At 43.9% G+C, this 131,135-nt stretch overlaps 3 protein-coding genes across 10 annotated transcripts; 2 read left to right on the plus strand and 1 right to left on the minus strand.

Annotated features, from left to right (window-relative positions):
• The first annotated feature begins 3,127 nt into the window (after positions 1–3,127).
• LOC143510311 (neurotrypsin) lies at positions 3,128–24,368 on the plus strand. The gene is made up of 14 exons (XM_076999513.1): positions 3,128–3,418; positions 7,321–7,363; positions 13,784–14,026; positions 14,420–14,558; positions 15,107–15,285; positions 16,509–16,656; positions 17,586–17,764; positions 17,912–18,053; positions 18,426–18,637; positions 19,468–19,609; positions 19,887–20,168; positions 20,340–20,462; positions 20,674–20,954; positions 21,106–24,368. The coding sequence occupies exons 1-14, from the start codon at positions 3,347–3,349 to the stop codon at positions 21,438–21,440; spliced, it is 2,520 nt and encodes an 839-aa protein (XP_076855628.1). The 5' UTR covers positions 3,128–3,346; the 3' UTR covers positions 21,441–24,368.
• A 1,406-nt stretch (positions 24,369–25,774) lies between these two features.
• Positions 25,775–69,082, plus strand: ndst2b (N-deacetylase/N-sulfotransferase (heparan glucosaminyl) 2b). The gene is made up of 14 exons (XM_076999514.1): positions 25,775–25,912; positions 60,141–61,438; positions 62,176–62,263; positions 62,363–62,517; positions 62,650–62,835; positions 63,064–63,192; positions 63,279–63,461; positions 63,622–63,718; positions 64,055–64,178; positions 65,006–65,180; positions 65,291–65,461; positions 65,748–65,857; positions 65,956–66,058; positions 66,634–69,082. Exons 2-14 carry the CDS (start codon positions 60,422–60,424, stop codon positions 66,757–66,759), a joined length of 2,664 nt encoding a protein of 887 aa, XP_076855629.1. The 5' UTR covers positions 25,775–25,912; positions 60,141–60,421; the 3' UTR covers positions 66,760–69,082.
• Positions 68,470–120,553, minus strand: camk2g1 (calcium/calmodulin-dependent protein kinase (CaM kinase) II gamma 1). Of its 8 annotated transcripts, XM_076999515.1 has the most exons (22): positions 120,340–120,553; positions 119,508–119,602; positions 95,093–95,152; positions 88,786–88,840; positions 88,238–88,303; positions 86,312–86,384; positions 84,455–84,557; positions 83,128–83,211; positions 82,785–82,879; positions 81,863–81,985; positions 81,504–81,587; positions 81,340–81,382; positions 80,644–80,706; positions 77,370–77,410; positions 76,435–76,521; positions 75,280–75,324; positions 75,066–75,123; positions 73,703–73,786; positions 72,064–72,139; positions 71,846–71,940; positions 71,409–71,657; positions 68,470–71,331 (listed from the first exon to the last, which is right to left on the minus strand). In XM_076999515.1, exons 1-21 carry the CDS (start codon positions 120,483–120,485, stop codon positions 71,425–71,427), a joined length of 1,809 nt encoding a protein of 602 aa, XP_076855630.1. In that variant the 5' UTR covers positions 120,486–120,553; the 3' UTR covers positions 68,470–71,331; positions 71,409–71,424. The 8 variants fall into 8 exon arrangements, with proteins under 8 accessions (XP_076855630.1, XP_076855631.1, XP_076855633.1 ...); XM_076999516.1 differs by lacking the exon at positions 80,644–80,706; XM_076999518.1 differs by lacking the exon at positions 76,435–76,521.
• Between the last annotated feature and the right edge of the window lie 10,582 nt (positions 120,554–131,135).

A 131,135-nucleotide genomic window follows, 5' to 3' on the forward strand; every position in this document is an offset into this window, starting at 1 on the left:
GATCTTCGGTCATGAGCGAAACACCCCAGCAGTCTCCACTTCAAACACTATCTCACAGCAACATTGCGAACACCCGCGGCTTCTGGTGATAATTGATCTGTCTTTCTTCTGCTCTTGGTCTCGAGGGACAGATGAGGAGAATGGAAGCTACGCTATAAGCGCCACATTTTCATAGATCATAGGCACGCTGATGAGGGGAAGAACCCCTAAACCTCAGTTACTAGCCATGCATGACACTTGGTTTCAGGCTTGTGAAAAATCTAGTAGGGCATTATAAAGCATGTTGACTCCATTTGCAAAGAAGGGAAATGCCTGTTAATAATAATAATAATAATAATAATAATAATAATAATAATAATAAGAAGAAGAAGAAGAAGAAGAAGAAGAAGAAGAAGAATAATAATAATAATAATAATAATAATAATAATAATAATAATAAGAAGAAGAAGAAGAAGAAGGAGAAGAAGAAGAAGAAGAAGTAGTTCAATGTATGCAATTTTTTTAGTGCCCAGAACAAAATCAGCAATATCCTCCAGTATAAAAACACCACCAGAGTGTATGTGTGTGTGTGTGTATTTGTGTGTGTGTGAGTGTGTAAGCATGTTCATGTCCATGAGGTCCACATATGCATGTGTGTATTCATGCAGAATCTGGACCATTCTACCCACCACTAAAGACAATACAGCCACACAGTTCGCATGACTAAAATAGGCAAATTGAGGTCAATGCAGAAGCATTAGTGCACAGTGACAAACGTCTGTTGCCACCTTCACATTTGACCATGCCTGGCCTTAGGCAAAGTACCAAGGAGGCAAGACAAGGTTTGATCAAGCATTTCTCTCATTCGTTTCCATACCAACAGTCTTTGGCAGGGATTAGCTAAACTGGGAGGAAATTGGAAACTGAAGCTACCAGAGAGGGCAGCTAAGACAAATACCACATATGTACACGCATGTGCAAGGATATACATGTTTGTTATATGTTATACACTGTTTGGTTCGTTTATGAAGGCTGGAAATACTGTCTCTAAATTCCCTGTAGTCTCCTGTGCCTCACAGAAATCATTAGTGATTAGATTAAACACAGGTTTGCTGCTGTATTGTGTAAAGTCTTTCTGCTTGTTTTAACATTTAGCTACATAAACGCATGTCAGGTTTTTATTGCTACTGTCACGACTGTACTGAGAATCTGTTGTATCTGAATGATCCTTAAATTTGCAGTGAGAGTTGGAGGTGCTGGCAGCAATTTAACCATTGTGTTACCATGACAACCCCAGTATCTGTAGAAGTACCCCAGTAAGACTCTAGTCTCCTCCATTAAAGGCGATGGGGCACCATACACACTGGAGCACTGAGGTAATAATGACTGTAAAACACAGTGCTGTAGCTCGAGTCAAGAGGTCAGGAATGTGGGGAATGAAAGGATGTATTGATTGTAATGCATGGTAGTGTGGGAGAACTCACCCCATGGATGGGTCACTATGCATGCCAATAACAGAAGGTCACGCATAGGGTTCCCAGCTGCTGTTTGTACAATTATAGGCTGGGACGTGCTGCGTCAATCAGCCAAGCAGCCAATCAGCAACTCAAATAACATGTGTGTGTCTCTCTTTCTCTCTCTCTCTCTCTCTCTCTCTCTCTCTCTCTCACACACACACACACACACACACACACACATTTAACATATATACAATTGTATGTATATGAGCATACGTCTTTTCTGTGTACTTTTCTGTGACATATTTTTACTTTTTTAAATATACTGTTGCTTTCGTGCTTAGCCTGCTTATTTTCATTCATGCCTCCAGGTTTTAATAGCTATAATTTAGACCTTAAATTAGTATCTTAGCAGTAGGGAGAATAAATATTTGGGTAAATTGTAACTTTCTTTAAAAAGATCCAACAAGAAGTATAGTGGGCAATTAAGCAGGCTGGATCTTCAGTTTTCTGCAATGGAGAATCAAGATATGATCTTCGAGAAGGCAACCTGCTTTTATGATTTTTGGGCTCAGTGCTGGACATCCTGCTAGCCCTATTAGCCTGATGCTGTTGTTAATGCGTGCTAAATTTTGTTCATTTGTCATTACCATGAGTCAATCACAAGTAGGCCTACGTGGAAAGGTCTGGTGAGAAAATCTTTTTTCAAATCTACATTAAAAGTAAGCTTGATGGTTAATTTCATATAGAAGAATACATGTATATGGAATTAACCATTCTCAAAGGTCACAATTTATCGGCAGTAATTAAGTGCAACTCTGAAAAAATGTCTTTAAATTTATGCTAGAAAAGGCTTTATCAGTAATGTTAACAAAGCGGAGAAGATGACAAGGACTGATCAGTCATTCGACCAAGACGTGTTTCACAGTGATGAGGGCTAACGGTTAAGGCAACGAGCCGACAACATAACCATTCACGTGTTCACATTCACTTACAGTAAAAATGAAATTCTAAAATAAGTTACCTTTATCTAAAATAGCTGAATTGCGTGTACCTCAATAAGTTAAATGTGTACAGGCACCGCACGCGCATTTTTCTTGTGCCTTGGAGTTTACTGAAGCGCCTAAAGGCACAGACGCCTCCTGCCTGGCGTATAACTTTTAAAACGGGGGTTATATATAATATTAAAGTTTCGGTTTTAATAAGCCTTTGTAGAAAAAATAATTTCATGGCGTCGTGGCCTACATCCCCAAAGACCACCCTTAACAACGCCCCTGGTTTCTGCTTAGTCTTTAGTCACCTCAGGCTAACCATGAACTGAATACAATTTAATGTCATATTTATAAAACGAGCCAATATTTCAAAGGCAAATATGCCTAATACTGTAGATTACAGCCTGCTGATTTCGAAAAAGCGCTTAGATAAAAAAAAATCAAGTGGAATGAGTTTTTTAACTCTTTAATATTTATCTTAGGTCCTTGTGGGTTTTGTTGATCCATGTGTGCGCGAGTTAACACAAGCTCAAAGTGCGAAGTTAAACACAAGTTTAAGATAGTGTTTTGACACACGGTTTACTCTCTATTGTGGATCTATGAGAAATCCAGTACTTTTAACTGAGCGTGGGTCGCCCCAGTGTGTGTGTGTGTGTGTGTGTGTGTGTGTGTGTGTGCGACACCACGGTGCATCAGCGACTCAGCATCACACATGAACCTGCGGCAGGGAGGAGGGATCTGTGGGAGCGACGCTGGTTCCTTTGGTGATGAACGGTCTTTAGACGCGCCCACAACGTGAGCCGCCGACACCGTTAGACACAGACACCCGATTCAGCTATCTGGGCTCGGAGTTACCCGAAATTACAGAAGAGTAGTTCCTCACCGGACAATGACACCCACCCGCAGCGAGAGATAGGGATGGAGCCAAGCGTGTGGGAGATGTTCGCCCTGATCGGCGCGTGCTGCTTCTATCTACCCGTGCACGCAGAGGTAGGCTGCGCTGAAGATGCTGTTCAATCAGTGCATGTTTAATACGTTTATACGTTTATCCTCACCATGCCTCCTCTCGAGAGGAAATATACATATATTAAATTATCATAACCCATTTGAAGCATTTAAAATCATGTATTGTGATGGTGCTTACCTTTCAGCGTTTATGCATTGTGTATATCTAGGCTTCAGTCTGAACGAAAAGTGTCATTTTCTGTCATTTTATTGCAGCATCTTATATCATTGTCATTGTTCAATAAAACGCCCGCACGCGGTTAGAATATATTCGGGCATCGCCACCACCCTCACTGGAACACACGCGCGTGCAGGGAGCGTCATTTACGTGGTGGGGTTTGCTTAATTGTACACGGGAAGAACTACACCCTACCTTTTATGTCTTGGAGAAATCCAGGTCACAGTTTGTAATTTCTTTTTGATTAGTGGAGCTGTAATGACTGCGAAGATGACCAAAAGAAGCCATTGCAAATGAAACTCCTTGACCCATATTTAAGTGAAAGGCTAATGGATGTAATAAGTGTTCTTCGAGATGGTATGGTTGATCATATCTGTGGCTTTTGAATAGGAGGGAGAGGCGGGGTTATATATTTGTTCAGTATATATGGATTTAAAATAATTCTGAAGCAAAACGTACACAAGATCTTAGATTGTATCATTATACAAAATAGTGCTTTGTGTTTCCCACTCTAGACACAGTTGTGCTCTGTTGGTATAAATACAAAAATAAATACCTTTCTGCATCATTTTGCTTTACTTTGCTCCACATCAAACAACAGGGCTGGTGTATCCAACAAACGAGGGTGACATTACAGCACTACAGGAATATATAGATGAACTCCAGAGCTACTGCGATATACAAGATAGCCTTCTTAATATTAGTATTAATAATAATCTTTCTCTCATTCAGCATTTATGAGTTGTTCGGGCTAGTTTAGGTTGTTCTGAACAGCTAGCAGAAGGTAATGAAGATGTATGCAACAAAGTTGTACTTTCAGACACTGTCATATAGGGCTCCTGTGTGTCGTTGGTTTTCACATGTCAGAATTTCTAGGCTCTTGGTATGTAATCTATACTTAGTTTTATTTCACTGTACAGGGAGTTGGGGTATTCCTTCCTGAGGTGTTTTGTTTCCTGTCAGTATGTAGCCCAACTGATGCTTTAGAAGGAGACTGGCAGATGCAGTTATGGATTTAACTGGCCAGAGTGTATTGATATGAGTGCAGACGCTACAGCTCATAACAGAGACTCATTATGTGCGTAACACAAGTAGGTTACAGTGTCTTCTTCACTCCCCAGTGCACTTGACCTTTGTACATTAATGGAGGACATCCACAACTCAGAAAAGGTTGAGGCATATGATTTTCATTTCATTTACAATTATATTATATTTGACCTGCATTACGCGGAAAACAAGACAACAGCACATTTAATGTGTTACCTCATGAACTGTTTTTTTCCAAATAATAAAAAAAAGATTCTTGCAATGAATTAAACAGAGAAATTGCGACAATAAACCATTTATGAGTTGATAAAAGACATAGCTAAGAAAGATTTAAGTGCATCACCTGTAATTTTGTCCTCTCCTTTCTGCAATGAGTTTTGGGTCTTCGTTATTATATTTTGTATTTCAAACTGTGTTACACATTCTTTGTTGGGGCCAGGTCAGGACACCTGATAGGTCAGGACTCCTGACAGGTCAGGACTCCTGATAGGTCAGTCCAGCACCTGCATCCTTGTCGTCTGCAGCCATGCCTTTGTAATGTATGCAGAAAGTGATTTTGCATTGTCTTGTTGAAGTATTCATGGATGTCCCTGGGAAAGATGTCTTGAAGGCAGCATATGTTCCTCCAAATCACTATGTACTGTTCAGCATTAATGGCACAGTCACAGAAATGTAAGTTATCTTTTGCCAAGGGCACTGATACCTGGTTTTCGGTTCTGTAGCAATGATGGAAGCAGGCTTTAGGACATTTTGTTGGCAACATACTTAATGGTTCTCTTATTTGGTCTGGAGGACACAGTGTCCATTTCTTACAAGAAGAAAACACTTGAAATATTGATTTGTCTGACCATAGTACACATAGTCCATCTTAGATGCCTCTGAGTCCGCAGAAGCTGATGATGCTTCTGGACACTGTTAGCATAAGGCTTCCTTTTGTCACTGTATGTAACTATATATTGTAGCGCTTGACAAAAGTTTGTCAAAGTAATCCTGAGCCCATGTGGTTACATTGATTATAGATGAATGCTGGTTCTTGATGCGGTGCTCTCTGAGGGATCAGAGGTCATGGTTAATCAGCTTTGGCTTGTACCTCTGCACTGTAAGCACTGGAATGCCTCCAGATTCCTTGAGTCTTTTAATTGTCACTGTGAAATATCCAAACCCCTTTATGGCTTTCTTTGAGATACACTGTTTGTAAAAATGTCAATGTTTCTCTCACATATTCGTTGGTAAAGTGGTGATATTTGGCCCAGTTTTTTCCTGGACTTTCCCAGATGGTGCTTAAATAACAAATCATGATTACAATGATCGTTTTACATCATCTGCTTAAGATGACATAATTTTAAAATTCCGTTACGAGTCCTAAATTGCCCCAAACCATTTTTTGAAATGTGTTGTATTTTTACAAATGAAATTGACAACGTTTACCAGACATGAAACATCTTGTGTTCATTCTGTGTGCAGTGAAATACATCAAATCACTGCGTTCGTGATTTGCATTGACCATCTTGTCCCAACTTGTCATGATTAGGGGTAATAGGTCCCAGGACATTTGAAGGCAGGAAGGCTGAAAACAGATAGGTCTACCACCCGTCCAGATAGGTCTACCACCCGTCCAGATGTCCGTTTTTTCCGTTTATGTCTCAGTTTGTTTACTTCTCCTCACTCTCCCCTCCCACTGACAGAACTAGGCCAATCACAAGTCAGTAGGTAGTGTCAAATGCAAAGTGGAGGGGGAGGACACATGAATGGTGATGCAATAGGGGTGTCCAGGTTTCGCTTGTTGGAAAGGTGACGAACCTAAATTACACATTGTGCATTATATGAAAAAGGCTTTAGTTGAATTTGAATGTAAAAAGAGAGATAATCAAATGTATGTAGTTTTGCAGCTGAAATACATTAGTTATGAGCTATTGTGTATTGTTTTCTCCTGAAAAGATATGACATGAACCAAAATAAGAGTGAAGGATGTAAGGACATATCCTGCATTACAGACTCACAGTAACTCAGAAATGCCAATGTTTTTGGGCCAAGGTGACGGGTAAGCACAATAGCCTTTAATTGACTTTGGATACATTCTGTCTGCTTTTTACCCAGTTTCACAGATATATTGTCGAGTACAAAAAACAGGGTTAAGTCCAGACAGTTTATTACTATTATAGTCCGTTCATTTACCTCTTGATATTATAAAGCAGGTTGTCAATGAAAAACTAAATCTAATTCTAGTCCTGCCCCCTCACAAAATATTAAATTAAAGTAATTTTGATACTGAGCCATATGTGTTTCATCAATTATTTTCATAATAATTTATCTATTTTTTCAGTTTTAAGACAAGCAAACGATCTGGTTAATTTAGACCTTCATACCACTCAGGATGTCACCTGTCAGGTCCTGTAATCTGGAGAAAAGGTCAACTTAAAAATGTAACTGACATTTATGTTCTCTATAATCTTATGTGTGACAATTGTCATGGCTTCCCCAGAGCCACGTGAGAGCGTGGGTAGCCTACAGAGAGTACGCACTGCTGTGCATGCGTATGACATTGAAGAAGATAAAGCCCTTTTCTGAAAGAAAAACAGGCACAAGCTCACACAAATACAAACCACTTCAGAATTCTGTCAGCTCTGTGCATGTCAACTGTTTGTGATTTTTCTCCCTGCAGGTGATTGGTGATGACAGCTACCTGAATACAGTTCAGAATACAGGTGAGGCCAGATGTGCTCTTTTTCAATGCCGATGCTTGACAGCGTATAATACATTACATTTATCAAGCCTGTAGGAGTAACAATACACTATTTTTAATATAAACTAATGTTAACTTAGTAGGATACACAGTAGGTTCACGATAGCAAATGCACTAAGAATAAGCATACATCATTCAGAAAGTGTTCACATGACTTGAAGACATGACATTTACGTGCTGTTATTGGCTTATTCTTGTTACTAGCAATAACACATCTAGCAGGTTGATGAGGGCAGCTGTCCCGTAATGGTGTTTCATCTCATGCTGATGTCTGTCAGGTTTTCCTCTTTTCTTCCCTCATGTGCCTCAACAGCGTGAAATTCTCCAGCCTCAATCTCACAGCGCTAATGACTCGCAGTGCTTTGATGTCACTGCATGAGGACTGATAAGCAGCCTGACTGGGCTCAGCCAATCAGACGGCCGCGTGAAGCTCGAAGTTAGATAGGCCTCAGATTAAATGATTTGTGTTTGGTCCAAAGAAAAGATTATCCGAACGGCCTGTGCCAAGAGGCAGCATGCGCACATCAAAAGAACGAGGCGCAGCGTTGGGAATTACTTTGAACTTTTATGTCTTTTTGTTTTATTTGCATGGATCTGGGAGGGTGTGACATTTATGGCCTAAGTTCACAAATGAAGATGTCTTTTTCTCTAGTTTTTCGTTCCATCTTTTTTATACTACTTTTTTTAGTACTTAGTACTTTCAGAGTCTACAGTGGAGGCTTTACAAAGGGAATAATAAATGACAAAGTTTAAGTGTTACTATGCTAGACATCCACGTAAGCCTCACACATAACCTTCTGCTAAGGTTTTCATTAGCGTAGCAGTTGTCACTCCTGCTGCTGTAGGCGTAGCCCACACTGAGTGCTTGCTTGCACACACACTTGGCCTATGGCGGTGCTCTGTATGAACCGTATCGAATATTTATTGTGGAGAGGAAATGGATTAGTGGGGGAAGAGAGAATGAGTAGTCCCGTTGCGCAGAGCGCTGGAAAGCTTGTATGTGTGTGTGTGTGTGTGTGTGTGTGTGTGTGTGTGTGTGTGTGTGTGTGTGTGTGTGAGGATGCTGTGCACATGTTTTGGGTAAATGACATGATTTTTGCTGCCATTCGTTCCGCTGTTGCTCTCCCATTAGCACAGGAAGGGAATGCATCTAAGAGAGAGCTGAGCTCCCCCACAGGCTGCGCGCACACACACACACACACACACACACACACACACACACACACACACACACACACACACACACACACACACACACACACACACACGCACGCTTGAACAGCCCATGCTGCAGCTCCCCTGTTTTTCTTCCCTACTCTCAGTGTGTGGTGTTTCTTGTGCACTGTGTTTCATTGATGTACAGCAAGACACAAATGTTTCCAGTTGCATTTCCCCCCCTATTTGCCTGATTCTGGAACTGTAGTGTAACTTTTTATATATTTTTTTGCAAAGCACAAAAATGAAACTGCAATCTTTGTCGTGCTTATTTGAGCTTCGGTTGGATCTGGCATGTCTCACAGTTTTGATATTCTGATGAGATCTCAGTGTCCTTTGAAAAGCTTGAAGGCCCCAGGTTCATCTCCTGAGTGTCTCTGGGCCCATCGTTGGCAGCCCTGCGTCCCTGACAGCTTTGATGCCTCATCGCCCACCTTGTGTCTGGTCTGCATGCACATGTTCCTGTTTTTGTTCACTGTGGAATTAAATCAAGATCAAATGAAAACGAATGTCACCACAGCGGTTCAACAACCACGTCTCGGAGATGGGTGGCCCTGCAAGCATGTTAACCACACCTTGTGTTTAACGGAAATCATCCTACCTTGAGTATATTTATATGCCGAAATTTTGGCAGTAAAAAATAAACCTTTATAGAATTATATTTGTTACTATACTTATCCAAATGTAATTTTGAATTCATAATGTTTGAATGATGAATTTTGTGCAGTAATCCACCAGTGCATTAGGTACTGTATAGTTGCCATGTATTAGCTTTCGTTACCTGTAGCATAGCTGGAGTAAGATCGGGCCACTATATTTTCAATAAAGGAGTTGTTATTTTTTCAGCCTAGAGAAGTAACTCGGTGTTAGTCATGTCTGCATTTGTCATGATCTCCTTGATTTTTGTCATGTTATCTTAGGTTACGTCTAATTGTTCTTAAAAATTATCGGGATTGGTTAGGGTTAATATAGGCTAATCCACCTCCGGTCGTATGTTGTCTGAGGACCATTCTTAATTTTCACTGTTGCCTTCAGTCCTACTCGCCCTCTCACTGCCATGATGTGGAAGTGGAGAAAACCCTGACCAGCAGCCATTTCACTGCTGAACTAATGCGGTGAGATAGGAATCAGAGCACTGAGGCCTGAACTGCTGAATCAGCATGGCTGTCTCTTTCTCCATGCCCTGATGCCCTGTACCTCTCTCTCATTATTACTGCCTGGCACTATTACTGCACCTTCGCTTCCTGTTTTCATTCTATTTCCTCTAATAAACCTTCTCGGTGTAATTGTTCTGCCTGTTTTATAATAAACCATTTTCTAAGATGATGACCCATTTGATGACCTATCTGATTTTGGCTGTAATAAGAACGGGTTATTTATTAGTTTGCCTTTGTTTTGTTTTCTTGCAGTTTGCTTTATCGACAGCTTTACTCCACTCCACACGTCTTTGTGCGCCCAATTAAATAGAAACGCAATGAACGATTTCCCAAGGGTTGGTGTTCAAGTTGGCACAACTCATTTTGAGAGCACTCTCAGTCATTCTGCTTTAAAACCTCTAATTCAGCTCCGTCTTGATTGCAATTGGTCCATTTAGGTTTGGCTAGGATTCCATTAATCCCCTTGCTGCACACTTACCCACCATATGTCTTTAGTGAGTTTGGGTCTGATATTGTTTAGCTCTAGTCTGGCTCAGGAAGTGAGAACAGTGCTGCTGATGTCAACATACCAGTCATACGTGAGATTAACAGTGCGTTCCTCTGTCCATAACTTGTGCATTTTGTCATGCAATGCAAAGTTGGAAGGCAAGATGTGTCAGTGTGACTACTGCTGGGTCATGGTGTTGAGGATTTAGGGGTGGAAGAAATGACGGAGTTAGCAGAAAATTAACTGCAGAAGACTGAATCCTCTCCAGACCGGCTTTCTCTGTCTTTGAACGATGCATCTCAGTCCAGCACATTTTGTGAAAGTTACCAACAGACTCAGAAAATTTGCTGACATTTGGGGCTTGTGCTAAGAGTGTTGAAAAAGAGTTGTTTATGCACTGCCTGCAACATTTCACAGCCCAAATGGAGCTGGGAAAATGGCTTCATGAGTATATTCCTCTACACATTCATGAGAGTGTTTTCCTGTAACTTTTCCATTGTATTCTACAGTGTTTAAAGAGATGGACTCATACAAAAACAACTGGTGCAATTAGTCAAATTAACTTACAACAATCAGCTAATTTTACATAGCTGTTTAGTTACATGGCATTTATTCATTTTTCCAGGATTCTCTGTCCCCATGCAAGGTACTCTGAACTTCTGACCTCAAATGAGCTACCAAGTTTGACACCCATTGTGAATTTAAAAGTGGTTTCTGGAGCATTCTGGAGCAAGAGCCTCTCTGATCCTTCATCCTCTATGTTGGGGAGTGAAGCAGAGTGTGGGTCACGTTGTCTTCCCTTTGTGTTCCCTCTGACTTCATTCTTCAGCCTTGGGCTGAGGAACCAAAGCTGGTGTGTGTGTGTGTGTGTGTGTGTGTGTGGGGGGGGGGGGGGGGGGGGGGGTGCTGGACAAGCCAAGGCAAGTGTTCCTGGGAGATAAACACAGACCTGCTACAAGGCCCCAGGTCTTCCAGCGGCTCTTGGTCAGCCAGCTTCCGTTGGCAAGCCTAGACCTGTAGAAGTCTGTGCACGAAATTAAGCTTTTTAATGCTGATTATTCTGGGCTCAAATTATGTAGAGTAAATGGGGGGAATGAGAATTTAAATGAGCAGAATCATATTACAGTACATATGTATGTTTTTATATATGTATTTCCATGTTGTTGGAAGGTTTCTACATTATAACAACATTTTTTTTTACCACCAGCAGTTGAATGCATAATTAGACAAATGGTTTAACCTCAGAGAGCTGAATATGTATTTGCAGTTTTAGTCACTCCAATATTTTTATTGATTTTGTATTTAGTACTTGCCTGCAGGGTTGTGTGATGTTCATTGTTTATTTGCAATTTTTTAGGAGTGCAGGATAGAGACCCACAGGTCACAGATAGACAGGTCACGGGTCACAGATAGACATTCAATGGGTCACAGATAGACAGGCCACAGGTCACAGATAGACAGGTCACGGGTCACAGATAGACAGGCCACGGGTCACAGATAGACAGGCCATGGGTCACAGATAGACAGGTCACAGATAGACAGGTCACAGGTCACAGATAGACAGGCCACGGGTCACAGATAGACAGGCCATGGGTCACAGATAGACAGGTCACAGATAGACAGGTCACAGGTCACAGATAGACAGGCCACGGGTCACAGATAGACAGGCCATGGGTCACAGATAGACAGGTCACAGGTCACAGATAGACAGGCCACGGGTCACAGATAGACAGGTCACAGGTCACAGATAGACAGGCCATGGGTCACAGATAGACAGGTCACAGATAGACAGGCCATGGGTCACAGATAGACAGGTCACAGATAGACAGGCCACGGGTCACAGATAGACAGGTCACAGGTCACAGATAGACAGGCCATGGGTCACAGATAGACAGGTCACAGGTCACAGATAGACAGGCCACGGGTCACAGATAGACAGGCCATGGGTCACAGATAGACAGGCCACGGGTCACAGATAGACAGGTCACAGGTCACAGATAGACAGGCCATGGGTCACAGATAGACAGGCCACGGGTCACAGATAGACAGGCCATGGGTCACAGATAGACATTCCATGGGTCACAGATAGACAGGCCACGGGTCACAGATAGACAGGTCACAGGTCACAGATAGACAGGCCATGGGTCACAGATAGACAGGCCACGGGTCACAGATAGACAGGTCACTGGTCACAGATAGACAGGCCATGGGTCACAGATAGACAGGCCACGGGTCACAGATAGACAGGCCATGGGTCACAGATAGACATTCCATGGGTCACAGATAGACAGGCCACGGGTCACAGATAGACAGGTCACAGGTCACAGATAGACAGGCCATGGGTCACAGATAGACAGGCCACGGGTCACAGATAGACAGGTCACAGGTCACAGATAGACAGGCCATGGGTCACAGATAGACAGGCCACGGGTCACAGATAGACAGGCCACAGGTCACAGATAGACAGGCCATGGGTCACAGATAGACAGGTCACAGATAGACAGGCCATGGGTCACAGATAGACAGGTCACAGGTCACAGATAGACAGGCCACGGGTCACAGATAGACAGGTCACAGGTCACAGATAGACAGGCCATGGGTCACAGATAGACAGGTCACAGGTCACAGATAGACAGGCCACGGGTCACAGATAGACAGGCCATGGGTCACAGATAGACAGGCCACGGGTCACAGATAGACAGGTCACAGGTCACAGATAGACAGGCCATGGGTCACAGATAGACAGGCCACGAGTCACAGATAGACAGGCCATGGGTCACAGATAGACATTCCATGGGTCACAGATAGACAGGCCACGGGTCACAGATAGACAGGTCACAGGTCACAGATAGACAGGCCATGGGTCACAGATAGACAGGCCACGGGTCACAGATAGACAGGTCACAGGTCACAGATAGACAGGCCATGGGTCACAGATAGACAGGCCACGGGTCACAGATAGACAGGCCACAGGTCACAGATAGACAGGCCATGGGTCACAGATAGACATTCCATGGGTCACAGATAGACAGGCCACGGGTCACAGATAGATAGGTCACAGGTCACAGATAGACAGGCCACGGGTCACAGATAGACAGGCCATGGGTCACAGATAGACATTCCATGGGTCACAGATAGACAGGCCACGGGTCACAGATAGACACGTCACAGGTCACAGATAGACAGGCCATGGGTCACAGATAGACAGGCCACGGGTCACAGATAGACAGGCCATGGGTCACAGATAGACAGGCCACGGGTCACAGATAGACAGGCCACACTTCCACTTCCTAGTTTGCATATTCCCCAACGTACAGCATACAGTTCCAGGTACTGTTTCAATTCTCCATTGGAGGAGGAATCAGCTGAAGTAGTTGTAGTTGTTTTTTCACTGCAGAAAGCATAAGTGTTTTTTCAACACACACACACACACACAAATGAAATATTTTATAATCCAATACATGCAGGCTCAAAGACTGCTACTACTGTGTATCATCTTTTCATTTTCTTTTCACTCTTGCAGGCCCTCTCTCGTGTTCGGAAGGTTTTACTGAACTGGGATACTACAACGGCACCGTGTCTCAGACGGACTCAGGCTCACCCTGTCTGAAGTGGACCGAGTTCCCTGATTACGTGCAGCAGTACCCTGGCAGAGGCCTGGGAGAACACAGCTACTGCCGAAATCCTGACCGTGAATCTAATCCCTGGTGCTTCTTCAGACAGAGCTCTGGAGCCATAGGCTGGGCCTACTGCGACTGCCACCAGGGTACGACCGCTTTTACTGTAATGACACGGGAGACACCTGAGATTGTCTTGTTCTACTTTACCTGGAGAAAAGGATGAAGAACGCCTCCTTTGCTTTTCATTTGTTAAATCATGATGTGAAGTGAGATCTTGACTGAGTGGGTTTTTAGCTTCAGGCTATAAACAGCCCAAGCTCTACTTCTACTGAGAGTTGTGCTATTTTTGAAAGCCAAATTCATCTTTGACACTTGAAACAGTGCTGCTCAATAAATCACCAGAGGTTCTACCAAGGTGAAGGTGCCATATCGCACTTTGTGATGCATTAGTCACTCTTGTTAATAACCAGACACCGTAATATGTCTGTTAGAAGTACATGTAGTTTCATCTCATCACCTCTCTTTCTCCCCCCCATCAGGGGCAGCCAGACTGGTGGGGGGCTCTTCCTCTAAGAGTGGACGTCTGGAGGTATACCTGAATGGCCAGTGGGGCTCTGTGTGTGACACTCACTGGACTGACCGTGATGCCAGTGTGGTCTGCAGACAGCTTGGGCTGGGGTATGGCAAGCACATTTTTATTGTTATGGGAGTTTTTCATTTTAATGGCAGTATTAGTAAAAGAAAAAACGTGTTAACCACTGCTATTGTTAACATTCAATTTGTGTCTCTGCACTTTACTGTAATTCTGTGCTTTAGTTGATTGTAATTTATTGATAGAATCGATATAGAAATATAGTCAAATTTTTCTGTGGATAGAAATGTAAGCAGTATACATTTGTATGGCTTTATCTGTATGTGCCATGTGTCTGTGTGCTCTATGTGAATGTGCACGGCTGCTGTGTGTGTGTGTGTGTGTGTGTGTGTCTGTGTGTGTGTGTGTGTGTGTGTTTGTGTGTGTGTGTGTGTCTGTGTGTGTGTGTGTGTGTGTGTGTGTGTGTGTGTGTGTGTGTGTGTGTGTGTGTGTGTGTGTGTGTATGTGTGTGTGTGTGTGTGTGTATGAGTATGTGTGTGTTTGTGTGTGTGTGTGTGTCTGTGTGTGTGTGTGTGTGTGTGTGTGTGTGTGTGTGTGTGTGTGTGTGTGTGTGTGTGTGTGTGTGTGTTTGCAGTGATATCGGCACAGCTCTTCAGCACTCCTACTTTGGCCCCGGCTCCGGCCTCTTCCACTATGCGCGGCTCGGCTGCCGCGGCAACGAGAGATCCCTCCTGGAGTGCAGGAGCCGGAAGTTTGTTACGAGCGATTGTAGCCATGGCAACGAGGCTGGGGTGGTCTGTGCCCCGCCTGAAGGTCAGTAGTCTTAGAGTGAGTCTCTGAAAGCTGTGACCTTCCACACATAAGTGTGTACATAAAAAGAACTTAGAGTCTGGCTGTGTGCAGAGAGAGTGTGTGTACCTGGGAAGAAAGGTGGAGAGACACTGAAAGGTAAACACGAGGTGGCTGAAGTAGAGAGATAGGAGAGTTCTACTGGGCTCTTTCATACCAATGAATGAACCTCCCATTCTGGATAAGATGTATAACTTTGTGTTGATCTTACGTTATGTTTAACATATTAGGAGCTGTATATTTAAAACAACAACACAGAAATGAAAGTGTATTAGAATATACTGTAGATGTTTTATTATGGAGCAGTAATAAAAGTATAAAAGGAACAAATTACACTGAGTCTGAGTGAGTGAGTAACGGAGTGTGGGAGAGAGAGAGAGAGAGAGAGAGAGAGGAGGGATAGAATATGAAATGTCTGTAAATCAACAGCTCATGAGTTCCTGAGTTCCTGCTGTGAGGACAGAGATATGCTTGATTAGCTCATCCCACTAGAGTTGTTTGTGTCTTTCCAGGACAGACAAGCACATATTATATCATAATAATATGAATGATAATAATAATAATAATAATAATATTTCAGTGGATTTTAGTGACTTTTAGTGTCATTAGGATTCTGTGCATCACTTACTTTTATTTCCCACTGTACTAAATGCATTTATTCCACTTTCTGCCGCTGTTGCTATTTACACACTTCACACGTGTGGTTACACAGCTCAGGAAATGTAGAGACTTCTCTACGTATTCACATGTATGGCAGCTGCTCCATTGCAGTGTGAGGTATTCCAGCTCAAGACCACCTCCTTCTCCTTTGTGATCATCACAAATCATGTGACAGATCGGTGGAGAGCATGCCAGGATGTCTGAACACTTTGACGTTAAACGTCTGCTCAGTGGCCCAGCGGTGGCCACTCCAACTTGTTGTCTTTGCATTATTGGATGTCTGAAAACTGCATTTTTTGTTGTTATTTGGATCAGCTGTCCTCTGCAAATACAGTGCTTGAAATGACACCTGAAATGTGAAACGTCAGAGTTTTAAGAAATAAAAACAAAAGGGTTTAACAGACTGATAAATATGATAAATAATAAATCCATAGAGATGGGGAGTTTTGCTGTGCTCTTGTAATTTCATCCACAGCTACATGTGCGTGTTGTGATTTGCGTTATGTTGGTTTGCCCCCCCCTCCCAGGCCCTGGGCCTCCTCTCAGACTGGTAGGGGGTGAGGAGGATTTTGAGGGTAGGGTGGAGGTCTATCATGATGGACACTGGGGAACCATATGTGATGACCAGTGGGACGACATGGATGCTGAGGTAGTCTGCAGACAGCTTGGATTAGGGTGAGTTCACTGCCTGTGCCTCTTAATGTTGTATAGGGTTCATTTTTTTGTTGTTGTTGCACTGAGGTAAAAAAAAATCTATATGTGGCCACTGCACATATCTATATACAGCAACGGCAGACTTTTCAACTCAGAGTCGTTTCACCTATTTTTGTTTTTAGCACAGTGCAGAAGAATACACTCATACTGGCGTGCATGTTGCATGTATGTGTAAGAGAGGATGAGAACACTGAATAATTGATATTATGCTGCAATATGTTTTTACTCTGTTTACAGAGATGTGGTAAAGTTGTTTTAGCGGAACTCAGGATTCAAAACTTTTAGCTTGTACAGGGAACAAATCACTGAATTAAACATCAGCTGAAATGTGTAATCTACGATTTTATTTGGTGTTTTAAAAAACAGAACCTATACTTTATTTCTTGATGCCCCTTTCTTTGTTATTCCTCCAAAGTTTGTGTCAGAGGAGGGAAGACTCTTAAGATGACATAAGGGCTCAGTCTACTTGTGCATAAGTTACTTACACCTAGATTTACCTGTATTCCACAGGTTCATTAGACACAACTATAGTATACATGCATTTTCTGAACACTTTAGTATAGACAGTGTGTTAAGTAGTCTCTACTCTGTATACCAGTGTCTGACTGGCCTTCGTGGTTGAATTAATACGGAACAAGTATATTAGAAAGAGCAGTATGACTAGGGCCTTTACACATGTGAATATCTTTGCTGTGTTTAGTGTGGTCTACCACCCAGACATATCCAGCAAACAGAAGTGGCGTTATCAGAAACTCACGACAGATGGAGAGATGAAGACACAGGGGGCTGACACAGTGGATTAGCTATAGACTTGGCAGCTCTTCGTTGCAGGTGTTTTAAATATAGTACCTGGCGAGTGTATTTTGAGTGTGTGTGTGGGCTACACCCAGGGGCATCCCAAAGGCCTGGTCGTGGGCACACTTCGGGCAGGGAGGCGGGCGTATCCAGCTGGATGCGGTGCAGTGCACAGGGAACGAACTCTCCCTGGACGAGTGCCCTCACAGCGGCTGGGAGCAGCACAACTGTGACCACATGGAGGACGCCGGAGTGTCCTGCAACCCCTACACGGGTCAGGACACACACACACACACACGCGTGCACAACTGTTACATCCTGACAAATAGAGGCTTTTATCTGGTGTTGTGTATAGAACATCTGGTAGGATGCTCAGGAGCCGTAGACCTGCAGCCATGTCTTGGCTCGGTGTGCCTTGCAGATGGCGTGGTGAGACTGGTGGACGGAGATAACCCGTGGGAGGGCCGGCTGGAGGTGTACCACGCAGGAGACTGGGGCACGGTGTGTGATGACCACTGGGTTGAACAGCATGCGCAGGTGGTGTGCAGACAGCTGGGATTCAGGTACCGCCCTCGGCTGCCAAGTCTTGCACCATTACATCATTATGCTGAAATAACTGATTATGATTGAGAAACTTGGCAAGGATTTCTTTTTTTTATACATTTGTGGGGTCAACGTTTGGTCAAAAGTGCACCAGACGGCAATTGAAGCTTTTTAGAACGCTTTATTAGTTATACTGACGTATAATGTACTGCGTAGTGAAAAGGGAAGCGGGCGCTTCACCCACAGATGCCGATGTTGTCGCTGCTAGATGAGAACGGGCGGAGCCGCTGAGCTCCGTCCGGATGAGTCCGTGGTCCCCGGCTCTGACTTCCTTGGGCGCATTGCCACTGCGTCTTAGTGGATTGTGGGTGAAAAGGTGAACGTCTCTGCAGGGGCGGAGCAGAGGTGGCCCCCGCCGGCGTGTTTGGAGAGGGCGTGGGCCTGATCCTGCTGGACGACGTGCAGTGTGAGGGCGACGAGTCCTCGCTCCTGGAGTGTAAGCACAGCGTGTGGGGACGGCACGACTGCTCCCACAGCGAGGACGTGGGTGTCCGTTGCCACAGGGCCGAGACCAACGAGGTTCCTCTGGCCCCAGAGACGACAGGTAGGTTGGCGACGATGCGGTGGTGTTTGTGTGTCTCTGACATGTGCGTGTTTGTGTGCCTATTTGTGTGTGCGAGTGCATGCACGTGTGGAGATGTTTGCATGCTAATCTGCGATAACACCTCTTTCACTTGCTCCACACTGCAGGCCAGTGTGTGTGTGTGTGTGTGTGTGTGTGTGTGTGTGTGTGTGGGGGGGGGGGGGGGGGGGGGAGTGGGGGAATAGGTACACCTCCCTGTTGCCTTTAAAATTCAACAGAAACCTAAATGTCAGGTGTTGACGGTGGGCTAAAGGGCAGAACAAACACATGCAGAGTTTCAGTGTCATGAACACTCCTCTGTCGATAAAGATTTCTATTTGAAATTCAATAAAGCCATTTGTAGTCCTTGGTGACCAAAGCCCTCCAGCTGACATTTAGCTGTATAACAGCACACAACATTATTTATTGTTTTTACAATCACCATATCTGCCTGTTGTCCAACTGTTGATGACATTTTTTTCAGCCCGTAGCATTTCTCTATTCATTACAAGTTTCCACATCATGTTAATGTGCCGGAATTATAATCACCCTCATATAGCCATGAGTATGATTTTAAGTTGCTAAATATTTGTGAAGCATTCTGTATCCAAAACCTTTGGCTGAAGGCACTGTGTGTAAATTGCCATCCTTTGGGGACTTGGTGAGTTATCTCTCACTAACACGTTTCTGCTTTGCATTGCGTCATGCTGCTCATTTCGCTCAAAGTCGCTGCACCCACAGCGTGCTAGTAAAGTTGCTAATAACTCGGCGTGGTTTGCCGAGCAGCCATTATCGTCCTGGGTCGCCCTCAGGTCCTCCGGTGCGCCTGGTGGCCGGTGAGAGCAGGAAGGAGGGCCGAGTGGAGGTCTTCCTGAACGGAGAGTGGGGCGGCATCTGTGACTATGGCTGGAATGATGTCAATGCTGCCGTGGTCTGCAGACAGCTGGGACTCACGTAAGGCTCACCTTCTGTTCAGCGGTCACACAGAGAGCGTTGCGTCTGCCGTGGAGTCTCCCTAGTTTGGGAGATGTAGGGTGCAGTTGTCTCACTTTCGGACGCTGGCACAAAGGGCACTTGAAGTGCACAAGCTGAAGAAACTCTTCTTAGTGATTGAAGATGATGATGTTTGGTGCTTAGGAGGATGTTTGATCTGACGTGTCGTGTTAAACCTGGCGTAGTCACTGTGTATGATGACTGTGTATGATTCTGTCTTGTCTCTTCCATGGGGCAGTGGCATATCAAAGGTGCGTCCAATGGGGTACTTTGGTGCAGGGAAGGGCCCGGTCCACTTGTCCAACGTGAGGTGCACGGGCAAAGAGTCTCTCCTGGGACACTGTCCTGCGAAAGAGCCGGAGAGCCACGTGTGTAAGCACGGCCAGGACGCAGGAGTGGTGTGCGACTACGTTCCTGAGCCAGAGACCGATATCGCCGTGGTGGGCACACCCACCTGCGGCATGAGGGGCGGAGCCGAAAAACGCAGCAAAAGGATCGTCGGCGGGTACAAGTCTCTTAGGTGACTGCACGTGCGCTCTTTGTTTGTACCATTTTCTACCAAATCATTTTTTCTTGTCTTGATGTTGAGATAATTTGGAAGTTTTACAGCCTGTAATGGGACAGTTACTGCCCTGTTAGCTGCAGTTAAATTAGATCTTTCTTTGTGTGTTGTCCATGTGTGTGCGGTCAGAGGGGACTGGCCGTGGCAGGCGTCCCTGTGGCTCAAATCTCAGTCTACAGGATCTCAGCCTCTGTGTGGAGCCACTCTCATCAACTCCTGCTGGCTGCTCACTGCAGCCCACTGTTTCAAACGGTGAGAGTGCCACCTGCTGGACACGAACACACACTGCACTAGTCTTATTATTAATCCCAACATGTGAAGTATTGTAAATTGTGATGATGCACTGGGCCATTATGAAGCTTAGGTTTTGGAACTTACATCACTGAGACTTAAATCATCTCCCTCGCTGTCTGTCTCTCTGTCTGTCTGTCTCTCTGTCCTATTGTCTCTCCTCCCACTGCAGGTTTGGCAGTGATGCGTCTCGGTACGTGGTGAAGCTGGGGGACTACCACACGGACGAGCAGGATGACTTTGAGCGCATGCTCACGCCTGTGCACGTGGAGGTTCACAGGAAGTACAGCAGCGAGAGCTGGGAGCATGACGTGGCTCTGGTCCGGCTCAGGGGAGCCGAGGGCAAATGTGTGTCCTTCAACCCCCACACCAACGCCGCCTGCCTGCCCGCGCCTGGCAGCAAGTGGGGCAAGAGGCCCGCGTCGTGCATCATCACCGGCTGGGGCACGTCAGGTAACACGGGCCTTGAGCTGAAGGTGTCCTAAGTGAAACTGGTGTCATTCTGTTTACTGCTTGGATACACTTCTTTCCTTGAACAGAGGTTCCTACTGTTATCTCTCTCTCTCTCTCTCTCTCTCTCTCTCTCTCTCTCTCTCTCTCTCAGACACCAGGCCCTCGGGCACCCTCCTGCAGGCCTGGGTTCCTCTCCTGCCCTCGTGGCAGTGTAAGAAGCGTTACAGCGAGCATTTCAACAGTCACAGCATGCTGTGTGCCGGCAGCATGACCTCCGACCTCGGCCAGCGCGCCGACAGCTGCCAGGGCGATAGCGGGGGTCCTCTGGTGTGCCAGGGCGAGGCTGGGCGCTGGGTGCTCACTGGGGTCATCTCCTGGGGTCACGGCTGTGGAGAGCCTTCCTACCCGGGCGTGTACGCGCGGGTGAGCCGCTACCTGCCCTGGATCGAGCAGGTGACGCACAGCACCGCCCCACTGCAGCACTGAACTGCTCCCCGGACCATCGGCCGCACCACTGACCACGGGACTACACACAGGAACACGTGCCGGAGGGCACAAGGCACCATCCACTGCTCTGTGCATTCAACACACTGCACTCTGCTACAGCCCTTTGGAATTCACTCCCAACTGAGTCTTTACACCTGATTTCGGTGGTCCATAACATTTAGAGGTCTTGGTCAATAGCATTTAGTCTTTGCTTACCCTCTGGAAATGCGAGGTGAGTGATGTGTTGTGAAGTTCGAGGGGTGGTAGGTGTTAGTTATTTACATGTCGTAGTGCTGAGAGGGTGCCACGATGCATGTTAATGTATGTATTGTATTGAAAAGCCATTCAGTGCAGCTGTGCGGTTCTTCTGCATGGTAGAGAACAGCAGCATTAGCTCTGTGTGAGCAGGTTTATTTATATTTATTTATTGGATAGACATATATTACTCCTGTAGTGAGGGTAAAACAAACAAACAAAAACCAACAATTTTTTTTAACCCTTTGGCTACTGAATACTGTTAATTAATCCCCTGACTTACTAGACAGACATGCTGATGTTCAGACTCTAATGGTTTTTATGTAGGATTTTTTTCCCAGTGTTGTGACTTCCATTAGATGAATATAGTGGTCATAAAATGTTGAGGTTGTGTTTAGATCTCAGAGTTCGCGGCGGGTCATAAAAGCCACAAAGCTTCCATGAATGCCTCGAAATGTGCTAAAGTCATATGTTCAGGCAACAGAAAAAATCTGGAATCTGTTTTTTTTACAGTCTTCTTTGATGTTCTAGACTCTAAGTGGTGATTTTGAATAGGGACTACGGAAAATAGAATAGGGAATAGCCATAATTCAGTTCATGTATGGTGTACTTGGTTTTGTCTGTGACAGCATTAAAAAGTGTCATAAAAGCCATTCAAAGTGTCATTTTACACATGTTAGGGCAGAAATGCTAATGCCGGTTCTCTTTGTCTGATGGGGGAAACCTGGAAGGTTTCTCATTTTCAGTATTGCCTTTGAACTGTAACTATTAATGTGTCTGATGTAAGGACGTTTTGGGGATGTTATTTTATATTTGTCAATTTCAGGTCACTTTATTTTGTAACAAGTCTTAATGCTACTATTCATCGTTGTAGCAACTGTGTGTTGATCGTCCAGTGGGAGGCAATATTGTATTTTTTACTTGATTGGATTTCAGCTACAGTGCTGCTTGACATTTTGTGAACCACCCAAACGTGGTCATTGTCTTCTAAATAAAAACTAAAATAACCCAATATAAATGAACATTCAAATCTTGTAAATCAAAATTTGTAAATTTGCAAAATTTGCAAAATCTCCACCAGTTGAGAGAGGTTGGAGGGACATCTGGTGTGTACCATCCACTTCAGATCTTGCTACAGCATTTCTATGGGATTGAGGTCCAGACATTGACTAGGCCAATCCAGAGTGCAAATCTTCAGTCTCTTAAGCCATTCCTTGGTAGTTTTATTGGAATGTGTTGGGCTGTTACTGCCAGAGAGGTCTGCAACTCTCTAGATGTGATGTATGGATTGGCCTTTACCTAAATTATTTCTCTGGTGCTTCTTAATTGCTTAATTGGTCTGCATAATTGATTACTTGAGCACTCACGTGTGTTTCACCTTTTACGTTACTGACTTTATCAATGCAGCTTTGGTTCATTTACTTTTGCACTTGCTCTGATTCCATGTTTAATGTAGCCTGCTCACAAAAACTGGTGATGATAAAATAAGAGAATCATGGTAAAACAACAGAAACATCTAAACTACTCAAGGAGTTCACAAAGCTTCAAGCAGCACTGTATATTGTAGGTCCTGTACTGTAGCAGGCTTATCAAATGTGCCCTTTGCTTTTAGAATAGTCTGAGCATACAGTTTTATCTAGATGACAGGATATGGATTTGGTTAATGCAGTGACTCATGTACTACATTTTGCATTTCAGTTAATACAGGGGAAAAGAGTGTTAAGGGCTTTGTAAAATATAATGATTTACTAATTAATAATTGGCTGCACATAGACTGTAAATAAGTAATTGAGATGCAGCAATTCTTATGCACTGCACAAGCTTTCATTCTGAGAGGAAACGCCATAGAGCATGTGCAGTAAACGCCATAGAGCACGTGCAGTACAACTTACAAATGACAACATGTGAAGCTGAAGACTTCCATTCTTGTGCTCCAGTAAGGAAGGTTTTGCTCATGGGCATCTTTGAATGGTAGAACACTAGATATAGAAAGATTTTCCTATAAATTGTCATTTATTAATACATGCATCTTCGTGCTGGAAATATGTCGTACCAGATTGCAAGACGCACTGATGCATTCTGGCTCTTTAATCAACCCTCGAGTCATTGAAGCAGGCCATGTCTTTCAAAATATATTATGGGTTTCAAATTGATCATTAAATCATTTCTTCCACTATGCATAATCAATAACCACCTTAACAAAACTGTAACTTTTGTGTCTCTTATGTGTATCTGCTTCATGAGTCTATGAGCACCAGATTTCCTTACATCCCATAGTGGCAACAAATCCATCTGAGATAGATGAGAAAGCAGTTCTTTTAGTATGGAAAATGTTCAAATAAAACTGCACTAGGAGCTTTTTTCTGCTTTCTGTCAACCGCCTTGATGTTACATTAGATCGTTTGGCGGGTGGTGCCTGCTCTTATCTTAAGCAGCCATGTCTTTGTGATCTGGCCCTCAGGAGACTTCTGACCACCACAGGGCTCAAATGCACTCCAGAAAAAAAGGACCGTTAGCTTCCAAGGGTTTGAACATATCAGTTGCATGTCATACAATCATCTTTATGTGATGTTACCAATCATTCAGTCTTATGTCAAATTTCTGCTAGCTCTGTAAAAATGCTTTGAATATTTTAATGTGTGACAGGTGCCAAAATAAAACTTTCTTGTGGCATTTTTCTTTCTGCCTCTTTCAGTGGCAAATTGAAAACATTTCAGGGGTGGTCTTTGGTGCACAGTAACTACATCAGGCCTCCTGCCTTTAAAGCCTCCATTATTCTGCATGTCAGATCAAATGTTTCTGACACAGAAGCATCCCTCTCCTTATGCTACATCTTCAATTCTCATATGTAAGAATACCTCTCCTTACTTCCTTTCTCAGATTTAAGCAGTGGCGTGGGTTTCATTTCAACTTTGGGAGAACATGCCGCCCACATCACTCATCTATGTCATGCAAACAGTCATTTATATTAATCATTTAAAATAAAGTGCCAACCCCATGCTTATGGATTTAAGAATCGATGTCTTTAATCTGCTTCTAATAATTACAAATCCCTGTACTTGCTCTGCTCATCATGTTCAGGAATCCCTTCGTTGTTTTTAATGGTGGTTTAATTAGTGAGCTCGTATGCACATACACATGGGAAAATCTGAGATGAAATTGCATTCCAGTCTTTTATGTTCAGATAAATCCTTCAGAGCAGAAATCACTTAGTGGGTTTAAGAGTAGCCAGCATTCTCTAAGAAGACAGAAGTAAGCATCTGGCTTTACATAATAAAGTTTGGTCAATACGTCAGTACTATTATATAACTGTGAACTGTAGGTGTCTTTGAAAAATATTCATTTATGTATTCAATCTATTTGGATCAGCGATCTGTTGGCTGTAGTACATATTGGAACCGAAAGATGGCATCACCAACGCCTGCACTCATAATACCGGACTGACAAAAACTGTTGAAACTATATATTACAATATACTATATACACTATAGATACAACATCTATAGAACATTCTCAATATTAGAATTATTTAACTTTTTGCGAAAGCCAAATACGTTTCTTTTAGATCAAATGATGTGTTACTGCTCACTATTACACAGATAAAAGTGGTTATGATGTGATTTAGGAGTAATAATACAGCGCGATTGTGGACGATATAAAATATAATTGACTTTTTTCCATCGAGCCATGTGTTAAGCATCTGTATTCCGTGGCATCCCTGACAACCGCTAAAGGTTTCGTGATTGTTTTTGCCACGTTCACTAAGCTATAAATATTTTTAAAGACACAATACCACATAGTGTAACAGACTATATGCTAAATTATAATACAAATCCCATATATTGTAAAATAGGCTAAATTATAACACAAATTCCATACGGTGCAATAGGCTAAATTGGCTATAACACAACGGTAAACATGAAAGGTAAACATGCAGGCAGATTCTGAGAAATTAAAGTAAAGTGCGAATTTCAACTTTCAAGAAGAAAAAAACTTCATGGGGTAAGACAGCTAAAGCAAACGTCAAACGTGGAGCTGTGGTGCTGAGCCCAGCCCGCACTAACCCGAACCCACCCGCCCACACCGCGCCTCACTCGGCTGCTGGAGATGGCGGAGCTTAGCGGGGTGCGCTAGAACAGCGGCTCAAACTTATTCCTCCATATGAAACAGCATTTACGGGGAATCCTTTTGAGATTTTGGACGTGGTCTTTTAGTCGGTAAGTACGTGCATGTCAAATGGCGGTACGTGTGTGAATTACGGTGTTATTTTGTTACTGGAAGTCCAGGGAGCGCATAGACACGCTTGGCTTTATTTCATTTGCTATGTGGCACGTCAAACAGATGCGGCGACGTGAACGACATCCCGTTTGACTTCGGTGTTTTTCACGATAAACAGACTCAATTAACCCGCTCAGGTAGGATTAGGAACGGTTAGGTAACATGTTCACATATATAAAGATTTTTTACGACGGGAAATGTGTAGAATTTCACAAAGTTCATGTTCAAGGGAATATTTCCCAAACTAAACTCTTACAGCGTAAGGCAGATATGCGTGCGGACGAGGATTTCATCGCCTTGATACGAACTCGTGAATGGAAGTCGAACTGTATCGCCATGGTGACGCTTCGCGCGACTTGACCCGCGTGTACGTTCCACGCGCGCGCTCTGCCTGATTGCCCGAGTAAACTAACGTTGCAGATTTGTGGTTCGTCTGGAGTCCACCCGCAGCCAATTAACGCAACTTTCAACTATTTCACATTAAACGTTACCTCCGCTCCAGCCCGATTAATTTCATGGACATCTTGCTTTATGGTCATTTGTGACCGTCAGATTAATTAACTCAATTTAAGTTTATGATACTGTGCCAAATGTCAAGAGACACTCGAGATGCATTTAGTTGGACTGCAGCCATCAATGTAGTAATTGTCTTTTTTATCTAATTACTTCATTTTTGGCATGGGTCTTCAATTTAATTTAGCTTTTGGCATGGTTATTTTAATTGATTTATTCATCAGAAATTTAGGACTGGGCGAATTAATGCGACTATTAGCTTGTTTTATGTTTTCTTTAGATCGACTTCCAATAAATCATTGCCATAAGTCATGTTTTCATATATTAATCGTATGACGTGTGCGACCGACGTCTAACCTAATTATAAAATAGTTTACATCGTGTCGTCAGCCTAGCAGGGTCTAGCCGCATGAAAAATGCAAAATACAATTGTGAGCGCAAAAATAAGGAGCTGACGTCACTGACATGATTATGCAGTGTTTGAAATGCAATTGCATAAGTCATTTCTTGGGACAGTTGATCTCCAACTTAATATAATTACTGTCAATGGCTATTAAAAGAGGGAGAGGAATAAAAAGAATAGATGAGACTATTAAGGACACACTAATTTGACTGAGACGTCTATTGAGTGCAGGAAGAGACCTGCGAGTATTGCAGATGACTCCTGCTCCCTTAGTGTTCTGTTGATGCTCTTTAAGCTCTGAGATAAGTTCTGAGATAATTAAAAAGTGTTGCCTGCAGGTCCCATACTCGATGTTGGATCCATCTAATGAAAAATGTAATCAGCGACCCCCACAACATTCACACAAACATACATACATATAAAGAGCAATATTAATGTGTACTGCACAAACATAGTTTCTCCTCTGCTGTTGTCATCCTTAATTTGACAAACAAATGATCTGAAGGGTCATTGTTCATAGTGCTGTTACTTCATGTTGGTTAGGCATGTTGTGTAGGAATATTTGGAATCGAAAATGTGTTGTACCTGTTTCCCTCCTGAAGACCTGGGATAGCTTAAATGTGAGATGCTATACCAGTCTTTGTAAGATGAGCCTAGATATAACAGGCCTGAGGTTTGTTCTACTAGGCTAATAGCCTGAGGTTCATTCAGCCAGGCTAATGGGCTGTTTCTACAACTGAGTGGAATCAGTTCCTGTGATGTTACTTATATTAAAATTCATGACATCTGATTTTGTTAACTGAAGTTTGAATGCCACAAATGTGTAGCCCCGTAGACAAGATTTCAATGAGAGCTTTATTCAAACAATTGCCGTTTATAATGAAGCAAGAAACAAAAAATGTATATAAATGTAATGCACGTACAGCACTACATTAATCATTATACATTTGAATGAAACCAAACCAACTGTTGTCTTCAGTTCTCAAAGGTTCTTTTCTGTTTCAGTCTCCATGATATGTGGCAACTAAGAAAAAAACTATTATGCAACAGATTTTTTTTTGTTGTTGTTAAGAAATTTGTTCTTTAAGAAAGGCACATTACTTTCTATCTCTCTTTTGGCATGGCCAGAGTTGAACTGGTGACCTCATTATTTTTCAAAGCTGCAATTCTCTCAAATCCCAACCTGTGGTTTTAACTTAATTCCATCCAGCTGCAGGCATAGACAGTTTTCTCAACATTTTCCCCCTTCTTTCTGTCCCGTACTGTCATGACATTTGTCTCAGTATAAACAGACAGTGAAGCTCTGTCATATCACACTGTTATTAAGCATATATTCCAGGACTGGATTCTGTCTATCTAGGTTGCTTCATAAACCCCTATGGGTTAGGGTGAAGGTCATGTGAGTGATGTTGTCATCTAGAGAGTTTAAGACCAGTGCGCATCAGAACGCTTGACTGACAGTAACCTGCCATGTTGATCACATGACTTGGGATCTATGTGAGAGGAACTTCTTCTTATTATGTGAAAGGAAATTCTTCTATGCTGTGCATATTAATCTTGTGCCTATAGCTTTATGGATGCTCTAGGTTCATAATGGTTTAATGCATTAATTCTATTTGTCTGTATTAAAAGAACATTTTTTGGCAATAATAAGGAGCTATAGCCATGCTTGAATGGAATCTCAAGACAAGTGGGTAGTCTGCAAAAAAAGGAGCTATAAGCACTTTTCCATGTTCTCTGGCCACTGGCCTTACAGGCTGGACAGGGTGATTGGGGGGGTGCACTAGCTACTGCCTGGGCTGGGCTCTTTGGGGCGGGGAGTGTGGAATGGATGGTGGCAATGAGAAAAAGAAACAGTTGGGGGGAGGGGCTCCACAGGGAGCCTGAGCTGTCTGCTCTAGTTAGGGATCAAATTCTCGTGCTCCTGGCTAACTTGCATCCATAATGCATGTGCTTTTTTTCACTTCTAGAGGAAAATGGAAAATGTGGAGCTGTTTTTTTCCCGTTTGACATGCCCTGTCTCTCTCACTCATAGTCTCTCTCTCTCCTGGGTTTTTTGGTGTAGGGGGTTTGGGCCCCTTAATATGGAACGGAGCACTGGGGATCCACAGGACGAAAGGGTCCACTGGGGATCCACAGGACGAAAGGGTCCACTGCTTCTGTGCTCTGTTGACGTCCAGTTTTGTCACTCTTCACAGTGAGAGTTTATTCTTGCAATTCACAGCACAGATCTTTGCATATTATCATCAGACCTCATAGAATTAAGCTATTTAGTCCTACATGAAAATGGCATTTTCTGCTTTTTTCTTCTTTGCATTGCTGTGCAAGATGGGTAATGATGTCCTGCATTGAATAATGCAACGACACCCCCCCCCCCTTACCCTAAGTCAGTTAACTTGAATGAATCAATTTTCTTTCAGCACCTTCATTGGAGAAATGGCTAAGAGTGTCTTTCTTGAACAGCATGGGCTTTTACCTAATCGATTGCTCATCCAGGCTTGCAAGACAGTCTGCTAAGATTCAACTTAGCACACACACACACACACACACACACACACACACTCATGCACACTTGCATGCATGCACAATGTTGGCCAAGCTTCATATGGGGCTCCAACTTTTAGACTTTTCCTTTTATTTACATGATTGAGAGTCTCTTTTAAATTTAAATACAGCTTTGACATTTTTACATCTTTTCAGCACATTGTTGCAAAGATATGCAAAGTGGTCTTAAAAATATAAATTTCAGTTAAAATGATTGAGCTCTCTTCATTCTTTTCAAGTCAATTCAAATTTGATGTCATATGCACACTATATCTAGGGCAGACCAACCTTTAATTGCTTGTAGTGAGGCCCAGGTAATTGTAATGTCTGTACAATACAATATACCCAAAGGAAAGAAGGGAACTGTAGACAATAGCAGATATACAGTATAAATCAGATATAATGCTAAATAGGTATAGTGTACCTTTAAAATTATAGTGCTAGAATATGAGGAAAGAAATTACCTACATATCCAGCTTCTTTACACATTATTCATGTGATCCATTATTTCACAATTTCCTTTAATCTGGAAGAGTCTGGTTTTTGTTACCACAATAGACTTTAGGACAGGAGGCACACAACCAGGCTAAGTAATTTTTTGTCCTGTGTAAAAGTGCTTCGTGTAAGCCACAAGCACTTCTTGTAACCCATAAGGACATAGCAGTGAACTTTAGACGTTTCATGTAATCACTGAGTACAGTGGTGACAAGAGGAGATATTACCTCCTGGAGCTGTTACTTTGTCTTGATTTTAGCAGCAACAGCTTTTCTGACTTTCCATGTGGTCTGACATCTGTCTTAGTAAAAAAACATCAGTCTTCAGCCTTCACCACAGCTAAAACCATGTCGCATACACCGTGACAGAATTCTGGTTCCTTTTTAGCACATTTGGATAATTCTGCTCCCTCAGAACACCACAGTCCCGTATCTGTGCTTTACACACGCAGGTTAGCACGTCAAACAGCCAGAATGCACCATCTCGCAGCCCAGAAGCTGCACAGGTCTTGTGCACAGCCATGATTAGGCATTCAACTGCATTGCTCAGCTTCAAATCACTGCTTTAAGTGCTTTGAGAAAACACACTAGCAGTTTGCACTATTTTTAGGTTGCCTTCATGGATCTGTTTAATTGGCACTGTATCAACAAATGGGTTTTTTTTTCCTTCAATGTGTGCTTAATGGTGATGCCTTCAGTGAAAGTAGCACCTCAAGCTATGAATTGAAAAGAGCTTATATTTTGTTATCGTAATTTTATGGCTGCACTTGCCATTCTTTATGCAGGGCCGAGGGTAGGATGTGCATATTTCTGCTAAGACATTAAAAACCATAGGAATCCTCTTCTCGCTTTTAATGATAATCAGTGAAACGTAATGTCATTAGCGATGAGGCGTTCAAATGGTGTTTGACGGAGCACCTGTTCCTATGGGTTTTATATGAGGGATGGTGTGTAGTTGGAACGGAGGTCTTCTGCTGTGTAGAGGTTGATGTTGGGGCGCATTAAGGTGTGCCTGCTGGGTCATATCTCAGCTGTCTCTTTATAAAGTATGAGGCTGAAAGGCATCCATTGTTCCAGTTTTCCTTTGAACAAATACAGGCTTGGTTCCTCAGTCTTGTGCTCATTCACAGGCATATGTGTGTGTGTAATGGGATACTTCACTTCTCTTTTGTATCTCGCTGCATTCACACTGAGATTTCTCTCTCATGCTGCCCTGCGAGACTTAGGTTTAGCCAGGGGCTTTGTCGTACTCAGATTATGTAGAATATTTGCTTTGAATGAGAAGCAGGTGGTAGAATTTGAAAGTAGAATTAGAAAAGAATCTGCTGTGGTCAGAAGTCGGGTTGAACGTTGTGGACAGGGAAAAGGTATCAGTATAGCCCGATGGAGTATGAGTGTGAATGTTTGTGTGTGCGTATGTGTGTGCGTGAGCGTGCACATTTTAAAACCCTGTTTTTTTTTTGCAGCATTATTTCTTTTCTTTCAATTGCCACAGTGCCATTGATTACAATGGCCGAGTGTCTGGATGGTACGAGCTGCAGCTGCATTGCATCCCAGTGGCTCTCCAAATCCGTCTGTGTGTGGTTAGTGCTGGGAGTCTCACAAAGAGTACCTCTATATGCCTGGATGTGTGCAGCAGACAACACACTTCTAACAGCTTTTATTCTTGCATACCAGCTGTGCAAGTGTCACCACGCTTGTCGGAAGCTGTCATTCAGTGCATTTAGTACTTTGAAGAAAGTTGAAAATATTTTATAATTAGTACATTAGACAGAGATAATTTCCTACTAAAAGTAAGAAAAAATAATGGGATTTAAAAGTCTGGCCATTTTAGGGTAATTTAATCTTTTGGAAGTTTTTGATCTCCAGTTTCTGGATTTATGAATGAGAAAATTGTTAGTGGAGGTGCTGATAAAGAAGATGTTATCTTGCATGTGCTCACCTGCTATTAGCACGCCCCACTGCGCCCATAAGCACATAAAAGCACTAGGTAACTTAATCACTTTCGGATCTGCAAACATTGCAATGTTTAAACGAGCTTCACTTTGACACTGACTCACATCTGCGCATGCTGTCTCTGGCCCTGGCAGTGCTCTGAGCCGTAGTAATAACTCTCCTACAAGCAGGAGCTGTTGTTGATGACACCACAGAACGGTCTCCAGCTCCAACCCAAGGCCAGGGTTATGGGAGGTCGTCCAACAGCCGTTTCTCTGTGGCACGCGTCCATTTGGTCAATGCATTGGGGCTGATTAAAACCTGACGGAAGCTGGGCCTCTGCATGGCCCTCACAGCTGTGGCACAATGAAGTAAATGTTATAACTATCTGAAACAATAACACTGAATGAGAACAGAACCTCCAGCTCCAAGTGTGTCTGCCACTTTTCAGACAGTGCGGTCCAGGATGGACCTGCTGTACATAATTACAGTTCATAAACAGCGTTGAGTAGATCACATTTTCTTGTATCTGCTACAGTGTCTACAGTGTCTTAGGTTTGAACTTATGGTTACACTTTCTATGCACATTCACTTCTTCATTTGCATCAGACCTGTTTCTGCAGGTACCGATTCCAAAACTGTAGGCAACACCTGATACCATGAAGTGATGAGTCTTTATACTTTCATTCACTCATTCGTTTGTACATTTGTTCTTTTTTTTCTTCTTCACTAACTGCATCAAACTCTTTTGAGCTTGCTGTCTAGTGCAAAAAGCAAAAGTAGCTCTGGTGCCGTTCACTGGGCTCATGGTGCCCCAGAACTCAGAGCGTGACCCCTAGGACTGGCTAGCCTCAGAGAGGGGGGCACGTCTCAGAAACGAGAACAACAGAAGCCACTGTCAGCTCCTTTTACGTGGATAAGTGCCTTTAGTGATTTTTCTTTGCACGTTTTTTTCCCCCTCACTCCAGTTCCCGTTTGTAGCTGACAGTCCTTGGTGGCCAACAGCGCAGTGAATATTTACTGAATGTGAATTCAGCATCTCTGGACCTTTATGTCGTACATTATTAAATCACAGCTCTGCAGGAAAATAAAGTGATATGAGACTTGAATTATAAGTCTTAAGACCAACCGTAGAGCCAGTTACAGGGGGGCATCTGTGAGGTCCATTCAATGTTTGTTCCCAAGAAAATATCCATAGTATAGAAGTAAGATGATAGCCTGGATAAAATAAGCAGGAAATGGCATTGAAAGTGAAGTGCACATGATGTGAATGGTTTTTTTTTGCGAACTATGATGTGTGATGTGAACAACTGTTGTTCTGTTATGCTTGTATTTTCTGGGTTGGGTTGGGTTTCATGATTTGTTTATCAGAATATCATTGGACGTGGACCGAAATGCATAAAGGTGGAGGCTTAAGCCATGGTCAGGGATAACCGTGTCCATAATGCTTGTGCTGGGTGCAGTTTTATTAGCACACTGGTTCTGTGTTGCTAGCTCCCCTGTGTTTCAGCCCATATTCTTTATCATAGACCTTGAAATGCACTTGCTTCTTTGGATTAGTACATTTTCAGCACTACTCCTACATGCAATGTGGTAGATCCTCATTGAAAAGGATTAGTGAGTTCAAATTGCATAGTTTATAGGAAATCAATGGAAAAAATGTCCTTTGTTCAGCCAAGTCTACAATCTGCCATTATAATCTGTCTATAATATATATTATCAGCCATGGGTATTCAGACCTTTTGGGGGCTTTTTAAAATTGTTGCAAAGGTATAGTGAGATTTCCGAAGTTATTTTAGAATTTTAATGCAAAACTGTTTCACTATATTTATTTGTAGGGAAGCATTTTGCCATGGATCCTGTCCCCTGTTCTTCGGCTAATGATATTATAGCTCAGAGAGATCGGTGAATGAACACAGATGAAACTTATTGCAGGCAGCCGCTTTAGAAGGACTAACTGTCCTGCAGTCATGTTCTCCTTTTGTGTTTTCTGTTCTTCTTTATGTTACAGAGTTCATAACACAAGTTTGTTCTTTTGTTCTGCCAGTAAATCTTGATGAGATTCTCTTGCCCCCTTGCCCCACAGCTTTATGCACTCACCACACCTTACAGCCCCCCCCCCCCCCTCCCCCAATCTCAGCTAATGCTTAATTTGGAATGGTCTTGGTAACTTCTACAATGCACGTTATTGATCCACACAGCTGTGAGCACCAGCCCTACCCGGTAGTGTTGAAGAGGTCCTCCAGCATCTTGAGCATGTCTTCATATTTGTTATTGTGAAGATTATTATGGCATCTCTACTGAATGCCAGCACACTGCCAGCTGAAACCATCAAACACGTGGAGTCTCAATCAAGGAAAAAGCACTTACAAAGTTACAGTTAAATTGCAGTGCACAAAATTGCTGTTCACAATGACTAACACTAATTGAAATTAAATGTGTTCTATGAAAGCTTTGATTTTACCATCTGGAAGTAATTTAGAAAATCATGCAATGGCAGATGTTTATATAGACATATAAAGCTGTGTATGGAAAAATCCATCTTTAAGAAATCATGCGCTGGTACGATGCGGGAAGCTGCCGCCTCTCAGGATAAGAGTGTGAATTTTCATTATCCTCTGAATCCTCATTCTTTCTCCTCCCACATGGTTTGCAGTGGAATCCAAAGGTCACCTCTCCCTTCAAGTTCACTGCTCTGAAATGAGTCGTCATAGAGCTATACTCCAGCCTTGGGAGCTGAGGGAGTCTCTTTTAACATTTAGTAGTGATTAATGGTAAGAATTGTGCTTTCTACTTGGACTCAGGCAAGGAACTTGTCAAAAAAAAAGCTCCTGCTAGCTAAGAGCTCAACACAATAGAGTGACTATTGAGGCAGGCATCTAGAACTGAGTTATTTGGGCTCTCCTGTACCACAAACACATCTCAGCTCCCATTGTTGGCCACAGGGTCGCCACGTTTGCTGTGGTTACACGGCAGAACATCTGTAGCCTGACATCAGAAAGAAACTGCAATAAATTAACATGCAGCTGTTTTGTATTCACTCCGAGGATTATGCTGTACATAGTTATGAGAAAACATTTGTGGATCATCATTGGAATGATCTGATTTTCTTCATGATTGGCTCCTAAGACATAAACCCAAATTTATTTTACAGAAAATCTAATCTTATGGTGGAAAAATACATTAAACAATTAGCCACTGATGAAAATGTATGTGAATTTAGTAACAAGCAATCTCTATTGGTTGTAACCTCAACTAAACACCTTCTGCAACAATTTAGAACAGCAGTTAGGAGACACCATGGCCCATTCCTCTACACAGACCTGCTTCTGTTTATCTATAGTTTTACTGCTTGCTTTACATCAGAGGTCACTAACAGGCGGACTGCGGTCCGGATCCGGACCCGAACGCAGTCCTGTCAGGACCCAATCTCATTCCTGATTAACTGCAAATTTCTGTTTTTGTGGTCCAGATACGGACCCAAATGCCATCCCATCCGGACCCAGAATAAATAGTTAAAAATATTTTTTAATTTTGACGGGATAATTAATTTTAAACCGGAGCATTTATTTCAGGGCTATTGAAAAAACACTCCATCACAAGTGGTACGTTCGCCCCCCCGGACCACAGGTCAGAGCTATCTGCCAAATTTGGCCCGCAGACAAATATAGTTGATTAGCCCTGCTTTACATCAATTCAAAGAGCAGGACTCAATACTGAAATAAGGAATAAGGAGCTTCTATTGTTTTGAGATTGTTATTAATTCAGTCCTGTGTCAAAACATTTTTTGAGCTTCAGATCACAGACTCATGGTCTTTCATTCTGCTGTAGAATTCTCCTAGACAATCTGGAATTCATTCATTAATCTCCCCATTATTTCCTCCATTATTATTCCTTCAGCCATACATCACAGCTGAGATGAGGTCGTGGTGTTGATGCATCACATTTGTTTTTGTCACTCTGTGGTTCATTGTGCCATGTGAGGATTCTGTGCAAGGTCTGTTGATTGGTCTTTGTATGATATCCACCCTAGAGTAGCTGCTACATTTCATCTGCCTGACTTTGGAATGTGGAATATTTAGAAATAATGTTCTAACCTTTCCGAGTCTGACGAGGTTCAGCAGCCTTTTGTAGGTCCTTTGACATGTTTTACTTGGGCCATAGTTGACACTCTTGGTCTGTGGAACAAATCTACACCTACACCTGAACTGTTATTATATCAGAGGTTTACACGCATCCTCAATTGATGTCCTTAAAAAATATGAAGACTTTGTCTTCGTTTAGGGTATTATTCTGACTTTAATGACAATTGGATAATATTTTACTAATACAGTGATACAATTACAATACAGTAATACAATTTTGGCAATCAATATTCTTTTTGAGTTTCTGTGAGTAATTTGAAATTGTCCCGGTCTATACTGGAGATTTATAGATCATCTTAACACATACAAAGTTTTTAATTATTTTAATGAGCCCTAAATACTTTTTATTTAATTGATATTTTGAGTAGATCTGTGTTGTAGCAGATGATTGAGCCATGTAACAACAAATCCTGTCACCAGACATACCCCCTGGACATCCTCCCTGTGTGTCTCATCTCTCTCCAGCTGTTGAGTTAATTGGTTTTCCCTGCTGCCCATAAAAAAGTAATAAGACTCCAGCTAGTGTGAGCAGAACTCCCCAACACTGAATTGTGGGAAAAAAAACCCTCGTTTTCCCTCACTGCTCCCTCTCCTTCCCCAGGTCACAACTGTTTCCGTTCCCCTTCTACTCCATTATCTTTTGGCTTTTCCTACACATAGCTTAACGTTAAGTCATGTTTGAGGTTTCTGCTATCAACCAAAGCTTTGCTTTAATCAGACACGGATAGTTCGTGGTTGTTGAGCCCTGTAATGACATTGTCTAAAACTGCTGGCATGTACAGCAGATGTTATCATCCATGATTTGGGTTTTGTTTTGTTTTGTTTTGTTTTTTGTTTTTTTTGCTCTTGTTTGATTTCTTCATACTAACTCCTGATGTGCTATCCAGTCAGGTGAGAGACCCCTGCCTCTAATCCTGTCTGGCCTGTGCCAGGGCTTGTCAATGTTGGAATGTCAACAGCAGGCAGACTCTCAACACCTTTAGTGGCTTGTGTTAACAAATCGCACATTAAAATGCAAACTGCAAAATATTTCAAATGCATGTATACTTTAGTAACTATCCCCGACTTTCCATTATAATATTTTATGATTTTTTTCCCTGTCAGAGCAGGTACAATTTAACAGTGTTTGCTTCCTCACATGTCTTTGTTTAAGGTATCCATGACAACATGGGAACCTTGCTTTGGTGCCATGCCAGAATGACCTGGCATGTTTGTGTTCGATAGAAAACCTGAGCGTGGCATTTACAGAGTGCATCTGAAGCCGTGAAATCCTGCACCTTCCTCTGTCTTTACTCAGATTTGGACCATTTGCCTTCTTTTATCCTCATTGCAGTAGATGGGATGTCCCCTATTCATCAGCAATGAACCCCTGATCAAATGCATCCTACCAGGGCAAATGTGTTAACAGCTCCCAGACTATATGATGCACTTCCTGATGTCACAAAATTGCATAATTATTTAAACATCTGGTAGCAAGAAAGCATCTAATTTCCTTTGTCTTGCATATTTAGAAAATTAGTGAGCATCCTGTTATCTTCCTCTCCCTACGGTGCTGCTGATTTAAAGTGTTTTGAAAGGAGACATGGCACCATGCTGATAGAGCGAGTGAAATAGCTTAAGATGGGGAGATTAAAACCAGTCCACTGTCCACTGCATTAGGCAGGAGTGCTGACAAGCATGTGTTTTTGAATTCCAGCTCATGGCTGGCAGAGAGAAAGATCGCTGTCCTGAAATACTGAGATGCGAACACAGGTGAAGGAAAGACAGAGGCATGATGAGATAAAGAGAGACACACAGTGAGGGACAGATACGCCTACAGATAATTGAGAAGGAGAAAGAACAAACAAAAGAGACTGCCCACGTTTCTCTCGGGCTCGGCCTGCCGTCACGTCGTCTGCTGCATGCTGTCTGGCGAAGCATGCGGTCGAAGGTGTGCCCCTGGCTGTGTAAAAATCACACGTCTTCTTCATAAATACTGACAGGACTCATGCTGAAAACCTTTCGTTTGGATGCCAAAACAGCTCAAATTAAATGGCAAATAAATGTAACGTTTCCTTACGCTTGAAGTAAAAAGCACAAAACGTGCACTCAAGCAGCAAATGAAATGGAGTTGAAATGAGTCACGCGTGCAGGCGCCATGCGTGTGCCGGCTGGGAAGCCGTCCGCCACTCTGAGGACAGGCCTTTACAAACCCCGCCCCCACACCCCCGGCCCCTCCCACTCTGACCTTCACCATACGGGAGGACTTAATGGACTATGAAGGACTCTTGCTTTTGGATGGATGGAAGCGAGAAAGTGTTAAGTTGACTGCGCCATGTATTTATCTAAAGCCGTGAACCTTGAATGGGAAATCAAGTCCGTCTGGCTGCATGGCTTATTCTGTAGTTCTTTATATTCTGTGTATGACGATATTTTGTGATGTTTTTTTTTTATACATTACTTCAAGGTTGATTTAAATACAGTAGTAATAAAGAAAAAATAATAATTTAAAGGATTTTGTCTCTAACCTGAATGTTTCAAAACTAGCACTAATTCATTCATATTTTATAATAATTATTTTACGGTAATCTACATTCAATATTGAACCATGAGTGCAGCTCCTTCCATAGTCCATCTGGATTCTTCAGCCTTGGACTATTTAATTTGACACTACACAAAAAAAACCATACAGGTGTGGAGAATATAAACCCCTCAGTCACACCACTTTTAAAGCCACGCATAACTCAGAATCTGTGCAAGTATTTGCATTTTAATAAATAAATTATTCAACAGAGTTTGAAAAAAACAATAGAGAATTCCCAGTAGCAATGCATTAGCCATTAGTGTCAAATCAACACTGGCAGTGGCAGCGCTGGGTCAGCATAACTGGATGATTAAAAGGAGGCCCAGGTTATATTTGTGTGACAGTTTTCCAGCACCCGGCAGGAGGGACACGCCCACTCCACCCCCCCTACACCCCCCACTACACACACACACTCCACACCTGCCACGGTCTAAATCACCCACTTATTGATGATCACACACACCTGCTCCCAATAGCACCTTCTTTTGTTCTCCCGGCTGTATGAGCCCACAGGTACCTGCTGTCAGCGCTGAGCATAGCTGAGCTCTGTGCGTGGTGAGCCACGCTACCGCCACATAGCTGCTTCAGCGCTCCCTTCATCAGGAGGTGACCTTGGGTCCTTACTGCTGCTTTTCAGGGTTTGTTTCACTCTAATCTGAGCCACTACGGAGAATAAAGACTTCACTCGTCTCCCTGTCTGCCTCCAGCATCACAATTTGACCAAGACCGACTCTGACTCTTAAGTTGTCAGTGGAAATGTACTATTAGCATTATGATACTGCTTTTAACTTTGGACCCTCTTGCTAATGACACCTATCTATATTATATATATTTATATAAAAATTGGCATGAGTTATCCCATGACACTCAGAATTCCTGCCCACTGCACGTTATGCTCTACTCCAGTTCAGACAGTTGGTTAGAGTTTGCATAATTGCTGGTAGATAAGGCCTCCGTTGACTTATTCAACGGCTGGTATTGTGGGCAGGGTGTTATGTAGTGTACCCCTGACATATGGATCCACCTCTGTGGGGTGCAATCAGAAGCCCCACAAAATTTTTTACATGAATGTGTAGAAGCTGTAGCTTCACACTTTGTACTTTCGTCATTCCCCCCTCCTTTTGAAACACTTATGGGTAACGTCATTTCACCGATGCTGAGAGCTATCGATGCATCGTTACTCTAAGGTGTGTGTATTTTTTTTTTGCCTTTCCTTTTGATCTCACGTTCTGAGATCTGTGCACCCAAGCCAGGATGCGCACAGAGCCGCACAGACGAACGCTAACGTAGCTCCGACATCAAAACCCAGCCCTGTGCACCAGTGAGGCTGGTCCACCAGCACGTCCGCGGTGCCGGGCGCCCCACGGCACCACGGCGAGGCCCGTGTGCTTCAGGGCCCTCTTCACACGCTGGCCATGCCGCCTCTCCACTCTCATTAGGAACACTGTCAGTCACGGAGCCTCCAGACCCGCCGCTCGGCGCCATGAGAACCGCACTCAGCCGCCGTGGCACATAATGACACCCGGCATCATGAAGTAGGAAGAGAGACGAACGGACGGCAAACGGCTCCGAATTAATATGTTTAAATGTGGGAGCAGCCAGCACCCATAAATCTTCCGCCTCTGTTGGCAGCAAGTAATTGCACCTCCACTGCCCCCCATTATTTGAGGTCGCGTGGATTTAGGGGGGGGCATGAATATGGATCAAATCACAATATGGCTTAACCGTGCGCCCTCCTGACTGACAGGCGTGACTTGCGTGTTGAGATGCCCCCCCCCCTCCACCTGTGCTTGCGTTCCTCCTCCCACAGCTCGAGCGCGTTGTGTTGTAATTTTGTTTGTAATGAAGTGGCCGTGTTGGAGATCGAAAGCCCCCTTGGCTCAGTAGCCCAGATTGGACGCTGCCATTGGGTAATGGTGCTTGATGATGGAATGGTTTTAAATTATTCTTTTTCCCCTAGCTAAATTTTCGAAACGCAGAACATATGTTACGAAAGAATTAATTATGCCTCGTGTATGTTGGGCTATAATTGATTCTTTTGTTAAACATTCTGGTGATTTATCAATGCAGGGCATTGCCTGGAGTTATATTTAATATCTCACCTCTGCACTGCCTGTGGAATTTAAAATCACTTGAAGAACTCGGCATCGTCCTCCAGCACAGCCTTGAAGAAAGCGTTGAATGATTTACTGCAACACCTTTTTAGTTTTCCATTTGAAGTGGAAGACTGATTCTTTATAGTCAGTGAAACCAAATATAGAAAGTTTTTTATCTAGTGTAATTAGATGCATATAACAAAGACAAATATCAAAAACAGCCATAAACCTGCTCTCTTGCTTTGTCATATGTGTGTGTGTGTGTGTGTGTGTGTGTGTGTGTGTGTGTGTGTGTGTGTGTGTGTGTGTGTGTGTGTGTGTGTGTGTTGGTGAACAGGAGGTAATATTTTAGTGCTTGGTCAGTGTTTTTGGGTCCCTTTTCCATTGTTCCTTATATCATAGTCTGCAGGTCCCACAGGGAAACTATAGCAGGCCTAGACCTCTGCACAAGCCCACATAGCAGTAGTTGAGACTTGCTGACACAATGAAAGAAAATCTGTGATTGTTTTATTTGGGTATGGTTCTCATTCTTGGGTTATGCTTTCTTATTTCTTGACCTACTAGTTGGGCAGCAGAGTTCTGCTTCACTTTTCCAGCCTGTGTCAGCTTGTGTCAAGTTGTTACCAAAGCATCAGAGCAAGGCTAGCCAACCCGGTAGCTGGTAGCGTGTCTTCCTGCAGAGTCAGGTCCAAACAGGTCCCGTAGAAAAGAAACTGGTCCCCAAGTTTGGGTTCAGATGCTGGGTACATGCAGTATCTCTGTCAGTGCATTCAACAACAACCCCATGGGGTTCTCACGCCAAACCCCCTTCCTCTTCTGATCCCCCTCATGTCCAAAGCCCCTAACAGGGAACGTGTTTTAATGCAGTGGAGTTCAGGAGGTTGCACTTGTTCGTAGCAGGATGAGGCCTGCAAGAGAGGATAGAAGTGAGGGGAGGAAGGAGCTCTAAACCACGGTCGCTACTGGGCTTGTCATGCAACTCGAAAACAAGGCCAGTTTTTCCTGGCCTGCAAAATAAAGGTAACTAGTAATGCTCTAGTGCTCACATCATCGATTCGTACATCCCAGGACTTAATACATCATAGACCTAGTCTGCACACCCTGGTGTTTTCATTAATTCTGTACATTTATATCACGGAGAGTTTGTTTCTCTACCTAGACATTAATGAAAGATGCAAATGGAATAAATCCTGAATCTGGAGCCGTTCTCCTTCCGTCTCCCTCTCTCTTGTTTTTCATCTAAAGGAAAACAAGTCAGTGTTCATCAGTGAGTTTGTCATTATTGCTTTTCACTGTGGTGTTTGAATAGTGAGGATGAGAAGAACGGATCAGAACGCACCAGACAAAAGCCACATCACACTTTCTTATTTCTTCTCCTGATCCGGGCTGCCCCATGGATCTGGGGCTTTTCTTCTGTGGAGGTTTTCATCTTTGTGTTTGGCCATAGGTGCAGATCACTTAGTTGTCAAGGGCTGTACTGCTAATCCCACTTGTATCTGGGGAATGACCTGATGGCACATTAATGATTCCCTTGTGGCCCTCTTTAACACCATTTTTTCCCCATTTCTTTCTTTCCAACCATTTTTCCTCTATCTCAAGAGGAAATCCAGGCAAGCTTGCAGGGAATTAATGGGCGTGTTTTGACAGTTCTGTTGGGAGCCTATCGCTCCAATTTGTCATTCAAATGAGGAAGAAGACTGCAGGACAAAAAGGCATCTGGGGCTAGATGTGTGTGTGTGTGTGTGTGTGTGTGTGTTCATGTGTGTGTGTGTGTGTGTTCATGTGTGTGTGTGCATGTGTGTTCATGTGTGTGTGTGCATGTGTGTTCATGTGTGTGTGTGCATGTGTGTTCATGTGTGTGTGTGCATGTGTGTTCATGTGTGTGTGTGCATGTGTGTGCACGCGTTTTTGCATGCACATGTGCACATGTACGTGTGTGAGTTTTGTGCTGGATAGCTTCGTTTCCATGGTGAAGTTGTCAAATTAATTTAGATGATCTTGTGTGGGTGGTGTGTATTTGTTTAGCCTGAATTATATATATATATATATATATATATATATATATATATATATATATATATATATATATATATATATATATATATATATACATATACATACATATATATATATATATATATATATATATATATATATATATATATATATATATATATATATATATATATTTCTTTAAGAGTTGCTGGACAGGCCACCATCACTTATGTCGTCTTTGTCATTGACCTGTTCATTTGTTGAACTTTTATCTAGTAGTAAGATTTTTTACCCCAATTCAAATTTTGTTTTTCAGAATGTTCTTCCTCTATCATAGGTGCTTATATGTCAGGTTGTGAACTAAGGTTTGAACATCTGCTTAGTGGGTTGGATAGTCGTGATGGACACCAGAGAAAGCAGTGTGTTAATTTGTGCCTTTACATAAGTGAATATTCCCTTCTGCTCTGTAATGGTGTAATGTAGTAATGCTGTAAAAACATGGGTGTGCTTCACGTCTGTGAATAGAATGGTGTCAGACGTGGCACACTAAGTCCATCTGGATGAGTTTCTGCAGGAGACACCATGTGCACAGAAGAGAGGTCTGTGTGTTATTCTCTCATTAACACTCACATCAAGGGGTCTTTAATCTGAAAGACAGCCTGTGTGTTCTCTGTAATCTGTGTCTTTGTGCATGCCCGTGTGTGTGCATATATGTGTGTCTGTATTGAATACCTGTCTGGGTAAGTAGAACGTGGGAGAGGAAGAAGAGAGAGGAAGAGTGTGGTGGTGGGTGGTTCAGTCTCACCCAGACTCACAAGTAGCTGCATGTTTTTTCCACACACAGACAGACACCTACATACACTTGCTGACTAATGCTTGTGGCTAATTTGAAGACCACAATTTTGTTTAATTTTAGTTAAGGTCTTGCATTCAGTGCATCCAGATGTTTAGATATTTGCTCATATTGCATATGTGTGGAATACTAAATATTGAAATATTTAACTGTGGAATATGAAATATTAAATATTCCACAGGGAAACTTCCATTATTTTTGAGCTGCAATCTAAGAGAGACAAATATATAAAATCCGATTTTGCAAACACACATTCTGTTTGGTAAAATGGTAATAGTTAGAGCTGTAAAATGGCTGAGGACTGGTAATGGCTTCACTCCCGCCAGACTGGCCTTTGGCACTGTTTTCCATGTCCAACGTCAGCGTGACTCTGTAGGTGAATTGGGTCCCGTCCACCAGTCTTTCTCCAGCAGCGCTGACCACAGCCCTGGCTAGCGTATTTTTTGTAGCGCTCACATGCATGAATTAGATGTTGAGTTCCTGCTGGGTTTTTGGTTTACCTCACTATCTCACTAAAAAGAAAGAAATTACTTCCTTCCTCGTGTCACTCAGACTTTTGTGTAGAGATGTGCTTCATCTGTACTTTTAAAGCTTTATTTCAAATATTATACCTATCAAAGATTTGCCAGGGTGTTATTTTTCATTATTATAGAGTTCAATTGCCGCTGACGTATTACTTTACCTTCATTGCCTGTTTCACATACTAAGCACACCTCTTTTTGAAAATTGTCACTGTAGCAGCTAAAAGGATGGATGTTCTCCTGGTACAGTTGTTTCCTTCCATTACTCAGGACGTACGCCATGGTTACTGAGGTGAGCAGGTCTTAGCCTTATTGCCACTCTCTGTACCCCCAACGTTGGAAGCTACCTTCGGTTTTTAGGTAGGAAAGAAGACACATCAAAAAGAGGGTTATTTCCTTCTGAAGAATAATAGCTGTCTAGGCATGACACAAGCTTGATGAGCAGCCAGAGGTACCTGGCAGTGCCTGTAGGCAGTTTCCATTCATATGTGGTGTGTGGCACCTATCAAATTAAGCACTTTGAGTTGCATGTATGTATGAAAGGTGCTATACAAATAAAGATGATTATTATTGTTATTATTATTATTATTATAAATCTTAGCTACTTGATTGCACTGTGAAATTGTGTCGGGGCCACATATTACTGTGGAACCTGGCCCAGCTGGTATCAGCATTAAACAAATCCATCACATAGGCTCACTCCTTATTCATACACATTTGTCGTGCTTGTTCTTATTTTTATTTACTGACCATAAGCATATTCTCTCATAATATTTCAGGTCTCCTTAGGAGAATCTGTTGCTGTGGAGGCCATGAAGCTATGAAGCTACCTATGTTATTGATCTGCAGTCTCTCCTCTATTGCCATTAATTAGGACTGCCATGTTCTGTGAGTGTGGAACATTTAGCCTGTCAGACTCTTCTCCTCTGTCTGACAAGCCACTAAATGCTGTTCTCAGATTAGCCCTGTAGGCTATGAATGCCTTGAATGTCAATATGTAGCTTTAGTTTGTTTGTGATTTGTATAAAATTATTTCATTGTTTCATTGATTTGTTTCAGCTTTGTGATAAAAAAACTATTATTAATATTGCAGTTTCTAAGGGATGTTAGTTCTACATGTGTCAGATCTGCCAAAGAGATATCATATCCACATTTTTCAGCCTCATTTTTATCTTTATATAACTCCTTCCAAATCATCATTTAAACAATAAATGTGCTTTGAATGAAATTAGGCATCAAAATGTATTCATTTTCTATTTCATATGTGAGCTGCATTGCTGTGGCCCATGTACACTCCCTCAGTCAGAGATCAGACGGTGGCCAGGGTAGTGTTTACATCCCTCAGCTAAACTTAGCCTCTGTGATCCATTGATTTTTAGCCCCGAGCTCCACAAATATTTGTGTAGTACTGCTGTGGATGCATCCTAGAAGCGAGTATGTGTGGAGAGAGCCCCCCCCCCCCCCCCCCCCCTCCTTTTTGCTTTACCTATAGATGGAGATTTTTTTTGTTGTTGTCTATTGCAGGGTTCGTACGGATGCTTGAAATCCTGGAAAATGCTTGAATTTAACGTTCTGTTTTCCAGGCCTGGAAAATGCTGGAATTTTGGAGAAAGTGTTTGAAATTTACTTTACAATAAATAACTATCTGACAAAATTAAGTTGAGAGTGTAAAAAAAAAGGCTTCTCTCGCGCCTCCACGTATGTGTGACAACAAATTCCGGCTCTTCCAAGAGCTGTTGTCTCACGAGGGGCTCTTTTTGCCCCCAGATGCAAAGTAGTTTTACCACTTTTTTGTTTTTAATACGGCTAAATTAAAATGTTATTATTCTATAGCATTATAAAGAAAGGCGGCTCTTTGAAGGGGAGCTGACTCCCAACTGATTCAGGGAGTTCGTTTGAGACCTGCTGCTTCTAGTCTGCTGTGTTCCCGCAGACACAGTGAGCCGGTGATAACAGCAATATCATATCAGTATGCTGCGATAACTAGCAGCTTATGTGGGGCTGCTGTCTGCCTGTCAGTTTTCGTGTTGTCCTCGTCCCCTCACAGTCAGCGAAAACGACACTGAGGCTGCCATTTTAACGAGTGTTAACGAGTGGCGGGAAAACAAAGTATTTTTTGTTCTCAGTAGCACAGTCGCTGTGAAGTGTGGAGAATAGTTTTGCGATATATTGATTATAGCTGAATCCCATTTTTAGATATCACCTTTATCATTAATTTATCACAGCTGAAAGGTGCTGGAAAAACTTGAAAATGGGCCTTGAAAGTGCTTGAAAAGTGCTTGAATTTTACCTTGTAAAAGATGTATGAACCCTGCCATTGGCACAAGCTTGGACACTTGAAAGTGTGTCCCTGTGGTGGTGTTGAGTGTTTTGACCCAACACAGAGACCACACAAACAGATTTTAATAAGATACTTCTTTGGGATATAATTATCGAACCCTTTGAAGGATACTCAGCAGGGAAAAAAGTGAAATTGCTTTTCAAGTGCTTTTTGAAATACTGTCTGAACTAGCTGAGGTTCCACGGCATGTTGCTGCAAATGAATTACTTAGGCTAATGTTATCTCAATTAATAGCATATTGTTTTAATGTACTATATCTTATGGAGATAGCATAGCAAAAGTAATTGACAGCATTGTTTAAAAGAATCTGAATGATAAAATCTGGCATGATTTTGCCATGGAGATCCTCATGATAAAGTGTTCATTTTAGCATATGAAGAGGGTTGGTCAGCATTGCAAGTGCTAAGAATGTGTGGACTACATGTAGACCGCTGCTATTCCATGAAAAATATTTTATATGTATTTAATCTGTCATAATCCACTCTGAGAGGGTAAGAAAGGGTGATGCTAACAAAAAGTTTAATTAGTTTCATTTGTGTATTATTCCAAAGGTAGAAATTACAGAGCTTGTCTCAGAGTGTATCCTGTTTATTTTCCACTGAACATACAGAGCTCTGAAGATCATGTTGCGATGCAGAAACCCCCTGCATATGCCATTCTGTGAGAGAATTCTGTTAAAGAGTTCAAATGTACAAACACATGGTCTCAATCTTGGATCTCTGAAAATATTCTCTCTCCCTACCTCCCAATCACTGAAATAAGGCCAATCAGTTCGAGTATTTGCCAGGGCTCCCGAATCATTCAAATCAGACCGACTTGAACCTTATAAAGAGAGCATCTCTTTATCTGTCCATGAGTGCTGAGACCAAGTGTGTTATTAGGGACTGAATCGAGACCAAAGTAATTGCACTACTTTGCTTCAGATAAGCAATCCCTGGAAATGGCAGAGTGATATTAAGAACACTGCTTGCCCTGTCTGATTCTGTGCAGTGAGAGCTCAGGAGATAGTGAGGGTGCTGGGGGGGGGGGTTACGGAGCCCAACAGGTGAGCCAGATCTTCAAAAGCTCCTGATGAAGGCGAACTGCCTCTCGAGATTCCACTTCAAAGGACACCAGAAGGCATTATTAAAGGCTAATGCACAGGCTGCGGCCAAGATGCGTCACCAGAAAGGAAATGAATTTAATGTTTACTTTCATGCTAACATCTTCAATGGATGCAATGCTTTCAAGCACAGCTCTGTTTAGAACTGGAGCGGCACCTTCTTTGCACTGAGGTGTTACTCTGCCTTGAAAGGTGAGAGTTTTATTAATGTATCATGCATGTGAACTAAGTGAGGGATAGAACCTTTTTAAATCTGATTCGACTTGTGTTTTGTTGCATGGGCAAAGCTGGCAGTGTCCTCTTCCCGAGTCTGTTATCGAGTGGACTCCACCTTGTACCATGGGGCTCCACCGCAGAGGAGTGCTGGTATCATGGAGGATGGCGGGTGGGGTGGGTGATGGGGGGGGGGGGGGGGATTTCTGGACGGCGATCCGTGTGCAGAGCTTCCAGTCCCCTTCCGCACTGGCTAATCTCACAGGAGCACTGTGCTCGTTTGATCTGAACAGGAAACGGGGGCATGCGGGTGGGGGTCCATCGCTCCGTCTCTCCCTCTCTCTGGTATCTTCCCTTCATCCCTCTCTCCTCTCTGCATGTCCTCATGGTCCCTCTGCCTGAGTCTAGCAGTCTCCTCCTAGTCATAAAGGTAATGGATGACTCTTGATCTTTTAGACTCATTTGTCATTCTGCGACTCTGCTGTCTGGGTTCTCAAATCCCTTTCTTATTCTTCGTATTGGACATTGGTCATGACATATTTTACAGGTTTAAACTATTTGCACCATAATAAGTTCAGCACATACTCAATAATCTGTTCATTTGCCATTTTACTGCATCCTATATATTTGTTTTGTTGTATTTTAATAATCAGTATTCGATGGTCTAGGGCGATCAAACTGATTTATTTAGACCAATATCCAGAACTATAAAAAGATTATTCCTTTAGCCAGTGCTTGGATCTGTAATACAAAGGCGTTGATATAGAGCTAATTTTCTAGGTGCCTTATTTGAATCATGCATGTAGTCTGTTGGACAGGGTATACCCCATGCGTGCTGTAGTCCTAAGACAACAACTCATGCTGTCTGTGTGGTAAGAAACAACAAAAAGCTTTGAGTTGTCATTCTGAAATTGCTCTTAGCTGTGTGGTTGGTGTAAGGCTGCATTTTGCTCACAGACATCCCTGCTTTCCCTTTTTTTCTCACTGGGAGATTTTCAATTCTATTCAATTAAACTTTATTGTTATTATACCAATTCAGCGTTGTCCAGTATAACAAAACACTGTCAGGCTGTTTTCTAGCACACTTTTATGAGGACATTATAAGTCAGTAAGGCAAGACAATAGACGTATATGAAGACAGTAAATGCGTGGCTGATCGTTCCAGAGCATGTACAGAGGGGGGTTTAAAGTGCAGTCTATGGTACCAATAAATATGTAACATGATCAAGTGCACCTTTGTGCATGAGGGAAGAGTGAACTGTTCATTGAGGTTGCCTGGTCATGTGTGCATCTATAGGAGTGTTGCAGTGGCATCACAGATGGTGTATTAAAGTGCACCGTGCACGTGATGAGAAATGGCCGTGTTGGAGTGCACGCCGTGCAGCTCTATTGGTCCTCATTTAATCGGAGGGCTATCGTTCTTATACTCGTGCCTGGTAGGAAAGAGACGCTCGGCCTAGGGACACCGAGGCTGTGTGATCCTCTTCCTCCCCACCTGATGGCAGCAGTCCTTGGCTGTGTTATAGCGGGAAGACAAGTGAAATATTTGTTCCCCAGTTATCGTGGACCACAGATTACTTAATCTCCTTCAGGTCTGAGTCATATCCTGCTTTATTCTGTTTGGCATGAACCACAATCAGCCCTCAGCTTGAAAGAGGCAGAGCGACTCCAATAATTTCCCTTCAATTGAAATCATTTAAACAGCATGAATTCTGTTCAGCCTCTCTGGACAACCTAACGATGCCTCTGTTCAGTTGGTAGACTTGCCATCTACATCCCATAATCTCAGGGCTTCTTTGTTGCTTTAAAAGCCCAGTGTGAAGGGTTATCGTGGCACAACACTACTTGGTCATCTGTCTTCCTTGGCAACTTTATTTTGGCTCATCACTCGTGGTTTGCAGCCAAGCCACCGTGAAATGTCACTCCAGAATTCATCGCAAGATTTTCCTCAATCATTAAATCAGTATATTCTGCTTCACATATTCACTTTAAGGGGGAAATGTCACGGTTCATATGGAAATTGAAATACTGAGGATTATCCTGCAAATCTCATTCTACAGTGTTTAATGGACATTGATTAGTTTTATCTCCCCACCTATCCTTAACTATAGCTCATCTTTATAGTTATTATTTAGGTAAGCAGTTAATATTCTACCTTTTGGATATTTTCTAAGATTCAAAGTCCGACCTGCTCACTCACTTTCTATTAAAGACCTCTAATGTTCATTCATCCATATCAAGGCCTTGCTGAACTTGCTGTTTCTTTAAGGCTATTGCCCAGACATGAATTTTTCAGCGTTCCTCTTGGTTGGAGGTGCAGTACTACTGTGACAGGGTTAGCTTGGGGAAGCCGTCTCCTGCTTTGCAGCCGGAGTGATCAGGAGCCATGAACTTGAGCTGAAGGACTGTCTCACGGCCGGTGTCGTGAGGAGGAGGAAAGGTGGAGAAACAGAAAATAGCAAAAGTAATGAAGGAAACATGAGGTAGAAATTACCTCATACAGTGATGGTCATTTTTTTTTCATAAAAAATTATTTCAGGTGTAGAAAAGTGCAGAATTGTAGGCATAGAGACAAAACACAAAATATCTTGTGTACGGGTACACTCAACTGTGATCTTGTACACTCAACTGTGATCGCTTAATTTTTCATTCCCATCAAATTTTGGTTTATTGTTTGATGTGGTATCCATTGTGATGTTGTCTAAGTCATTAGGCTTGCTATCAATTAAAATGTATTTCTAAAAATATGAATCCAGTTAACTAATGCAATCCCAGTGAGTCAGGCGAATTTTGTGTCTATCTGTGTATCTTACTGTCTCTTACCTCTCTCTTTCTCTCTCTCTCGTTCTGTCTCTCTCACATTCATTCAGTTGAATGAAATGTCCAATTTCTCACAAAAACAGAGAACTACTGCCCTGTTTCCAGAGCACCCCTCAGTGTTGTCATGGTGACAGACTTAATACTGCTCCTGTGACTCTAGAAATGTGTTGGCATCTAATACTGCATATATGATGCAGCTCCCACACAAAACTATAATTTGATACTTCCCTTAAGAATTTAAAAGGTGAGGTTAAGGCTGGTCTTAATGCCAGGTTAGCTAACTCCTTTTGGAATACACAGTGCACTAAAGTGGACTGCTGAACCATGTTTCTGAATGCTAACTATTGTTAGCCAGTGTCTTGTGAGAGTGTGATATCTTTAATGTTTAAAACAATGGCTAGAAATGCAGAACTCAGCATTGGGTCAGAGTCAGAGGCCAGAATCCCCATCACTGAATACATATGGCTCCTACAGAAATGGTATGTTGGGAAAGAATGGGGCTCTACACCGAGGGGAGGGGGGGGGGGGGGGGGGGGGTCTGCTCTGTCTCCTCTTGTGTGCTGAGCAGTGTAAGGACAGGTTTGTTTGGCCTTTTACACCTTGCGCTATGACAAATACTCCACAAACAAGAAGTGCTAAATCAGACCCTAAAAAAAGAGACATTTTTGTGAGACATTTTGAAAGCTCATGAAGGCTTCAGAGATTTAGCCAAAGCCAAGACACTGGACTCGGGCCACAGGAAACATGGGGTTTGGAGGGAGAGCAGGAGTGATAGCATTTTACATCATAAACGTAATTATGGCACAAGCACAAAGACTGGCCACCTGCGCATTCTGGCATGATAAAGCGCTTGCTGCATATGAATTAATTTCCTCAGTTAATCCATCTTTCTTGCGTCTTTGTTACAGGTTCAATAAGTCGATCCCTTTAGGCTGCAGCACACCGGGCCTTTCGCACAAACACACCGCAGTACGGCAGCAGCAGGCTTCATCTCGCTGCACTTGCAGGGGAACGTGACTCCTTTGTCATCGATCTGATCCTGCTGTAGGGAATAATCGTACGAGCCATCCGCTGTCCACTGGCATGGAGAGGCCCGCGGGGGCGTGGCTTAACCCGCCCCCTCCTCCAGCCCAGATCCGAGCTGACAGGTGGGGAAGGGTCTCCGCTTTGTTCTCCGCTCCGCGCCAGAGGCCACGGCTGGGCCTTTTGTCGTCTTGCTCCAGGAGATCGGCGGCTCCACTGCAGACGTGCAGAGGTGTGGCGGCTGATGTACGTCGGCAGAGCTGGGTGAAAATCAAAAGCGTTGCACATGTTCTCAGCCTGGCGCTTCAGAGCTTTGTCCATCAGAAAGGTGCCAATTTAGTGGGGACGCTAGGCTATGCTAGAATACTCCGGTTTCTGGATGATTTAGACGTGAGGGCAGCTTGAACCCAAAGCAGGATTATCATGTGACTGATGCTTACGTTGCTTAGCAGATTTTTTTTTTACAAGTTTGTTAGGTCTCTCATACATTGTCAGGTTTATTTTTTAAGTTCCGTAAATAATTTGAAACAAATCACAAGAGATGTCTTCAGCTGGAGTGTCTTCAGCTTCATGGTTTCTAGAGGCAAGGTCAGGATTTGTTTTGCCCTCTGCTCTGAGTGGCCGCTTAGGTGGTGTAGGTGTGATGCACTTCTCAGTGACTTGGAGTTTGTGAGAGTTGAAAAAGGATTGAAAGGGGATCCTGGTGGAGAATGACCTGCTTTAGACAGTACAGAGATATTGGTGACCTGTAAATGCTGTTAATGGATTGTTCCAAACACATCAGCAGAAAAGTAAGTCTGTAACTAAGCTGGCAAATGGTTGTCAAAATACATTTAGCTTAAGGCTTGAGGTCAAAGTTTAAAGCTTTGATCAAACTGCTTGAGAGGTTGTCTCTCTCACCCCCAGGCAAAAGACACCGCGCAAACTAAAGGTTTGCGGAAAAAAATCCAGCTAAATTGGAAGTTGCTTGGATTTGACGGTCAACCTCTACCCATGACGTGAAGCTTGATGTGAAAAGGCTTAAGGATGTATTGGTCCTGGTTTCTCCCATCTGTGTGAGCGGTATGGTGGCAGTTCATATGACGACTGGCCTTTTAATTGACAGTATCTGCCAGTAGCTTTGCTGCACCACGGCAGGGGCCTTCAGTCTGTCCTCTCTCCGGCCATCTTTTCACTGAGGGGCAATTATGGCTTGTCCACTGTGTTGATGGAGAGCTTCTTTTATGTCCTTTCTTCTATCTTACGAGCTCCCATCAAATCCAGGGTCACTTCATCAGTGGTCAGTCTGAAACATGTCTTTAGGAGTGGCTATAGAGATAGAGGCAAACAGTCAAAAATATCGTCATAAATGTCAAACCTGTGCAGTTTATGATATTGACCAACTCTCTGCGGCAGGCTGCTGGAGACAGAGCGAGTGCACGGCGGGGTCACTCTCCAGAGTCCTTGGGGAGAGGTTGCTGTTTGTCAGCAATGCCGGAGCAACACACCTAATGTTCTAACAGTATGTTCCAACAATATTCATCAACGTTGTAAGAACCAATTAACTGAACTTCAACTCTCATCTTTATTGTACTGTTTTGGAAACACAATGTTAACAGGTATGTACTACATGTCAGGTTGTTTAACTAATATATACAACTGAGGTGATACGACTGAGCTTGTCTTGTTATACAGTAAGAAGACTGTATCTCAGATGTCTCCTGCAATAAGTAGACTGTATCTGAGTTGTCTCATTATACAGTAAATAGACTATCTGAGATTAAACTGTTCATCAGAGCTACCATAAACGTTCCTTCTATGGTTATTCACATTATGTGACACTATCACACCTACCTTTTATATGAACTGAGTGAATGTGGAATGTGAATAACTGTAATTAAGTAATAGTCTATATTAGGGGTGACCTGCAATAGTCGCTGATTCGACTATAGTCGACTATACCCCCTAGTCGACTATGAACGTCATAGTTCATAGTTCATAGTTGTTACATGAAATGTCTTTGTTTTCGTTATATATAGCCTTTTGTCAAATAAAATCATCCTAATTTCTTTTAATAAATATTTTAAAATGATGTGTGGCCTGGACTCTTCCCCGGACTGTTCCCCATTGATCTGTCTGGGCGGTTCTGCCGGGCCTGGACCGGACTGTTCCCCAGACTCTTCCCCACTGATATGTCTGTGCAGTTCTGCTGGGCCTGGCCCGGACTCTTCCCCAGACTCTTCCCCACTGATCTGTCTGTGCAGTTCTGCTGGGCCTGGCCCGGACTCTTCCCCACTGATCTCTCTGGGCGGTTCTGCTGGACCTGGCCCAGACTCTTCCCCGCTGCTCTTTAGCATTCCAGAAAGCTACAGTCTGGCCCTTCCTCTGCCGCTTTGTCTTCAAAGGAAATCAATTTCCCTCAATGGAGGGGAGGGCTTGGCATCTGGATGGAGAGAGGGGGAAAATAGCTTATGGCCAAATGATCTTCTGGTGTAATCAAACCGGCTCAAAGTGAACTTTCTGCAACTGTGGCATCGATCCTCCCTGCACTGGGGTGAACACATGAATGGAGCTTTCAGGGGTAGCTTTGGAAATCCTGCCATTAAAGGTCCGTTTGTATAAGCAGTGGGTGTCACGCCACTTCAGGTCTGCTTGGCCCACTGTCCTCTCCTCTTTTAACCCTCATTTCCTACGTGTCATGAAAAGAGACCCTGTTTCTGCAGGTTTACTTGCAAACAGAATTTGAATGTCAATGGAATGTACGAGTGTCGTTTGGCCTCGTTGAAGTGCTGCTTCTAGCTCCCACGTGGCCGTCGAACATCGTGTGAGAGTGAGGCTGAAACCTCTACAGCCTTTTATTGCTGTATTCTACCCTATTAATGGCGTTGCCGACTGTAGCGGTGGATGTTTGAGGCAGTTAAATGGTTTGCTATTAAAAGGAAGTGATTTAAAACTCACCAAAGCATTACCAAGCCTTTAAGTACTGCTATATAAAGCCTAAAAGAACACCCCTCGCAGACCTGCTGTGAAGTAGACTTATTGCTTGTGGCACCTGTATATATATGGTAACCTGAACTGAGAGAATGTTAGAAGCCATGTTTTTGACTTATAAATCAGAAGCGCCGACAGTGTCTTTGTCTTTTCACTTTAGGCTTGTACCCTTTTCTTAAGAGGATTTGAAGCTTTCATCAACTCCTCATTTAATTCCTGTCTCCCAGGCTGTACAGTACTGTTAGACTATAAACTACTACTTAGGATATGCCAGAATACTTGCCTCTGTTTCGTCCCATGATGAGAAGCTATTATAGAATAGTGCCAGGAACTCCAACCTAAATGTATCATTTATTTATATTCAGCTGAGCAGCACCTTTGAGAAATTGATGTGGATTAGGCAAGGGCTATTAATGTTTACAATGAATTTGTGAATATGTAGGTAAACTATATTTCAAACCTCTCACAGGTTGCACATTGATATGCTGAGTGTACTTCATGGGCATGGGCTCCTGCCTGGGTATCTCTGGAGAGTGTGCACGCGTGTGTGTGTGTGTGTGTGTGTGTGTGTGTGTGTGTGTTTGTGTCTGTCATTCAGAGACACAAATGCACACACTTGAACAAGCTTTTAGTCAACCACACCCCATTTTATTCTCAATCTGACTAAAATCCAATTTAAAAACCATCAGATCCGGAATATGATTTAAAATGTAGTTTAGTTCAACTTTGGGATCACGGAGAGCTTTTTTGCGTACATCCCGAGGCATGGCTGTGGGAACAGAGCTCTTAGTGGAGCTCTTTCATTTCCCTCATCTCAACAGCAACCTCTCTCCCTCACACAAGCCTCCATACGTTCGTTTCTGTCTCTCTGTCTCACACCGGTTGCCTCTTTCTCCACCAGCCCACTTACTCTGAGTCATGATAAACACATGAATGACTTAGAAAGGGCAGCTGACTGACAGGCAGTATATGGTTGGGCCCCCTGACTGTGAAGGGCCTGTTGGGAGGGGTGTGTGAGCCGCAGGCCACGCTAATCAAGCGTCCCGGCGTGGGCCCCACAGAGCTGGGCTTTCTGCTCCGTGGCTCGCCTTGAGAACCACAGAGTAGGCCAAACAGCGGGGGTGCAATTCACATCTCATCCCTTCATCCTTGGATAGACCCTATGCTGAAAGAAGATGCCCGAGATGAAGGGAACAGAGGAGGAGAGGAGCAGCCAGTACATCTCCATGGAGATATGCCTCTCCTACAAGGAGTAAACACGCAAACCTAAAACAAGAGCAACTTAATTAAAATTGATTTTATTTCTTAAACCTGTGGGATTGATTTGGTTTCACAGTATTCAGTAAGGACCTGCTGTGCTTGAATCTCTGCAGTAAAGGTGTGGGTGGGTTGAGGGAGGGAGAAAGACAGAGGGAGAGAGAGAGAGACAGAGAGACTGTCAGTTATTCAGTGTGGGAATGGGACCTGACAGCTCTAATAACACTTAGTGTTTTTTTGTCTGTGAGTCTGTATTTTCCAAACTGGAGCTGACAGGAGTTCAGAGCATCACTTTACTGCCCATTTTGCCTTGACTGATAGCTGTAATGGTTCTGGAGTTGAAGGGATGAAGAGGCTTCTTCTAGGCTCTGTGTGCCATCAAATACTCACACTAAAACATTCTGTGACCTTGGCCTTAAGTCTCCTGCCGATGTGCTGGCATGGCAACAAGAAGGACCTCTGGGAAGCGGGCGTCCTTCATGGCGGAGATCATATTTGTACCACCGCCTCACTAATGCCTCTTTACCTTGCTTTGACTTGCTTTTATCATTGTGTAATATGTGAGTACATGTAAATATAACTTCACGAACTTTTAAGGCATATCTAAAAGTCTTATTTTCTTTCTGAATGAGGTGTGTTAATGTGTTAAAAGGCTTGGCCCGGTGTGTTGTGCTCCATATCTGAGTCCCATGAAGCCTCCAGGGTGCTACAGCACATTGAAGCTTGATGTGATGGGTGTCCAGGGTTGGGAAGAAAACATGTCGAAATCAGCTTTGATAGGCCTGCACATACACGCTGCTTTCTTTATAGTTTCCTTCGTTCTCATCACTCGTTCCCCCTCTCGCTCTACCATCTGTTTTCCTTCTCTATCTTCTGCTCTCTCTGCTCCCTTCATGAGTTTCAGCTTATTGATTTGCAAGGCCCTTAGCCATGGTGTGTGTGTGTGTGTGTGTGTGTGTGTGTGTGTGTGTGTGTGTGTGTGTGTGTTTCTGTTTGTGTGTGTGAGACACTTAGCTGGCTGGCTTCTGGTGTTACAGCAGTCATGATCTTGGCTTAAACGAGGAGAACCTTTCATCTCACCAACGCCAGGAGTGTGTTCTCTCCAGGGAAGGGAAAATGTTTTGACACACAGAGTGCGATTATGGGAACTCGAGCTGCTTGGGACAGGAGAGACACCCGCACGTTCCACACCAGAAGCGACATCACACACACACACACACACACACACACACACACACACACACACTCTCTGCTTCTCCCTCTCAAAGTGTCTCTCCTTCCTTCCCCATTCACTCTCGTTCACTCTCATTCACCCCGACACACACCAGGTCTCTGGCGTCTATAAATCAGTAGGGTAGTTTCTTTCTCCAACACTAAGCTCTCACTCCCCTCTGCTCTGTCGTCTCTCATCCCCTTGGCTGACTCGCTGCTTCTTTATACATTGAGAAGTGATGGGCGATGGATCTACGAGGGAATGAACCACCGTTCATCTCAGATCCCCCTTTGTTAAATATTTATCCTACGCTAATGAGAGAGATTATTTAAGCAGTTTTACTCCACTGAAGACAGAGTGCTGGGATAAAGCTCTCTCCTCAGAGTGTTACGAGTTCCACGGGTCTCCCCTCCATTCCAGCCTCTCTGTTTCTCTCTCCCAGACACTCAGCCCTGGCCTCTGTCTGGCTTTCACGAGGCGCTTTTATCAGTCCCAGGGCAGCTGCTGTTTGTGTAAGGTAAACACATGTGGCCATTGTCCAAACATCCGACACGCTTGTGTGAAGATGCTGCCCCAGATTGCTGTCCAAAGGTTAATGAGCTGACGAAGGCTCTGGGCTTAAGATGTGTTCGCTAGAATAGCTGGGGCGGGATACAAATGAGTCCAAATTGGATTTGACCAAGTTCCAAATGTTTGTTTCAGGAAAAGTCCAGAGCTGTTAAGTTACAAAGAGATTTACAGGACTCCTCACTCCATGTAAGAGAAGTCCATGTAGGAAGTGGTGTTTAGGGCTATGGGATGCTGGTGGCATATCTGGAGTTTACAGAATGGTTGTGTCAAGTAAGGAACTCGTCCTACTTACTCCAGCATCTGCGAACCAGAGTTCTTGGCTTCCTGGTCCCTACAGGATTTGTTGTCCTCACATTACCTGCAGATGAAGTTTCAGCTAGAGGCCATCTGACACCTTCTTTTCTCACACGCTCTCTCCCTCTCTCGATCTCTGAAGTGGAGACAATCCACAGTGTAGATGGGTTGCAGGCTTCATACAGCGCGGTGGCCCCTGGGCCAGTAACGGAGCCGGGGCTGCCTCTGCCTGGGAGAATGGAACCCAGTTGGACAGGGTTGTCACACAGACAGGAGATAATGGAGCCTTACACTGGAGCCAAGCAGAAAGACGAGCTGGAATCACTGGACACATTCGAGTGCAGCCATGTCTTGCTTTTTAATTTTAGCACAGTATTTTTCAGAGTATGCTGCTAGGCGCCCCTCTGAAAGGCTGAACTGATTATGTTGTACCGTGCGTTACAACTGAGTGCACTACGGGGTCCTTGTGCCACCTTGTGGCTGTTCACAGCATTGCACCTGTTCTGTGGCGACTGGGTTTTGCTCCGGTCACCATTCAACACCATTCAGGAAGATTTATGAACCCTTTTGTATATTTGCAAGCTCAGTCTTTACCACGGCGGCTTAGTGGTCAGCAGGTTCACTTATCAATGCTTGAGTTTGTGCCCCTATCTAAGTAGAGTCTTCATGTTCTCCCAGTGTCTAGAGTTTGTGCCCATATCTAAGTAGTCTCTCCATGTTCTCGCAGTGTCTGCGTGGGATCCTACAGCGTCTCCAGCTTCCTCCCACAGTCCAAAAAAACATGGCAGTTACGTCAGCTGGATACTCTAAATTGTCCTGGTGTGAATGTGTGTGATTGCCTGTGTGTCTGCATGCCCTGTAATGGATGGCGGTCTGTCCTGGGTGTTAACCCCTCTCCTTATCCCTGCCCCCGATCCACACCCCCAGAGAGCCGTGTTCCCAGTTGCAAATATGCTGTGCACGATTGCCTGCTGATTCTCACCGCGTTGAGTGTGTTAATTGGATGTAAAAGCTGAGTGTAAAGCATCCTTGGGTATGAGAAAGGCACTATATAAAAGTAACTGATAATTATAATGAACCCTGGAGTCATTCTCTGTAATCCTTTAAATGATGCAATGCTGATACATCCAGCATTTTTACCACCTAATTTGTAAATCTAAGTTTTATCATTTATTATTTTGAGGAACATCTCATTAAAATCACCATTGTCTTAAAGCAAGTTTATGTCTGTGCCCTACTCCAGGTTTACAGGGAGATGTTTTTAATCTATTACTTCATAAAATGTTGATGTAACTCCTGGCTAAACTTTGGAATTTCTCAATTCCCATCTGGTGCAAGTGTTGCCTTCAACATCTGAGCTTCTGTGAGTTTAGCTGAGACTTCCTGCTGTCTGCGTGAAACTCTTTGGTCTCTGTGCTCCAGTATGATGTGATAAGTAGCTCTCTTCTCTCTGGGAATTTCGTTTCTCCACAGTATGTAAAGGTAACATGGTGCATCTTTATTATATCTTTGTACTATTTCTATGGTAACAACGCAGGGCAGTAAAATGTTGTTACATAATAAAAATGGCATACAACTAAGCTAGTCTTGCTTACACACATCCACTTCCAATGCTATAGACTGGCAGTGCATATATACATTTTCCCAGAAACACCTGACAGCCAATATGTAGGAGGATGAATAGGGACTGGTGTGGGTTAAAGCTCTAACGATGATCCTCAGAAGAGGAGACTGAGCAGAAGCTTTAGTTGTCACAGTGCTCTCTTTCTGAGTGAGTGTGTGAGTGTGTGTGTCACTGCCTGGCATGAATGTATGATGCATTAACCTAAACTAGATATCATTTATTTTATATTCCCTTTTACATTTTCCATTCAAAATCAAATACACGAGTAGTTAGGTTGTTCAGACCCAGCGAGGTGTTCGGTGAGACCCCTTATCTGTGCGGGTGCTGAAACACGAGGTCAGAAGGTCGAGCAGATGAGCCAGTAGGTTTTTGTAGGTGTCAGAGTTGGAGGTGTGAGCAGCCGTCAGGCTGGTGGTCTAGAGCCCCACTGACTTAGGCTGGCTTCATCGACACTGGAAGCACACGAAAAAAAGCAAATGGATAAAGATGACCTCAGCTGTTCACTACATTAATAGCTGTGTGGACAGCTGTGTGCATGTGATGTGTGTATTTAAATCCCCCGTGTGTTTTATTGCCAGAGCAATATTAGTTGCTAATGTTCTCTGAATAAGATCCGTAATATTATTCTCTTTTAATTCATAATCATTTCTTTTTCTCCTCCCCTCTGTGTCTGTCCAGGCGCTGTGTCCAGCTGCCCAGCTCTCCCTAGTGTCCAGCATGGCTCACTGGGATGAATGACCCAGCGGCGGAGCTGAGCTGAGAGCCATGGCCTCCTCTCTCATCATCTGAGGCTGCAGCACCCAGCGGTAGTTCCCCGTGCCAGGTGAAGGGGCAGAGAGGCAGGCTATGTGGGCCATGGTCACCTAGGCTGAATGGTCGTGTGTTAGGTCACCGTCAGCCCTGCCTATCCTCTCCTCCCAGCACCTCCCTCTCCCCTGGCCCCTGATCTCCGACACCTGATGGCCGGCATGCGGAGGCTGGCTCGGGCCATGCGGCAGCAGGGCCTACACCGCCTGGTCCTAGTGCTCATCCTCTTCTGCCTGCTCTCAATGGCCTACCTAGCCTACCACGTCAGCGGGGGCCCCAAGATCAAGGAGGCGCCCCCGCTGCCGCTGGGGGACTGCGTGGCGGCGGCCCCGGTCACCGGAGCCCAGCGCGCTCCCCTCTTCACGCCCTCCCAGTCGAGCCAGCGACGGGCGAGGGCGACGGAGACGTCTCGCACCGAGCCCGTCGTGCTGCTCTTCGTGGAGAGCGTCTACTCACAGCTGGGCCAGGAGATCGTGGCCATCCTGGAGTCCAGCCGATTCCGTTACCGTACCGAAGTGGCTCCTGGGAAAGGCGACCTGCCCTCGCTGGCTTGGCGGGGCCGAGGCCGATACGCGCTGATCGTCTACGAGAACCTGCTTAAGTACGTCAACCTGGACTCCTGGAACCGTCAGCTGCTGGACAAATACTGCCAGGACTACGGCGTGGGCGTCATCGGCTTCTACCGCGCTAACGGGAACTCGCCGTCCAGCGCCCAGCTGCGGGGGTTTCCCCTCTTCCTGCGCTCCAACCTGCCCCTGTGGGACTACCGCATCAACCCCGCCGCCCCACTCCTCTACATCACCCGGCCCAGCGAGCTGGAGCCCGGCCCCCTGCCCGCAGACAACTGGACCACCTTCTTGTCCAACCACAGCACCTACGAGCCCGTGCTGCTGGCCAGCTCAAGACCCGCAGAGTCGGCAGCTAACTCCTTCCTGCAGAGGGCGCTGATGGCCACTGTAATGCAGGACCTCGGGCTTCACGACGGGATCCAACGCGTGCTGTTCGGTGGAAGTCTGTCCTTCTGGCTGCACAAGCTACTGTTCGTGGACGCTGTAGGGTATTTGACAGGCAGGCGGCTCAGCCTATCACTGGACAGATTTCTGCTGGTGGACGTGGATGACATCTTCGTCGGAAAGGAAGGGACTCGTATGAAGGTGGCCGACGTGGAGGTGAGACCATGATATATACCCTGCAGAACCCTTACCTGGGGGTTTTATTATTACTCATTATTTTACCCTAACCTGGAGTTTCTGTAATTATTTAAGAAATTCCCCATGGTATTACTCATGGAAAAAATATTTAAAAAAGAAGCAAGCAAACAAGCAAATATGTATACTAAATAGGTCATTTATAATGAAGGCTTTCTCACAATGCATATTTTAACATGCCTCAAAGAGCAGCTCAGTGGCTCCTCCTCCGTGCCTGCATTAATGAATGAGCGTGGTTAATATGGGTCAGATGTTTCCCTCTGCTGTTCTTGAGTGGGTGATGATTATGGGTGCAGGGGGAGATGGCTGTCTCTCTCACCGGAGGCTCGTGTAAGGCTAATGAGTCTGGCTTCATTTTTAATATACTCATGTTGAGTGTGACTGGTGGCTCAACCTGCTCTATGACACCGGGGGGCGCTAGTGAGTTTGAGGGTAGAGGTGGTGTTTGCTCCTCTTTTTCTTTTCATTCATTCCTCAGATCTGTTTTTTTTTTCCGTTCTGATACCATTTTTAAAATCTTTTCTCCGTTTTGATGTTGTTTGCTCTGTGTGTTGTGTCTGCCCTGCCCATACGAGGTTTTCTCTGGGAGGAACTTAACAGCAGAGCCCACCCACACCCTGTGTGTCACGCTTGCTGTAGTTGTCAGCTTGTCAGGGTGTGTGTGGGATCACCCAGGTTAACATGGTTCTTCTCTGTAGGCTCTGCTTCACACTCAGAACAAGCTTCGCTCTCTGGTTCCCAACTTCACCTTCAACCTGGGCTTCTCCGGAAAGTTTTTCCACACAGGTACATTTTGTGGGAAATGGCGGCTACCTCCATCTGGAACGGGAATGTTTCTCCTCTGTTACGATGCGCATTGGTGTTTTGTGTCGCCGCGCTGAGCAGGCACCGATGAGGAGGACGAAGGTGACGACATGTTGCTGGCGCACAGGCGAGAGTTCTGGTGGTTCCCACACATGTGGAGTCACATGCAGCCCCACCTCTTCCACAACGTCAGCGTTCTCGCCGAGCAGATGAGACTCAACAAGCGGTTTGCCCAGGTCTGTACCCCGCCCGCTGCAGCACTGGCCTTTGCTATATTAGTCCTGCGTTGGGCTGCAGTATGTAAACGAACCCTTTGACAGATCCCATGCTGCCCCAGTATTCTGTATTCAGTACGTCTTCTCCTGTAGGAACACGGTATCCCCACAGACATGGGCTACGCCGTAGCTCCCCATCACTCGGGGGTCTACCCAGTGCACAGGCAGTTGTACCAGGCCTGGAAGAGTGTGTGGGGCATTACGGTGACCAGCACGGAGGAGTACCCCCACCTCAGACCTGCCCGCTTCCGCCGCGGGTTCATCCACAGCGGGATACACGTAGGAGCTCGGGCACACACAAACACTAAATGAATCACCATGTTTTTGGTACTGTTTTTTTATCTCTCTAATAGGTGAGTCACCTCTATGTTGTCATTTCACACATCCTTCTCTACATAGTACTTATTTATTGCATATATGAACTGACCTGACATTAATATCATCACCATTATCATTATGGCCATTTTTGTTGACTAAAACAAACATTTTTTGTATATTTTACAATAGGTTCTCCCACGGCAGACATGTGGACTCTTCACACACACCATCTTCTATAAAGATTACCCAGGAGGCCCTCAAGAGCTGGACAAAAGCATCCGCGGCGGAGAGCTATTCCTTACTGTGCTGCTCAATCCTGTCAGTCAAACACACACGCACACACACGCACACACACACACACACACCCCTCATGTGCCTTAATTTGCTCCCTTTCCCAATCTCAGGTCAGCATTTTCATGACCCATCTGTCTAATTACGGGAACGACCGCCTGGGCCTGTACACGTTCGAGTCTCTGGTGAAGTTTGTACAGTGTTGGACTCACCTGCACCTGCAGACTCTGCCTCCGGTCCGCCTGGCCGAGAAATACTTCCACATCTTCCCTGATGAGAGAGACCCCCTGTGGCAGGTTTGAGCCACTACACCCAGAGTTTTATTATTAACTAGGCTGCTTGGCTGGAAACCTAACCTTCCTATTTTTATCTGTCCTACTTGCTTAAGTAGTGACATATTTAGTAGTGGCCATATTTCAGCGACGGTTAGGCTAATGCGATCTTTCTGCTCAGCAGAACCCTTGTCATGATAAGAGGCACAAAGACATCTGGTCTAAAGAGAAGACCTGTGATAGGCTGCCCAAGTTTCTGGTCATTGGTCCTCAGAAGACAGGTAAACCACACACCAGTGTCCAAACAGTTGTATTTCTGTATTCTAGGTATTTTACTACTTTTGACTTTAGCTGATTTTGACTGAACACGTATAGTATTTTCCCTTGAAAAACATTGTTCTAGAATATTATTCTACGTTCTAGAATAGTATTCTACGTTGTATTTTTTTCATTCACGTTTACTAATGTGTTACATAATGCTCTACGTGCAAATACATTGTTAGTGCTCAGATCATGGGTCTGAACACCTAGAGCTGCAGAGAACTGTGTGTGATGTACAAGTGTGGGCTGACGGAGGCCCGCTAACTCCTCCCTGTGGTCACCTCCACCCCTTGCAGGGTCGACGGCACTGCACGCCTTCCTCTCCCTCCACCCGGCCATCACAGCCAGCGCCTCCAGCACCGTCACCTTTGAAGAGGTGCAGTTCTTCAGCGGACCAAGCTACTTGCGTGGCATTGACTGGTAACCATGGATACATGAACATGCTTTCTTAGTGCCTGTCCTCCTTCTCCACGCTCACTAGAGCTGTGGTGTGAGCCAACCGCAGGTGGACCACACACTCATGTTGATGTGCTGAACTGCCACCTTGTTAATTGTGAGGTTTTTTTTTTGTCAAATGTGTCATTTCATGCCAACTCACGTAGACCTCCTGGTCACGTAGACCTCCTGGTCACGTAGACCTCCTGGTCCTGGTTTTTGTCATAAAAAACCATAAACAAAAAAAGTGAAAACGTTAAAATACGTGAAAACTGTTCAAATATTCGAGACCTTGCAAAGTCCTATAGCTCCATTCTACATTGCTCTAACCTATGGAAAATGTACAGTACGTTTTTACAGTACATTGGTAAAAATTAAGATCTGTAGTTTTCACATTCTTGCATAGTTTGTGTAGTATTAATATAGTTCCATCATATCTAATGTTATTTATTTCTGATAAAAATGGCTACAAATCTCATTATAGTTTCAGAGCCGAAAGCCCCACAGCCTAACAATAGATTAACTGTATATTTAATATTTTTCCTGAAAGAATAATCTTCTCTTTGTAACATTATGGAAAAGTGTTAATACGAATTGATTACACTCTTTTATTAATTTGATTATTGCAGAACATTCAGCATCAATTGCTTACATTAATACGCACAAAAAAATTAAAAATCTTAAGACATGAACTGGGAATATAGGGGAGTTGGCATGGAATGACCCAAATGTGTATTTTATAAAGTCTGTGTAGATGCTCCTGATGCCTCCATTGTGGGAGTTTATTCAACCTGTGGCCTTTTCACCATCAGGTACATGGACTTTTTCCCTGTGCCCTCCAACGTGAGCACAGACTTCCTGTTTGAGAAGAGCGCTAATTACTTTGACACAGAGATCGTCCCAAAGCGAGCGGCTGCACTGCTACCGAGAGCCAAGATCCTCTCCATCCTCATCAACCCTGCTGACCGGGCCTATTCTTGGTACCAGGTCGGTGTGCGCGTGAGAGAGTTTTTAGAGCAGTTGTGGAGAAGTTTTTAATTATTGCTGTGTTTCTGCACGTGCGTGCACCGGCTCCTCATTCTCCCCCGTGTGTGCAGCATCAGAGGGCCCACCAGGACCCCGTAGCGCTGAACTACACCTTCCAGCAGGTGATCTCCGCACCTCCGTCTGCACCCGCCGGGCTGCTCACCCTGCACCGCCGCTGCATACAGCCCGGCTACTACAGCAGCCATCTGGAGCGCTGGCTTCACTACTACCAGCCCAGCCAGGTACACACACACACACACACACACACACACACACACACTACAATACCACAGCCACCAGGAATGGATGAACACAAACACCAATTCCACTGCTAAGTACTTAAGTCAGGTACTCACAAATAAAAAAAATTGGATGTGTGAACATGCTCCCCCACCTCTGCCAACTGTACCAGGCCAGATTTCAACATTAAAGTCTAAATCGACTTTGAATTCATGCTCCTCAAAGTCTGTCATTGAAACCAACACTGATGGTCACTGTTGATTATGCGTCTTGCTGGGGCGAGCGCAGCTCCTGATTGTGGACGGCCTTCAGCTGCGGTCCAGCCCGGCCCAGGTGATGGACAGTGTGCAGAAATTCCTGGGAGTCACGCCCTACTTCAACTACACTCAAGCACTGACGTAAGAACGTCCTGTAGCACGTCACTCGGGGTTGTCCCATGTGTTAATATTTCTCTTTAGGGAGCAGTTATAACCTAAATAGGCTTTCGTGTGTGTAGGTTTGAGGAGACTAAAGGCTTCTGGTGTCAGAGGCTAGATGCTGGCCGCACACGCTGTCTGGGTAAGAGCAAAGGCAGGAAGTACCCAGATATGAGCCGTGAGGTAATCCTCTCCTGCTTCTGCCAATCAAGACTGTGACGTCTGCACGCACACGTTCCCTTGACATACGACTCTTTTATTAACAGACATCCATCACTTTTATTGGCTCTTTGTGAGATTCTGTCACGAGTGAATGTTAACCACCCCTCATCCCCATATTAATGCTGCAATTACGTTTTTAACTGGATTAATGACACTGCAAAAACACTTAGCGCGTATGATACTAATATTGCAGGTTGTAATGCAGCAGTGTGATGTATTGTGAAGGTTCATATTTAAACACAGTGGAGGCAGAAATAGAACCGTTGTTACATGCACATTCAGGAAGTGGGACAGGAGCTTGTGAAAGGACACTTAGTCTTGGGTTTATTTCAAGATTTATTGTCCAGTACTGCATTATGCTATGTTTGTGGGTACATTCCTAAAACATACCTTAGACCCGCAGGGTGGGCATTACGCAATCAGCTTTTCTAGTTTTGTGGGTTTGAGCCATATTGATGGACACAGCTTAGCATCAATTCAAACACGTGAAAATACATCATTGTGTTTGGGTCTGGTTTTTTCCCCCCCTGGTTCAGTCGCGGGCCTTCCTGTCTGAGCATTACCGGGAGCAGAACGTGGAGCTCCTGCGTCTGCTGAAGAGGCTGGGTCAGCCGCTGCCCGGCTGGCTCAGAGATGACCTGCACCACTCCAGCTGGAGCTGACACTCAACAGCCCCCGTCAGAACGCAACCGAAGCTAGGGTCCTGCACCAGACCGGAGGAAACGGGGCCCACGTGTTCCCAGAGGAGAGACCACAGACGGCTCCCTCGGCCTCCGCCCACCGCAGAGGCCCGGCCCAGAGAAGGGGCCGCCCGAGGGGTCTGCGGAAGATCAAACCCAGATACGTGGCAGGACGCAATCTGGGTGCAAGCAGTCCTCAATCGTGAATTTTTAAGAGGAGTGGTACAACTTTTTTATTTAACTGCCAAGATAAGCAAGCAGGAGCTTGTTAGTTGAACTGTGGGTAGCAGACATATGAGCTCCTTATTGGCATTGTGGGAAATGGTGTTTCACGATGTTATGAATGACAATGGGCTGACCGCATCCCGACTACAGAGGAAGCCTTTGGTAAATGAAGCATACGCACAAATTCTATGAAAGGCTAGAATAAAGCCTTAAATTCACTAGCTAGGGGCCAATTCTCTGGCTGCTCTTTTGATTAGTGTTTTTAATTCAGCAAAGATGAACTTGAACACCTGCCTACTTCGATTAAAATGGATTCTTTAAACAGTAAAAGCAGTTGTTTTCCAGCCATCACACAAAATGTAAGAGGTAACATGGACAACGCACTTTTCTGCTTTTTTTTGGCTTGTTCAGAGAGAATTGCTTCTTTATATAATTCAAGCTGTAATGTTTATTCTAAAACTTAATTTTGGCTCCAGGAAAAACGATCCCGGAAACTTAGGTATGCGAGTCAACGTCTGGCATGTTTGCCAGACGAGTGCGTCCCGGGCCGTGGCCCCGCCCACTCCCACGGTAGCCGTGATGCAGGGAGGCGTGTGGAGGCCATGCTGCCCACTACTTCTGGCTACTTACACCATCTTTACAGAGCTGGTATTGGGTCAGCGATGTTTCCATGGTGAAGCACTTACCACGGCTGTGCCAAACTGTACGTGAAAGAGAAATTACTTGCCAAAAAAAAAAAAAAAAGTGCCCTAAAATAATACATAAAGCAAGCAGGCAGATTGTATGCACTTGTGTGTGTGTGTGGTTACAAGTGTGTGTATATGTGAAAAGTCCCAGCTGCTAAACTGTATCAACAGTAGTACGATATGTTGTCTTATTTGGTAAAAGTCACATCTGCAAATAAAGGCACAACGTTGCTGTGAGAAGTGTGCGTTACGTCTTTGTGGTTATGTGCGGAGGGAGGTGAGCACGGAGAGGCAGGACGTGTTCTCGGCCTTGACGCAACCTGGTTTATCAGATGAGAGGGAGTTGAGGAGAAGCATGAGAGTTTGATTAATCACCACGCCAACAGAAGAGCTTCGGCCACCATTTCAGGGCCCTGGGGCCCAGGTGGTCACCAGCAGCAAGTACAGCCCTTAAATAAGACTCCACTTCTCCACTGGGAAACGCTATAGACAGAGCTGCATGTACCGTCAAGGGGAAGGAAAGAAAACTGCGAGTGTGTGCGTGCACGCGCGTGAGAGATAGATAGAGCAAGAGAAAAAGGGAGTGAGAAATCTGACTCTTGATAGTTTTGTAGAAGTGAATATTTTGGTCCTTGGAGTTTCATAGACGTGTTTATTAAAGCAGTGGAACTCACGCAGCAGCTTGTGCTGAAATGGTCTTTTTATTAAATACTTCCAAGATCAAGTTTCAGTAATAACAAAGCGATGACGAAGGCCTACTAGCATTCAGACAAACACTTGATAGTTGTCAATTCATGGTTTTATTAAATGTATGATCATGCAAAATCCAGCATCCATGTTTTGACTCCAAGTATATACGTTGCCCAATAGTATACCATTACAATGCAATAGATTCACTAAGAGTGAGGGGAGCATACCAAGCTGAGATTTTTGTTTCATTTAATTTTTAACATTTTTTTGTTGTTTTTTCTTTTTAAAATGTGGAACATCACCTATTTATATTCCCCAATGGATTGATTTTTTTTTTTTACTTCAGAGATGCAACTATAACAGATTTTTCAATCCTAATCAAGTAAACACAGACAGTGGAAAAAGATTTACCAGGAAAGTAAACATGCATATTCCTTGTTTAAGCTGCATATTTGATTCCCCTCTTATTGGACAGGTAGGCCAGAATGTGCAGGCCTGTTTCATTCTTGGCATTTGGACAGAGGGTGGATGCTTCATTAAACTTCTCTCTAGCCTATCAGTTAGTGTGCCCTCCTTTATTCAGTCTGTTCTTCAGTTTCTACAGAGCTGAAGTGAATCTTGTACTGAGAGAGAAAAAAAAAAACTTTGGGATGGCTTTAAAAATCATAATGATGCTCATTTAAAAAGTAAATAGGACCTGGCCAGTCAAGGCAGCAGTTTTGCAAAGCACAAAAGAAAGAAAGCTGGAATAGCATCACAGAGTCTGACGGCATCAGTAACAGGGCTTTGTGTTTAACGCCCGCACACACACGTGCAGTTATAGTGCTGATATGTACCCGAGCCCTACACATGACGAGGGACGCGTGAACAATACATGTATATACACAGAACGAACTCTTCCTGTGTAAGACGGACATCTTCAACAGAAGGGTCTGACTGGATTTTGTGTTTCTCTGGGGTTGTTTTTTTCTGAACACTATCTGAACACAATATATTTCGATTTTACAATACCCTACTCAAATATTGTGTATGACGTGGACAGTGATGAATAGATGTATTTATATATATATATAAAAATTAAAAGCAAAATGAGAACTGGCTACTTCTGCTGTAGTACCCATAAGCGTAATAATAACCAGTGCTTTAAACCCTGTATTTGAGTAATATAATATCTTGAGAAACCTATTTTTGACAAGTTTCTATAAAGGCATGTAAATCATGAGTGATCGTATAAGGTAAACATACATGTAAAATGAGGAGGTTTCTTCCATTGCTCCACAGTAATGACAGAGTTGACGTGTGAGCGTACAGATTTACAGACCCATCACCAGTGTGAACCACAAATACAACAAATTCAGGACAGGATGATTCAGACATGTCCACCTCAGAAGCAGCCACAAACTCGAACAGTTCCAAAAATGTTGTGTGTGCTTCCACACAAGTGTTCTAAATATGAGAAGGCTGTGTGTGTGTGAGATTTGAGGAGAATGATCCTTGGCCAGTACTTAACATAGGTTTGGTTATAGTAAACCAATGTCCCAACACACTATTACTAAGGTGCCTTTTGGGCATTTGGTTTATATTGACTGCCAGATAGGCTACATAGTCTTGCTTTGCATTTGCGACATCAAACTAAAAGACAGTTGATGACTAACCTCTATAAATTCTGGTTTTGGGAATGGATTTTGAGAGGCTTGTGTGTGGTGTATGCATGCGTGCATGGGAGTGTAAGAGTGACGTTTCTATGACTGGAAAGTCAGAACTAAAATTAAAAAGCCTCTCCGTGACTAGTACTAGTGTTAATGCTATTCTGATAGAACTTGGTCTGTTCATTTGGGCTCTCAACCACACTTAGATATGAAGCCAACTAGGGGCAGAGCCATCTACCTAGACTAATATAATAGTGTGATGTGTTTAATAACGAGTCCATATAAACACACACACACACACACACACACACACACACACACACACACACACACACACACACACACACACACACATACATACATACATACACACACGCGCACGCACACACTAAACAGAGTTACATGAAAAATCCCACACCCTGGAGGTGAACCTTATTTCACTTGATCTCTTTTAAATATATATTTCTCTAACTTTACAGGTATATTAAGTTTAACTTAAAAAAAAGTGTTAAAATTATTTTAAAAATCAAATTTCTTAACACAAAATACTTTCAGATGTAGCCCCAGTCAAAGACAAAAAAAGGAAAAAAAACATGAAAAAAACACCATTAACAGAATATTAAAAACCTGAAACTCTTGACCCTTCCCACAGACCACAAGAAAAACAAAACTCTTGAAAAGCCTAAATACTACACTTTGGTGCTTCTTGATATGAAGAACATCTGTACTCTTCAGATTTTTTTTGACACTTTTTCTAATTAGTTGACATGTTTTCTTAATTCTCTAAATAATTTGTATCCAAAACCTACAAAGTGTACAAGATGGAGGATTTAGATTATGCCCATCTAAAGAGTTTGGGGCAATAGTCTGTTTTCTGTGAATTTCATTTGTAATGACCCTCCCCTCCCCTACCCCGTTCCATTTCACTTTACATAAATGGTTTTCAAACTTGATTGTAGCATCTGTTTTTTCCACTTTTCAATATACAGTATATTTAAGAAGTCATAAATCAGTACTTACAACACCTTCTGAACATCTTTAACGGGCAAAAAAGATGGTTCCATGGAAAAGGACTAGACACTGCCCCCATGTGGGCATCAGATGCATGCACCGTCCTGTAGGCGGGGCCACCGCCACGGCCGGCTCCTATTGGTCAAAGGTTGGACAGGATAGGTGGTATTGACAGTTGGACTGGATGTTGTCGAATTTCTTCAATGGTGTGTCTGCAGCGTCGTCCAGCCAGCCTCGATGTGTCCATCCGGCCACAAAGAAGAACACTCCCATCAATCAAGGATCCAGGCAACCTGGGGAGAACATACAGTTAGTAAGAACATGATCAGATGTAGTTAGTTTTGGCGAAACGCCAGGCAGGTGTGCGCACCTTTGCCCAGCGAGGTTCACTGTAGGGGAGCGGCTGGCGCCCCCGAGCAGTGGAAGTGCACGTTGAGCCACTTGGCATCGCGGCGGTGCCACACGCGGGTCTCCTCCGACTGGCAGCTGCGGGGGCGGCCCTGGGTGTCGATGTACTGCGTCAGGCGGATGTAGGCGATGCAGGCGGCATCCTCCCCAATCAGGTGCACGTGGGGGTTCAGGATGGTGGTGTGCACGGGCTTGTTGTTCTTGCTCAACACTAAAGCGGAGCACGGCATTTACATATCATCAAAACCTTTCCGCACACATTAGGCATATTAGTAGCGCTCGAAAAACGTGGAATATCCTACAGATGCAAGCGTGTCATGCATACAGTGGCCTAGGACGCCTTATGGTACTCATTAGGTTGCCGTTTTGTTTTTTGTTTTTTTTGTCTGGCTGACTTACAGTTTTCGAAGTAAAACTTGTGAAAGTCCATCCCTTCCACCAGGTTCCCCAGGGCTTCAGGCTCAAATGAGGTCAGACCAGGATCGCAAATTCTCCTAAAACAGTTATTAATGGACTCTGAACTCTGAAAAATGTACTGGTTAACGCTTTTGAACACATCTCACATTCAGGTTTTTAGTTTTTCCCACAAGGTGCGTGTGTACTTGTGCCATTCTTACGTGTAAGCTTCAAAGTCCCCGTTGTTCACGGCCTCAATCAGCTGTTCCGTTATCTTGATGATTTCTTGCTTACGAGCTACTCAGAAAAGAGAGGGATGGGTTTAGAAAGACGGCAGGAGGACAGGAAGACGAGACGTTGTAGGACAGGATAGGTTAGTTACTGAAAAACTAAATATTAGGGAGAAGCAGTTTGTCAGCACTAGACATACGAAAGCAAGGATTCAGAAGCTCTACTGATGGACGACATATTTAAGTTTTTCACTACAAAATGTACATGCCCACTGTCCCCTTTAACGGTGATCCAGTTCCTCCGAACCCCGAGCAGCAGCACTGAAGCCTTGATGTGTTTTTGTTTGTGTGTGTAAGTGTGTGCCATGAACTTCCCAGAGAACGTCCATGGGGCTATGGCCCCACTTGCTCCCAACACAAAGCTGCCCCACTGAGCCAGTGGCGGGGGGGGGGGGACGGACACAGGCTGCAGCATGCATGAGCTCGGAGCTTGAGAGGCGTGACCCAAACTGATCCACGCCACACGGTTTGGGTCACGCAACAGAGCTTTGGGTCACGCAACAGAGCTGGAATAAACAGCGTGCACCACGATGCTACTCTCGTGAGATGAGGTGAGGACAATCGTAAAGGAGCCAAACTCACATTATATAGAGGGTACAGTCTGCTTGGTAAAGCATTCAGTAGGACATGGAATGACTAAGCTGTTTTTGATGTGACAAAATATAAGGTTCTCGGACACATAAGTGCACATCAAAAACAATGTGGTTAGGAGCAAATGAAGGAAAATATTAAATGTTTATGAAATTTACTAAAAGTTGAAGAAAACAGATAAGATACAGAACTAATAAAGGGTTTGTGAAGATGTTTAGATAGTGTCAAAGGGTCAGTTTAATTAAAATATAAACACTACTCTTATGACTATATGAAATAAAGCCTCCAGGCATCTATATAGTGATGTCAAATTAAAACTATGTAAGGAAGCACTCTTAAATAAACATTTTCCCTAAGAACAGCAAAGAAAAAAAATTGTATAATTTTAGATTAGAATGCGTTATTGATACAGACTGGTTCTCTGAAGGCCAATCTCATTCTCTCAAAAGACCAATGGCACACAGCAAAGCCAAAAGTGACATCACATCAACTATGAAGACAAGCGACTTAATGCGCCGGCCCAGGGCAAATATCCACAGAAGGCTGAAACACAAACACCACACAAAGGCAGAGGTCTGACTTCTGAAGACTAGCAAAAGAAACGTAAGCCCCGCCCACCCAAAGAGAGGCCACAGACGCGAAACGTCAAGAGCCGAAACCCAAGGGACCCAAAACGACTCTGAAGTTGACGTGAGCCACGGCCGTCTTAAAACCATGCAGCAGCGGATGAAGAGGGAAGACGTCCGGAAGAAGGTGGCGCAGAAGAGCCGGTACGTTTGAGAGAGCGGCGGAGCGAGACGCCAGCCAACACAGACACGTCTTGGGAGCAGAACTGACTGGAAAGGGCGGCTATGTGTGTGTGCCCAGAAAGGACTAGAAAATATTCCCACACTGAACCCAAGGATGACAGCCTAGGAGGGGAGAAGACAGACCCCCGAGGGGGTGGAGGGAGCCAGGTGGGCGGAGGAGGCAGACTTACTGGCTGGAGAGCCCAGTGGCGTGGCCCCGGGAGCGGGCGGCTCATCCCCGGCACTACCGCTGCGGGTTCCCTGGGAACTCTCGGCTGGCATTGGTCCGAAGACCAGCGCAGCACACACCACCGGCAGAGGGAAACACACACAACTCTCACCTTCGCGCTCTGGCCAATAACGCACTACCACACGCACTTTGCTGCTGGCAGTAACGCAGGCATATTGTCAATAGTAGATCAAGACCGAGTTCACGGGGGCCAGCTGGAAGAGGGTGCGTTTGGATCAAATGATTCATGGTAGAACGGCTCTATTAATTCAGCGTTGGCCAGATAAAAACGCATCACGATCTTAATGGCTTAAGAGGCTCCAAGCAAAACACATCCAAGTATCTGCTGTGTCTGCCCCTCTAGTGGTGCCAAGTGACATTGCTGAATTAGCGGTGCCTGGATAGCTGTAGAAAGACATGCAGTAGGGCCAGAAATCAGAGAGAACTCTGGGAAACCGTTGCCTAAACCTCTCCGATTTCCTGTCCTCATCACCTGACACGCTGCGGGGAGCAACAGGTTGGCCATACAGGTTAACTAAGGAGAGGAAATGGAAGAATGCAACAGCAATGGCTCGTCTTGCTCACGTGAGAAAGCTTTCAAAGAGAGCAAACCTTCAAATCATGCTCATGATGGTTCACAGCACACCAACAAACACGAGCCCCTACAAATATTTAACACTAGTCAAAAAGGCACACCAGACAGATGCAGACGAACACTCAAAATACAGCAGATGTATACAAACAGATATTTTATATTTAATTTTTTTTATTTTATTTAATTGTAAATAGTTTTGTGCTGTGAAACCTCAAGTGATCATGTGTGGTAAACAGATACACCACAATTGCATATCTCACATCTGAGCAATCTCACAATCAACAATACCAGTATTATTGCCAAATGTAAGACATAAGTGAGTACTAGGACTAGTCACACATTTCAGAACATGTGGTGACACAGATATGGATCCATCACCTTTATCCCTACTTTAATCTCTCCCCTGTGTGCCCAGCACTACGGCTTTATTTAACCCACTAAAGGAATTTGAGCTATGCAGTTTCCCAACATAGCATTTAATAATTTCCATAGCGTTGTGACCCTATCATATTTGACCACTGACATTGTAACACTGCTGAATTACAGGCTTTTCTGGTTAACAAGCAACATATCTAAAGCCTGACTAATGGTGTAAGTGTTTCAAGATGAAATGGTGATAATGGCCAGGGCTTGACGAGCGGAGAGATTTCTATTATTACAGCAGCACCGAGAGTGGCGGGGCTCCACGGTGTCAGAGGCATGCTGGGAAGAGCCAGGGAGGCTCGCGTACCTTTGCTCCCTTTCAGGTCCTCCTCCTCGGTGGTGGTGTTACAGCTCTCTGTGGAGCCCTGCAGAGCCATAAAGGGAAGATGGAAAGAGAATGACAGAAAGAGTGTTGGGGGGGGGGGGGGGGGGGGGGGGGGGTCAGAAAGTGTGTTATATCACAGTACTACATCTTCTGACTATTTCACTTTTGCCCTGCTATACACAGCGAAAGGGCTCACCTTGGTACCATCTGCTGGATTGTGTACTACTGTAGTCTGAGGCTCCTGCAGGATTTAATACCAACAATAATTACATTCGGTTCCACAGTGTCCTTTAGCCAGATGAAAGACATGCATTACAATCAAACTCAATGGAGAGATACACGGTCTGCTTGTGTATTGTACAATACACAAGTTTAGTTAAAAACAAATGGTGAGACAAAGAAATGGGTTAGGTCTACACAGCCATGTTTGAGGGCTTCAAGTACTGCTGTGTACTGCTCACTTCTGTCTCATGGACTTTGCCATGTGACAGAGGTGATCAAATATGAAGCCTTTATGAGTAATGAGCAAAGAGCAGTAAGGGAGAAGGATCACTGTCATTGTAGAGCTATCATTTTCCCTACACCGTTCCAATTTGTCAAGGTCAGCGTCATTTTTCCAAAATCGTGCTCTGGCAATACGTGTTGTAGCCAAGCATGTTGGATGGTAGTTCATCTGCGAGTCCCGTGACTGGTGAGCGGGACAGAGGTCAGAGGTTAACTGTAGGCTTTAACAGCTCGTGTCCAGGTCCCAGGGTGCCCTTTACACAGCTGTCTGGACGTCGAGTACAAGCCCAGTCCATTTCAAGTGTCAGTCCGCTTCCCACTGCCTAGCCCCTGGGTACAAGGCCATCGTTTCTTGCACTGCGAGTAAGAAATTATCACTCTCATGCAGTGAAACTGCATCTTTCCTAAGATTTGTTTTATATACCAAATTTCCTTCAAATTCCTGCCTCCATGTAAGCTTGTTGATGATCAATCTTAGTCTTTTTCTTGATTTTTGTCCAGAGAGCATGGTCAGAGTGTTTGGTGATGAAGGTATGCTATTCTTCACCAGGAACCCTATCTATATGTGGGGGTGGGTGTGTGTGTGTGTGTGTGTGTTATACGTTATTGTGTTACACGTCAGTGAACAGGTGGACGCATGTCAACTTATAAAACACTGGCTAACAAACAGGACATGAAGCAACATCAACCAAAACTTAAATGACTACATAAGACAAGCGAGCAACAAAAATGCACAGTACAAATGACCGACACGACACAAACCTCAAAGACCCCTTAATTAAATCAAGAATACAACAGAATGAAGTAACATCTACAGCACGGCACACTAGGTATGGATGAAGGGTACCATTGTTGTAGAGGAGGCTGTGTTGCTCTCCTTCAGGGCACTCACTACAGCACTCACTACACTGTTTTTAGTGTTGTTTGTCTGTGGCTGCAGCAGAGAGGAGACACACATTTTCCTTTTCAGAGACATAGGTCACATGACTAGGGCACTTGACTGGCATGCAGATGTACCAATCATGTTGTGAGGGGGGAAAAATGGCCTAAATAAATTCATTCATGTTACATTGACAGCACACGTGTATGCATATTTATTTTAAAAAAAGTTTATAAATTAGTTTTTAGTTACTGATAATGCACACAATGCAATGCTTACAATCTGTAGAACCTGTAGAGTATACTGGTAAACAAAAAATGTAACATAACCAAGCTATCAATCACGTTCTCTGCACAAAGGGTTATTTAACCTTTGCTGAAACCTTGTATTCAGCATCTAGTGATCAGACTCAAACATACAGACACCCCCCCCCACCACCCCCACTGCTCAGTGGGATTAATCCAACAAGCCCACGTCTGCATCACATTCATCACAGCAACCCCTGCTCCCATTTGTCAGTAAAAAATATACAAGCAGAGAAGATTTAACATCTAAAACTCTGTTAACGTTGTTCATACCATAAGCTCAACGTATTGTACGTTTGACCTGCTGACCACATTTCCAATATGATCACAGTTTAGTATTATTAATACTAACTATTATTAACAGTATTATTAATACTAAGTAATACTAACTAACTATTCAAGCTTTCCATTCACTTTGGAGCCTCAAAAACCAAGGTGCTCATTTCTATGCTCTTCAAAGTAGACAAATGTTAAGAATTATTGTCAAACATGTTAAAGGATAGTAACACATGCCAGAACAGGAAAAGTATATTACTTAAAAAAAACAGTACCCTTGTATAGACTGAACGAAAAAAAAAACAGCAATAAAAGGCTTACCTTAACTCCATCTGCTTTTTTGTTGAGTAAACTTTTGCATGCTGTAAAAAATGCGGATAGCCGGAATTAATATATAACAAGCGAAATGTTTTAAACTAAGAGATCATCAGCCATCAGCCATGGATACACCATGTTACAAAACCTTTCTATTGCAACCAGTGTTGCTACTGTCCTGGGCTAGCTTGAAAAATGTTGAACATTTAAAAAATCCCCACAACTTGAATTTTATCATATCCATACACATCAAATATACACACTCATCATAGCTGAGAACTGACATTGTAAACTACCATGAAGTGCTTCAAAGAGAAGGCTTCCCTGAGATTCACTTTTATTTAATTAATTCATAACTTCATAATGAATCATCTATTTCATGCTAAAATGTGTTTTTTTGCTTTAAAAGCAGTTAGAGAATTAAATCATTCTCTATTTGAGACTACAGGCACAATGAAGGAAAAATCACGACTAATGTATACAATCGATTTCCTTTAAATGCAACCATAATTTCCCCCTGGTCTGATTTAGAGGTCTCAAGGCAGTATATGTGAGTAAGTCTTGATACACTGCAAACTGCATTCCATGCTAATGGGTATGGCTTGTGTGGGGCATTAGCAAATCTATATAGCACTGACCCTTTCAAGAACACACATCCACAAACACCAATGTCAAAAGCTTCGCTCCCAGTAGCCTCATTATGTTCCTTACCTTCCATAAACAAGTGGAAAGGAAGGATGAAGAGGAGGATGGCAAGATTGAAAGAGAGAAACAACAATCAGCGGTTGGAGAGAGGAGGGTTGGGGGACTAGGATGGTGGCAGGCATTACTCATTTAACAACTTTGTCAGTGTATCATGCCGCACTCAGTATGGGGTGAAAAGTGCTAGTGTTCGGTGCAATTTTTTACCATTCAGCCAGCCATGCAGTGCCAACGAAGTAACAACTACAAGTCCCATAATGCATCACCACATAATTATAAGGGTACCTCTAATTTATTATAAATTTCAACTTCTACTGTATATAATAAGACCTCAAAGGAATGCAAGCCATGCCTGAAAAAAAACTGTATTCCTTCCTCTTTTTCACATTTAAACAATACAGTGGAGACTGGAACGATGAAGTTACGTCATGACTAGATTAATCAGAAGCTAGGTTGCTTTCACACATCCAGACTTAACAAGATAAGGAAGGAATGTTGCCTTCAGACAAGGCCTGATGTGTATGTAACATTACCATTCTTGTGTCAAGATACATACTGTAACGAGGTATAAAATTATGTTAACCCAATTGGGTTTACTGCACTCTGTGTGGTTTTGCATAGTGCTTTTGAAATACATGAAACTTAGAGCTCAAAAATGACACAAGAAGGGCATTTAAAAGCATTTAAAAGAACCCTAAACAGAAGCTGTGAGATATAATGAGATTGTTGGACCGCTTGCAAGCAAACCAACAGCGAAGAGCAAACAGTTCTTTTACCTCACATAACCTGATTCAGGCAAAACCAGAGACATGCCAAAAGATCTATTAAGCAGCAAGTCTCAGAAATTAGTCAAACATTGTTAGCAGAGTAAAATTATCAAGGATAGAAACAGATGAAAACGTTTAATGCTGTGAATTTTACAAGCACCTAGTTTCTATAAAAAATATAAAGGTATATTGAACACATACTACATACAGTTGAGACTTGGTGGACAGACCTTGACTTGGTGGCTCCAAAGTAATTAATGTCAAGTAATCACTACAGTAAGAGTATAACTAATCATGAACACGAACCCCACACCATGCAAACAAACCGTACAATAGCCTAGGCATTACAATGGGAGAAGTAAAGCTTCTAAACTCAAAAAGAAAATCACAAAAGTCAACTTTGTGATCAATGTTTTGCATCAACATGACAAAAATACATAAAGCACCGTGTTTAAAATACATAAACGCATAAAGTGAACTCCACGTCTGCTACGAGGTCCTCGGACACTGCGATCGAACGCTCCGTGTTTTCGTGCACCTAACACCTGTGTGTTCCTCCCGTCTCTTCAGAAGCATGAGCAGCATCGTCTGTCTGACCTCCAGTGGGCCTTCTGAAACGTCGACCACCTGGCGCGTGCTGGAAGCCAGCGGCCACCGTACACCGGGTCTGACGGTTGGCAGCAAGCCAACCCCGCTCCTGCCCGTCCATGTGGCGCACACCCGCACTCTCAGCAAGGGGGAGGTGGAGGTGGGCATTGCAGGGATTGGTAGGGGGGGCAATGACAGCTAGGCCAGGTCTGCTTTGGCAACAGATGAGAGACCACAGTCTTAAAAAAACCTTGCCTCCAGACCTCCTTCCCCTAGCCCAGGCTGCACTGCCCCAAGCCTGGGCGAAGAGAAAGAGTGGAGCAGGGTTCCACATCTCCAGCTAAAGCAGAGGCAGCCTGAAAGCACTTTTCTGCCATAAACTGCAGGGAGGAAGAGGAGCTAAAATGGCTCTATAATGTGAAGAAGAAAAAAGAAAAAAAAACCAAGCAAAAAAAAGAGGAGAGCGGTGACTCCAACCGAAGCAGAGACCTACGAGACTCTTGCTGCCATGCAAGATAATACATGCTGGCTGGCGGTGAGCTGTCTCACTGCGGCGGGTGTTCAAATGATTGCAGTGAGGCGATATTGATCAGACTATTTCGCCTGGAGCCTCGGCGTTAAAAATTTGACTCAGCTAGAAAGAGGGGCCACTGAAAGCAGCGATGTGGTGCAATCTAGTTACTTATAAAAAGCACAATGACGCTTATTGTAACCTGAGGAGAGCCAAGCAAATGCAGGGATCAACATAGTAAACTAAACGTTTACTTAACGTTTACTAAACGTAACGTTTACTAAAAGCTATTAACACTGAAGAGTTTATAAAAGGGGCATGGGTCTGCTCTTTGTCTCTGGATAAACCAAACGAAAGCTTGTGTGAATTAAAAGTCTAGGGAAGCGTATGGCACATGCAGACAGCACTGGACTCTACTGTGATCGTGATGCACGTTCACCTCCGCGGATATCTCGGTGAGATTTGCATGGCATACGTACGTATGATAAAAAAAAAAAAATTCAGCAGACCACATTCTCATGTATGAACCTGAAGACTCATGAAAGACTCGTGTGCTCGTTTGTGCGATGACACGGCACAGCGGGCTTCCATTGGTGGCATGCTGACTGTGGGCGGAGCAATGGGAGGGTTGGGGCTATAAGGACATGGAGGACGGGGCTCAAGGCCCTCCCCCCTCCCCGGTGGCGAGGCGAGGAGATGCACGCTCACATACCTTCCTGTGCGAGGGCGGCAGTGCTGGTGGTGGGAGCAGCAGGGCTGGTATGCTGCCGGCCCACTATTGGACAGAGAGGCGTTCAGTTGGATGGAGCTATAAAAAAATTATATCCCCCTGAGAGAAAGTGGACTAGGACTTTCTCTGTACGATTCAAAAATAAATTCAAGCTCACGTAACACTTTATTTCGTAACTGTTAACAAAATCTGATTTTTTTTTTTCCCAGTCAGAAAGTCCAACCTGTTAACCTGCATTACCAACACAAAAACAGCAAGAGAAAAAGTTTCAAAAAAATGTCCAGAAAGTAATAGTGTTCACCTAGCGTATCATCCAAATATTGGAGCAAACGAATCAAAGAGTGGAGAATCAAGGACAGAGCATTTCTCAATATATACACTGCTGTAAAGAGTAAGTGTTGGTGGAGAAGGAATGTAATGACACTGTTTTAGCTACACAACTTTATAAAACTAGCACAACAAAAAGTTTTATCTGTATCCCCAAGTTAACCACACAAGTCCATAACTTAACACATTAGCAAACCAGGCCTTTGTTTAAGATTTTTCAGACCTAATACTTCCCCATTGTGTAGTAGAAACGCCATCTTAACTTCTGACTTGCAGCACGATGAAGAGGATATAGGAGATTTGGACTTGAATCCCTACCTGATCGTGAGCAAGCAAGAGACAAGGACCAACCTGAAAAGTTTCTGGAAACAAGCATAGTGGTAAGGATGGCTCCCTGAATGGAGAGAAGACGAAAGAGATGGCCTGTGTTAGATTACACCCATCACCTGCAGGACACAATATGACAAGGTTGAGCCCCAGCAGCTAATGGACAGGATGTTTTAATAGATCTGTACCTTCAGTTTTCTCCGAGCATTGAACTTGCGCAGACACTCCACAGTCTCCTGGCGATGCATCATGGATGCCACTGTTGACCGTTGCTGAACAGAGAAAATGGACAAACAATGAAGACCAGCTACTGGATAACACCTAAAAGCTCTTGGACCAATATACAGAACACTCACCAACAAGACAATCTTAACAAGTAAAGCATAGACACATATTTCCAATCATTTCCTTCTTAACTAAAGGTTATAAAGGGTTACTGGATTCAGTGAGCTTGGGTGGTTTGACTGCGAGCCGCTGCTGAGTTTTTTAATGGATTCCTGCATCCCAGGGCTTGTTGGAAATGTAGTTCTAGGCAGCAATTACTTACGCAGACCCATGGGTGCTTGAGGGCCTGTTCGGCAGTGATCCTCTTGGCTGGGTTGATGGTTAGCATCTGGTTGATGAGGTTCTTGGCCTCAGGGGTGACGGTGTCCCACTCGGGCGAGGGAAACTACAGGGAGTCGGAAAATGGTGTATTTGATATGTAACCTATATGCACACGAGCAAATGCTTCAAGTTCTTTTCCCACACAGCAGGATGCAGGCACAGACACACATACTGCATTGCCCCAGCTGGAGGGGAATCAAATCAGGGGTAGGGCAGCAAGGAAAGGCGGACGCCTTGCACCGACGCGCCCCATATCCACTCCAGTCACGGGCCGTGCTACAACAACGGCAGGGTTCCTAATCACATTACTTCCACATATTAGCGTCTCAGCGCCTCACTGAAACCCAAGTTATTAGCTGGACAGGACAGGGGCACCAATCAACCACCGAGAACCTCCAGAAAGCTCCCGTTGGGCAGATACTCGTGCCAGGAAGTAATTTTCAGTCGTGCTTCAAGCTATGAAGTAAGGTGCAAAGCGTACGAATATACATTATACTTTGGGGTGATATTTTTCTTCTTTTTTTGTGCTTTATAAAAACGTACACTGCAAGCAATAGGAAGGGGCCTGTTCCACCTCTGTGCAGTAAATCATCTCTCTGCAATGCGTCAGAGAACGTATGACAGGATCAATAGCACCAGCGTAGCTCTCAATTGCACCCAGTCAAAACAGCCAGCCTGTCAGACGGCCCAACCAGGCACAACACATTTCACATGGAAGGAGCCGGCACGCCGCACTATAAGACTACGCAATGCCAATAAGGTAAGCAGACGAGGCAGGCGTCACTGAACTCCAGGGGTAAGAGGGTTTACAGACTGGTGACCTGGGTTCCACGAGCACCTCACTACGAACAGCCTGTACTCACATCATAAGCTCCAGCCTTGATCTGCTGGTACAGCTTGTGCTGATCTTCATCCCAGAATGGGGGATAACCCACTAGCAGAATATAAAGGATCACTCCTGAGAGCGAGAGAGACAGAAGGGGAGCAAGCAAGAGAGAATGAGAGCGAGAGAGAGAGAGAGAGAGAGAGAGAGAGAGAAAACAGGGTGTTTTAGTTGAGCTGTATGTTGTACTGGTTGAACAAGGATAACAAAAACAGAATGAAAGCTCTCGTCATAGTTCATAGTCCAACAGAAACTAAAACGATGGCAGATTTTTGGTATGTATGCGACCCCTGGACAGGTGAAAGAAAGAGCAAAGAACTCACCACATGCCCAGATGTCCACAGGTTTACCATAGGGGTCTTTCCGTAGGACCTCTGGAGACAGGTAGCCAGGGGTGCCTGCAAAACCTGTCCCAAACATAACAACCATGACACGGCTTGGATCAATGGATTCCTGTGGTTCAGCATATATCTGCTGGTTATGAAGTAAAATGGCAGAGCCAAGGTAATGGCTAACATTAAAGGATATTTGGTATATTCTGTGGAATAGCAACTACTTTGGGTCTCTTGCAGTTGGTTGGCCATATAATGTTTTGGGTAATTTAATATTTGCGGTAATTTGCCCAAATTCCATGATCTGGCCAAGTGATTCACAGCTAATCTGAGGGTTAACAGTAGTTTTCTTACTAAGCTGTTATAGGGCACTCAGTTGAAAGCCAGCTTCCCTGACCTTTTAATCATAAGCCAGCATAGTTCTAATATAATTTGTATCATTATTTACTTTTATATCATTGAGGTCTATACGGTCTATAAAAATTCATTATAGTTTATCTTGTTTCGTTCTTTGGTTTCTTTAATATCTAGTGCATTGCTACATTAACCCTAGAAAGCCCCCATCCCTGCTGAAAAATATAACCAATAGAGTAATAGTCTTGTAGTAAATCATGTCATATATGACAGCATTGTATTACACTGTAAATCTGGAAGTGTGTATATATGTGTGTGTTGTGAAGGGAAGTGAGGCAGTACTCCTTTTTAATGGCCTGAGCATAGCAGTGTTTTACACACCCACTTACTCCATGAAACTCGGCAGCCCACAGCAGGTCAGAGAGCTACAGCGGCGGTGAGCCAACATGGCCGCTGAGCCAACATGGCCGCTGCCGTGTGCTACTGTGCTGGCTGGGCTCCTGGGGAGTTATGGCTGGCCACCGCGCAGGCTCGGAGGAACTGCTGGTGCTCAGGAGACTGTTCAAAATGGGCCTCTGTGTTGAAGTTCACTTCATTTATCATCATGATCCATGATCCAAATTGAATTTCCACTTGTAATAACTGAAAAGGATTTGAGAAGCCTGCATCTTAACGCAATAGAGATGAGTTAAGACTTTCTGCCTTCAGTACCCTTTTCACACCACAAAAGAGTCGATGCGAAATAGTGATAGCTAGCTTGAGGCAAGCTTCTCTGTCGGGGGGGGGGGGGCGAGATCAATTTAGGACGCGCTGGCAACTTGAAGAAAGCAGGCTCTTCCCCAGTTCCTCTAAAATCAGTAGTGCAGAGGTCGATTCATCTTTGAAAGGATGCAGAACGTGTAGGTTGAGCGGGCAGGGAGTGAAGACGGCTATGTTGACCAACATCAGCCACTCGGTGTCTTACCGAACCACGCCTGCTGGTCTCCCTGCACCTCGATGGCAAGTCCAAAATCAGCCAGCTTCACTGCAGCTCCCTTCATCTTACTGGCCAACAGCAGGTTCTCGGGCTGCGCGCGCACACACACACACACACACACACAAGATGCGATCGTCCCTTAAAAGAAGACCTTGAATCAACAGTGCGCACTTGTGTACAAAACTCGAGGGGGGGAAGAGACGGTTTGTTAGTGTTTGTAGTGAAGACGTGCACGCTCGGATTAAAAGGCTGTATTTGAAATAAACACCCTAAGCAGCAATATGAGGAGGCCAGAACCCCTGTGCGGAAGCAGGGCTGCCGAGAGACCATACCTGTTGTGACGCAGGGGGTGGGGGGTATTAATGCAGGGGGTGGGGGGTATTAATGCAGGGGGTGGGGGTATTAATGCCTGGGGCCCAGGCGGCACTAGGTGAGGGACTGTCTGGAACATTCCAGAGTCCAGAAGTCTGACATTCCTTGTTAGGAACTCCTTGCCTGCAAGTATGCACCCCCCAACACGCAGTAACGCAGCGAGAATCTCTTCTACACAAATATACACGGAGGTATTCCACCATTGCTTTGAGTACTGACTGCTGCATGTGCACACATGTGTGGTGCTCATTAGAGACTGTGTCAGTGTGTTGGAGGCAATCCTTCACATTCCTATCTAAGGCTAAATAAAAGCTTCCTTCCTTAAGATACCCGGGCCAGTTAAACATATGGATTTCTCTGCACATAAATCAAGCTGGATATTCTTTTTTTTTCAGTACCTGTTAACATGAATATTTTTTAGCAAGAAAATCTAGCTTTTACCTTTTTATTTGCTAAAAATAGACAAATCAAGCTTAATAAGTTGCACGTAAATTCACGGCTCACGAGACAGCTGAGGGATGTGTCTCAGAGCGAAGTCCAGGTCCACTCTGACCAACAGATGGGTGAGACCTGGACATGTAGCTCGTCCTCCTGTCCCTTCAGCCTGGAGGAGAAGCAGCCGCAACAGTTGTCATATCACGTCCGTCACCATGGCAACTCAAAGGGCACATCTCTGCTCTGCTGCATTGGGTTCTCTCCGCCTCACGTCCACACACACACACACACACACACACACACACACACAGGCGGTGCGTGCTCACATCTGACGCAGGCACTGCAATAACACAGCCATGCTATGCGTGCTGTGAGTAAGATCACATCTTTTCTAGTTCCTCACCACGACGCAGAGCTGGCGATGAGCTCACACACTTCTAGCAGGGAGGCATGTCAGCTCCACAGATAAATGTGACAGCACAATCACCCCCCCCCCCCCCCCCCCCCACCCCCCACCCTGCCGAGCCCTGGTGGAACTCGGGGCGACACTGCTGATAGCCCCCAGGGCTCTACCAACCTACGTGACATTCTCCATTCCCGTTGACATATTCATCCCCTGCACACGTAACATGGGCCTTCCAAAGACAGCAGGGTTTAGGGTAGTTTCAATGCTGGGGGTGAACGAGAGCATTTTCACTAATGAAAACAGTCCATACACCGCCCTGATCCCTTCAGCAGGTATGCAGCCCTGGGTTCATGGGTTAAGTGATTTTAAAAAATCCTGAACACAGACTGAGCTCTTAAAAGACAAGATTTTTTGTCAAAATCTACAATATGCAAGTATTCCGGTAATTTAACTCAAAGTGCACTAGTAAGACATGCAGCATACTGTGTGTGTGTGTGTGTGTGTGTGTGTGTGTGTGTGTGTGTGTGTGTGTGTGAGAGACGCAGGGCATCCCCATAGATGCACTCCGAGGCAGCCCAATTGTGGTAGCGTGTGGTAGAGTGTGGTTGTCGTGGCGACCGACACCCGCTCACCTTGAGGTCTCTGTGCACGATGTCGTGCTGGTGAATATGATTGACACTCTCCAGGATCTGACAGATGCACTGGCTAGAACACAGAGAAAGAGGAAACCACTAATTAAGCAGAACCAAAATCACGAGAGAAGAGAATTCACGCAAAAAAAACCTCAAAATGCTTAAAGAGTGTGTGAGCCACGGTGTCACAAATAAAGGGCAACACAAGATCCAAAACGTCTATTCTTTATTACGGTGTTATTTACCCACTGATGAAGCTCTATCTGATTACCACCAAATGATGCTAACTGCAGAATTGATGGAGGAGTATGATCATAGCGCAGCTGTTTATCAGTCTACAGCTGACCACACTTCAGCCACCCAGATGGGTAACTTTGTTACAGCAATAAAGCAAATTGAATTGAAGTGACATTTAAGAAGACCGAATGGATAGAGAAGGGGAGGATGAGACCGGCAGAAAATAAATAGAAGGCAGGATAAATAAGGAAGAGAAAGAAAGGCAGTGGCGAGCAATGTGGACGCACACATGAAAGCGCAGAAACAGAACATGAACGCTATTTTTGACAGACCAGGGTAGCAATTCTCTTTGCCCAAATTTGGTTGAATTTGAAATACCAGCATTCCACTCCCAGGCCAGCAAGCATCCAGTGCTTTGCAAAGATCTCTTTGTTTCACATACACACACACACACACACACACCCTCACATGCATGAAATCACGAACGAATATAGCACCGGCTCCTATATGATTGGTGTCTGCCGGACCGAATCACAGCGCAGATTCTGGTGCCACTTAAGAGACAGGTCGGTGAAAAATAATATTTACACTGACCCTGAAGTCAACAGCAACAGCAACCTCTGAAAATAAGTTGCATGCCCACAAACTTCTCAACCGCATCCAGTCACATTGATGACGTGATGTTTGAGTCATTGAGTTATTATGCATCCTAAAACCCATCAAACCTTAAGACTTGGAAAAGGGTTGAGTTAAGGAGTTGGTTGGATAACGTTGGAGCTGAGAGAAATATGTGGGCATGTATTTTATGAAGGTTTGCTTTGCTGTTGACTTCCAGTTATCCTAGCAATGTTAGCAGTTTGCAGCTTTTTTAATAAACTGAAGAACAAAAAACTGGACTCCAACATGTCTTGAATGATAAAATAGTAATTTTATAATTTTTTTTTTTAAACAACACACTGTGGACTGAAAGCTTACCAAGCTAGCGCTCTGAAATGGATGGTACAGGCAACAAAAGCAACTAGCGCATGCCACGTTACCATGGCTAGTTAACACGTTGATGGTAGCAGACGCCTGCCGTTAGCCAGTACCTTAAACGCTATTAAAAGGAAGAAGAAAAAAAAAGAAAGAAAAAAATAGTAAAGACATTCCTAAAATATAATCTAGCTTTAGATTTACGCACAATCACCGTTTTAAAAGATACCCAACTAACTCACTACTGCAGACCCAGGAAAGGCTCCGCACTGTTCACGCAACACGGCCGCGTCCACAAACACCCCTTGTGATCTCAGGGCTTTCACTGCTTTTGGAAGACTACCGGGCTCTGCGGACCCAGCAGCACAGCGGGAGCAAAGTGAATGATGAAGAGGAGCAACTAGATGAAGAACGGCATGAGGGAGGAGAACAGACAACAAAAAATAAGGACGCAAAATCAAGAGGTGTGCGTGTGTGCGGGCGAGCGCACGCCTGGCCGTGTACAGGGGCACGGGGGGTCCATCTCCCAACGCCCCCTCTGCTGATAACTGACCAAATAATACCATTAAAAGAGCCTCCTCTCCTCACTCGTTCTGTGCTTTTAAACACGCACGTGATCGTCGGCGCGTGTGCACGTGTGTGCGTGCGTGTGCAAGTGACCCGCGTGCTGCAGGCTGCAGAGCAGTAACCAAGGCAACAGTAAATTGGAGCGCCCACCTCGCATCAGCCTCACTGTAATACTCTCTGGCAACGATGTCTTCAAACAGCTCGCCCCCGGTCACACTGCAGAGAGAGGGGTAGGAAGAGTGAGGGAGTGAGATGGGTGAACAGAATGTGGTAGGGTAGAAGATGGTGTGATTTGGAAACCAGGGAGTCCTAAGTACTCTCTCTCACACACACACACACACACACGCACGCATGAACACACAGGCACACACACCACCGCAGGCATGCACGCGCGCTCACCCACACCCACACCCACACCCACACACACACACACCATGACGCAGCAGTCACTTCTGGTTTGTACTAGCATGGTATTAGGCTATAGAGTTTGTAGGTCTTTTAGTGGGGGGAGTGGGGAGGGTGAAAATATACCAATGTTGGCCTTTTATAAAACATATAAATGGTGTAAGATCCATGTGCATCATATTGACAACAGCATATGAGCTCAGCTGGGTGATCAGATCTTTGTGCTAACGTTGTACATTATTTTATGATTCTGCAGTACACTTGTATGTGTGAGCAAATTCAGTCATACTCACAGGTCAAACACCAGGTAATGAAAACCTTCTTCTGCAATACTGTCATGGAGTCGGACTACAGAGAAAAACAGAGGAGGTATATTGAATATTAAGAAGTGTACAGAATCAAACATCATAACATCACAGTAATAGATAGCTACCATCTTCCATAAGAATCTCAATGAATCAACACATCACTGTGCACACAACCATGGACTGGAGATTTGAGCGTGAATGTATGTGCGTGTGCATTTCTGTGTCGTATTTGTAAGCGGTGTTTCACATACAGTGCCATACCCAGAGTGCAAGAGAGGGTAGGACAGAGTGGTAGAGACAGAGAGAGCGTCTTCGAGAAAGACAAGAATAAAGACAGAAGAAAAGGTCTGGAAAGAGGCAGAGAGAAACAAAAAGGTGAAACAGAAGACATGAGAAGTGCGTGTGTGCGTGTGTGTGTCTTTTGAGCAAACCCTGCCCAGAATAGCAGGAGATTTCAGAGAGCCCTGAGAGGAAGACCAACTTAGCAACTATGCAAAAGAACATAAGGAGGAAGGAAGGAACAAGCGGAGAAACTCACCAAGGACAGAAGGACAAAAGGACAGGAGGTCAGGAGGACAGAAGGACAGGAAGACAGATCAGGGCTGATGGAGCAGGTCCATCACAACTACTTGCATACATATACTACTTTGTGTTTGAAAGGTAAACATGGACATTGTTTTCTAAAAAAAATGTTTTTAATAATCTTACGAAATGAACATCCAAATCTGAATATGTAAAGCAGACCTTCCAAGAAAGACACTTTCATTATTTATTCAACAACAGTAATTTCTGTCTCAACAAACCCGCAAAAGTGCAAAAGTATGTGAACTCTTTGTTAGTAGCACCTCTTTTTACAGCCATTATTCCAACCAAACATCTTCAGTATCCACAAACGAGTGTCTCACATCTGCTTTTTGCCCACTCCTCCTTACAGAACTCCACCAGTTGACTAAGGTTGGAGGGACATTTGGTATGTACTGCGCACTTCAGATCTTACCACAGCATTACTATGGGATTGCGGTCCAGACATTGACTGGGTCAGTCCAAGGGGCAAGTCTTCTTTCTCTTAAGCCATTCCCTAGTTTTGCTGGAATTATTTGGATTGTGGTCCTGCCGCATAATCCATTTCTGTCACAGCTTCAACTCCTTGACTGATGGCAGGAGATTCTGGTCAAGAATGTGTTGATGGGCCTGGGAATTGATGGCTCCCTGGATAATATGGTGTCATCCAGGTCTGGATCTGGCCCAGACCTTCACATTTCCACCACCATGCTTGACTGTTGGGAGGACGTTTTTCTCTTCAGTGTTGACTTTTGTCCAAATATGGTGTCTGTGATTGTGACAAAGTAATTCAATTTTGGCCCGTGTCCAGTGAATGGACTTCCAGAAAGTCTCTGGTTTGTCCAAGTGCACTCTGGCAAAGTTTAAACGGGCAGCTTTGTTCTTTCTTGAGAGCAGATGCTTCTTTCTAGCAACTCTCCCATGTCTTCTGATTTTACACCTGATTGTAGACACATGTACATTTTGTCCCAGATGCTGCCACAGAGGTGGTGAGGTGTGACTTGGCATTTTTCCTGATTTATCATTTTTCTGGTGCTTCTTGGTGTAAGTGTTCATGGCCGTCCGCTTCTTAGTTTCGGGCAGAGTTACGGTGATGCTGAGTGCCTCCATTTGTAAATTATTTGTTCTACAGTGGGTGGACGGCGCTGGAATCTTTTGGAAATGGTCTTGTAGATTTGCCCAGACTGATGGGCCATTACCACCATCCATGGATATCTCCTTTCCTCTACGCATTGTTGGTGTGTGTGCTTTACACCTTGGCACGACAGTGGTTTGGTCGTTTTCCTCTCCCTTTTAATCAATGTGGCTCAAATCTTTTCCCAAGGATGTCTCCTTTGATTGGACTGCTTAATGGATACTTGAGTGCTCGCATGTGTTCCACTTAAATCTTTTACCTAATTGACGTTATCAATGCAGCTGTGGTTCATTTACTTTTGTACATGATCTGATTCCATGTTTCATGTGGTCTGCTAGCAACTCACATGGAATTAATGAAGATAAACTTGACATTTCATATACAAAAAATAATAATAAAATAATCATGGCGAAACAGAAAAATCTAAACTACTCAATGAGTTCACAAACTTGTCAATGTGTATTTTTATACATTTCGTATATATATAAAATTTTCTTTTCAATATTTTCTTTTCGTTTCAGATCATTGAGTTTTGTGAGCATTAGTTTAGAGCAGGGGTACTCAAATAGAAAGGATGACGGGCCACATTTTATTTTTTCAATCACTGAAGGGGCCGGTTACAGGGTGGGGGGGTTGGCGAACGCATTTGGGCGTCTGCTACCTGTTTGTTGTTGCCATAAAGGCAATCCCCAGCATCGTCTTGAGATCGCGGTGCGCGATTTCAAAATAAGAGCGGATAGCGTTATTGAAAAAAAAGATTCCTAAAAAAAATACACTTTTCAAAACAGCTCGCGGGCCAGAAATAGATAGCCCACGGGCTGCATGTGGCCCGCGGGCCGCTATTTGAGTATGGGGGGTTTAAAGCATTAGTACAGCTCGCAAAGTCCTGCCAGAGTATTGAGGTCTGGCCTTTGGTTGGGCCATATCTTTTTCTTGTTCAGCCATTCTATTGAACCTTTGCTGGTGTGCTTTGAATCATTATCCTGTTGCATGACCCTATTTCAGGCTCATGTTTGACTCTAAAATACTCAGGTATACAGCGTTGTTCATGTTCAACTCGGACCTGTGGCTACAAAAACAGCCCTAATAACCTTTCCACCACCATGCTTGATAATTGGTAATCAGGTGTTTCTGCCGATATGCCATGTTTGCTTTTTGCCAAGCGTGGCGCCATACAGCTCCACTTTGTAACCGTGCATTTCACACCCAGGCCTCTGAACCAATCTACCCCTCAGAAACTAATATGCAGAAATATAGTATAAAGAGTCATTGCATCACAGATAGATAACTCCTGTAGCCTTAATAAATTCCTTTATTGAATGAACAAACCAGGGGTGAACAGGTCTCCTTCTACTGCAGCTATAGCTGTGACACACAAGAAAACACCAATAATAACCTCATAAACTTGCATTATTATTTAGGGAAATAGCAACATTTCAGATTATCCGTAAGCAAAATCCATCCTCATCTCTTTCCTCAAAACAGTTCAATTACTCTGTCATACCGATTATCCGTGCGCTTCAGTTCCATCAAGAAGTCCTTCTATCGCCATCAAAGCAAATGATGATAGGAAACTACTACCATCAACTACGACGTGGTGGACAAATCTGCTTCCTGGTTGAGACAGGCTAGCTAGCTTCGGTGTTGTTCGACCTTTTGTCTAGTACGTCTCGAAAATGGCATTGGAAGAAAATCTGCCACCAAATCTATTTCTTCTTCTGCTATCGTGGGGTGACAAAACAGCTAGATTGGACCGATCTAGACTATCCAACCAATGGGTCTGAACACGGTGATGTTGCCATATTGGTTCAGACAGAGCATTACGGAAGGTCTGGGTGTGAAATGGCACCCGGTCTCAGTCAGAATCGAATACAAGGTCTCACTCCTCACCTACCAGTGCATCTACGGAAATGGCTGAAAGATCTTCTCACACCTCAAACCTCCTCACAATCTCTCCGTTCTAAAAATTCGAACCACCTCCTTCCGCCAAGAACTAAGCTCAGCACAATGGGTGATGAGGTTTTTCTTCTGCCGCCCCTCGCTTATGAAATACCCTCCTTGATCATATGCGGGCACCACAGACTGTTGAAAGTTTTTTTAAAAAAAGGACTTAGCAGATTTTACCACTTAAAGAAATTGTTGGTTTTATGTGTTTCTATATCAGTGATTTTACTCTGTAGCACTTTGAAGTTTGTTCAAACAAAGTGTGTTACAAATAAAATGTATTATTTATTTATTTTGTGTTAGAGGGCCTGCAGGTTAAGGCCTCCGGGAAAAATTCTTTCACTTTGACCCTGCCTTGCAACAAATGATGGCTCAAATGTGATTGGTTAAATGCTTTAATATGAAAATACATGTCTGGAAACAGCACAATCAACAGAAAACCTCTAAAAGGAAGCGGACAGACCATTTGGAATTATTTAATAATTATTCTTGGACTAAATATACTGTAATCAGTTTGTGATTCTGATATTTTAGGTGAGTAGAGAAGGCCTTGCAGACCCTGATGGCCCATGTCCAAAGGACACTGTTCCAGATGAAAGTTTGTTGCCATGTTGCCATGCTCATTTTGGAAAGAAGAGGCTTTCTCCTGGCATCCCTTCCAACCAAACCATACATTAAGTATTTTCCTAATTCAGATTGTTTTTAAATGGCCGTATAACCCTTCTCTGATTGATGGGCAGCAATAATTGCTTAGCTAAGATCATTGCACGTCTTTCCTCCTTGGCATGCTAAGTGTCAACACACCGGAAAGTTCCAGATGTGCTTTGACCTCTGCTTTACTGGAGGTTCTCACCCTTGTTCACGATCAGTTCATCAAGGGCATCTGATTTGCATGGAGATTAACCCTCTTAATCCCTGCGGATGCAGTAAGGGCGGACCTAATGTTTTACACACGGTTTCTGCATTTTGGCCTAATCTTTGTGAAATAAATAATGAAATTGTGTAATTTGTCATGTTTTATTGCTCATTTGAGGTTGTATTTATCCAAATTTTAAGACCTAGTAAGCAGCAGATGATTTTTAATTATTCCCTTTATAACCACAAAATTTAAAGAGGGTGGACTTTGTTAATCACATAACTGTGTATACACACACACACACACACACAGCTAACTGTTGTCACAATCATTTTAGAATTCAACAGATTTGCACTTTAGTCACATTTTGGATTCTTTAGTTGTTTTGACTCACCTTTATCTTCTGTGCCACAGCACTAATTTATTTTTCTTATACCTTCACATATTTTTTGTTTCACCTTCCATTTTCATTTGTGTATATATAGTCTGACTCAATTATCCTGGATTCAAGGTTAATTGTATTCTGTATTTCTTTGTTAAAATTGCACAGTTATGCCAAACGGGAGGGGAGTGGGTGTGTGGACCATGTTTGTGCATGTGTATATTCGCAGGCCTACAGTGACGGCAGGAGAGAGGCCAAAGAGCTTCTAGTGCACGTTACTCCCCCCGTCACTCCACACATCACCCACTCTATTCTCCTCCACTGCTCCCTTTGTTCAGCTTTAATGTGCAGTCCAAGCAGAAAACATGTCAAGCTGTCCCTCTGAAAGAGAGCTCAGCCAAACGTAAAAATAAGGCAACCAAATTAACCAGGGGGGTGGAGCAGGGGGGCGTGGACCACATCCCAGCACCTGCAGATGATGGGACAACCATACGCAGGCTGTGCTGCATAGCAGCCCATTGACTTCTGCGCCATTTGAATTCTGAATACGTTTCACAGACAGAACAAGTTTGTCTCATCTGCAAATGCTTCTAAAACAAAAGCTTAATTCATTCATAGCATGCGTTCAGTAAATAGAGTTGATGCGAGCTACCCTCCATGCAGCTGTTGGAGGCATCTCTCCTCTGCATGGGAAGAGAGCTGGACAGCTGCTCTGAACATTATATTAGGCTAAGAGACTGTGACACAAGCTTTAAACCAAACACACCAAGAACCAGTTGCAGCACTGGACCCTAACGACCCGACGCCACACGAAACAGGTCCGGGGCCAGAGGGGTTCACCGCCAAAACGCTGAACGGTCCCTTTTATCCCTCCGAATGTTAAGCGGAGACATAATCCATAAGCAGGTGGTTAGACCAGGTGCCACTTCTTTTGTACCTCCATTCTTCTGTCTTCGTTATCTTCTCCCAGCCATTTTCTCATGGGCTCTCCTCCTTTCAGCACTCCTGTCTTCCAGGCCTTGCTGGTGATAATTACTGTGTTGGAGTGCGGAAGCCTCCCACACAGAGCGCCCCCTCGAGCTCCTACCAGATACCCACCTCCACCCGCTATTAATAGTCCCCTGTGCAAACTTTTCTCTCTCTGTCTCTATGCTTCTCTCCAATAATCGTCCTTCATTTCTCTCCTCACTGAAAAAAAAAGTGTGTGTGTGTCTGGCTTTTGGTCCAGGAAAAGATTCTGGCCCAATTCACTCATGGCAAGAACCTACGCACGAGCACACACACACACACCCCTCTCACTCCATCACTCTTTCTCTCTCTCTCACACACACACACACACCCCAATAGACACACATGTGTTTAAATACATACATACATAGAGCATAAGAAAGCAGTTTCCAAGTAGCACACTCACCAATGTTGGGGTGCTTGAGAAGACGACAGATTCGGGCCTCTCGTTCCAGTTTCTGATGATCTACAATAAAGAGCAAAGAAAGAACAGTTACAAAAACACACGTCCAATTCAGTTACTTCCCGGCTCCAAACAGAACAATGAGTGACCCAGTATACTGCACAGGTAAAACTTTGCCTAGCCCAGAGCAGTAGGAAGATTCACTCCAGACAGCAGGAGTAGGAGTCTAGCTCACTACCGGCACAGCACACCCTGCTGAACGCAACAACAGTCCTGTAGACAACAGTGGCGAGGCAATGTCAGACGTGCCTGTGTGTGTACTTGTGCCTGTGTGTGTACTTGTGCCTGTGTGTGTACTTGCACATATGTGCGTGTGTGTGTGTGCACGTATGCATGAACGAGACTGTGTCACCAAGCAAGTGCAACTGAAAAAGTAACGAAAGAACAGAAAGAAAGAGAAGGGGGAGAGGGACGGATAGAAAGGGACGGAGGGAGAGAGAGAGAACGTAGGGAGTGGAGGTTAGGGTGGTGGTGTTGGTTAGGCAGGCAGAGGCTTGTTCTCCGAGCTGCCGAGGGTGTCATTAGGGAACACTGCTGCGTTAGCACTCCTGCCTGCCTGGGCTGAACATATGGACGGCCCTCTACGCTCTTACGCCGTCTAATAAACACAGTCGTACACACACAGCCACACCTATACGCCCGATAGAACACACAAACGCACACAGACAACCGCACACTAGAACACAAACAAGCAGAATATGTCCAAGGTAACGTTTACTGGTCCGAACCCGGAGTGGCTGGATCAAACCAAAGCTGTGTCTTCATGATTTCCTGTTCACCTCAGGAATGGCCCGTCGCTTCGTGGTATGGCAAGATATTCATGCTTTAGTCTTAGCTATGCCACCGGTGCTGTAAGAGCAATACCTCTAACAAGCAGTGACTCATGTCCGTGATTAGCATAATACAAATTGCAGATCTATTTTGTTATTACTGCAATTCTCCACTGTTTTAGAATATCGTGCAGGTAGACCCTTTGGGCAGAAGACTGTGTGGGTCCCTGCGTGGGTATGTATGTGCATTAAAGAACAGAAGTGCTCTGTAAATGCAACAGCCAGGGAGGCGAAGGCTATCCCAAGGGCGGTTAGGAAAGCATTTACTGCTCAATCAAACAGAGAAACTGCATATTATAGAGTAAACAAGAAAGAAGGACCACACACAAACAAATAAATAACCCTCAAAAACAAGCGTCATGACTGTGGTTTATACTAAATGCCGAACTATCTGTTAATGATTGTACTTTTTAAAAACTGCTGCACAATTAGCATACACACATGCAGCCATGCGTCCATGCGTGTACTTCTCATTCTATACGACACTTTGAGGGGTTACTTTGGTAAGGTTATATGCATCAGCATGTGATGGCCTTTACCACACGACTCAAGTCAAGATGAAGTGGAGCTTTACTTTATTTAGAGAATGTAACCACAACACTTAATTGTCTACATTTGTGAAAGTGTGTGTGTGTGTGTGTGTGTGTGTGTGTGTGTGTGTGTGTGTGTGTGTGTGTGTGTGTGTGTGTGTGTTGGGGGGGCTGATCTACATCTGGTCTCTCGTCTCACTCTTCCTCTACTTCCTTGTTTCTGCTTATCGCTTTACTTCATTCTGATTCGCTGAGCTTCTCCCTCCCTCCCTCCCGCTCTCAAAACACACATGCCCACAATCACATGTACAAACACAGGCACACGCAAGCAACACGCATACATGCAACCACAACACACACACATACGCACACATACCATGCTCCAAACTAACAGAAAATCTATCATTCCCCAGCTTGGCCTGTGCCTTGACCCTTAACCCTTAGCATGTGATGAGCGTGAACGCAGCCCCTCCTCCTCCCCCTGGAGTTTCGCTGCCTGCTAACTCGGTCGCAGTGACAACATTCTGCAACTGCAGGAGCCCAGAGCCAGCATGGACACTCAGACATGCTAGAAGATCACAGACGAGCCTACAGGGCTACGCTCCAGGCCATACCGCACGCCTGACGAGGATGAGCAGGAGAAAGAGAGGAGAAAGACGGAGGAGGAGGCGCAGGTATGAACTGATAAAAGAACGGCTGAGGTGAAGGCAGTAAGACAGGGAGGACAGTGACGAAAGAAATGAGAGAGACAGACAGGAAGGAAGACAGACACTGGAAGAAAGAGGCTGATATGGCATCTGGAGACATGTAGAGGAAGCACTTCAACTACCAGTAACAAGAGAACTAGCTTATACGCCACAGTAAATACTCAGCTATCCAACCCATCATTCATCCAGCCCCTGTCTGTCATTTACATCCATTTACCATCAATAAAAATAGAACCCTGTCAAGATATCAATTTATTTACCTCAAAGTAAACCAATTATAATTCAATATTCCCCCGGAGACATGATGGCAAAAAGCACTTCTTTATAGCTTTATAGAAGTTCCTAGTGATAATCAATGGAAGCTGTGAAGGATGTGGGTTACCATTGTACTGCAAACATTCCTCCAGGCATTAGTGTGCTTGTTATTGGAATTAATCACTGGCAAATCTATAGGGATGAAGACATTATTACAACAGCTACTTACTCAATATTTGGGATTAACCATGTTACATCAGTGTGCAATTCTCTGCTTGATGTGGTTATAGCAGTCAGACCACACACTCCGGCCCTAAGCAGCATGGCTCACATGTGTGCTCTCTCTCAAACACACACACTCGAAATCGGAGAAGAAGATCCTTTACTATGTTACACCGGAGACGCCAGCAAGACACGTCATTACAGTGCTATTAGCGCCACTCCAATTTCACTATTGAAGATCACACACACACACACACACACACGCACACACACACACACACACACACACACACACACACACACACACACACACCTGTAGTAACTTATATACATACACACTCAGAGCCACATACTAATACATTATTAAATGGGGGGGGGGGGGGGGGGGGGGGGGTAGGATAGGTTCCAAGTCCTGCCATTGATTCTGTATAAAGAGAGATTGAAAGAACGGGCAGAGGAGAAACAGAAGGAGAGGCAAACCGGCGTGTGAAAGCGTAAAGGATGCTGTGAATGAGGAGTCTAGATAGAACAGTGAGACAGAAGTAGCAGACGGAGTATAAAGACTAGTGAGAATGTTGGAAGGGTGTGAGAGAGAAAGTAAGAGAGAGAGAGAGAGAGAGAGAGTGAGAGAGAGAGAGAGAGAGAGAGAGAGAGAGAGAGAGAGACGGTGTCTGAGTGGTAGAGGTGGAGAGAGAGGAGCACATGGAGCATCTGTCTGATGAATCACCTCTCCACTGCATGTCGATTCAGTTCTCAAAAGCCTCATTAATGCCTGCATGAGAACAAAGAGACGTGCAACCAAAATACTAAAAACTGCAACTCCAAACAGAAGCCAAAATTACCGCAGTGTATTTTATACTACGGAATTATGACCATTATAACCACCCAGGTGTCACTGCCTTGACTGGGGTTCCAAATCACCTGTGAGCAAGAACACCAGAAACAGCCTCTTAGGAAGTATTAGAAACAGAACTTATCACTGTGGTCCTTACTGATAACGTTTCTGAACAGTACCACGCCCTAAACTCGCTGTAATGAAGATCGCTGTGAAGTTTAAAAAGAGTGCCCGTGTCGTTCAGATGCCTAGCCAAGTAGGAAGCGTGAACGTCTGTGTGCGCACCCTCATCTTGCTGTTCTTTTATTCACCCGCTGAAGTTCATTCCTACTTTATGAATAACGGCAGTCAGGCCATAAGCCTCTCCTCGTTAAGGCCCCCAGCCTCTCTAAACGACTTCCTGTTGGTTCAATTGGACATCTGTGCCACCATTCCTCACTCACGCGCCATTTCCTAAGCCTCAATCCTGACCAATGAGAGAGCGACACAGCAAGCGGAAGAGCGGCCCGTGCCCTGACACACGTCAAACCCTAAAAGACAAGCAGAGGTCGGAGCTGAGGTGTAGAAGGATCCTACAACATTTCAGTTCCTGCTGAACTTACAGGGAAGTGAGCTTACGAAGAGCAGAACGCCACGCATGCGTACAGTAGACGCTACGGTCCACATCACAGCACTGAAAGACCTGGATTTGTGTTTCTCATAAAGTCGGTCATATTTGTTATAGTAATTCTGTTAGTGGAAAATGAAAACCATTGATTTGGATCATGCTGTGCAGAAATACCTCTCTAGGGGAGAATTTAGATAAAGGAGAAAATTAAGTCAGCAGTGCATGCAAAAACTTTCTAATGAAAGCTAGTCTAACATGAGTTAGAGTGCTGTATGAAAGATGATTAATTATGAAACTTCTCCCGCTATAATGAATCAAATTCCTATCCATCAGTAAAAAAAAAGTAGCCTCGTTCATTTCATATAAAACATTAAATGAATGTGAAAATATACATAGGAATAAACATTTGAAATTACATTTGAAATAATGTTTCTAAATAAATATCAAATTTCAGTCGAGTTCAATTTTCATTCAACACCTGGTTTATAGGCTGAAGTTAGTGTATCTGCCATCATTACAGAATTTTGTTTGCTTGGTAGCTTTGAGAGCATCAATATAAAATTTTTCAAGTTAGAGTACTGTAATTTCTGTTGTCAGTTTAAAGCTTACCCATGACCTACAAGCCAACAGAGAGACGTTGTTTCACTTTATTTCCTTCTCTTAATTTACACGCAACTGTTTTAACAATTCTGAGTATTCAAACAAGCAATTAATGCCCTGTGTTCACACATCTCCTTGAGTTCAACACATTAATATCATGGCAGTGTATATAAATATGCAGGCTTGCTCAGATTAGCTGCATATCCTGGAGATTTGGTCTGAGGGTGAATCAGATGGGGCGGATAGTTGTGACACTCCTGGCACACGTGCACAAGCACGCAGACACACGCACACACATGTACACACACGCTACTAGGCATTAAGGCCTTCTGTCAAACACAGGACGAAAATGCTAATCACCAACTGTGGCAGATAAACATCTTCGTTTCATCACCTTGCCACATACCCCAGAGCCAATAAGGGTGTAATATACATTGGCTGCATTTTACTAGAATAATTCAAAATACATTTGATTTTTGTTGTCATCTGTGGGCTCCCAATGGTTCATACCATTCTCTACGCACTTTGTTTCTCAGTGATACTATGGGCCCACTTGTTAGAAGAGATTCAGTTGCAGAGGCTTTCTACAAACCAAAAAAATTAAACGACTTGATGTGAACGATACATGCAGATAATTAGAACGGTCACTCTCTGACTGAAATAAGGAAAGGCTCGCGAATCTTCTGGGAGGAACCTCCAGCTTTTCTCCTATATAAAGGGACAAGACTCAGTGGCTGAAGACTCTACTGCCATAACCGTCTCCCCTTGCTCGTTCCCTGAGGAATAATAAATAAATAAAGCTTGGCAAAGCGTTCAGCTCTCATTGGACTGGTCTGGACATTCTCCCATCCACAAACACAGTGATAAAGCCCAAATTACAGCCGCTTCATGTTCCGTGACGTGTTGAGATAATGCTTTCATTAGGATGCCTGAGGGAGAGGAAAGAAGACAGCTAAGTGGAGGGAGAACACGGCACACACACACACACACACACACACACACACACACACACACACACACACACACACACGGTATGGGGCATAAGAGGAGAGACAAAGACAGAGAAACAGAGATCCATCAAAGAAGCGCTTCAATTCCCAGAAACAACAGAGCTCACTTATTTAACACACTAAATACTCATTCATCCAGCCCTCTATTCGCGCACCTACCCAGCCACCGACCCACCCAGAGGGACAGGAGTGTGGGTGTGTGTTCATGTGTGCGTATGTGCATTTAGAGCCAGTGCTTTGCTTTATTGTGCTGAGGCCTGGGGATTTCTGGCTCAATTACTAGGCCACAAACGAGAGGCACTCACGTTTTTGTTGCAATCAACAAACCTGCTGCAGTCAGTGGCAGAGAGCCGAGGAGGGATAGGCACGCAAACCTGAGGCACGTCTTGGTGCAGTCCCGCCTGACTGGTTGTGGACCGGACAAAATACCATACATCTTGAAGAGGAGCTCTATAGAACTAGTAGAAGGCATTCTAAATTGTTCCTCAATCTGACGTCTCCCTCCCAATAGTGGATTCCTCTGGTTCGCATGGGCAAAACTAGGTATGAAATGGTTAGCCGGTTCAAGGTAACCCACAATAAAATCATTAAAATCCCAAGCCATTATCATTAAAACCCTGATTGATTACCACAGTTTAAAAAACTGGCTTTAAATACATCAACGAATTTGAGCAGGGTCTGCATGCAACACGGGTGCAGTCACTGGTGTACAGTACTACACACATTAGAGCATTGTTAGAGTTTCATACTACTTGATATGTAGGTGCAGCATTATCATTTAAGGATTAACATCACGTCATCCTTCCCTCTAAATCACCGACTGCGCTATTGTTGAGGAGTACTCCTTAGTTTTACAACTCAGCCTGCCTCTATTGCTACTATAGTGCAAGGTCAATTATAATGAAGAGTAAAGAAAGATTACCACAGACAGAAAAATAAAAATACAAACTTGAACCTTGAGCCACAAAATATCAGAAATCCCCAACATTGGCATGGGTTTGAATATACTTCATTTACACAAGTGCTAAATGTAAGGGAAGATTTTGAGGCTGCTTCCTTGTCAAATATCAGTCGCATCAATACGATTAAGACCTGGCTGAGGACCACAGAGATGACATTAATGTCAAGAATGGAAACTTCACTACACATCCCCTCCCACTCTTACAAGAGAAAAATCACATACAAAGTTGCTGGGTAACAATTTTCTTTTAATTTAGCCCTTAAGCTCCAGTTCCTACACACTTTCAAAAGTTCCCTGTTTCTAGGAGTCATGTGTGATGACAAAGTGCCCAACCAGTTATATTAGTCATTTTATCAACTACAAGGGATTACAAAATCCAGAACTAGATTTGAGGTCCAGATTTGAATACCACTGATTTACACCATTACAGATCAATGAACTGTTTTTCTCTCTCCAAAAAAAAGGTTAAGTTACACTGGTGATTTTTTAAATACACTTTGACCCAACTTACAAATAAATTCTGCCTCTCGGTTACACTTTTCCGGTTTGAATTACATGTTCAAATTCCATGTTTCAAGTTTAGATTTTACTGTGCGTGACAAAGGCCATCCCTCATGGCTCTTTGGTCTGGTGGTCAGAGCACATGTTGGAGGTCCCGGGTTCAAGACCGGGTGTGGCTGCCACTCTCACCATTTGCTACAAATGGTGCCAGATGTAGGATGGGACTGTGAGGCCCATCTGCCCCTAACTGCCCCCAACTAAATGGACCCCCTTTAGGAGGTAGTACAGGGTCCAGTTTGAACCCCTGGTGTGGGGCGTGGTATGACCGTGGAGCATGAAGGAGTGTGAAGTGTGAATGCTTTGACTACTCTGTCAGAGGGTCACTGGTCAGAGGGTCACTGGTCAGAGCACACAGCCCGCTGCCCTCAGCCATCACTGCAGTCATTTCTCCAAATACTTATTCCAGTGCCCACTGAGATGGTGTTTCTTCTGATCCATGGTACAAGACCATAATACAATAAACACGCAGTGTACGTAAAAGGAGTTCAGAGCACCCTGGCAAGTAAGAGTAAAGTAATACCTGATGGAATACCTGATACCTATACCTGAAATACGTAACACCCCCCCCCCCCCCCCAACAGGAGCAGAACACCACTACATACACCCCAGAACAGCAGAAGAAGAAAGGGTTATTTGCAAGTCAGACATTTATGTCCATGAAGATATTTTACCCTTTAAACTCTACATGAACACATTCAGTGATCTCTTTCGTTCAAATTCTGTTTATGGACAATAGGGTTGTCACTTTGATTCTGCTTTTCAGAACCCTGAATAAGTGAGCTTAATGATATGCTGACTGAAAACATGGCAAGAGAGCCTGTCTAAAATCCAGAGTTGTTAATGCTGTATCTATTGACCTTACTTTAGCCATACGCATGATCTACTGGTACAGGTAACGTAAAATGCTAGACCCGGTTCCCACTGATTGACAGGTGCCACACTGCAGAGGGATATCCATCACATTCTCTTCTCATTCTGTTCAGTCATGTATGTTTTTTGACCAAACATTTTTTTAATAGCTTTTAAAAGTCTATAAAATTGGTACTAACTTTCGCACTCGTAGACAGGCCCTAAGGGTTAGTGCAACTGCAGGCAAAAAGAGAATAGTCTTAAACTATAAGACCCCGTCTTGTTTCAAGACATGCATAAATTATCTGCTTTTCATTATACAAATACAACAGTTTTGTGTTAGAGCTTAAACCTGAAACAGTTTCACAAAGTCTGGGACCATTTATTAAACACATTTAAAAGAGACTATATCTCAACTGATCACCACTGTATTTACATATTGCTTACTCTTACTTTTGGAAACCCATAAACCATAACTTTTTGCATTGTTGTGTGTGAGAGAATAAAATATAAAACAAATGAAAGGACATACTTGTTAACTAAAAGCACACGTGTCATGGAATCCTATAGGTATTTGTTGAAAGGCTTAGACAAATTGCCACAGTTCGTTTTCACCATCTTCAACCCTATTCTAAACAAAACACTAAATTCTGTGGTTAAACTCTAAAAACAAACACATTGTTCATGTGGTTGACGTGTTTTACTTCATATTTTCATTTGCAGGTCCGTTTCCAACATCATTCTACGCAACCTTTTCCCCAAACACAACAAGGCCACTTAAAAAGGTGGGGCCACCAATTTGACACATCAGAACAAACAGGGAGGTATTAATTAACCATTGTCTGCTAAAGCTCTGCTAAACTTCGTCTCTCTCTCTCTCCCTCTCTCCCTCTCTCCCTCTCTATCTCTCTCTTTCTCAGAGATTTACCTCAGAGGCCAAGGGTGAGGTCAGATAGGGCCTGTGCTATTTAAAAACAAAATCCCTACTGGGCACGCTGCCAACTCTCACACCACACAGCACACTACGTGCTGACGGCGTGTGCATAAGTATGCATGCGTGCGCAATTACAGCTCAGGAGTAAAGAATATGGAATCACTGAAGGCTATGAAGAACCTTGCATTGTGATAAACTGAGAAGAGAGACCAGGACTTCAACAAAACTGTCTAGACAGAGTCCTAGTAAATGTCAGTGCGTCCACTCGAACGTGCGCGCACACAGACGCAGACAGATACAGGCGCCTGTAATCAGCCATCGGTCGGTAGCCTGCAGTCAGAGCTGTCCCTGAGCTCAACTCTGCAAGGCCACCCTGTCTGACTTTCAAACATCCGCCTCCGTCTATTTCTCTACCCCCCGAGCCACACCCCCTCACCCTCCTCTGTCTCTCTCCGCACGTCCGTCCTCCTGTGCCCCACTTTACAAAGGGGAAATTACCGAATTCACAAAACATTTCCAAACCACCGTCGTTCCAATAAGAAATGACAGTCAAGTACAAGAAGGTGAGAGGGGGAAGAATCACTAGATGTTCGTTTGAATGCTTGAGAAACTTTACTGGCACAATTCTTAGTATTCCATGGCATGCAAGAGAGTGCATAAGTCAATAATTAAATTAAATGAAAATTGTTAACAGAAACAGATCATTTGGCATCAGAAACGCTGCCTCCCTGTAACTGTCGTGCATATTTGTTCTTTTTGAGAAAAGAAGCTAAGCTGGTTTATCAGAACATCTCAAAGAAAAGAAAAGGTTTTGCTAGAGGCCTTTGCGGGCCCCTCTGGGGAGACCAGGGGGCTGAGGGACCGGGCTCGACTGCTCTTTCCCAAAGCCCAGCTCTGGCAGCAGAAGAGCAGGGAGGATCTGACAGCCACACAGGCTTCCCCAAAGCTCTCGGCTGAAGCTGGGCTTTGGTGACAAATCTAAACGAGGGGGCAGCGTCCAATACACACACGCTGGCGAACGCTCCAGATCCACCTGCTGGAAGAGCGACGGCGGCTTCCCTCCTGTGTTCCAGTCAGCTTCGCAGAAGAAGAGGAATCGAAGTAGAAAACGCAGAGCCAGAGCAGTGGGAAGAGACAGAGGGATCTGTGTTTTCATGCAGTAACAGCGTGACGGAGAGACGACACTTGTGATGTTACCAGGCTAAGAACCGATGCAGCCGTCTTCCCAGTGACGAAGATTTGAGGCTCTTCCTCCCCCCCATCCCCACACATCCACTCCAATCAATCCCAGCACCACGCCACCGTAAGAGCCACAATAGCTGCTAACAGGAAACAGCTTGAGTGCGCTTATTCAGACAGAGCTTCTCTCCGAGCTCGGCACTCCAACAACGGCATAAGGAAGTCCAATACGCAGGGAACTGTTGCGCCAATCCAAACTACTCCAGTGGGGATCATACAGAGGATTATGGGTAATGCAATGCAGAATATAAAAAGTGTCCCCGCTGTGATGAGGGGGGGAAAAAAGACAAAAAAAAATGTTAACCAAGTCAACAAAGACATGGGTGCAAACAATACATCTCCTAAAGAGTACCGTCAGTGCACACACCCCCCCCAAACCCACACACACACACACACACCCTGAGGAGAGAATTCACAACAGATTATCCGTCTCTGGGCAGCGAGTGGCAGGGCCCAAAAGCGATGGCTCATCAGAAAGAGCCACTCAGTGAGCATATTAGAGCAGTGGGCTGACGGGGGGCGCTTCATTAAAAAGCTCTCAGCCAGCGCGTTCTCCCCTGCAGCCCTGTTCTGCGGCCTGCCCCATCTTTCTCACCCTGTTAGGCCTCCCTCTGACATTAATGACAAACCTGCTCTTTCCCTAATGCTACTGCTATTATTTGGTTTCTCTCACTAGGGCAGGAAGCATCAACTAACCATATACTAGTAAAGACATCTCTCTCTCTCTCTCTCTCCCTCCCTCCCTCTCTCTCTCTCTCTCTCTCTCTCTCTCTCTCCCTCCCTCTCCTCGGTCTCAAACCAGAACCACACAGCATTCCAAACTGCTAATTTATAAGCTCATCACCATGTTATGTCTAATTTAACGGCTGTAATGTAGTTAGGATTTCCAAGTAATTTAATAGCACAGAATATTCACGACATTAGTTTAATCTAAGTATATCTAATGTGATTTGTACACAACTGCATGACAATGACGTATCTAGAAGGCCTGAAAATATAATGCTGGTCCTTAAAGAACTTTATTGCAGAATTTGAATTCCTAAATGGAACTGAAAATATTGATAGAGTTTCAAATTCAAAGGAGCATCTCAGAGAAGAGCTCATTGGAAGAGTTTCTCCTGCCTGTCTTACAGATTTAAGATCCCAGAACAATAGAGCCTTCATACCACGGGTTGTTCCTGCCCACTCTTCTACTTCTACCTGCAGTTTGGTTTAATCATCACACCTGCTCCTCGCTCTGGAAGGTCCTGTTGAGCGGGCGCAGGTTCTGATTGGTGGAGAAAATTCTGCAGACAAGTGGATCTGCAGGAGGAGTAACAAACTCCTCTGCCCTAGTACACTCTGCTCGAAAACAGGACTGGCCAGCAGCACGCTGAAATACAGGCTCACAACAGTGTGTGTGTGTGTGTGTGTGTGGCGTGTGTTCTGCCTGCCTTGCTCTGTGCAGGACCTGTGCGAGGTCACGCAGCAGACACAGCGAGACCCTCGGCACACCAGAGTGACACTAAGCAGAGCAGACAGAGCTTCACCCAGACAGTGAGCCGCTCGTAGGCAAGAGCAGAAAAAACCAGCTACACACACACACACACACACACACACACACACGTACAGGCACACACCCTAACCCACCCCCACCATGTCAGAGACGTACAAGCATGCAGTGACGGAGTGAAAGGCAGGAAGGCCATTGAAACGTTCTGTGAATGGAGGAACACGGTGGAATAGAGCTGACTACACTTTCATGGTGTTTCCAATAAATAAAGGCATCTCTGAAAATGGATGGTCAGTGTGTACATACAGCTGTGATAAAATGAACGTAAGCATGGGGAATGATCTGGATTTCTTCTAAAACTCTCCTAAAATGGGCTGTGATTTCTTTGTCCAAGACAAAATAATGAATTAGCTTATAATCCACACAATCACACACACACAAAGCCACTTTACATGGCAATATCTTGGTAATATCCTTTTGAACAAATTGTTCAAACTATAAAGGAATACATATATATATATATATATTCCTTATATTTAGCAGCTACCTAGTAGAAGCTCATTTATTTGCAACAACCTCAACCACAGTTGCTGTTGCTAATTCTGCATAGCCAGGGGTATTTTGGTTCTTTCCTCTAACTAAACTGTTTTAGTTCACGTGTATTTTTGGGATGTCTTGCTTGATGACCTACTTGAAGTCACGCCACAGTATTTGACGAGGATTTGAGGTCAGAAATCTGCCCTTCCGAAATAAGGAATTCATTCGGTTTGCTGCTACGATGCTACTCGTGTGCTCTGGATTTCCGACACGTCGCATGGACCAAACCCTTTTGAGTTTCGCCAACAGCCGTCTTGACATGTCGCTCAAGAATTTTCATGGTTGCTAAATGGTTACTACATTAACCATTCCTCTGCTCCAGAGGCATCTAACCATTATATTCTCACCACCAAGTTCCCACCTTGCTGCACAGGTGGAATGACATTTTGTTGTCGATGTAAATGGGTTTCCATTCTCTAAACAAAACACAATGCAAGTTCAGTCAAAAGTTCAACAAAGTTCTTCCTTGCACAGAACACTGTTTTAGTGGTGCTGCTGAACAACCCATTAGTCAGACTGACAGCAGTGATCTTACAAGTACAGAACCTCTTCATTTTTAACTATATTTTGACCACATCAGTGAGACATACTGTAGCATCACAGCAGCCTAAATGGTTCACTTAATTTAACTGAAAGCATGACACTACATTTATTTTGTCTGTGTTTTCAGTAAAGCGGTGATGCAAGTTTAAATATTTAGAAATTGTAATTCTGTCATACATGCTGCTTTCAGGAAGCCAGTAGAGACAGTAAAATGCAGCTACGCTAAATTATACACACAAATAGATTCACAAAGAAACATGTTAAGAGGGGGAGAGATGGACGGACAGACAGACAGACAGACATACGAGTGTGACAGAAAAAGCATGAAGGACAGAGAGACAAAATGGCAGTCAGAACCAGAGATGTATTGTAATGCAGAGTTCACTTAAGAAAAAAAATGTGTTTCTATAGATAACAGTAGGCCTAATATTTACAAGAACACCATGAGTGAAAAAATTCAAATTCAACATTCAACACATATCTTGTCCCTCCAACAATAACTAATGTGAACATGCTGTTTCTTTACGTAGCTCTTTATTTAAGTTCTGCTACTAGGAATAAAATCTGTATTTTTTTTATAACATTTTTACAAAATTGGTCATGTTTTGCGTGCAGAACAAAACTCCTTGAAGCATAATGTGCATGCTTCTCATGGTGGTGGTGTTCAGGTCACGGGTTGAGTATGGCATGCCAAGTGACACGGTCCTTGCAGCTACGTGAGGCTTTTCTGGAATCCCCGTTTAACAGGTTTTATTGTTTCAAAACTGAGGTAAAAAGAGTTCAGGAAATGTCAGAACAGCACAGCCCAAGGTGAATTTAACAAGCGTTCCCTATATATGGCCAGTTGGTTACAAAATAAAGGAATATTTAGAGAATTCAAATATAATACAAAGCTTAAGTGTTGTTTGGGGTTTTATCCACCGACAGTGAATACACAGGCAACAGTCTTATGCCACCGAGAGACTCTACTAGTCCTCTGAAGGTGTCCTGTGGTATCTGGCACCAAGACGTTAGAAGCAGATTCTTCTGGAAGATGCAAGATGGGGCCTCTATAGATCAAACTTGTTTTTCCAACACATGCTACACATAAATAAAATCTGGCGAATTCGGGGACCAAATCAGGACCACAAACTCAAATCATGCTCCTCAAACCGTTCCTGAATCAGTTTTGCCATTTGGCATTATGCTGCTGAAAGAAGCCACTGCATTTGGGGAATACCGTTGCCATGGAGGGCAGTACACGGTCTGCAACAATGTTTAGGTAGATGCTACGTGTGGAATCAACATGCGCGTGAATGCCGTGGCCCGAGGTTTCCCCAACACGACAACGCGCAGAGCGTCACACCGCTTTCGTCTAATTCCCACAGTGCATCCAGGTGCCGTGTCTTCCCCAGGTACTCGACACGCATCCACCCAGTTGTACATATGATGTAAAAGAAAATGTGATTCATCAGACCTGGACAACTGTTTCCATCACTCTCCGATCTAGTCCTCATGTGCACATGCACATTGTGCAGACAGGGGTCACCATAGAAACTCTGACCAGACTGAAGGTCCAAATTTGTGATGCTGTGTGCTCTGACAACTTTATCACAGCTAGTTTTAACACTTCCATCTTGTTTTTTTTTGCTAATTTGTGCTTCTGTGGGATCAAATGGGCAAGCTCTCACTCTCCACATGCACCAGTGAGCCATGGGCACCCATAGCCCTGTCTCCAGTTCATCTTCCATGGTAGGTATGAACCACTGCATATCAGAAAGGCCCCATAAGACCTGCAATTTTGGAGACGCTCTGACCCAGTTACCTAACCCTCTCACCTTACAAGAACATCAAATTTACATCAAAAGGTGAGACATTTGAGGGAAATAACTATTTACGGTGGTCTCAAGGTTTGTATTAGTCTTGAATATTTGGCAAATCTCAAGAAAATATGATTATTCTTTGAATAACATGAAAAATATGAGAAAACTGAGGAGATTTTCTTCATTGGCCATGGGATTCACATCAAAGTTCACAAGCTCCTCCAAAGACGGACCTCTTATTCCACAATATTGAATTCACAGGACTTCCAATGGTGGTTCAGGCAGGAAACAATAGAAGAAATTCTACCTCAGGGATGCTGGGTCTATTTTAATGCAAGCGTTACACCTGAGAAAACTCAGAATGCAAGATGATATTTCTGACAGAAATAAAGCTTTCCATGGTTACCGAGAGGAACTCGGGAGCTAGTGTACAGTTACAGTTACCCTTGCACTGACGTGTGCAATAAATCTGGGTTATAGGGTTACGTAGTAGATATACGTCAGTCCGAGCTTCCGACACAATGGGGCAATCCATGTGACTCCTTATTAGCGTCAAGCTAACACTTGTTGCAAAGAGGGGGGGGGGGGGGGGGGGGGGGGCTTCAGAAAAAGTGATTACACACCCAACTTTATGTGGCACGTGCTGCTCAGCTCACACCAACTGGTCTGATGGGAGGAGTGCTGAGTCATTCTGCGCTAAGCCTCTTAAGAGGGGTTTGTGTATCCCTGCAGAAACAGGAGCGTGTGAGAGGAAGGCGCTCGCACAGGAGAAGCCTCCGCCACAGCAGACCATACAGAAGCTGCTGGAGGCGGAGCTGGGCACAGGGACGAGGTTAAGGTGCTAACGAGCTGGCGTCGGGGTGCCGAGCGGAGGGCAGCATTGCGGCTTTGGGGGGGGGGGGGGGGGGGGGTAGCAGTGGTAAGCTGTTGGGGACAGTGTTAAGTGTAAGCGGGAAGCATTATGGGGATGAGATCATGGGCAGCTTGAAGGTATCGACAGAGGGTTATTGTGGGAGGAACCAAATGCAGTCAAGTTCTTGGGGGGGGGGTTCTTACGTTTCCACAGTGGAACGAACTCTCCACAGAGCCCAAAACAGCTAAGAATAGAACGTGGAGAAGGTGTGCGCCCCCCCAGTCATGAACAAGGATATATTTGGAGGGGCAAGGCCAGTGACTAAACGCACGTGCATGGGAGAAGTCCCCCTTCTTTCCGCTAGCCCATACACGACAGGCGGCCCCAGAGGTAACTGAAGGGGAATCTTCCCGTCCAGCCGAGTCCTGACAGAAACGCAGAACAGTAAAGAAAACATATGGGCCGGCCACATTTCAGAACAAGTAATGTTACACAGAAGATCCCGAACAGCTGCTAGCACAAACCCACGCAGCCGTATTTGCGGAATTAGAATCGATCACGAACGTGCTTAAAAGTGACGATCAAAACCATGTTCTACGCTTAATGAGCTATTACAGTGCTCGCAATGTGCGCACCCCCCTCCTCCCAGAACAGATGAACTCAGAACTAATGGTTTTAGAGGGGAAAATTAAATCAGAGGGATTACATAATACAAACACGCGAGAAAAACACTTCATTACGGATGCTTCAGAGAGACCATGGTGAGAACACAAAACGCGCAGTATCCCTTGAAACACGAACATACTGCGAATCACAAGTCGTTTGCGATGATTCACTCAGAACAAGATGTTGCCCTGCTCAAAACGTCTGTTCTCGGAGCGCTTGAACAGCCAAAACACGTCGTGCCGCGCGCTGCTCCGGCTGGAGGCGTCTGGCTCACTGATGCAGGAGGGACGTCATGGACCAGCATGCCAGATGAGGAGACACGGAGCCACTGCAGCCATTCGCTGTTGTTGTTATTTCCTTATTCCCCCCCTTATTTCTATACACTTTGAAGAATACATGCATAAAAGGTATGCTGTGCACCTCAGTGTCGAAATACATTTGCCGCGCAGAATTATAATGGAGAGCCGCTGGGCATTAGCAGGGCTCTCTCATTACATGTGGCGGAATATGTAATGGCGAAACTGACCCAAATCTGAATTTCAGAGGCCAGTGTGATGCTGTCTTACATACATATCTCCCCCTCCCCGCCATTTTCTCTCAGACGTGCTCGTTTCCTGTCTCGTGACGATCTACCGCACGCTTGCTTCTCAACAAAATAAAGTCGGCAAACGTGTCTTTGTCAAACTACCGTCTACGCCAAGTCACAAGACCCCACAGCTTGGACGCGAGTGTTAACCGCTGTGCTCCACGAGGCCCCACTGGCTGAGAAAGCTGCAATAAGTAGTGCAACAAGCCAGCTCACGTTAGGTGGGTGTGTGCAGGCCTCGTCACCTGGCTGGCTGCTCCAGTGTTGGAGAGTAGACGGTGCTGTGGCTGAAGCCCTTGGCCAGTGTACTGCAGTGCTGGGGAGGGGGCTGGCTCAAAGGCAGCCAGCTCGCTGCCCTATTCTACTGCACTGCTGCAGATGCCATCCTCACCCTAGCCCAGCTGCCTTCTCCCAAGCTGTATAATACATTAAAATAAATAAGATTAATAAGAGAGACAATAAGGACAATAATATCAATATAAATTATTTATTTCTCCTCTGGCATTTAATAATACACATCCATATGTGCACGCGCGCACACACACACACCCACTCCAAAGCCCTGCTGTACATATCACACACACACACACACACACACACACACACACACACACACACACACACACACAGCTCTCAGCTTTCCAAGAGGCACAGCTCATACACCAGAGCACCGTTAACACCACCCCAGTGGCACCGGCAGAGGCACCACAGTGCAGATTGATGGCAAAATGCCCAGTGTGAACACTCAGGGCTCCATGCAGACAGAGAGTCCTCACCGTAAGTCACCTCAGAGAGCGAGTGAGGATCAGGGCCACACAAGACAGGGCTTCTCCTCTGCTCCCTCCATCCAACCTGCAGGCCTGCCTACCGCACATCCCACACCTGGCCAAAGAACCAGCCTCCAACTCCAGCACTATGCAAATGAAGCCATTGAGCTGCTGCAGTTCAAGAGATTAATAGAGAGTCTGGACCATCAATCAACCCGCGTCTCTGCTATTGAACAGGCAACATTGTTAAGCATCACTTAAGCGAGAGTAAAATATGCTTTCTTTGTGCAGGTCAATGGCTGTGTATGTGCGTGTGTGAGAGAGAGAGAGACACACACAGAGGAAAAAAAGAGAAAGATCTACACAGTCTGACATGATCGCAGGACGTTTGCCGTGCATGTGCAGTCGGTAGCTAGTCTGGAATCAGTATCTAAGGCTGCTGGAATCCGCGGAGACTAAAGTGCTGGCGCTGGCCTCGTTCCTGAGCTCAGCGGGGAGGTAAACTGTGAGGGAGAGGCTCGCTAGCAGCAGTTAAGGCAGACGCGGGCACGGAGTCTGAGCGAGAGCATGACGGGTGTGCGTGCGGATGCTCGAGCGCGCGAGGGGGAGACGGAGCGGGAGGCGGGTCAGCAAACCGGCAGGCGTGTGCGTGCGCATTAATGCTACACCTTCAAACTCCGTGCGGCTCGATGTCTGCTCCCCGTCTTAAACCACCCCCCCCCCCTTCCTCCTGCTAGGCAGACACTGCCACAGAGCTGAGGATAATGACTTTACACGTTTCAAAACCTGTGTGTGTGTGTGTGTGTGTGTGCGCGCGCGCGCTAAGAGCATATAAACATGACAAAAGACAGGCACAAGACAAAAGAGCAGAGTAGCGCTCCAGGGAGCTGGGGACCTGTGAGAAAGAAACTGGTTTAGAAAGTGTTCGACTGCGAGCAAAGAAAGGACGGGTTGCAAACAAGTGATAAAACACAAATACAGAACGGTACACAAGACCCACCAAGTGGAGCAGAGTCTGAAAGACTGAAGGAAAGAAAATGAGACTGTGAGAGTAATGGCTGAATAGAAACTGGGGTGAGAAAGACAAAGTGGTTTTGCACTTGTGCCAGGAGAGAGCACTGTATTAGCTGACATTTCATAAACATCAGTGCCCAGCATGGGCTGAGAGATGGCTCAAAGTGTTTACTAAGTGCTACTGGAGGCCCGTGGTGATGTGTATAGCTGTATAGGCAACACATGCAGACACGCGTGTCAGCACATATATGGTGTTAACGGTTAAGTGCCAGTGTCGGATATGTACAAAGAACTTGGCCAATATTTATACAGAAGAATGGGAGGTTCTGGGGAGGGCGTGTGTGTTTTAGGCATGGCAAACACCTTAGCAGTGGCCATAGCATTTCCTATAGAAATGCCTTCCGTATGATTGAGACAGCGGTCAAAATTCTTTATTTTACCACTGTTCTTTCTTTAACATTATTAAGAGGCATTACAATTCTCTCTCACACTCTTTGTGTGTGTCTGTCTCTTTCAGTGTGTCTCTTGCTGCTTGTCTCTGTCCCTCCCTCATTTCCTCACTCTACCACACACACACACACACACACACACACACACACCACACACAGAGCAAGCATGCCATCTCTGCTTTTACTCAGTGTGCGCTGAGCTCAAGTCAGTCATAACACACAGAAAGACTCCGAAACCACTCTCAGCTTTATCCAGATAGAGCTATGGCGATGTGGAGGGAAAGACCATCATCAGCAAATTTCAAGGGTATGAAATTTCAGCCTTAGCTTTAAACAATTTCACCACATATTTCCAGTAGCTTCATTGGCTGGAGAGCATCAAACATGGGCATGTGGTATTTTTTAATTCAATGACCAAAGTCTGAATGCTGATTCATGGATGCTGGTCAAAGCACGTGACTGATCCTGAACCTAGAACCTAACCCCATATCATTAAATGTGAATTAGGGCTCATATTAAACAGCACTACAATCAGCTGCAATCGACCAGCCACACCTTTAAATTTCCATTTTATTGCAGTCTACATCTTCACATTCTGATGAAAAGGATTTGCATTCTAGTCAAACATTTTAACAGATCAAAAAACTGGGTTTCCTGAGTCATTATATGAGGTCACACAAAATTTTTAAGCAGCCTGGAACGGACTTGCTCGTTTTCTCTCCGCCCTTTCTAACACTCTCGACTCCCTCCCCCGTTCTGCTCTTGTGTGCTTTGGGTCTGTCCCAGTCCCCTTCTCCCCCCTCTGTCTCCAGGACACGGTGTGGGAGCAGCTGCTGGAGAATCCCACCCCCACTCAGGTGAGTAATCACATCCTTCTGGCTTCCAAGCCCATGGTTCAGGCCCAGCCCCCTCCCGGTTCCCACCCAGTGGTGTTCGACTCCCAGCCCCCCCCCCCACCCGCCGTTGCTCCCTTTCAGGAGCGCTGTGGGCAGGAAATTGAGCAAACCCAATTTCAGCTGGAAAATGCCAACATGATTTCACAATATCTTGATTTGAATCAGGCTATCGCATCAAAAGATAAGCAATGATGAACTGGAGGCCTGCAGAGAGGGAGAGAAAGAAAGAAAGAAAGAAAGAAAGAAAGAAAGAAAGAAAGAAAAGAACAGATAGACAGAGAGAGAAAGAGAAAGCATGAGGAGGAAGGGCAGGGAGGTAAGTAATCAATACATGCTCCACAAAAAGGCACAGTCCAGAGCTGCACAGTCCAGAGCTGCACAGTCCAGAGCTGCACAGTCCAGAGCTGCACAGTCCAGAGCTGCACAGTCCAGAGCTGCACAGTCCAGAGCATATAAAGGAGATGCGGTGCAAACACGTGTAAGGTCCATTTCAGAAGGTATGCTCGGAGATAGAGGCTAACATAAATCCATCCCCCATCCCACTGTGAGACATGTTCATATCAGTGTGGAGTCTGGTCCTATTAGCACCTCTCCCCTCCACACAATGTAACCGAGAGGGAACAGAGTAGTAAGAGCGCCCAGAATACAGAACGAAGACAACGAAGAACTGAACTGGGTACTAACCAGTGCAGCTGAAGTTTCAAGATATGTGGACGGTTTCCAAACGGACCCTGCCCGGCCTAATTACACACTTCATATGGAACTGATAAGGTATAATTACAAAACATGGAGCATTAAGGAATTTAAAACATACAACATTGGAAAGCTTTTTGTAAAATGACAAACACGTGTATTTTGAACGGGTCTCGGCCTTACATAAACAGTCTGCCTCGGCTTGAGTAACGATTTACATCTATATTACATAAATTTGCTTAGTGTAGTGAAAACAGCAGTGGCCCGCTAGCACTGTGGAAGCAGTGAGGTTGCAGAGGACGAGTAATGAAGGACGTTGGGTAAGCGCACAGCCCAGGCAAGATGCAGCCAAGATAAACGACAGTGACCTTAATGGGTTCCGATGTCCGATCGGGTTTGGAAGCTCCTGAGTGGGTCCCTGACATGCAGACGGAGTTGTTGTAGAGGAGGCTCTGTTATGACAGGGCAACTCCTCACACACACTTGTTTGGCCATCCCTTTTCTACTGTAGAGGACATTGTTGTGAGTACAGAGATCTACACTCCTCCCTCGTTCAAGCTCAGCCCTTCCCTTAGGGAAAGTCCTGCTGACATCTTAATGGTTGTTCGTAACACCAGCCATAACCCCTTAATTAGATTTACCAGAAGGACCCTACAAAAAAGCTATACCTATTGTCAGAACATTACTAAAAAAACTCATTGTGTCATTTTCATCATTTTCATGGTTTGACTGAAAAATAAAGTACTTTTTACTCTCTGACAGAGAACTGAACCAAGAGTTGGCCAATTAGAAGTCTGCTCCTGGCCCTGCGTTCTCTGACTGTTCACAGTGTCTTTTCAATAAAGCATCCCTGACATCACTGACAGGTCACTGCTGTTGGCAGGATTTAAGAGGCCGTTAATCAGACATCGAAGTCAGCCGCATCGGCTGCATGAATGTGTATTAACGCTGTGGCAGGAATGACATATTTTGAGCACTGCCACGAACACCAAGAACAGAAAAAGTCAGAAAACACGAGCATTACTGGCACGGAGCTCTGCTCAGAGCATGAAAGCTAGCTGCATAAAGTTCAGTGTGACTACATGGCCCATATCATCCGAGTAATTCGCCTTTCAGAGTACAGGAGACCTGATGACTCCTTTAACCCACTCCGATGTGCGACAGCAAGTACAGAGGACATGAAGTTCCATGTAAATAATTGATGCGTCTTGGAGGATCAAACATGCATGGATGAAGAAACAAACGCACAACAAGACGGTCTGTGATTGAGATTGTCCAAGGTCTTATATAATGATTTAATTAAATAACTGGATTAACCTCAATACAAAAGCAATCCTTCATGCAAACGAAAGACAGGACAAGATGAATCCATAAAGGAGGGCAAAACGCAGCCACAAAAACATCTTTCATGAAGAATAACAAAAACAATGGTGATCCAATTTGCTAGCATTGTTATTAAGGTAACAGACAAAGCAAGGGGCACTCAATAAGGTTTATATATTTTAAAGTCTCAGAAAATCCATCCATAATTGTGTCACCCTGCCATTCACGCACTTTTTCACCATTCCTTAAGTGTTAAAATGAGGAGTCAAAATGAGGGCCATTCAAGTCACTGCAGGGGCCCTGCAACCTTTCGGCCAACTCTATAGCCAACATCTCCACCCCACCACCATCAAAAATAATGAGCAGGGTGGAACAGACAGCACAGACACCGGGCTCATTAGGACCAAATAAAACAAAGAAGAGGCAGGATGCCTTCCCCTCACCCAGACCAACACACAAAGAGGGCGGGGGAGGGGGGGGGGGGCGGACAGACATGCACCTCCAGAAACAATCTCGTGATTCATGTCTATTGTAGCAAGAGTGAAGAGTGTAAGGCACGGTGACCCTCTACACAGCTCGCTCAGTGCCACCTCTGTATACCCACAGCCCATGTCCGTGCACCAGGATTGGATGACATTAAGGGAGATTTCATTAGTGTAGGCACCTCTGTCTGTCTTTAATTTATTTGTTCATTAGTTTGCTTTTTCTCACCCTCACTGCCACCCATATATGCTTGGGGCTCCAGCTACCTGCCACCAGCCGGACTAGTCTCGCCTTCCCAGCCTCCATCAGCCACTCAGAAGGAGCACTAGGAAAATGGTTGCCTAGCTACTGCAACAAGCTCTGGGTCAAAGCCTCCAATCACTGGGCCATTATAGTTACGCACTACATGTGAGACATTTTCAGCACAACCTTTCAATGTCTGTAAAGACTGAGAGAGAAAGGGAGGGGGGGGGTAGGAAAAGCATGCCACAAATCACTGTTTGGGGAGGGGCTATTCAGAGCATTGATCTGCTCTCCATGTAAGCACTAACCACACAGAAATCACTGAGTGGGTCTAGAGCAAGAAAGAGCCAGTCAGGCACTGGATGGATTGACTTGAGGTTTAAACCAAGCACAGGTGCTGAATGGTCACAGGTAACCCACCTCCTTCCCCATATGAACAGCCAGGGGTGTCGGCTATGTCCTCTTGCTCAGCTAACGGGACGACTGGACCATGGTTCAGTGCCACAGCTCTTAATTGGCCATGCTGCCAGATACAGGCAGCTGATTAAAGACACAGGCAGTGTCCCAGCTGAGCCCCTTAAACTGAGGGTGCAGAGAACTACTTCGCCTATTAGCCATATGATAAATCCCTGTTCTACAGAACAGAGGAGAACGAAAGAGTGTTGGTTTAAAGAAGTACTTCTCAATGACATAATGACTGCTAGACATGTGTGGTAGTGCTGAAGCAGGTCTTATTTGTGAGCGTTGAACAGGTTACAACAACAAAAGAGTTAAGCTCAGGTCAACTTTGTCATTCAATCCACATAAAGCACCACAGAAGACATGGGTTATGTACATGTCTGTGTATGGTGTTAATAACTAAACCAAGTAGTTCACCTTCTTACATTAAAATAATTAACTTATGTGATTTATGTGTATGACGAGACTGGTCATTCAGTCATAAATAAACAAGATATCAATATTTATCCTGCCTTAATTAATTATCATGCCATTTTTTCATTAGAGAAAGATCTTCCAACAGCTTCAACCGCTAACTTGATAATTTTGTAAAATCTTAATGCAATTAGTAATTTTTACTTTCTTACTACACTATCCAATCCTCAGGATTTCAGTACCTGAATGATACAGGATGATCCACATAACACTTGCTTGCAAGAATAACCACATGCTTTCAGAGGATGTAGTCATACCTTAAATCCCCTTAAACTTATTTCTGTGTGGTGGGGCCTTTGAACACTTTAGTGAAATTACCCACCTCATTCTGAACTTTGAAATAAAATTAGTTATTTGGCTCTAAAAACTATACAGAAAAACACAAAAAGCTAACAAAAAAAAACCAAAATCACTAAAATGTCAAAACTAAAAATAAGCAGGGAACAAAGTAGTTTCACGTGACTATCACTTTCGCAAAGTAACCTCAGTTCCCTTAAAACCAAAATCACATCAATAAAAAACTGAATTCACCCTTATTTACATCACTACACATTCCACTCTAAATTGAATGACATCAAAAATGACCAGGGATGATTTTTAAACGTGAGGATCACTGTAAAGTACATCATACACCACAGCTGTGAAGCCACACCAGGGGACTGTGGAGAGGGAGGTCAGCTCTACTCTAAAGCGCACACTCTCCTCTATTAACAACATGTAATCCCAGGAGATAGCAAACATGCCAGATCCTCGCCCCACTCCTTCCCCCAAATGTACATAGTAATAAAATGCAGAGCAGGTTTACTTTCATGCAATGTAAATGAGGATGTGACTTCAGCTTACTCAAACATGCTCCAAACGCATCGACGGTCCCTTACCTCTTGCTGATAGTTTCTTTGTGTTAATAATTTTAGCAGCATATTCCTGGTTTGTGGATTTCTTCACGCATCTGCGCACCACGGAGAAGGCACCCCTGTTAAATAAGAGCAGTGTTGTGTTAAATTCTCTCCAAAAATAAAAGATATATCGCAACTGACATACAAATACGGAAATGCTGTCAATCAATGAACCTCTCACCACGCACAGATAACAACATCTGCTCTTCTAAAAAGTGAGATGTAATTCTCAGAAAGGCGTCACCATTCGCTTGCATGGCATTGTAAAAAACCACGACTTATAAAAACCTTAGATATATTGATATGCTATTTCGCTTTTACGTTTTTATATTGTATTGAGTGTATTTAGATGTAGATGTAGCTGTAGCTACTAGTCTAGATCAATTCTGTGTCTCTCACGCAGTTTGATAGCAGCTCTATTTATTAATTCGGGCTAAATTGCTGCAGAACAAGACAAATCGCCTCCCGGAGCAGAAACGCCACACGGATTCCCTCACAAAACGAGAAGAATTTCGATTATTCGAGACAAACCGCCGAACAACGTTTGTCAAGAAGTAACACTGTAAGCAATTGCTTCCCGTGTGGCGAACCCTTCAAGTCAAAGGCGTAAACATTCAACACAGGCTTGAAGAAAACCCAAAACACGGAGTCAGTCTGCCTCGGGTTTAATTAATCCGGGAGGCTCCACGCTTGGTTTTCACCAAGGTTTACGAATAGTCGCAAGTCATTTCCCCCGTTGTCAACATCCCACTAAAACAATGGAAACGAATAAAGGGAGTAAGTTGCGCGGAAGACGCCGAAGTGAACCACTTACTTTCCGAGCTCCTCGTAAAGCTGATACTCGTCGGTAAACCTGGTGGAGGTTACAATTGTAGCCATGTTATGTGGGGAGGGGGGTGTCGCCGCTCGCTTCGATGACTGCTGTGTTCGTGTTTCGGGAGGAGAGCCTCCAAATTTCATGTGTTCCAGAGAGAAAGGGAGAGAGAGAGAGAGATACAGACGGAAAGAGAAAGGGAGGGTTGGTGGGGGTGGAAGGAAATAACGCTAACTAACGCGAGACTTCAAAGGGCTGAGCAAAGTCATGATTATGCGTAAGGTTAAAGGCACTTCTTTGAATTAAATAGCCGCTTGTTTCTGCGATTTAACCTGTTTGTTTCCAGACACTGTTTGATTAATTCATTAAATCTATCAATCAATCTATCTGTCTGGCTTTTTAAAATTATATTTGATAAACTGTAGAGACTTCTATTTAGTATTAAAATATGCGGCTATTAGCAATAGGTACAATTCTGCAAGTTTGGTGACCAAACAATACACCATTATTCTTTTAAATTGCTTATATGCTTACTGTCGGCAGATGTTGCATCAGCAAGATGCAATCTGCAGTAGAGCTTTAACACACAATGTTGTTAACATACTAGAAAATGTATCAACATATGTGGCAACCTGATGTGGCAGGAAAAATAAATTTGATTCTGCACACTCATTTGGTATGTCATCATGTAAGAACATTTGAGACATCAAGAAACGTCTACGGTGAGTTATCAAATACAATACAAAGGCCAAGTTAAAGATAATGCACATTAAAGCTCTAAACTCAGTCCGCAAGCTACAAATCTTCATGAGAAGTGACTGATGTGAAAAAAGTCATATGTCATATTCAGTTCAGTCAGTTTTATATATTTTACATTAGATAAAGGTTCAGTCTTGTTTATCCCTTGCCCCTACCCCTAAGCTCTCTGTTTTGTGCATTAATCTCTAGGGGTACAGTGTCACAATTCTTGTATTGTATCTTGTAGAGGTATTAAAATCACATTCCTCAAGGTCAGATTGGGAATGTCCATCAACATCTTCTGATGACTTCCCAGGTTCTTGAAGGGTTGACTCATTTCATAGGGTATGATTTCAACGACCACCCACTGTAAGTCCAAGGTGTAGTTCCAAGGGGCAAGATAACGTTAAAATAAGAAATGGAATTGGAATAAACAGCCCCATCCATTCCCATTTTGATCATGTGTTTTGCCATTTGTGAACCACACAAATGGTTCCACTTTATTGAATTATCTCACTTTCCCTGCCTCTAATTAGTGTAAACCTAACTACATTCCACATCACGTGCCGATTCTATGTCTCAGTAATCCTGGGTCATATGTGCTTTTGACCTAATTCAGTACCTCAAAAGTCTGGTCTATGTTCAAAGACACACTTAAGTGACATACAAAATCTAGCATGCAAACATTTTAAGATAGGACTGTTGTAATAAAGTGATAACATTTATACTGGCTGTTACATGTCTTTACTAGCAGTACATTCCCATAAATGGTGTTCCGTGCAGAGCACTCAGGAATGGATAGCAGGCTTTCTCAGCCACAGCTGGTTAGTCCTCTGTGCTCAATCTTGCCATTTACTGACAGGCTCACTACTAACTATAAAGACATAGAGACCTAAAGTTAATGGCTTCAGTTCTTGTAATTTAAAATGCTTTCATAGATTAGCATGTATGTACTGTGCATTATTAGGGCTCATGAAGTATGTGTATATGGACGACTGAACCATGTTACTTCAATTTCTAATTTGGATGACAAACTGGCATCCACAATCAATCAACAGACCTGTTAAAATTTCTTTTGTACATTTTTATATGTAAACCCAGTAGGCTAACTATTTTAACGAACACACACACAAATAAATCACAATATATATGAGTGTAATTACAGTATTTTTCTATTTTATAAACATTTGAGTCTGTGCTTTAGAACTTTATTAGTATTAGTATAACACAACTCTCCCATGGACCATATTTGAATATCTATAGAGACATGGTAGCATGCAAAACATTCAAGCACTGACAGCATGAGTCAGTACTGAGTACCTCCTAATCAAATAAATGATCTCAGAAAAGCTGACTATACTCACAACAGGTAGGCCTATATAATATAATGTATATAATATAGGTATATAAATGGCCTCATGGATGGCTTTTGACTAATCAATGCATTATAGTTCCAAGAAACATAATAATCATGACATATGAAGGCCAAGATGTGGATAAGCAGAATGTTTATTTGGTCATGAATAATGCATTTATGATGAAAATATAGCAATGTTACAGGTGAAAGAGGTTTTCAATTGTATCTAAGCTCCATGCTCATTCTGGTTTACAAGGGAGGTGTTTATTGCCCTTGTTCCTATTGATTATTTGCATCAAACTAATGCAACATACTGTGAATGTAACAGTGGTGGACGAAGTACACCAAACCATATACTTGAGTAAAAGTACAGATACCCAAGGTTAAATATTACTCTAGTACAAGCAGAACCCCTACATTTAGTCCTCTATTTGAGTAAAATTACAAAAGTATTAGCCTTCAAATGTACTTAAGTATTTAAAGTAATGTTAAGGCTCTAATATTTAGCACCATGCTTCACATGTAATACCTGTCAACATTGAATTTGTTTTCATAACATAACATTATGTGCTATGTTTGAATGTTTATTATTTCACAATATCAATACATTTAGCTACCTGGAAGCTTCAAGTACTATGGTAAAAATATTAATAATTGATTACTAGCTAGCTAGCTATCAGAGCTACATGCGTTGCTAAGGCAGTTTCCGGTTGTGTACTAGCAATAGCCTAGGTAGCTAGCTGACAGGTTTCCAGTGCTACTATTGGACTGTTTTAACATACAGAAAGAAACCTTTTGCTGCAAGATATTGTTTGATTTCTCATTAAAGAAAATGACCAGTAGGCCTATGAAATTAGCTTACCTATAGTGTTTCCTTAGATTGGATGGGAAAATCTTATGGGACGGAGGCACACAGAGAAGGCACTTGAAAACGAAGAAGTATTTTTTCGACTACCTCAAAAATTTCACTCTGAGAAGGCCATGGGTTTTGTGGCAAGTTACAGTTTCTTCCATTTTTATTTAGGGATTTGTTCTACATAACCTTTTCGCTGTTGCGTTTCCATTGAACCGAACGCAGATTTTTGTTTGTCATGTTCTTTTTTTTTTTTTTTTATGAACACACGCGCCTGAAGGAACAACAGATTTTGCATAATGTAGTGGAGTAAAATATAAAATAACTGACTTGGAAATGTAGTGTGGAGTTAAAGTAAAAAGTTTAGCAAACTAAAGAAACACACAAAAAATACTTAAGTTTAGTAACGAATTACATTTAATTTGCTACTGTCCACCGCTGGTAAAGTCTGAAAATGGAATGGAGAGGGTTAATAAAACACTACTGAAAGTCAAAATACTCAAATGAATATCACTAGCACTCTCCTACATCTCTAACATAATAGACATCTGGCTTTATCATCTATTTCTTCAATCGAGTACCTGTTAAAGTTCATGCACTCTCTTCTGACACTCACTCACTCATGCACAGATGCAGCCACACATCTCTTTTGCACCATCAGCATGTCTGTTAGCCTGATTTGGTATCCAACAAGTCTAGTAGATGTCAGTCATGTAGCCCTCAGTGCATGAGCTCAGTAAAACCCCTATCAGGATCCATTCAGGACAACAGCACTGTTGAAACCTTTATAAATGTTTAATGTTCTGTAGAGTCAGAAGATGGCCATTCCATTAGAGGGGAAATAGCCTTCCTCAAAAGCAGAGTGGTGTTTTAAAGAGGGCAGTGTATACGTCTGATGTCAGTGGTGGAAAGAACACCTGATAGACTATGGTGTAAAACATAGACACTAATGACTTGATAAGATCAGGCAATGAGCATACTGAGAGCATGTTAAAGATTATTCTTTTTCCCCCCATACATTATTTGCAAGGTCACTTTGAGTGACAGCTGTTTTTTTCTTCTTCTTCTTCTGAGGAATCAAATAGCCTGGCATGAGAACAGGCTGTAATGGGAAGACTGTGAGGACAGTGTGTTGTGGATTAACATTAGCATTGTTGTTAGCAGCAGCACTAGCCAGCTAAGGCCAACAGGAAGATGCCCTCTTATAGTATGTTTATGGAAGAGTGCAGGGCTCTTCATTTCATGTTAGCATCTTCCATCTATACATCTTCCCTTTATACATATACATACACACATAGACATACACACCAGAGGGAGCGGCACAGAGGAACAATAGATGCTGAGCTCAGCAGAGGGAAAGTGGAGGCAAGAGAGAAAGTAAGAGAGAGATAGATAGCGCAGTCTGCAGATGGGACTAAAGGAATGAAGCTATAAGAAATTCATAGGACCAGCTACAGGAGAATGGCACGGTACAGTTAAGTGTGTGTATGTGTGTACTTGCAAACCATATAAAATGGGTACTTCAGCCAGCATGCACACCGATAAAGTGGGGACTTGTGTCAACATGAGGACCTAAACCAAGCAGGGTTGTAACTACATACTTTCTGAGGTGTATGCAAACATACTATCGGCACCCCCCGCACTCCACCCCCCACCCCCCAACAACTCAGGAATTAATTTTCTGGAATCGATTTGGCGCCCCCTCTAGTGCAGCGCCCCTATGCGTCGCATATGCTGCATACCCCCTTTTTGCGCCACTGCCTTCAAGTACCCACAAAGTTTATCCTATATGCAACATGTAATTTTTTAAAGCAGAAATTCCCCCATTAATCTTACATCCCCAGCTTGGACATAAATACTAAAAATGTGTGTTCTTCTAAGAGATTTCTACTCTGTTAGATAGGTTTCCGCCCTGAAGTCTCTGTATAGGCCTATCAATCAGTTTATTTTGCTAGTTCTAGATTATCCATGAACATTTCATGCATTTTCATGCATCTTCTAACACAGATGATGTAAGAGTTCATGAATCTAATAAAAACATTTAATACAGATGAAAGCATGGTTTTGAAAAGGAAGAGCTCTTCTGTCACAAAGTAGCCCCTGACCCCTCCCTTGGGAGTGTTTATGTCTGGTCTGCATCCTTTTATTGTCCATATATGTATTTCCTTTGGGTGTGGTTCAATGTATGTGTGTTCATCTGTCTCACCTGCATCTCGGTAGCAGTTCACTTGGGGCTTGTTTATGTTAGAATATATACACTTCCCTGCCACTTTATTGGGTACACCTGTCCAACTGCTCATTAACGCAAATGTCAAATCAGCCAATCACATGGCATTTAGGCATGTAGACATGGCCAAGACAATCTGCTGCAGTTCAAACCGAGCATCAGAATGGGGAAGAAAGGTGATTTAAGTGACTTAGAATGTGGCATGCTTGTTGGTGCCAGACTGGCTGGTCTGAGTTTTGCAGAAACTGCTGATCTACTCAGATTTTCATGCACAGCCTTCTCTAGGGTTTACAGGGAATTGTCCAAAAAAGAGAAAATATCCAGTGAGCAACAGTTTTGTTGGTGCAAATGGCTTGTTGATGCCAGAGGTCAGAGGAGAATGGCCAGACTGTTTCGAGCTGATAGAACGGCAACAGTAACTCAAATAACCAGTCGTTACAAGAGCATCTCTGAACCCACAACATGTCGAAACTTCAGGTGGATGGGCTACAGCAGCAGAAGACCACACCGGGTGCCACTCCTGTCAGCTAAGAACAGGAAACTGAGTCTACAATTCACACAGGCTCACCAAAATTGTGAAATGGTTCCTGGTGTCAAACGACAAGGGGTGAACCATGACGAGGCAGTATTTGCCGTTACAACAAAATTGCACATCAGAAGATTATGGGAGTATTTTTACAGCTCAACAGGCTCAGATAATTGCAAACACAAATATATTCACTAGAAAATGAGAAGTCAAAAAAATGATTAATTATAGCAAGAGAAGTTACTCCTTTGTGCAAAATGACCCAACTTTATGCATGTCATCACTGCTGTCAGAAAAGGATGTGGTTAAATTAAAAGTTAATAATAGTGACTCTTTGAAATATATGCAAATCAATCAATCTGTAACCACTCTATTAAAATCATATCCCTGTGGATTTTTCATATTCTCAGTGGAACAATTACTGAGAGAAGAACCTCAGACTAAGTCAGCAGATCAGCACTTCTATCAGTTGCTGATTAACTGTAAGACAATATATATATATATATATATATATATATATATATATATATATGTATATGTATATATGTATATGTATATATATATATATATATATATATATATATATATGTATATGTATATATATATATATATATATATATATATATATATATATATGTGTATGTATAGCTTCAACTCTTCTGGGAAGGCTGTCCACAAGGTTTAGGAGTGTGTTTATGGGGATCTTTGACCATTCTTCCAGAAGCGTAATTGTGAGGTCACATACTGATGTTGGACGAGAAGGCCTGGCCAGTCTCCACTCTAATTCATCCCAAAGGTGTTCTGTCAGGTTGAGGTCAGGACTCTATTCAGGCCAGTCAAGTTCATCTACACCAGACTCTGCCATCCATGGATTTATGAAGCTTGATTTGTGCGCAGGTGCACAGTCTTGTTGGAAGAGGAACTTGCCAGCTCCAAACTGTTCCTACAAAGTTGGGAGCATGGAATTGTCCAAAATGTCTTGGTATGCCGAAGCATTCAGTTCCGTTCACTGGAACTAAGAGGCCAAGCCCAGCTCCTGAAATACAACCCCACACCAAATTTTACCCTTAGCACAATGCAGTTAGACAAGTACCGTTCTCCTGGCAACCGGCAAACCCAGACTCGTCCATCAGATTGCCAGATGGAGAAGCGTGATTCGTTACTCCAGAGAACAAGCCTCCACTGCTCTAGAGTCCTGCTTGGATGCAGCTGCTTGACAATGGAAACCAATTTCATGAAGCTCTCTTTGCACTGTTTTTGAGCTAATCTGAAGGCCACGTGAAATTTAGATGTCCTTAGTGATTGACTATGCAGAAAATTGGCAACCTCTTCGCAATATGCACTTCAGCATCCGCTGACTCTGCTCCATCAGTTTACGTGGCCCACCACTTCCTGGCTGAGTTGCTGTCGTTCCCAAACACTTTCATTTTCTTATAACACAGCTGACAGTTGAGTGTGAGATATTTAGGAGCGAGGAAATTTCACGACTGGATTTGTTGCACAGGTGGCATCCTATCACAGTTCCACGCTGGAATTCACAGAGCTCCTGAGAGCGACCCATTCCTTCACAAATGTTTGTAAAAACAGTCTGCATCCATATGTGCTTAATTTTATACACCTGTGGCCATGGAAGTGATTGGAATACCTGATTTCGATAATTTTGAATTCCGATACATTTGGCAATATAATGGGTATATACTGTATATTTGTATACAACATAAACGTACTACTTATACCTCTTCCTATAGCAGTGAGAAGCCCTCCCTCACATGGAGAATTGTATGCTAATACTTTAAAAGAGCACAGAGAGAGCAAAGAGAGCTAAATAGCTGTGTGCTAATGGCTAATGCTAATAGCTGTGTGCTAATGGCTTTGAGCAATGTGCATGCAATTCCCCATCTGCTGCCTGTTAAGGCTTGCTCCAGTCCCTTGCGTTCCACCTGGCACATGTTGTGCAAAGGCTCTCATAACTCTGCACCAGTGTTTGGGGCCTGTGTCATGCTGACATAATGGGAATATGCTATACTCTCTGGGGATCTCTGTAGCCTGCAGACTTAAGCTGTGGATATTTCTTTGGTTTTATGAGCACTGAGCCGGTGACATGTACACACCAGTCCTGCTGATCCCGTGGTGATCCTAGCTGTGGCTGTGTGCGTAAAGATAATCATATTTCACATTTAGGAGTATGATTGTGTCTCTTCATGGTCTCTGTTCATGGTCTATGCATGTTCACTATTGTGTCTTTGAGGTCTCAGGCATGGAGCTCATGTGTGTATGCGGGAAGGAGCCCGTAGATGTCAAATGTCACTCTTACTCTCTCTCCTCCAATCAGGTGACGGAGTGGCACGTGCATGGCTGTGGGGAGTTCATGTCTGAGTGGATGATTTTTGGTCAGCTTCAGAGAAACTCCAGATAAACCACAGCAGCCCACAGCACTCTAGCCTACTGGACTATGAGAAAATGAACAATTTTTCAAATCAGTCTAACAAGGTAAATACAATTTTCCTTGACTGAACTAGAAAGCACATGCACTCAAGCAAATAGAATATCACATCTTAGTTCAGTCTGGGTAGCTCACTTTGTGTGTGTGTGTGTGTGTGTGTGTGTGTGTGTGTGTGTGTGTGTGTGTGTGTGTGTGTGTGTGTGTGTGTGTGTGTGTGTGTTTACATGCCACACTGTCAACCGCAGGAAGATCCTTAGAGGCAGTGCAACATGACAGTGTCTGCTCTTCTTTTATATGGAGTGTATGTTTTTGTTTGCGTCTCTGTGTTTTTGTTTGTGACATTTTGTGGGTGAAGCTTTCGTCTGAGATGATCGTCTGAGATGGTTCAAGAAGGCTCATCTCCCTCACAAAGGCCCATGCTAGAATAAAACTGACGCAAGTCATGGATTAAACCCTCAATGTTCTTTTTTCTTATTTATTTAGATTTTTGTAGTTATGGAATACAACGAGGAGGTGTAAGGTGCAATACAACAAATTCACTGTTAAGTACACTGACACGTATGATTCATGAGTTATTCATCTGGGATTTTGTGAGTATGGTCCACAACTGAAAAGCAATTATTAAAGAGCAGAGAAAGACAGGACCCTGCCTCTTCCTCTCTCCTGCCTCCTCCTCCTCTCTCCTGCCTCCTCCTCCTCCTCTCTCCTGCCTCCTCCTCCTCTCCTCTGCCTCCCTTTCCCTGCCCAACCTCATATATGGTATGACAGAGCAAAATGGTGGAAAATCAAATTGGCCAACCAGCGTGCCTGGGAGGGGGCCCGTTTGATAACAACCATGCATGTTCTTCCGCAAGAAATAATAAGAGGACACACTACAGCTTTTCCAAGTCAGTGAGTTTCTGAGGGCAGATTGAATTAAGCCAAACCCTTATCCTGAACCTTTTAAATAAATGTTCACGCATGCAATCTTACACATAATTCGAAATCCACCCATGCAGAACCAATATCTGTTTAAACATGCCAGTGAATTTCAGGACTCAGATCTTGAAATAACCCAGATTTCATTTGATAGCAAGAGAGCTTAATCTGCAAGAGAGTCCTGTCAAAAGTGATTGATACAGTAACAGAAAGAAAGGCATAATAATAGTTAAATGAGTTCTGTTATCAGAACACCTCAAAATGACAATAGGTCTTAAGATAGAGAGAGTCTGTCCTGCACTGAACACAGGTAATTTTATTTAGCTTTTGGTTGATGGTTTTGTCTCTAAAGTCAGTCAAATAAGTAAGCAGGCCGAAGTTGTCCAGCTTAAAATGCTATTTCTGAAGAGGTTTTATTTTCACGCTGTGCAGATTCACACAGTGGGGGCAACAGTGTGAGTCCCCAGCCTCCTACATCTGTCCTCTACACACACACCACCACCACCACCATGAGGCAGAGGTGTAGATGGATGACTCAGGTGGAGCTGGTGCATCAGGGCGGTGGGGGGAGAGCAGTGCTGGGTGAAGACGATGCTTCTCCTCTCACATACACTCAGCTAACCATCTGGATCAAGGACACGAAACATTAGACACTTTCACCTTTTTTATGGACTTTTTTAAAGCACTTATGTTAAAAATTATATATTATACACACTTTTCTATGACATTTTCCTCATATAACTGCAATTCTAATGTCATCTGAATTTGTGCAATGACAGTGACTTTGAATACTGGTAAACACTTCTTGAACTATTGAAATTGTTGTCTGATATAGTCCTATAGTCCTGTCCTATGAAGGGTGATATCATCAGCCATGGGCGTTTCAGTGCCCTTGACGGAGAACTGGTAAAGGCGAAGCCAGCCTCTATTGCAGTGGTGCACATGGGCTGTCTACAATGTGGGTCAGTGCAAGTATGCTGCCGTAAAGAGGAGCGACCCCGTTTGAAAGCTGATTTGGACTCAGGTTCCTGCATAGCAGGCTGCGTAGCGGCCAGCCCTCTCAAAGAGTCAGGCACTGTTCTGAGGTCAGTGAAAGAAATGGTTCTGTGGCACACGTCTGGGTTCCCCTTGGCGAGTCCTCTGCATGTGCTGTGCGAAGTGATGGACGAGCTGGGGGCCGGTGGGGAGCGGGGGGGAGGGGCCCGGACCCCCTCGCACACCTTTCGGCTTCCTCTCCTTTTTCTTCATTAGTGCAAAAGCAGACTATGTATAGTACACCTTTGACCTCATTTGACAAGTACATGAACACCTGCCTTCATCTCAGCAACAAACAGTGAAAGAGAATGTGTGTGTGTGTGTGTGCGTGCGTGCGTGTATTTATCAGACATACCGAAGACTGTAGAGGCCGATCAAAGCTTGCCTCAATATCTGCTCATGGAGTGGCTGTCTGCCAGAGCAGTCACATCTTAAGCTGAAGATCAGGACAAGGTGTGACGTGATGACACTATCAAAGCACAACTGTGCATTTTCTGTTTTAAACAACACATGCAGTGTTAGACTGAGAATTTTCAGAATCAGGACAGGTAACTAAGGATACATACACACAAACACACACACACACACACAGCAGTGACCCACATAGTTGACAGGTGATGATGCAGGCGGAGGCAGGTGGTCATTCTGGTGGGCGGGTAAAGCTGTCTCTCTGTACACCAGTGTGCACACATACCTGCG

This window comes from Brachyhypopomus gauderio, chromosome 3, assembly GCF_052324685.1.
Source record: "Brachyhypopomus gauderio isolate BG-103 chromosome 3, BGAUD_0.2, whole genome shotgun sequence".
In the NCBI taxonomy this organism is placed as follows: Eukaryota; Metazoa; Chordata; class Actinopteri; order Gymnotiformes; family Hypopomidae; genus Brachyhypopomus; species Brachyhypopomus gauderio.

What these genes read in the sequence shown, in the direction of transcription:
- LOC143510311 (XM_076999513.1), top strand. Translation starts at nt 3,347, where the DNA reads ATGGAGCCAAGCGTGTGGGAGATGTTCGCCCTGATCGGCGCGTGCTGC. An exon ending in GAATACAGTTCAGAATACAG is followed by an intron (nt 7,364 to 13,783) that starts GTGAGGCCAGAT and finishes TCACTCTTGCAG; the next exon opens with GCCCTCTCTCGTGTTCGGAA. An exon ending in TCTGGCCCCAGAGACGACAG is followed by an intron (nt 18,638 to 19,467) that starts GTAGGTTGGCGA and finishes GGTCGCCCTCAG; the next exon opens with GTCCTCCGGTGCGCCTGGTG.
- ndst2b (XM_076999514.1), top strand. Translation starts at nt 60,422, where the DNA reads ATGGCCGGCATGCGGAGGCTGGCTCGGGCCATGCGGCAGCAGGGCCTA. An exon ending in TCAACAAGCGGTTTGCCCAG is followed by an intron (nt 62,518 to 62,649) that starts GTCTGTACCCCG and finishes CTTCTCCTGTAG; the next exon opens with GAACACGGTATCCCCACAGA. An exon ending in ACCCAGATATGAGCCGTGAG is followed by an intron (nt 66,059 to 66,633) that starts GTAATCCTCTCC and finishes CCCCTGGTTCAG; the next exon opens with TCGCGGGCCTTCCTGTCTGA.
- camk2g1 (XM_076999515.1), bottom strand. Translation starts at nt 120,485, where the DNA reads ATGAAATTTGGAGGCTCTCCTCCCGAAACACGAACACAGCAGTCATCG. An exon ending in ATCCAGCAGATGGTACCAAG is followed by an intron (nt 75,124 to 75,279) that starts GTGAGCCCTTTC and finishes ATGGCTCTGCAG; the next exon opens with GGCTCCACAGAGAGCTGTAA. An exon ending in GGGGACTTTGAAGCTTACAC is followed by an intron (nt 71,941 to 72,063) that starts GTAAGAATGGCA and finishes TAACTGTTTTAG; the next exon opens with GAGAATTTGCGATCCTGGTC.